At 41.2% G+C, this 121715-nt stretch overlaps 17 protein-coding genes and 1 long non-coding RNA gene across 19 annotated transcripts; 2 read left to right on the top strand and 16 right to left on the bottom strand.

The window, feature by feature from the left end:
- Nucleotides 1–1977: 1977 nt before the first annotated feature.
- Nucleotides 1978–2880, bottom strand: LOC125013818 (odorant receptor 131-2-like). Its single transcript, XM_047594719.1, has one exon. The coding sequence runs from the start codon at nt 2878–2880 to the stop codon at nt 1978–1980; it is 903 nt and encodes a 300-aa protein (XP_047450675.1).
- A 6887-nt stretch (nt 2881–9767) lies between these two features.
- On the bottom strand, nt 9768–10670 carry LOC125013817 (odorant receptor 131-2-like). Its single transcript, XM_047594718.1, has one exon. The coding sequence runs from the start codon at nt 10668–10670 to the stop codon at nt 9768–9770; it is 903 nt and encodes a 300-aa protein (XP_047450674.1).
- Nucleotides 10671–12799: 2129 nt separating this feature from the next.
- Nucleotides 12800–13702, bottom strand: LOC125013815 (odorant receptor 131-2-like). The gene has a single exon (XM_047594716.1). The coding sequence runs from the start codon at nt 13700–13702 to the stop codon at nt 12800–12802; it is 903 nt and encodes a 300-aa protein (XP_047450672.1).
- A 960-nt stretch (nt 13703–14662) lies between these two features.
- Nucleotides 14663–17816, bottom strand: LOC125013814 (odorant receptor 131-2-like). The gene is made up of 3 exons (XM_047594715.1): nt 16945–17816; nt 16769–16782; nt 14663–14682 (listed from the first exon to the last, which is right to left on the bottom strand). The coding sequence occupies exons 1-3, from the start codon at nt 17814–17816 to the stop codon at nt 14663–14665; spliced, it is 906 nt and encodes a 301-aa protein (XP_047450671.1).
- A 4674-nt stretch (nt 17817–22490) lies between these two features.
- LOC125013810 (odorant receptor 131-2-like) lies at nt 22491–23393 on the bottom strand. Its single transcript, XM_047594710.1, has one exon. It carries the CDS (start codon nt 23391–23393, stop codon nt 22491–22493), a length of 903 nt encoding a protein of 300 aa, XP_047450666.1.
- A 2824-nt stretch (nt 23394–26217) lies between these two features.
- On the bottom strand, nt 26218–27123 carry LOC125013808 (odorant receptor 131-2-like). Its single transcript, XM_047594708.1, has one exon. The coding sequence runs from the start codon at nt 27121–27123 to the stop codon at nt 26218–26220; it is 906 nt and encodes a 301-aa protein (XP_047450664.1).
- A 1576-nt stretch (nt 27124–28699) lies between these two features.
- Nucleotides 28700–30873, bottom strand: LOC125013807 (odorant receptor 131-2-like). Its single transcript, XM_047594707.1, has 3 exons — nt 29999–30873; nt 29810–29836; nt 28700–28703 (listed from the first exon to the last, which is right to left on the bottom strand). Exons 1-3 carry the CDS (start codon nt 30871–30873, stop codon nt 28700–28702), a joined length of 906 nt encoding a protein of 301 aa, XP_047450663.1.
- A 2285-nt stretch (nt 30874–33158) lies between these two features.
- LOC125013813 (odorant receptor 131-2-like) lies at nt 33159–34561 on the bottom strand. Its single transcript, XM_047594713.1, has one exon. The coding sequence runs from the start codon at nt 34559–34561 to the stop codon at nt 33647–33649; it is 915 nt and encodes a 304-aa protein (XP_047450669.1). The 3' UTR covers nt 33159–33646.
- Nucleotides 34562–38002: 3441 nt separating this feature from the next.
- On the bottom strand, nt 38003–39233 carry LOC125013776 (odorant receptor 131-2-like). The gene has a single exon (XM_047594672.1). It carries the CDS (start codon nt 39231–39233, stop codon nt 38319–38321), a length of 915 nt encoding a protein of 304 aa, XP_047450628.1. The 3' UTR covers nt 38003–38318.
- Nucleotides 39234–43990: 4757 nt separating this feature from the next.
- Nucleotides 43991–45057, bottom strand: LOC125013791 (odorant receptor 131-2-like). Its single transcript, XM_047594685.1, has one exon. The coding sequence runs from the start codon at nt 45055–45057 to the stop codon at nt 44143–44145; it is 915 nt and encodes a 304-aa protein (XP_047450641.1). The 3' UTR covers nt 43991–44142.
- Nucleotides 45058–48340: 3283 nt separating this feature from the next.
- On the bottom strand, nt 48341–49255 carry LOC125013805 (odorant receptor 131-2-like). Its single transcript, XM_047594706.1, has one exon. It carries the CDS (start codon nt 49253–49255, stop codon nt 48341–48343), a length of 915 nt encoding a protein of 304 aa, XP_047450662.1.
- A 2377-nt stretch (nt 49256–51632) lies between these two features.
- On the bottom strand, nt 51633–53018 carry LOC125013761 (odorant receptor 131-2-like). Its single transcript, XM_047594657.1, has one exon. It carries the CDS (start codon nt 52878–52880, stop codon nt 51966–51968), a length of 915 nt encoding a protein of 304 aa, XP_047450613.1. The 5' UTR covers nt 52881–53018; the 3' UTR covers nt 51633–51965.
- Nucleotides 53019–54642: 1624 nt separating this feature from the next.
- Nucleotides 54643–57545, bottom strand: LOC125013749. The gene is made up of 2 exons (XR_007113403.1): nt 55856–57545; nt 54643–55763 (listed from the first exon to the last, which is right to left on the bottom strand). It is a non-coding gene; the product is annotated as an uncharacterized LOC125013749 (long non-coding RNA).
- A 1087-nt stretch (nt 57546–58632) lies between these two features.
- LOC125013803 (odorant receptor 131-2-like) lies at nt 58633–60056 on the bottom strand. Its single transcript, XM_047594704.1, has one exon. It carries the CDS (start codon nt 59560–59562, stop codon nt 58633–58635), a length of 930 nt encoding a protein of 309 aa, XP_047450660.1. The 5' UTR covers nt 59563–60056.
- Nucleotides 60057–65341: 5285 nt separating this feature from the next.
- On the bottom strand, nt 65342–66406 carry LOC125013829 (odorant receptor 131-2-like). The gene has a single exon (XM_047594730.1). It carries the CDS (start codon nt 66404–66406, stop codon nt 65468–65470), a length of 939 nt encoding a protein of 312 aa, XP_047450686.1. The 3' UTR covers nt 65342–65467.
- Nucleotides 66407–73160: 6754 nt separating this feature from the next.
- Nucleotides 73161–74102, bottom strand: LOC125013783 (odorant receptor 131-2-like). The gene has a single exon (XM_047594678.1). The coding sequence runs from the start codon at nt 74100–74102 to the stop codon at nt 73161–73163; it is 942 nt and encodes a 313-aa protein (XP_047450634.1).
- A 4047-nt stretch (nt 74103–78149) lies between these two features.
- LOC125014099 (diablo IAP-binding mitochondrial protein-like) lies at nt 78150–82520 on the top strand. The gene is made up of 6 exons (XM_047595137.1): nt 78150–78245; nt 78567–78696; nt 79240–79362; nt 80480–80590; nt 80752–80848; nt 81169–82520. The coding sequence occupies exons 1-6, from the start codon at nt 78202–78204 to the stop codon at nt 81375–81377; spliced, it is 714 nt and encodes a 237-aa protein (XP_047451093.1). The 5' UTR covers nt 78150–78201; the 3' UTR covers nt 81378–82520.
- Nucleotides 82521–86745: 4225 nt separating this feature from the next.
- On the top strand, nt 86746–118799 carry nectin3a (nectin cell adhesion molecule 3a). 2 transcript variants are annotated; one of them, XM_047595047.1, is made up of 6 exons: nt 86746–86914; nt 102257–102604; nt 107430–107729; nt 110185–110302; nt 111965–112116; nt 114145–118799. In XM_047595047.1, exons 1-6 carry the CDS (start codon nt 86773–86775, stop codon nt 114783–114785), a joined length of 1701 nt encoding a protein of 566 aa, XP_047451003.1. In that variant the 5' UTR covers nt 86746–86772; the 3' UTR covers nt 114786–118799. The 2 variants fall into 2 exon arrangements, with proteins under 2 accessions (XP_047451003.1, XP_047451002.1); XM_047595046.1 differs by having other exon boundaries at nt 102254–102604.
- The last annotated feature ends 2916 nt before the right edge of the window (nt 118800–121715 follow it).

The raw sequence follows: 121715 nt of genomic DNA, 5'->3' as shown, positions 1-121715 counted from the left end.
TCTGCCTTCCTAGTTGTGGTGCTTCTCACTGCTGCCTTCTTCCGCCAAGTTCACCGTTAAGGTCTTCACTATTTGCCAATAGCTGGGGTTATTCGCTCGTAGCTGGGACAGAGATTGATGTGTCTGTGTCCGTCCACATACCGGTAGGACTGCATGCCACGTCTGTGGGGCAGCCTGCTGCTCCGAGATCCCGTACAGCTTGGCTTGGAAACACAAAATGCCAGTTTCCATGTGGGGCCACGATGAGGTGTATGGCAGTCTTGGCAGGGGAGAGGCTATGTACCTGACTGAGGACACTTAAGCACTACTGCCCTCTTCTCGCCCCCAGAAACAGAGGGCAAGCCTGTAGTTAATAGGAGGGAGTGGGAGGCAGAAGCAGCACGCACTTAATATGAGCACTACTACTCCAACACTAATGCACTAGACACATCACACGCCCTGTGTGCACATACACACAACATACACAAGTCCTTATGTGGCTAAACATGTTGCTGAAGCTGTTTTAGATGGAGAGATAACCTTTGCACCTTACCTACCTTAGCATTTTCTGGATGGTATTGATGTAAAGTGTCAACTGGGTGTAAAGTACAGCTGCAGAGTCTACCACTGTTTTTTATATCTCCTTTGACTCTGAGAGGTACGTTTAATTTTTTTGCAAGTTGCAGGCATGTGGGCACCTGTCAGTGCTCTGATGTAATCACTAGTGCCAGTTTGTATTGTACTGTGACGTCTGTGTGGCAACAATGGTAAGAGGTACAGCTCTGCAATATACATACTTAGAACAACCTGTTTGACTGACTATGGGATGGCACCTGATTACGAATCACTACCTGAAAGAAAGACACGCCCACAACCAGCACACAACAAACAGACCCCAAAGGCCCCTCAAAGGCTGTAATAGTGTTAATTAGATGTTAGTTTGCTTAATTGTGCCAAGAAGTGGTGTTTATACAGATTAAATGATCTACGTCGCATCTACACCATTTATTCAGGCGTCTTCTCTCTCGCTTAATATTTATCAGCTCCGACTCCAATATGAGCTCCTCAGCTCCCATTTCCTAACCACAAGTATGACACATTTAGTTTTTACTTAAAGGGATGATAAGATAACTTTGGGTTACATTATGTAATCCATGGTTCAGACTGAGGTGTTTCACTATATACCCGTAGTAAACAACACGAAGCAAAGTCATAAATAGATCCCAAAACAATTACAATATTTCCTTTACTGCATCACAAATTATGGTTTCAAATATACAGAGTGCCCTTATAATGATTAAAATAGATGCAACACATTTCGTTTGTATTTCTTCCTTCACAATCAACACAATGAACACATATTAGATTATAAAATGAGAGGCCTTTTACACTTGGAGATTCAGTCAGTTGGAGATGACTTGAAGTCAATTCACTTAATTTTAAATTAAAAAAAAAATAGGTGGAGAAATTTGTTTTATTACCATAGATATCACATGTTTATTGTATACAGATTGCATATGGTTGTAATTTGATGTACACAAATAAAACCAGGTATACAGGTTAATGTAAACCGCTTGTTATTATTGCCATTGTGCTATCATGTTTGTTACTACTTGTCTGACAAGACAATGTCTGTTATTAGTAACATAACTATAAATACATGTTATTCTTACACGTGCATAGAGTTATTTCCAGAGAGTTATCTTGGAGACTAATGTAATTAAAGTAGTAGTATCACAAGTTTGTTTTTTTACCTCAAATGCTACATATTAATTGTAAACAGATTGCATATGGTTGTGATTTGAAGATGCATGCACAGATACATACAGATCCTTGCATGAATACCCCAGGTGTATACACAGGTTATTCTTATCATTCACTCTTATCATTCTTGTTATTTTCTAATCACATGTATGTATGCACATTACTGTACTTCTCTAATGTGACCGTGTCCACCTGAATTTCTCCTCCTGAGAGTCATCAACAGCTCATAACTGATCAAACACGGTTTCTTTTAAACAAGCTAATAAAAGCCAGAAAAAAGGTTTCATCTCTGAGGCCATAAATTAGAGGACTCAGACATCTTGGAGCAACATAAAACACAATGTAGTTAAAGTATCTGACATTTATAAATAACGTGAAATCAATCCTAAATACAGCAGATTCTATGAATGGACACCACAGCTGGATGAGACAGAGCAGCAGCTGGAAACCATGAAGAATCACTGTTTTAAGCCCTTTCTGTGTTGACTTTCTATTCTCTCCTGATGCAGCTTTGGCAACTTTCATTATTTTAATATAGGAGAAAACGATAGTGCTGCACATGATCAAGAAGTAAAACTGACTGATAGCTGACCGGACGTGTTCCTGCCATATGTGAAGTATAAACACCTCCACGGAGCATACGACTTGTTGTTTGTAGAAGCTACGAGAAGCAGATGCAAAGAACAAGGAGAGAATAATGCAGGGTCCAAAGCTGATGCAGTGAATGATGAAAATACAGTTCATAGTGCTGCGTGTGGAGCACAGCTCTGCATGACGCAGCGGCATACAAATGGCCACATATCGCTCCAGAGTCATTGCTGTCAGAGTGACAGGTGTGACTGTACCGTATAGAATCAGAGGAACATTTATAATAATACATAACCATACTTGTATTGAATATTGAAAATAGATAAAGATCAGCAGGATGTCAGCCAGGACTAACAACAGGCTATCTGACAGCAATGTAACAGCAAATAAGATGTAGCGTGTAGTTGTGTAGAAGCACTCCTTTTTAAAAAAGATCACAATGAGCAACAGGTTGATGCAAAGAAAAAGCAACACCAGGATCTGCACAATAATAACCTTGTCGTGTATCTGCTGCTGCGCGAAAACAACCACTGAGTTGTTACCTGCCATATTTCAGTTTCAGAAAACATACAAATTTGTGAGGTAAAATGCCAAAGTAAAATAAAAATAGAAAAAGTAGTAAAGTCCAGAGGAAGTGCCAAGATGCTGTTATACATACAACGGTCTCCAAGCGTTGCATGCTGTACCGAAGACAAATGTCTTCTGCAGAGTTGTGTGCAGTCTTCTGGCAGTGGGCTATGCATAACAATTTAATATATAGGGCAACCAACAAAAACACCAAATGAAAGTTGACTCACAGTGGACATCATTGCCACTTCCCCTGTGCCTCAGTGGCTCTCCGTAGTGGATAGATTGAGTACTGTGGAGACTCTAAAGCAATCTGGTATAGTTCTTGAACTCTGTCCGAATTAACTACTAATTTCAACCAGTTTAAAACAATTTATTTTAACATTTTACACATATAATAATAATTAGATGGCATATGCAGTGGTGTGAAAAAGTGTTGGCTCCTTTCCTGATTTCTTATTTTTTTTTTACATGTTTTTTTTCCCCGCAAACGTTTCAGCTCATCAACTTTAATTATAAAACAAAGTTAACCCAAGTAAACACAAAATGCAGTTTTTAAATGAAGTTTTTCAGTATTAAGTGAACACTGAAACTAAAACTAAAACTGGTTGGGTCACCTTTAACAGTAACTGCAATTGAGTGTTTGTGACAACTTATAATGAGTCTTTTTCAACACTGTTGAGGAATTTTGGTCCAATTATCTTTCTTCCAATTGTTGTAATTTAGCCACATTCGAGGGTTGTTGTTTTTGTTTTTTTTGGCAAATGTTTCAGCTCAGAATTCATGGTTCCATTTATCACAGCAAGTCTTCCAGGTCCTGGAGCAGCAAAACAGCCCCACGCCACCATGTTCTTTTTCTGAAATGCTGTGTGAGATTTTACACCAGATGTAATGGGACACACACCTTCCAAAAAGTTCAACTTTTGTCTCGTCAGTCCACAGTATTTTCCCAAAGGTCTTGGGGTTTTTGTCTTGAACTCTGCCATGAGGTCATTTTTGCCCAGTCATGAACACTGACCTTCACTGAACCAAGTGAGGCCTCCAGTTCTTTGGAAGTTGTTGCGGAGTCTTTTGTGACCTCTTGAATGAGCTGTCACTTCGCCGTTGAGGAACTTTTGGTGGGCAAGCCACTCCGAGGATGGTTCATCATTATGTCATGTTTTCACTATTTGTGGATAATGGCTCTCACTGTGGTTCACTGGAGTCTCAAAGTTTTCGAAATGGCTTTATAACTTCTCCAGACTGATAGATCTCAATTATTTTCTTTCTCATTTGTTCCTGAATTTCTTTAGATCTTGGCATGGTGTCTAGTTTTTGAGGATCTTTTGGTCTTTGCTTTCTCAGGCAGGTCCTTGATTGAGAACAGGTGTGACAGTAATCAGGCCTGGGTGTGGCTAGAGGAATTGAACTCAGGTGTGATAAACCACATTTAAGTTATGTTTTAAAACGAGGGGCAGACATTTTCACACAGGGCCATGTAGGTTTGGATTTTCTTCCCTTAATAATAAGAACAATCTATTTTGTCTTTAGTTCGTGTTATCTTTGTCTTATATTTAAATTAGTTTCATGATCTGAAACATTTGGGTGTGACAAACATATGAAAAATAGGAAATGAGGAAAGGTGCAAATACTTTTTCACACCCCTGTACATCTTAGACTGGTGTCATTAAAATCCTCACCTAGGCAAGGCAGTCAGGGCCCCAGGAAGTTCCCCCCATCAATCGGCCCTCTTCATCAAAAACTACCTAGTCACTACTTTAGTATCAAGTTAAAATTCCCTTCTTATTTGCCACTGTTGTGTAAAGTTATGTAAACTGCTTGTAGAGGGCAATTCGTTGACAGACAGCCTCCTCAAGTTCAAAGCTGTGTTGATGATATCCTGGATGGGAAAATCAGTTCTTCCTATATCCAGGCAGTAGGAGGGGTTCTAACGTTGCGCTGGGTCGTATATGGCAGGGTTTCTTATAAATTTGCAGATTTCTTAAAACTAATTAAATATTTTTGTTGCTGACAAACTTCTGTTCCACACTTCAGCCCAGTAGTTGCCAGAAAGGCACCAAGTGAACCACCATCCGATAGAAGGAAATGGGCCAATATGTGTGTATCATTAGTGTCTATGTGTGTGAGAGAGCAGTGAGTGGCAGGTCTTGAGGTTATCATGCAAATCCACAGGTTTCACATCTTGTAAACAACAGCGAAGAGGACTATCGCTACTTAGTTTCACCCCAGCAAACCCAAGACCCTTTCACATTGATGTCACGGCAGTCGAACCGGGATTTTATCAGTTTCGATGTGAACAGGAATACTGCGTTGACCCACGTGTTCCGCTCAGATGTTGACGTATCTATTACATTCTGATTTTGTCACTCGACTGCCTGACAGACTGTATCATTGTAGAAGCTTCAGCTCATAAACAAGTTTTGGTCTACTCCCATAAAGACTTATCTCTGGAGGGCAGAGATTTTTGTCCGTTTTTTTCAATCAAAAAAATCAAATGTGTTGTTACACAGTTGTTAATGGAAGTGCATAGGTCCTACTTCATGTTTGGGAAATTGCACCAATTGGGGAATGCATGTGCGAGTGTTGTTTATATAGAGTATTTATCGCAAACTTTTCAATGACTATGGCAACTAGAAATCTGCGAGCCACATCTGAGGAGATTTGGTAGCAGACATCAGACAGATATCAGGCCCTGTGCAGGACACAGTGATTTATTTTAACAACAGCAGCAACAACAACAAACTGAAAGCCTTAAAAAAATACACCCATGCTGTCCATTGTTTACCTGCGATGCATGCGATGACGTATGAGAGAGGAAAAAATAGTCACACAGCTCTCACAGTGGAAGGTCCGATGCGGGACCTCTGGCGATGTGAACGTGCACCAAAAGCGAGTCAACCCAAGTCGGGATTTTCGATGTGAAAGGGGTACCAGAGTGACAGATGAGACAGTTCCTGATAATGAATCCGACCCAAATTGTGAGTAAACGGCCGTGGCAAAAAAGGGCAGGAGTGGCTCCGCGGGTTCACCTGGCTGGGGTACTTCAGAGAGACGAATTCAATGAACTGCAAAGTCTGCTGTTGAACATGCAGAGAACACGAAATTTGCTGATAATACAAGCACTACACAAATCAAACACAACACACTGGTCAAACACAATGTCAGTCTGAAACTTAAAATGTGCCGGGACCTGTGTAATGTAAGAGCATCTTCACTTTCAGTTGCATTTAGAAGACAAGAGGCTGCTTTTATTAGGATGTTTCGTTTCAAAATGCCCCCTCAACTTTGACGGCGTCAGTGCTTCGTTCGGTAGCGTTAACCCACACAGAGCACTGGGCTCTTGGCTCCTCCTCGCTATTTCCATTAACAAAACCGAAGGGTTGTACTTGCATGTAAATTTGGCCTTTGTCGGGGGATTGGCAACATTCTCATTTTCATGTTTTTTTTTTTTTTTTTTTAAAACTTCTCCATTACTGACCATTCGCAACAATCCAATCATACATACACAGAGGACCTTTCGCAAAAGCCCACTCTCCATAGTTACTGTTGCTAGCCTGTCAGCTGTGTATGAAGGGCTTTTTCTGCTGATGCTTATCGCAGAGTGTTAAACAACTGACTGATGCCTCACTGCCACCAAGTGGAGGGAAGCTGCATTGTGGCCCTCGTAGCCCACAGATGCAGAACTGATTTTGTTTTTGCGACCCATTAGGGGGCGCACGCAGCCCGCTAATGGGCCGCAGCCCAATGGTTAAAAATCACGGGTACAGACCATCGTCATGACAGTTTGACTGCCCTCCTTCCAGGTCCCTGTGTGTCTTCAAATTGGGTGAAGAGGCCAATCCCAGACCTGCGAATTTTGGTGCAGCTTGCGCAAGAATATGTAGTGAGGGTTGTGGGTCTAAGTGGAATATTCTTGGTGGAAACGCTCTCCTTTCTGCAGCACTGTGGAGGTTGTCATCATATTGTTCAGCTCCATCTCAGACAAGTTGTCTCCAGGCCACCCTGTGGGTTACTGTGGCCTTCCAGGTCTTAGGGTCAATCTGGCAATTTTTGAGTTTTGTTTTGATGTTGTCCTTAAACCTTTCCTTTTGTCCGCCTGGGGTACACTGTCCTGTAAGGAACTGGGAGTAAAGGACTCGCAGTGTCTGAGTTGGAGCGATACACTAGAGTGGGCAGCGCTTCTGCTTTGTAAACAAGAGTCTTTGTTCTGGTTTGAAAGTCATGCTTTTCAAAGAGTCTTTTTCTCAATCTTGAGAAAGCCCCATTGGAAGAGCTGAGGCAGTGGTGTACTTCCTCATCACTGGTTGTATGGAGGACAGAAGGCTCCCGATGTAGGTGAAAAGGTCCACATTTTCAAGTCTGGGTGCGCCAATGGAGATATCATAAGTAAAACAGGGGTAGTTGTGCTGAGAGGAGGCTGGCAGAGGATCTGACTCTTTTTAATGTTGAAGGCCAAACCAAGCTGCTTGTATGCTTTGGCAAAGGCATCCAGGAATCTTTTAATGTGGGGAGGCTGATACACGGTCAGCCATCGTATGGTCCTTGGCAATGAGCAGGCCAGAGTCCAGTAGCATGGAAAACCAGGACAACTGGGGACCCTTGGCCAAACCAAGCTTCTTGTATGCTATCGCAAAGGCGTCCAGTAGCAGCTAATCCACTCACGCTTTTAATGTGGGCAGACTGATGCAGGGCCAGCCACCACATGGTCCTTGGCTACGAGCAGGCCAGAGTCCAGTGGCATGGAAAACCAGGACAACTGGGGACCCTTCTTTGCCGCAGCCTTCGTCTGTCTTCCTAGTTGTGGTGCTTCTCACTGCTGCCATCTTCCGCCAAGTTCACCGTTAAGGTCTTCACTATTTGCCAATAGCTTGGGTTATTCGCTCGTAGCTGGGACAGAGATTGATGTGTCTGTGTCCGTCTACACACCGGTAGGACTGCATGCCACGTCTGTGGGGCAGCCTGCTGCTCCGAGATCCCGTACAGCTTGGCTTGGAAACACAAATGCCAGTTTCCATGTGGGGCCACGATGAGGTGTATGGCAGTCTTGGCAGGGGAGAGGCTATGTACCTGACTGAGGACACTTAAGCACTACTGCCCTCTTCTCGCCCCCAGAAACAGAGGGCAAGCCAGTAGTTGATAGCAGGAAGTGGGAGGCAGAAGCAGCACGCACTTAATATGAGCACTACTACTCCAACACTAATGCACTAGACACATCACAAGCCCTGTGTGCACATACACACAACATACACAAGTCCTTATGTGGCTAAACATGTTGCTGAAGCGTATTAGATGGAGAGATAACCTTTGCACCTTACCTACCTTAGCATTTTCTGGATGGTATTGATGTAAAGTGTCAACTGGGTGTACAGTATAGCTGCAGAGTCTACCACTGTTTTTATATCTCCTTTGAGTCTGAGAGGTACGTTTAAGTTTTTTGCAAGTTGCAGGCATGTGGGCACTGTCAGGGCTCTGATGTAATCACTAGTGCCAGTTTGTATTGTACTATGACGTCTGTGTGGCAACAACGGTATGGGGTAAAGCTCTGCAATATACATACTTAGAACAACCTGTTTGACTGACTATGGGATTATTCTCAGAACTATGGTGCACCTGATTACGAATCACTACCTGAAAGAAAGACACGCCCACAACCAGCACACAACAAACAGACCCCAAAGGCCCTCAAAGGCTGTAATAGTGTAAATTAGATGTTAGTTTGCTTAATTGTGCCAAGACGTGGTGTTTAAACAGATTTAATGATCTACGTCGCATCTACACCATTTATTCAGGCGTCTTCTCTCTCTTCCGTGTTGCAGTGATTTCAGTAAAAGCGACCGATTAATATTTATCAGCTCCGACTCCAACATGAGCTGCTCAGCTCCCATTTCCTAACCACAAGTATGACACATTTAGTTTTTACTTAAAGGGATGATAAAATAACTTTGGGTGATATTATGTAATCCATGGTTCAGACTGAGGTGTTTCACTATATACCCGTAGTAAACAACACGAAGCAAAGTCATAAATAGATCCCAAAACAATTACAATATTTCCTTTACTGCATCACAAATTATGGTCTGAAATAATGATTAAAATAGATGCAACACATTTCGTTTGTATTTCTTCCTTCACAATCAACACAATGAACACATTAGATTATAAAATGAGAGGCCTTTTGCACTTGGAGATTCAGTCAGTTGGAGATGAGTCAATGCGCTTAATTTTAAATATAACAAAAAAAAACAGGTGGAGAAATTTTGTTTTGTTACCATAGATACCACATGTTTATTGTATACAGATTGCATACAGTTGTAATTTGATGTACACAAATAAAACCAGGTATACAGGTTAATGTTGGTAACAAAGCCACTTGTAATTATTGCCATTGTGCTATTATGTTTGTTACTACTTGTCTGACCAGACTATGTGATGTTATTAGTAACATAACTATAAATACAAGTTATCCTTAGACATGCGTACAGTCATTTCCACTGCATTTTCATGATATCTGACTGAGGCAAAAAATAAATAGTAGATTAGGAGTAAGTTACATTTTTACATAAATCAGAAGACTCACACATCTTGGACACTAATGTAATTAAAGTAGTAGTATCACAAGTTTGTTTTATTACCTTAAATGCTACATATTAATTGTATACAGACTTCAGATGGTTGTGAATTAAAGATGCATGCACAGATACATAAATATCTTTGCATGAATACCCCAGGTGTATACAAAGTTTTTTTTTTATCATTCTTGTTATTTCCTAATCACATGTATGTATGCACATTACTGTACTTCTCTTCTCTAATGTGACTGTGTCCACCTGAATTTCTCCTCCTGAGAGTCATCAACAGTTCATTATTAATCAAACACGGTTTCTTTTAAACAAGCTAATAAAAGCCAGAAAAAAGGTTTCATCTCTGAGGCCATAAATTAGAGGACTCAGACATCTTGGAGCAATATAAAACACAATGTAGTTAAAGTATCTGACATTTAAAAATAACGTGAAATCAATCTTAAGTACAGCAGATTCTATGAATGGACACCACAGCTGGATGAGACAGAGCAGCAGCTGGAAACCATGAAGAATCACAGTTTTAAGCCCTTTCTGTGTTGACTTTCTATTCTCTCCTGATGCAGCTTTGGCAACTTTCATTATTTTAATATAGGAGAAAATGATGGTGCTGCACATGATCAAGAAGTAAAACTGACTGATAGCTGACCGGACGTGTTCCTGCCATATGTGAAGCATAAACACCTCCACGGAGCATACTATTTGTTGTTTGTAGAAGCTGCGAGAAGCAGATGCAAAGAACAAGGAGAGAATAATGCAGGGCACAAAGCTGATGCAGTGAATGATGAAAATACAGTTCATAGTGCTGCGTGTGGAGCACAGCTCTGCATGACGCAGCGGCATACAAATGGCCACATATCGTTCCAGAGTCATTGCTGTCAGAGTGACAGGTGTGACTGTACTGTATAGAATCAGAGGAATGGTTACAATAATACATAACCATACTTGTATTGAATATTGAAAATAGATAAAGATCAGCAGGATGTCAGCCACGAGTAACAACAGGCTATCTGACAGCAATGTAACAGCAAATAAGATGTAGCGTGTAGTTGTGTAGAAGCACTCCTTTTTAAAAAAGATCACAATGAGCAACAGGTTGATGCAAAGAAAAAGCAACACCAGGATCTGCACAATAATAACTCTGTCGTGTACCTGCCGCTGCGCGAAAAGAACCACTGAGTTGTTACCTGCCATATTTCAGTTTCAGAAAACATACAAATTTGTGAGGTAAAATGCCAAAGTAAAATGAAAATAGAAAAAGTAGTAAAGTCCAGAGGAAGTGCTAAGATGCTGTTATACATACAGCAATTTCCAAGCGTTGCATGCTGTACCGAAGACAAATGTCTTCTGCAGAGTTGTGTGCAGTCTTCTGGCAGTGGTCTATGTACAACAATTTTATATATAGGGCAACCAACAAAAACACCAAATGAAAGTTGACTCACAGTGGACATCATTGCCACTTCCCCTGTGTCTCAGTGGCTCTCCGTAGTGGATAGATTGAGTACTGTGGAGACTCTAAAGCAATCTGGTATAGTTCTTGAACTCTGTACAAAAGAACTACTAATTTCAACCAGTTTAAAACAATTCATTTAAACATTTTACGCATATAATAATAATTAGATGACATATAAAGTGGTGTGAAAGTGTTGCCCCCCTTGCTGATTTCTGATTTTTTATTTTTTTTGGCAAATGTTTCAGCTCAGAATTTATGGTTCCATTTATCACAGCAAGTCTTCCAGGTCCTGGAGCAGCACAACAGCCCCACACCATCACACTACCACCTCCAGATTGTACTGTTGCTATCATGTTCTTTTTCTGAAATGCTGTGTTACTTTTACACCAGATGCAATGGGACACACACCTTCCAAAAAGTTCAACTTTTGTCTCGTCAGTCCACAATATTTTCCCAAAGGTCTTGGGGTTTTTGTTTTCTACTCTACCATGAGGCCATTTTTGCCCAGTCTCTTTCTTATGAGTCATTGACATTGGCCTTAACTAAGCCAAGTGAGGCCTCCAGTTCTTTGGATGTTGTTGTGGGGTCTTTTGTGACCTCTTGAATGAGCTGTCACTTTGTCGTTGGGGTAATTTTGGTCGGTAAGCCACTCCTAGGAAGGTTCCTCATTATTCCATGTTTTCACAATTTGTGGATAATGGCTCTCACTGTGGTTCACTGGCTAAATATGTTGCTGAAGCTGTATTACATGGAGAGATAATCTGTGCAGCATTTTCTGGAAGACATTGATGAAAAATGTCAACTGTGTGTACAGTACAGCTGCAAAGTCTTTACCACTGTTTTCTTTTCTTATCTCCTTTGACTCTGAGGGGTAAGCTTAAGTTTTTTGCAAGTTACAGGGGTGTGGGCACCGTCAGGGCTCTGATGTAATCACTAGTGCCAGTTTGTATTGTACTGTGACGTCTGTGTGGCAACAATGGTAAGAGGTACAGCTCTGCAATATACATACTTAGAACAACCTGTTTGTCTGACTATGGGGTTATTCCCAGAACCATGGCGCATCTGATTACTAATCAGTACCTGAAAGAAAGACACGCCCACAACCAGCACACAGCAAACAGACCCCAAAGGCCCCTCCAAGGCTGTAATAGTGTTACCTAGATGTTAGCTTGCTTAATTGTGCCAAGAAGTGGTGTTTAAACAGATTTAATGATCAGTGTTGCATCTACACCATGACCCTGACATGTATCTACCTCCTCGCTCTACCTCCTACAAACCATTTATTCAGCCGTCTTGTCTCTTGTCCATGTTGCAGTGATTCAGTAAAAGTGACCGCTTAATATCAACAACATGAGCTCCTCAGCTCCCATTTCCTAACCACAAGTATGACACATTTAGTTTTTACTTAAAGGGATGATAAGATAACTTTGGGTGATATTATGTAATCCATGGTTCAGACTGAGGTGTTTCACTATATACCCGTAGTAATCAACACGAAGCAAAGTCATAAATAGATCCCAAAACAATTACAATATTTCCTTTACTGCATCACAAATTATGGTCTGAAATATACAGAGTGCCCTATAATGATTAAAATAGATGCAACACATTTCGTTTGTATTTCTTCCTTCACAATCAACACAATGAAAACATATTTATTATAAAATGAGAGGCCTTTTGCACTTGGAGATTCAGTCAGTTGGAGATGACTTAAAGTCAACCCGCTTAAGTTTAAGAAGAAATTGGAGAAACTGTTATTTCCTAAGCACATGTATGTATGCACATTACTGTACTTTCTTACTGTCTTCTCTAATGTGACTGTGTCCACCTGAATTTCTCCTCCTGAGAGTCATCAACAGTTCATTATTGATCAAACAGGGTTTCTTTTAAACAAGCTAATAAAAGCTAGAAAAAAGGTTTCATCTCTGAGGCCATAAATTAGAGGACTCAGACATCTTGGAGCAATATAAAACACAATGTAGTTAAAGTATCTGACATTTACAAATAACGTGAAATCAATCTTAAGTACAGCAGATTCTATGAATGGACACCACAGCTGGATGAGACAGAGCAGCAGCTGGAAACCATGAAGCATCACAGTTTTAAGCCCTTTCTGTGTTGACTTTCTATTCTCTCCTGATGCAGCTCTGGCAACTTTCATTATTTTAATATAGGAGAAAACGATAGTGCTGCACATGATCAAGAAGTACAACTGATTGACAGCTGACCGGACGTGTTCCTGCCATATGTGAAGCATAAACACCTCCACGGAGCATACGACTTGTTGTTCGTAGAAGCTACGAGAAGCAGATGCAAAGAACAACGAGAGAATAATGCAGGGCACAAAGCTAATGCAGTGAATGATGAGAATACAGTTCATAGTGCTGCGCGTGGAGCACAGCTCTGCATGACGCAGCGGCATACAAATGGCCACATATCGCTCCAGAGTCATTGCTGTCAGAGTGACAGGTGTGACTGTAATATACAGAATCAGAGGAATGGTTATAATAATACATAACCATACTTGTATTGAATATTGAAAATAGACAAAGATCAGCAGGATGTCAGCCACGAGTAACAACAGGCTATCCGACAGCAATGTAACAGCAAATAAGATGTAGCGTGTAGTTGTGTAGAAGCACTCCTTTTTAAAAAAGATCACAATGAGCAACAGGTTGATGCAAAGAAAAAACAACACCAGGATCTGCACAATAATAACTCTGTCGTTTACCTGCCGCTGCGCGAAAACAACCACTGAGTTGTTACCTGCCATATTTCAGTTTCAGAAAACACACAAATTTGTGAGGTAAAATGCCAAAGTAAAATAAAAATAGAAAAAGTAGTAAAGTCCAGAGGAAGAGCTAAGATGCTGTTATACATACAACGGTCTCCAAGCGTTGCATGCTGTACTGAAGACAAATGTCTTCTGCAGAGTTGCGTGTAGTCTTCTGGCAGTGGTCTATGTACAACAATTTTATATATAGGGCAACCAACAAAAACATCTAATTAAAGTTGACTCAAAGTGGACATCATTGCCACTTCTTCTGTGCCTCAGTGGCTCTCCGTAGTGGATAGATTGAGTACTGTGGAGACTCTAAAGCAAACTGGTATAGTTCTTGAACTCTGCCCAAAAGAACTACTAATTTGAACCAGTTTAAAACTATTTATTTTAAAATTTTACACATATAATAATAATAACATTTTATATATAGCGGTGTGAAAAAGTGTTGGTCCCTTCCTGATTTCTTTCTTTCTTTTTTTTTTTTTCCCGCAAATGTAGTGGAAATAAGTTATTAAACAATTAAGTGTAATAACTGCACTCATCGATAGGGGCACCACTCACAGATTTTGAATACACTGTGAGAATTAATCAATTAATATTGGATAAATATTAATTATTAGTCAATAATCAATCTCATCCTATCTGAGGCATCAGCTCTCAGTTCCGGGATCACCTGTTTCCAGCTCACAAGGATCTTCTGACAACGACTTAATTAAAATATGTGATTTATTTATAAAGGTGAATAGTGAATAATAAACAATATCATGTATAATACAACAGAGTAATTGAAAATTATGAAAATACCGAAAATGAATGAGTTTAACAAAACTGAGAATTATGAATGAAAAGGAGAACCTAATTTCTTAAATTAATTATTTAGATTTAGATGAGTTTTTTTTTTAGTTATAACACGATCATCAACTCTGCTCAAATATGAAGGTGATGGTCTACTTATGGAAGCTCCTTGGATGCTGGCACAAAAACACATTGTCAGAAACATTCATTAATTTCTACTACTTTCCTAATTATCTTAATTCGTACAATTAAACAATAATAGTAAGCAACACTAACTAATATCAAGAAGGAAAGGTAGATTATATTCAGGCTAGGCCAACCAGCCTTGCTTTATATAATATAGACTATTAAAACGCTCTAACAATAATACTTGCTAAAATTCAATTTAATTCAATCAATTTTATTTATAAAGCGCATTACATGCACAAGGCAGACTCAATGTGCTTTACAAGAGGTATACATAGTTACAATACAAACAGTTACATAAAAATCAATTTGGAATCAATTGAAAAGTACAAGTGCAAGTAAGCAATCATATGTATGCCATTTTCATCACATACTCACTTAAACTCATAGATGCGCACCAACTCACACAACCACACATGCACACACACATGAAAATGTCTGATGTGGCATGTCTAACTGTGTCAGGCAAGGTGTTCCATTTTTGTGGGGCATATACACTAAAAGCTGCCTCCCCTTCTTTGGATCAGAGCGAGGGATGAGTAAATTGCCACTGCCTGTTGACTGAAGTGTTTTTGCTGGGGTGTAAGTGATGAGCATATCTGTGATGTACTGAGGTGCAAGACCATGTAGTGCTTTATAAACCAGGAGCAGTATTTTCAAATTGATTCTTGTTCTAACAGGTAACCAGTGCAAAGATTTAAGAACGGGTGTGATGTGTTGATATTTTTTGGGACCAGTGAGAATATGTGCAGCTGCATTTTAAATTAGGTGTAACCTCTGAATACTTGAATTCACAAGTCCAGTGAATAAACCATTGCAGTAATCTAATCTACTTGTTATAAATTACATTCCAAACACATTTCTTTAACTAGCCTCCGGATGGCAGTATGGCTCCATGGTAGACGCTTATGTCTAAAAATACATTCATCTAACTTCGTCAACTTTTGAGCCAGAAAAACAAACACTGTAAATTGAAACAAATCATGAGCGGAGTATAGATTAAACATTGCAATTTCGGTTACAAGTGTACATTTCATAGTTTGTAGTTCTAGTCAGAGAGACATCTTGCAGTTCTTAATTTATTTACGTTCTTTATCTCTCGGTGGTCCAGGCGCCAGGAAATCTGGTCGTTCTTTTCTCTGGTGCCTGTTGGTGAAGAGTATTTTCTACTCTACCATGAGGCCATTTTTGCCCAGTCTCTTTCTTATGAGTCATGAACACTGACCTTAACTGAGCAAAGTGAGGCCTCCAGTTCTTTGGATGTTGTTGTGGGGTCTTTTGTGACCTCTTGAAGGTTCGCCACTGGGGTAATTTTGGTCGGTAAGCCACTCTTAGGAAAGTTCATCATTATTCCATGTTTTCACTATTTGTGGATAATGGCTCTGGCTGTGGTTCGCTGGAGTCTCAAAGTTTTAGAAATGGCTTTGTAACCTTCTCCAGGCTGACAGATCTCAGTTATGTAATTGTGTATTTCTTCCTTCACAATAAACACGATGAACACATATTACAGTATAAAATGAGAGACATTTTGCACTTGGAAATTCAGTCAGTTGGAGATGACTTGAAGTCAATGCGCTTAATTTTAAATAAATAATAGGTGGAGAAATTTTGTTTTGTTACCATAGATACCACATGTTTATTGTATAAAGAGTGCATACAGTTGTAATTTGATTTACACAAATAAAACCAGGTATACAGGTACTAACGAAACCACTTGTAATTATTGCCATTGTGCTATTATGTTTGTTACTACTTGTCTGACAAGACTATGTGAGGCTATTAGTAACATAATTATGAATACAAGTTATTCTTACACATGCATACAGTCATTTGCATTATGTTTTTATGATATCTGACTGAGGCAAAAAGTATATAGTACATAGGCGTAAGTTATATTACATAAATCATAAGACTCACACATCTTGGAGACTAATGTAATTGAAGTAGTAGTATCACAAGTATGTTTTATTACCTTAAATGCTACAAATTAATTGTATACAGATTGCATATGGTTGTGATTTAAAGATGCATGCACAGATACATACAGATCTTTGCATGAATACCCCAGGTGTATACACAGATTATTCTTCTTTTTATCATTCTTGTTATTTCCTAAGCACATGTATGTATGCACATTACTGTACTTTCTTACTGTCTTCTCTAATGTGACTGTGTCCACCTGAATTTCTCCTCCTGAGAGTCATCAACAGCTCATTATTAATCAAACACGGTTTCTTTTAAACAAGCTAATAAAAGCCAAAAAAAAGGTTTCATCTCTGAGGCCATAAATTAGAGGACTCAGACATCTTGGAGCAACATAAAAAACAATGTAGTTAAAGTATCTGACATTAAAAAATAACGTGAAATCAATCTTAAGTACAGCAGATTCTATGAATGGACACCACAGCTGGATGAGACAGAGCAGCAGCTGGAAACCATGAAGCATCACAGTTTTAAGCCCTTTCTGTGTTGACTTTCTATTCTCTCCTGATGCAGCTTTGGCAACTTTCATTATTTTAATATAGGAGAAAATGATGGTGCTGCACATGATCAAGAAGTAAAACTGATCGATGGCTGACCGGACGTGTTCCTGCCATATGTGAAGCATAAACACCTCTGCGGAGCATACTATTTGTTGTTTGTAGACGCTATGAGAAACAGATGCAAAGAACAAGGAGAGAATAATGCAGGGCACAAAGCTTATGCAGTGAATGATGAGAATACAGTTCATAGTGCTGCGTGTGGAGCACAGCTCTGCATGACGCAGCGGCATACAAATGGCCACATATCGCTCCAGAGTCATTGCTGTCAGAGTGACAGGTGTGACTGTAATATACAGAATCAGAGGAATGGTTATAATAATACATAACCATACTTGTATTGAATATTGAAAATAGACAAAGATCAGCAGGATGTCAGCCACGACTAACAACAGGCTATCTGACAGCAATGTAACAGCAAATAAGATGTAGCGTGCAGTTGTATAGAAGCACTCCTTTTTAAAAAAGATCACAATGAGCAACAAGTTGGTGCAAAGAAAAAACAACACCAGGATCTGTGTAATAATAACCCTGTCGTGAACCTCCCGCTGTGCAAAAAAAAACACTGAGTTGTTACCTGCCATATTTCAGTTTCAGAAAACATGCAAATTTGTGAGGTAAAATGCCAAAGTAAAATAAAAATAGAAAAAGTAGTAAAGTCCAGTGGAAGTGCTAAGATGCTGTTATACATACAACGGTCTCCAAGCGTTGCATGCTGTACCGAAGGCAAATGTCTTCTGCAGAGTTGTGTTGTGCAGTCTTCGGACAGTGGGCTATGTATAACAATTTTATATATAGGGCAACCAACAAAAACACCAAATGAAAGTTGACTCACAGTGGACATCATTGCCACTTCCCCTGTGCATCAGTGGCTCTCCGTAGTGGATAGATTGAGTACTGTGGAGACTCTAAAGCAAACTGTTTATTTTAACATTTTACACATATAATAAGAAATAGATGGCATATGTAGTGGTGTGAAAAAGTGTTGGCTCCCTTCTAATTTTTTTTACATATTCTTTTTTTTCACAAATGTTTCAGCTCATCAACTTTAAATATAAAACAAAGATAACCCAAGTAAACACAAAATGCAGTTTTAAATGAAGATTTCCAGTATTAAGACAAAACAAAATCCAAACCTACATGGCCCTGTGTGAGAAGGTGATTGTCCCCTAAAACTAATAACTGGTTGGGTCACCTTTGACAGTAACTGCAATCGAGCATTTGTGATAACTTACAATGATTCTTTTTCAGCACTGTTAAAGTATATTGGTCTACTTATCTTTCTTCCAGTTGTTGTAATACATTGCAGGGTTGTTGTGTTTGTTTTTTTTTGGCAAATGTTTCAGCTCAGAATTCATGGTTCCATTTATCACACTGACCTTAACTGAGTCAAGTGACGCCTCCAGGTGTTTGGATGTTGTTTTGGGATCTTTTGTGACCTCTTGAAAGAGCTGTCACTTCACCGTTGGGGTAATTTTGGTCGGTAAGCCACTCCTAGGAAGGTTCATCATTATTCCATGTTTTCACTATTTGTGGATGATGGCCCTCACTGTGATTCACTAGAGCAGTGGTTCCCAAACGGTGTGCCGTTAGGCAAGTCCAAGTGTGCCGTGAGATTTTGTGACAACCATTATTGCAATAGCGTATATACAACTAGACAAAAATAATTGTTTTAATTTACTATATACAGTACTAATTTGTATGCACTTATTTCATAATACAGAGGTAAACACTTTATCTAAAAACATTTTTTCCCCCCTCAAAGAAAACCCCCCATTTCGCTGTTCGCGCCGTTGCGCAGGTGGGACTTATATGACTGTGACACATCAAAGGCTGTAGGTCAGCACAACATTAAAAAAGATAAAGAGAGGGAAAATGGAGCGCTTTCTTGTGCGGAGCAAACCAACAACCACCAGTGCCGAAACTGCCGACAACCCACCGAAAGAAAAGAGGAAAAAAACTGTCAGCAGACAGTATCACGAAAGCTACCTGTCTTATTGCTTCGGTTGGACCGGGGATGTCAACTGTCCTCAGCCAGAGTGCGTCCTCTGTCAGGAGAAGTTAGCTAATGCTAATATGGTTCCAAGCAAGCTGAAGAGACACTTGGAAACCAAACATCCCTTCCACACTGAGAGAAACCTGGCCTATTTCAAAAGAGCGCGGGATCTGAACCAGAGGCAGCAAGACCGTTTGAAGGTGAAGAGGCCGATCCCAGACCTGCACACTTTGGTGCTGTGTGGGCTGGAATATGCAATGAGGGTTGTGGGTCTGAGTGGAATATTCTTGGTGGAAACACTCTCCTTTCTGCAGTCGTTATCATATTGTCCAGCTCCATCTCAGACAAGTTGTCTCCAGGCCACCCTGTGGGTTACTGTGGCCTCCCAGGTCTTAGGTTCTATGTGGCAATTTTTGAGTTTTGTTTTGATGTTGTCCTTAAACCTTTTCTTTTGTCCACCCAGGGCACATTGTCCTGTAAGCAGCTGGGGATATAGGACTTGCACTGATGGCAGGGATGTTGGCATGTTTATCCTCCGAAGGTGATCTTGAGGAATTTCCTGAGGCATCTTTGATGGTATGCTTCTAGGGCTTTCAGGTGCCTACTGTATATGGAAAGTATTCTGAGCCATACACTAGAGTGGGCAGCACTACTGCTTTGTAAACCAGAGTCTTTGGTTCTAGTTTGGAGGTCATACTTTTCAAAGAGCCTTTTTCTCAATCTTGAGAAAGCCCATTGGAAGAGTTGAGGTAGTGGTGTACTTCCTCATCACTGGTTGTACGGAGGACAGAAGGCTCCCGATGTAGGTGAAAAGGTCCACATTTTCAAGTCTGGGTGCGCCAATGGAGATATCATAAGTAAAACAGGGGTAGTTGTACTGAGAGGAGGCTGGCAGAGGATCTGACTCTTTTTAATGTTGAAGGCCAAACCAAGCTGCTTGTATGCTTTGGCAAAGGCATCCAGGAATCTTTTAATGTGGGGAGGCTGATACACGGTCAGCCATCGTATGGTCCTTGGCAATGAGCAGGCCAGAGTCCAGTAGCATGGAAAACCAGGACAACTGGGGACCCGTCTTTGCTGCAGCTTTCGTCTGCCATCCTAGTTGTGGTGCTTCTCACTGCTGCCATCTTCCGCTGGTTCCTTGTTAAGGTCTTCCCTATTTGCTCATAGCTGGGGTTATTCACTCATAGCTGGGACAGAGATTGACGTGTCTGTGTCCGTCCACACACCGGTAGGACTGCATGCCACGTCTGTGGGGCAGCCTGCTGCTCCAAGATCCCGGTCCACTTATCTTTCTTCCAATTGTTGTAATTCAGTAACATTGCAGGGTTGTTGTTTTTTGTTTTTTTTGGGCAAATGTTTCAGCTCTGAATTCATGGTCCCATGTATCACAGCAAGTCTTCCAGGTCCTGGAGCAGCAAAACAGCCCCACACCATCACACTACCACCTCCAGATTGTACTGTTCTTATCATGTTGCCTGCTGCTCCGAGATCCCGTACATCTTGGCTTGGAAACACAAGATGCCAGTTTCCATGTGTGGCTACGATGAGGTGTATGGCAGTCTTGGCAGTGGAGAAGCTGTGTACCTGACTGAGGACATTTAAGCACTATGGCCCACTTCTCGCCCTCAGAAACAGAGGGCAAGCCAGTAGTTAATAGCAGGAGGTAGCAGGCAGAAGCAGCACACAGCATGCGCTAACTAAGAGCACCACTACTCCAACACTAATGCATTAGACACATCACACGCCCTGTGTGCACATACACACAACACACACAAGTCCTTCTGCGGCTAAACATGTTGCTGAAGCGTATTAGATGGAGAGATAACCTGTGCAGCATTTTCGGGATGGTATTGATGTAAATTGTTTACTGTGTGTACAGTACAGCTTCAAAGTCTTTACCACTGTTTTTATATCTCCTTTGACTCTGAGAGCTCTGTTTTAAGTTTTTTGCTAGTTGCAGGCATGTGGGCACTGTCAGGGCTCTGATGTCATCACTAGTGCCAGTTTGTATTGTACTGTGAAATCTGTGTGGCAACAATGGTAAGAGGTACAGCTCTGCCATATACATACTTAGAACAACCTGTTTGACTGACTATGGGATTATTCTCAGAACTATGGTGCACCTGATTACGAATCACTACCTGAAAGAAAGACACGCCCACAACTAGCACACAGCAAACAGACCCCAAAGGCCCCTCCAAGGCTGTAATAGTGTTACTTAGATGTTAGCTTGCTTAATTGTGCCGGGAAGTGGTGTTTTCACACTTAATACAGATTTAATGATCTGTGTAGCATCTTCTCTCTCGTCCCTGTTGCAGTGATTCCAGTAAAATCGACCGCTTAATATTTATCAGCTCCAACTCCAACGTGAGCTGCTCAGCTCCTATATCCTAACCACAAGCTCAAAGCATTTAGTTTTTACTCAAACGGACGATAAGATCTTAAATATACAGAGTGCCCTATAATGATTAAAATAGATGCAACACGTTCATTTCATTTGTATTTCTTCCTTCACAATAAACACAATGAACACATATTACAGTATAAAATGAGTGACATTTTGCACTTGGAGATTCAGTCAGTTGGAGATGACTTAAAGTCAATGTGCTTAATTTTGAATAAGTATTAGGTGGGGAAATTTAGTTTTATTACCATAGATACCACATGTTTATTGTATACAGAGTGCATAAGGTTGTAATTTGATGTACACAAAACCAGGTATACAGGTTAATGTTGGTAACAAAACCACTTGTAATTATTGCCATTGTGCTATTATGTTTTTAACTATGTGTCTGACAAGACTATGTAATGTTATTAGTAACATAACTATAAATACAAGTTATTCTTACACATGCATACAGTCATTTGCGATATGTTTTTATGATATCTGACTGAGGTAAAAAGTATATAGTAGATAGGAGTAGGTTACATTTTTACATAAATCAGAAGACTCACACATCTTGGAAACTAATGTAATTAAAGTAGTAGTATCACAAGTATGTCTTATTACCTCAAATGCTACATATTAATTGTATACAGACTGCATATGGTTGTGATTTAAAGATGCATGCACAGATACATAAAGATCTTTGCATGAATACCCCAGGTGTATACACAGATTATTCTTCTTTTTATCATTCTTGTTATTTCCTAAGCACATGTATGTATGCACATTACTGTACTTTCTTACTGTCTTCTCTAATGTGACTGTGTCCACCTGAATTTCTCCTCCTGAGAGTCATCAACAGCTCATTATTGATCAAACAGGGTTTCTTTTAAACAAGCTAATAAAAGACAGAAAAAAGGTTTCATCTCTGAGGCCATAAATTAGAGGACTCAGACATCTTGGAGCAATATAAAACACAATGTAGTTAAAGTATCTGACATTGTAAAATAACGTGAAATCAATCTTAAGTACAGCAGATTCTATGAATGGACACCACAGCTGGATGAGACAGAGCAGCAGCTGGAAACCATGAAGCATCACAGTTTTAAGCCCTTTCTGTGTTGACTTTCTATTCTCTCCTGATGCAGCTTTGGCAGCTTTCGTAATTTTAATATAGGAGAAAATGATGGTGCTGCACATGATCAAGAAGTACAACTGATCGATGGCTGACCGGACGTGTTCCTGCCATATGTGAAGCATAAACACCTCTGCGGAGCATACTATTTGTTGTTCGTAGAAGCTATGAGAAACAGATGCAAAGAACAAGGAGAGAATAAGGCAGGGCACAAAGCTGATGCAGTGAATGATAAAAATACAGTTCATAGTGCTGCGTGTGGAGCACAGCTCTGCATGACGCAGCGGCATACAAATGGCCACATATCGCTCCAGAGTCATTGCTGTCAGAGTGACAGGTGTGACTGTAATATACAGAATCAGAGGAATGGTTATAATAATACATAACCATACTTGTATTGAATATTTAAAGTAGACAAAGATCAGCAGGATGTCAGCCACGACTAACAACAGGCTATCCGACAGCAATGTAACAGCAAATAAGATGTAGCGTGTAGTTGTGTAGAAGCACTCCTTTTTAAAAAAGTTCACAATGAGCAACAGGTTGGTGCAAAGAAAAAACAACACCAGGATCTGCACAATAATAGCCCTGAAGTCTAATTGCCACTGCGTGAAAACAACCACTGAATTGTTACCTGCCATATTTCAGTTTCAGAAAACATACAAATTTGTGAGGTAAAATGCCAAAGTAAAATGAAAATAGAAAAAGTAGTAAAGTCCAGTGGAAGTGCTAAGATGCTGTTATACATACAACGGTCTCCAAGCGTTGCATGCTGTACCAAAGACAATTGTCTTTTGCAGAGTTGTGTGCAGTCTTCGGACAGTGGGATATGCATAACAATTTAATATATAGGGCAACCAACAAAAACACCAAATGAAAACTGACTCACAGCGGACATCATTGCCACTTCCCCTGTGCCTCAGTGGCTCTCCGTAGTGGATAGATTGAGTACTGTGGAGACTCTAAAGCAATCTGGTATAGTTCTTGAACTCTGCCCAAAAGAACAAATAATTTGAACCAGTTTAAAACTATTTAACATTTTACACATATAATAATAATTAGATGGCATATGCAGTGGTGTGAAAAAGTGTTGGCTCCTTTCCTGATTTATAATTTTTTACATGTTGTTTTTTCACAAATGTTTCAGCTCATCAACTTTAAATATAAAACAAAGATAACCCAAGTAAACACAAAATGCAGTTTTTAAATTAAGGTTTTCAGTATTAAGGGAAAAAAAATCCGAACATCCATGGCCCTGTGCGAGAAAGTGCTTGTCCCCTAAAACTAATAACTGATTGGGTCACCTTTGACAGTAACTGCAATTGAGCGTTTGTGATAACTTGCAATGAATCTTTTTCAGCACTGTTGAGGAATTTTGGTCCACTTATCTTTCTTCCAATTGTTGTAATTCAGTAACATTGCAGGGTTGTTGTTTTTTGTTTTTTTTTGGGCAAATGTTTCAGCTCTGAATTCATGGTCCCATGTATCACAGCAAGTCTTCCAGGTCCTGGAGCAGCAAAACAGCCCCACACCATCACACTACCACCTCCAGATTGTACTGTTCTTATCATGTTGCCTGCTGCTCCGAGATCCCGTACATCTTGGCTTGGAAACACAAGATGCCAGTTTCCATGTGTGGCTACGATGAGGTGTATGGCAGTCTTGGCAGTGGAGAGGCTGTGTACCTGACTGAGGATACTTAAGCACTATGTCCATCTTCTCGCCCTCAGAAACAGAGGGCAAGCCTGTAGTTAATAGGAGGAAGTGGCAGGCAGAAGCAGCACGCAGCATGCGTTAACTACAAGCACCACTACTCCAACACTAATGCACTGGACACATCACACAGAAGTCCTTCTGTGGCTAAGCAAGTTGCTGAAGCTGTATTAGATGGAGAGATAACCTGTGCAACATTTTCTGGAAGGTATTGATGTCAAATGTCAACTGTGTGTACAGTACGGCTGCAAAGTCTTCACCACGGTTTTTGTATCTCCTTTGACTCTGAGAGGTACGTTTAAGTGTTTTGCAAGTTACAGGGGTGTGGGCACCGTCAGGGCTCTGATGTAATCACTAGTGCCAGTTTGTATTGTACTGTGACGTCTGTGTGGCAACAATGGTAAGAGGTACAGCTCTACAATATACATACTTAGAACAACCTGTTTGTCTGACTATGGGATTATTCTCAGAACTATGGTGCACCTGATTACGAATCACTACCTGAAAGAAAGACACACCCACAACTAGCACACAGCAAACAGACCCCTTAGGCCCCTCCAAGGCTGTAATAGTGTTACCTAGATGTTAGCTTGCTTAATTGTGCCGGGAAGTGGTGTTTTCACACCTAATACAGATTTAATGATTAGTGTTGCGTCTTCTCTCTCATCCATGTTGCAGTGATTTCAGTAAAAGCCACCGCTTAATATTTATCAGCTCCGACTCCAACGTGAGCTGCTCAGCTCCTATTTCCTAACCACAAGCATGATACATTTAGTTTTTACTCAAAGGGATGATAAGATAACTTTGGGTTACATTATGTAATCCATGGTTCTTTCGTAACAGACTGAGATGTTTCACTTTATTCCCGTAATAAACAACACAGAGCGAAGTCATAAATAGAACTCAAAACAATTAAAATATTTCCTTCATTGCATCACAAATTACGGTCTGAAATATATAGAGTGTCCTATAATAATTTAAAAAGATGCCACACGTTAATTTCATTTGTATTTCTTCCTTCACAGTCAACAATGAACACAGAGTACAAAATGAGAGACATTTTGCACTTGGAGATCCTGTCAGTTGGAGATGACTTAAAGTCAATGCGCTTAATTTTAATTGAAAAACAGGTGGAGAAATTTTATTTTGTTACCATAGATACCACATGTTTATTGTATACAGGTTGCATATGGTTGTAATTTGATGTCCACAAATAAAACCAGGTATACAGGTTAATGTTGGTAACAAAACCACTTGTCATTGTTGCTATTGTGCCATTATGTTTTTTACTGCATGTCTGACAAGACTATGTGATGTTATTAGTAACATAATTATAAAAACAAGTTATTCTTACACATGCATACAGTCATTTCCACTATGTTTTTATGATATCTGACTGAGGCAAAAAGTATATAGCAGATAGGAGTAAGTTACATTTTTACATAAATCAGAAGACTCACACATCTCGGAGACTAATGTATTTAAAGTAGTAGTATCACAAGTTTGTTTTATTACCTTAAATGCTACATATGAATTGTATACACACTGCATATGGTTGTGATTTAAAGATGCATGCACAGATACATAAAGAGCTTTACATGAATATCCCAGGTGTATACACAGATTATTCTTCTTTTTATCATTCTTGTTATTTCCTAAGCACATGTATGTATGCATATTACTGTACTTCTCTAATGTGACTGTGTCCACCTGAATTTCTCCTCCTGAGAGTCATCAACAGCTCATTATTAATCAAACACGGTTTCTTTTAAACAAGCTAATAAAAGCCAGAAAAAAGGTTTCATCTCTGAGGCCATAAATTAGAGGACTCAGACATCTTGGAGCAATATAAAACACAATGTAGTTAAAGTATCTGACATTTAAAAATAATGTGAAATCAATCTTAAGTACAGCAGATTCTATGAATGGACACCACAGCTGGATGAGACAGAGCAGCAGCTGGAAACCATGAAGAACCACTGTTTTAAGCCCTTTCTGTGTTGACTTTCTATTCTCTCCTGATGCAGCTTTGGCCACTTTCATTATTTTAATATAGGAGAAAATGATGGTGCTGCACATGATCAAGAAGTAAAACTGACTGATAGCTGACCGGACGTGTTCCTGCCATATGTGAAGCATAAACACCTCAACGGAGCATACTATTTGTTGTTTGTAGAAGCTGCGAGAAGCAGATGCAAAGAACAAGGAGAGAGTAATAATGCAGGGCACAAAGCTGATGCAATGAATGATGAGAATACAGTTCATAGTGCTGTGTGTGGAGCACAGCTCTGCATGACGCAGCGGCATACAAATGGCCACATATCGTTCCAGAGTCATTGCTGTCAGAGTGACAGGTGTGACTGCATTGTATAGAATCAGAGAAATTGTTAGAATAATACATAACCATATTTGTATTGAATATTGAAAATAGATAAAGATCAGCAGGATGTCAGCCACGACTAACAACAGGCTATCTGACAGCAATGTAACAGCAAATAAGATGTAGCGTGTAGTTGTGTAGAAGCACTCCTTTTTAAAAAAGTTCACAATGAGCAACAGGTTGATGCAAAGAAAAAACACCACCAGGATCTGCACAATAATAACCCTGTCGTTTACCTGCCGCTGCGCGAAAACAACCACTGAGTTGTTACCTGCCATATTTCAGTTTCAGGAAACACACAAATTTGTGAGGTAAAATGCTAAAGTAAAATAAAAAGAGAAAAAGTAGTAAAGTCCAGTGGAAGTGCTAAGATGCTGTTATACATACAGCGATCTCCAAGCGTTGCATGCTGTACCGAAGGCAAATGTCTTCTGCAGAGTTGTGTGCAGTCTTCTGACAGTCGGCTATGCATAACAATTTAATATATAGGGCAACCAACAAAAACACCAAATGGAAACTGACTCACAGTGGACATCATTGCAAACTCCCCTGTGCATCAGTGGCTCTCCGTAGTGGATAGATTGAGTACTGTGGAGACTCTAAAGCAATCTGGTATAGTTCTTGAACTCTGCCCAAAAGAACTATTAATTTGAACCAGTTTAAAACTATTTAACATTTTACACATATAATAATAATTAGATGGCATATGCAGTGGTGTGAAAAAGTGTTGGCTCCTTTCCTGATTTATAATTTTTTTACATGTTGTTTTTTTTTTTTCACAAATGTTTCAGCTCATCAATTTTAAATATAAAACAAAGATAACCCAAGTAAACACAAAATGCAGTTTTTAAATTAAGGTTTTCAGTATTAAGGGAAAACAAAATCCAAACCTCCATGGCCCTGTGCGAGAAAGTGCTTGTCCCCTAAAACTAATAACTGATTGGGTCACCTTTGACAGTAACTGCAATTGAGCGTTTGTGATAACTTACAATGAGTCTTTTTCAGCACTGTTGAGGAATTTGGGTCCACTTATCTTTTTTCCAATTGTTGTAATTCAGCAACATTGCAGGGTTGTTGTTTTTGTTTTTTTTTTGGCAAATGTTTCAGCTCAGAATTCATGGTTCCATGTATCACAGCAAGTCTTCCAGGTCCTGGAGCAGCAAAACAGCCCCACACCATCACACTACCACCTCCAGATTGTACTGTTCTTATCATATTGCCTGCTGCTCCGAGATCCCATACAGCTTGGCTTGGAAACACAAGATGCCAGTTTCCATGTGTGGCTACGATGAGGTGTATGGCAGTCTTGGCAGTGGAGAGGCTGTGTACCTGACTGAGGACATTTAAGCACTATGTCCATCTTCTCGCCCTCAGAAACAGAGGGCAAGCCTGTAGTTAATAGGAGGAAGTGGCAGGCAGAAGCAGCACGCAGCATGCGTTAACTACAAGCACCACTACTCCAACACTAATGCACTGGACACATCACACAGAAGTCCTTCTGTGGCTAAGCAAGTTGCTGAAGCTGTATTAGATGGAGAGATAACCTGTGCAACATTTTCTGGAAGGTATTGATGTCAAATGTCAACTGTGTGTACAGTACGGCTGCAAAGTCTTTACCACGGTTTTTGTATCTCCTTTGACTCTGAGAGGTACGTTTAAGTGTTTTGCAAGTTACAGGGGTGTGGGCACCGTCAGGGCTCCGATGTAATCACTAGTGCCAGTTTGTATTGTACTGTGACGTCTGTGTGGCAACAATGGTAAGAGGTACAGCTCTGCAATATACATACTTAGAACAACCTGTTTGTCTGACTATGGGATTATTCTCAGAACTATGGTGCACCTGATTACGAATCACTACCTGAAAGAAAGACACGCCCACAACCAGCACACAGCAAACAGACCCCAAAGGCCCCTCCAAGGCTGTAATAGTGTTACCTAGATGTTAGCTTGCTTAATTGTGCCGGGAAGTGGTGTTTTCACACTTAATACAGATTTAATGATCTGTGTTGCGTCTTCTCTCTCATCCATGTTGCAGTGATTTCAGTAAAAGCCACCGCTTAATATTTATCAGCTCCGACTCCAACGTGAGCTGCTCAGCTCCTATTTCCTAACCACAAGCATAATACATTTAGTTTTTACTCAAAGGGATGATAAGATAACTTTGGGTTACATTATGTAATCCATGGTTCTTTCGTAACAGACTGAGATGTTTCACTTTATTCCCGTAACAAACAACACAGAGCGAAGTCATAAATAGAACTCAAAACAATTAAAATATTTCCTTCATTGCATCACAAATTACGGTCTGAAATATATAGAGTGTCCTATAATAATTTAAAAAGATGCCACACGTTAATTTCATTTGTATTTCTTCCTTCACAGTCAACAATGAACACATAGAGTACAAAATGAGAGACATTTTGCACTTGGAGATCCTGTCAGTTGGAGATGACTTAAAGTCAATGCGCTTAATTTTAATTGAAAAATAGGTGGAGAAATTTCGCTTTGTTACCATAGATACCACATGTTTATTGTATACAGATTGCTACGGTTGTAATTTGATGTCCACAAATAAAACCAGGTATACAGGTTAATGTTGGTAACAAAACCACTTGTCATTGTTGCTATTGTGCCATTATGTTTTTTACTGCATGTCTGACAAGACTATGTGAGGTTATTAGTAACAAAATCATAAAAACAAGTTATTCTTACACATGCATACAGTCATTTCCACTACGTTTTTATGATATCTGACTGAGGCAAAAAGTATATAGCAGATAGGAGTAAGTTACATTTTTACATAAATCAGAATACTCACACATCTCGGAGACTAATGTAATTAAAGTAGTAGTATCACAAGTTTGTTTTATTCCCTTAAATGCTACATATGAATTGTATACACACTGCATATGGTTGTGATTTAAAGATGCATGCACAGATACATAAAGAGCTTTGCATGAATACCCCAGGTGTATACACAGATTATTCTTCTTTTTATCATTCTTGTTATTTCCTAAGCACATGTATGTATGCACATTACTGTACTTTCTTACTGTCTTCTCTAATGTGACTGTGTCCACCTGAATTTCTCCTCCTGAGAGTCATCAACAGCTCATTATTAATCAAACACGGTTTCTTTTAAACAAGCTAATAAAAGCCAGAAAAAAGGTTTCATCTCTGAGGCCATAAATTAGAGGACTCAGACATCTTGGAGCAATATAAAACACAATGTAGTTAAAGTATCTGACATTTAAAAATAATGTGAAATCAATCTTAAGTACAGCAGATTCTATGAATGGACACCACAGCTGGATGAGACAGAGCAGCAGCTGGAAACCATGAAGAACCACTGTTTTAAGCCCTTTCTGTGTTGACTTTCTATTCTCTCCTGATGCAGCTTTGGCCACTTTCATTATTTTAATATAGGAGAAAATGATGGTGCTGCACATGATCAAGAAGTAAAACTGGCTGACAGCTGACCGGACGTGTTCCTGCCATATGTGAAGCATAAACACCTCCACGGAGCATACTACTTGTTGTTTGTAGAAGCTGCGAGAAGCAGATGCAAAGAACAAGGAGAGAGTAATAATGCAGGGCCCAAAGCTGATGCAATGAATGATGAGAATACAGTTCATAGTGCTGTGTGTGGAGCACAGCTCTGCATGACGCAGCGGCATACAAATGGCCACATATCGCTCCAGAGTCATTGCTGTCAGAGTGACAGGTGTGACTGCATTGTATAGAATCAGAGAAATTGTTAGAATAATACATAACCATACTTGTATTGAATATTGAAAATAGATAAAGATCAGCAGGATGTCAGCCACGAGTAACAACAGGCTATCCGACAGCAATGTAACAGCAAATAAGATGTAGCGTGCAGTTGTGTAGAAGCACTCCTTTTTAAAAAAGATCACAATGAGCAACAGGTTGATGAAAAGAAAAAACAACACCAGGATCTGCATAATAATAATCCTGACGTTTACCTGCCGCTGCGCGAAAACAACCACTGAGTTGTTACCTGCCATATTTCAGTTTCAGAAAACACACAAATTTGTGAGGTAAAATGCTAAAGTAAAATAAAAAGAGAAAAAGTAGTAAAGTCCAGTGGAAGTGCTAAGATGCTGTTATACATACAGCGATCTCCAAGCGTTGCATGCTGTACCGAAGGCAAATGTCTTCTGCAGAGTTGTGTGCAGTCTTCTGACAGTGGGCTATGCATAACAATTTAATATATAGGGCAACCAACAAAAACACCAAATGGAAACTGACTCACAGTGGACATCATTGCAAACTCCCCTGTGCATCAGTGGCTCTCCGTAGTGGATAGATTGAGTACTGTGCTTAGATGGCATATGCAGTGGTGTGAAAAAGTGTTGGCTCCTTTCCTGATTTCTTATTTTTTTACATGTTGTTTTTTTTTTTTTTCACAAATGTTTCAGCTCATCAATTTTAAATATAAAACAAAGATAACCCAAGTAAACACAAAATGCAGTTTTTAAATTAAGGTTTTCAGTATTAAGGGAAAACAAAATCCAAACCTCCATGGTCCTGTGCGAGAAAGTGCTTGTCCCCTAAAACTAATAACTGATTGGGTCACCTTTGACGGTAACTGCAATTGAGCGTTTGTGATAACTTACACTAACTTGCACTGTTGAGGAATTTGGGTCCACTTATCTTTTTTCCAATTGTTGTAATTCAGCGACATTGCAGGGTTGTTGTTTTTGTTTTTTTTTTGGCAAATGTTTCAGCTCAGAATTCATGGTTCCATTTATCACAGCAAGTCTTCCAGGTCCTGGAGCAGCAAAACAGCCCCACACCATCACACTACCTATGTATTTTAACATTTTACACATATAATAATAATTAGATGACAGTGGTGTGAAAAAGTGTTGGCTCCCTTGCTGTTTTCTTACTTTTTTGCATTGCTTTTTTGACTGGTGTTTCCTGTAGCCAATGAACTGCTTTAAACAAGGATATATTACTTTGATACTTCCCCAGTATAGTATAGTTCACTGGCAGTCAGACCTCTGCAAGGGGGGGGGGGGGGGTAATTACGCATTACTGTGCGCAATTTCAAATGAGAAGTAATGCAAACAATGTGATTTTACTTCACTAACTCTGTATCACTTATTCCAATAATTATAGAATATAATTCCTCTAAGTGTCACCTTTCAGTGGAGCCCAAGATTACGATTGTATGTTGAAGCATTCAAAAGTTATGGCCTTTTTATTTAAAATGTGTCCAAATGGCACAGATTGGAAACACCTGGGTATACACTTAGAAAAAAGGGTATAATAAACTCAGTTTTGGTCATTTTCATACGCAATGTGAACTGGAAGAAGGCAAAACTCTATTCTCTAATAATCTTGTGTTATCTACATGACCTCTGTCTTCAGTTTCCTGAAGGCATCAGATAACAAAAAAAAAAAAAAATTAAGATGAACCCAACAACTTTTTATTTTTAACTGTGTGTCAACTTTGACTCCTCTAGAACAATACCACTTAGAGTGATTCTTAGCTTTCAAGAGACCAAGACCGTGCATGAGCTCCAAACAGCATTCAGTTTACTTTGGGTATGTCCTAAATAGGTGTTTTTCTGAAAAAAGGACAGAATGCTAAGGGGTTAAGGTTGGATTTTCTGTCCACCTGTGAAACACGATAGTCTTTGGTTTGACATGGCACTGGCTGGTGTTTGTTCAAACTAATTTCACCGACTACACAATCTGAAGGATCAGGAGAGATGTTTACCCTTTATAATTCTGATTGCTAGAAGCTACAATGGGAGAAACATGATCTCATCTGTGCTCTAGCCTCGCTTTGAGATGGGATGTTCCTAAATCTGTCAAGATTGCACATGTTAAAAAAGGTAGTCCTGGTTACTTTTTTTTATGTCTAAGTTAAAAGGGATATCTTGGCCAAATATAACATGAAGGTTCCTGTCAGCAGTGGTGGAGGCCAAGGTAGTGCCGACCTTACTGACTGTATTATGATTTAACAAAGTCCCAAAAATTAATCTGTGTCTTCATAGCATGCTTTGAGATTAACTAATGGCTTTGTTTCCTACAGCTTCACAGATACTGAAGTGATATAAAGGTGTGTTATACATTTCAGAAAGACAGTCTGTAAATGTTTATATATGAAGTTCACCATGACAGGATTGATAACAACCGCTTTTGAATTTGTTAACTGTGAAAATCACTGTTGCTTACTGTAGTGACTAGGAATAATGAAATGACTCAATAATTAACATGGTAACTAATGAATTTAAACATCTCATAGGATAGAAATTATTTGACAATTTAGTTTTTTGAAAACAAAAAGGTTTATTTAATGCTTCAGTTATCATTCACATGATATTAACCAGTCAAAGATATCAATTACATTATTTAAAGACAACTTACAGACAACTCATTAATACAATATTCATATAGTATCATGCATACAATTTATTGTTTTATCTGCAAAATGTAAAGTTTCAGAAAGTTTGTGTTTCACTATCAATGCAGTTTATATTATTTTATCATTTGTGGGAGACACAGCAGATAAGACTCAACTGAATAAACTCAGAAACAATTAATAAACACTGCTTTTGCCTTCCAAAGTCATAACTGAGCTTGTATAAAAACTATAGCCTGTAAACTATCAACCATATACGCAATCAGCTAAGCGTCCAGCAGAAGCAGTTCTGCATGATATTGCAATTTTGAGACAATCACATCAACCTGCAGCCTCAAGACCTGTGGGCACTGGCCAAAACAATGTGCACATGACTGACGAACACTGTGGGGAGAAATTTGTCAAATCAAATTTCTTTTATGAGAGAGAAGAGAATTTTTCAGTGCACGGAAAAACATGTCATCTCTAAGACCATAAATGAGAGGACTCAGACATCTTGGAGCAAGACGAAACACAATGTAGTTAAAGTACCTGATATGTTCAAACAGTTTAGAATCAATCTTAAATATAGCAACTTCTATAAATGGACACCACAGCTGGATGAGACAGAGCAACAGCTGAAAACTGTGAAGAGCCACTGTCCTGAGCCCTTTCTGTGTTGACTTTTTATTCTCTCCTGATGCAGCTTTGGCCACTTTCATTATTTTAGCATAGGAGAAAATGATAATAATGCACATGATCAAGAAGTAAAACTGACTGATAGCTGATCTAATGTGATCCTGCCACGCATGAAGCATAAACACCTCCACAGTGCATATTCTCTGATCTTTGTAGAAGCTAAGAGAGGCAGATGCAAAGAAGGTGGACAGAATAACAATGCAGGGTACAGAGCTGATGCAGTGAATGATGAGGATACAGGCCATAGTGCTGCGCGTGGAGCACAGCTCTGCATGACGCAGCGGCATACAAATGGCCACATATCGTTCAAGAGTCATTGCTGTCAGAGTGACAGGTGTGACTGTAAAATACAGTAATGTCAGAAATGAGATAAGGATACACATCCATACCTGTACTAGTAAATGAAAATGGGCCAAGATCAGCAGCAAATCAGACATGAACAACAACAGGCTATCCGACAGCAATGTAACAGCAAATAAGACGTAGCGTGCAGTTGTGTGGAAACACTCCTTCTTAAAATAGATCACAATGAGCAACAGGTTGATGCAAAGAAAAACCAACACCAGGACCTCTGCAAAAATCACCTTGATATTTCCCACCAAGAAAGCATCAGAAACCAGTGAGCTGTTTGCAGCCATACACTTTATGTTGACATATGCATTTAAGCAAATAACAAAATGACAGAAGTTATTTTTGAGTGCTAAAGACCTGGTTTGATTTAAGCAGTTTACTACTCGTTCATGATAATTCGAAGTCAAATATCCTTTGCTGAGCTCTGTGGTGTCTACTGAAGAACAAAGGTACACAGAGTCTTTAAGTATAGAACATCCATCGATAAGACCACACCACTACTGCTACAGTTACTCCGCCCAACTACATTTTTTTCAAACTATATTTTCACATCTGTCTTCAAATAACATATTCCTATTATAACATAATTATGTTGTAATATTTATCCTGTATTGTAGCTTACACCAAAAACACAATTTAGTTTGTTTTTTTTATGTTTTTGGGCCTTTAATTTTCTTGTAAAGCATCCTTAGCTGTGTTGAAAGGCACGATATAAATCTAATTTATTATTAGTATTTGCAGGATCTTTTGTCACTATGTGCTCCACTATTGCCTGTTGTACTTCAGGTGGACTGATATTAGAATGTTTCTAGGCAGGTTGTGTTATTTGGAGAGTATATGTGGTGTAGACCATCATCATGACAGTTCGACTGTCCTCCTTCCTGGTCCTTGTGTGTCTTCAAGTGGGTGAAGACGCCGATCCCAGACCTGCATACTTTGGTGCAATGTGGGCAGGAATACGTGGTTCTGAGTGTAACATTCTTGATGGAACCGCTCTCCTTTCTGCAGCACTGTGGAGGTTGTCATCATATTGTCCAGCTCCATCTCAGACAAGTTATCTCCAGGCCCCCTGTGGGATACTGTTGCCTCCCAGGTCTTAGGGTCTATGTGGCACTTTTTGAGTTTTGTTTTGATGTTGTCCTTAAACCTTTTTTTTTTGTCCACCCGGGGCACGCTGTCCTGTAAACAGCTGGGGATATAGGACTTGCAGTGATGGCAGGGATGTTGGCCTACTCTAAGATGCTGGTGTTGGTATGTTTATCCTCCCAGGTGATCTTGAGGATTTTCCTGAGGCATCTTTGATGGTATGCTTCTAGGGCCTTCAGGTGCCTACTGTATGCGGCCAGTATTCTGAGCTATACACTAGAGTGGGCAGCACTACTGCTTTGTACCCCAGAGTCTTTGTTCTGGTTTGGAGGTCATGCTTTTCAAAGAGCCTTTTTCTCAGTCTTGAGAAAGTCCCATTGGAAGAGCTGAGGCAGTGGTGTACTTCCGCATCAATGGTTACCTTGGAGGACAGGAGGCTCCCGATGTAGGTGAAGTGGTCCGCATTTTCAACTCTGGTTGCGCTAATGGAGATATCTGTAAGTACAACAGGGATAGTTGTGCTGAGAGGTAGCTGGTAGAGGATCTGAGACTTTTTAATGTTGAGGGCCAAACCAAGCTGCTTGTATGCTATGGCAAAGGCATCCAGTAGCAGCTAATCCATTCAGGAGGACGCCTGTGTGTGGAATCTTTTAATGTGGGGAGACTGATGCACAGTCAGCCACCACATGGTCCTTGGCAATAAGCAGGCCAGAGTCCAGTGTATGGAAAACCAGGACAACTGGGGACCCGTCTTTGCTGCAGCCTTCATCTGCCTTCCTAGTTGTGGTGCTTCTCACTGCTGTCATATTCCACTCGGTTCACTGTTAATTTGCCCATAGCTGGGGTTATTTACTCATAGCTGGGACAGAGATTGATGGGCAGCACGGTCTGTCCGCACACCGGTGGGACTGCATGCCGTGTCTGTGGGGCCCCCTGCTGCTCCAAGATCCTGTACAGCTTAGCTTGGAAACACAAGATGCCAGTTTCCATGTGTGGCCTGTAACATCTGTGTGGCAACAATGGTAAGAGGTACTGTACAGCTCTGCCATATACATACTCTACAACGACCCGTTTGTCTCACTATGGTATTATTCTCAGAACCATACAGCAAACTCTGGAGTCAGTGAATGGGCCGGTGTGTCCGAATCACATGACCAATTTAAGATGACATAGCAACACGACGCAGTGTAATGATGAGTCAATGGTTGCTAAGGAAGAGGGAAAAGTTGTGAGAGTGAGGCTATATTCCGTTTATGGAGTGACTGCAGCCAAAGAGAGAGAATGCCACAGATGAGGTTGTGCTGAAAAGAATAAGGCAATGTACACTTTTTTTAAGATGAAATATAAAGGTAAACCCAAAAGTAGCCAAAATCGGTCAATTGTACTCTGAACTCCAGAGGATTAAGGAGTCAATTAACAGCTTCTGTGCCAGCAACACCACTAACTGTAAGTTAATTAGGGAGTGTTGCATGGCATGGCCCAAGATTACGATTGTATGTTGAAGCATTCAAAAGTTATGGCCTTTTTATTTAAAATGTGTCCCAATGGCACAGGTTGGAAACACCTGGGTATACATTTAGAAAAAAGGGTATAATAAACTCAGTTTTGGTCATTTTCATACGCAATGTGAACTGGAAGAAGGTAAAACTCTATTCTCTAATAATCATGTGTTATCTACATGACCTCTGTCTTCAGTTTCCTGAAGGCATCAGATAACAAAAAAAACTACTTTGGGTATGTCCTAAATAGGTGTTTTTCTGAAAAAAGGACAGAATGTTAAGGGGTTAAGGTTGGATTTTCTGTCCACCTGTGAAACACAATAGTCTTTGGTTTGACATGGCACTGGCTGGTGTTTGTTCAAACTAATTTCACCGACTACACAATCTGAAGGATCAGGAGAGATGTTTACCCTTTATAATTCTGATTGCTAGAAGCTACAATGGGAGAAACATGATCTCATCTGTGCTCTAGCCTCGCTTTGAGATGGGATGTTCCTAAATCTGTCAAGATTGCACATGTTAAAAAAGGTAGTCCTGGTGACTTTTTTTTATGTCTAAGTTAAAAGGGATATCTTGGCCAAATATAACATAAAGGTTCCTGTCAGCAGTGGTGGAGGCCAAGGTAGTGCCGACCTTACTGACTGTATTATGATTTAACAAAGTCCCAAAAATTAATCTGTGTCTTCATAGCATGCTTTGAGATTAACTAATGGCTTTGTTTCCTACAGCTTCACAGATACTGAAGTGATATAAAGGTGTGTTATACATTTCAGAAAGACAGTCTGTAAATGTTTATATATGAAGTTCACCATGACAGGATTGATAACAGCCGCTTTTGAATTTGTTAACTGTGAAAATCACTGTTGCTTACTGTAGTGACTAGGAATAATGAAATGACTCAATAATTAACATGGTAACTAATGAATTTAAACATCTCATAGGATAGAAATTATTTGACAATTTAGTTTTTTGAAAACAAAAAGGTTTATTTAATGCTTCAGTTATCATTCACATGATATTAACCAGTCAAAGATATCGATTACATTATTTAAAGACAACTTACAGACAACTCATTAATACAATATTCATACAGTATCATGCATACAATTTATTGTTTTATCTGCAAAATGTAAAGTTTCAGAAAGTTTGTGTTTCACTATCAATGCAGTTTATATTATTTTATCATTTGTGGGAGACACAGCAGATAAGACTCAACTGAATAAACTCAGAAACAATTAATAAACACTGCTTTTGCCTTCCAAAGTCATAACTGAGCTTGTATAAAAACTATAGCCTGTAAACTATCAACCATATACGCAATCAGCTAAGCGTCCAGCAGAAGCAGTTCTGCATGATATTGCAATTTTGAGACAATCACATCAACCTGCAGCCTCAAGACCTGTGGGCACTGGCCAAAACAATGTGCACATGACTGACGAACACTGTGGGGAGAAATTTGTCAAATCAAATTTCTTTTATGAGAGAGAAGAGAATTTTTCAGTGCACGGAAAAACATGTCATCTCTAAGACCATAAATGAGAGGACTCAGACATCTTGGAGCAAGACGAAACACAATGTAGTTAAAGTACCTGATATGTTCAAACAGTTTAGAATCAATCTTAAATATAGCAACTTCTATGAATGGACACCACAGCTGGATGAGACAGAGCAACAGCTGAAAACTGTGAAGAGCCACTGTCCTGAGCCCTTTCTGTGTTGACTTTTTATTCTCTCCTGATGCAGCTTTGGCCACTTTCATTATTTTAGCATAGGAGAAAATGATAATGATGCACATGATCAAGAAGTAAAACTGACTGATAGCTGATCTAATGTGATCCTGCCACGCATGAAGCATAAACACCTCCACAGTGCATATTCTCTGATCTTTGTAGAAGCTAAGAGAGGCAGATGCAAAGAAGGTGGACAGAATAACAATGCAGGGTACAGAGCTGATGCAGTGAATGATGAGGATACAGGCCATAGTGCTGCGCGTGGAGCACAGCTCTGCATGACGCAGCGGCATACAAATGGCCACATATCGTTCAAGAGTCATTGCTGTCAGAGTGACAGGTGTGACTGTAAAATACAGTAATGTCAGAAATGAGATAAGGATACACATCCATACCTGTACTAGTAAATGAAAATGGGCCAAGATCAGCAGCAAATCAGACATGAACAACAACAGGCTATCCGACAGCAATGTAACAGCAAATAAGACGTAGCGTGCAGTTGTGTGGAAACACTCCTTCTTAAAATAGATCACAATGAGCAACAGGTTGATGCAAAGAAAAACCAACACCAGGACCTGTGCAAAAATCACCTTGATATTTCCCACCAAGAAAGCATCAGAAACCAGTGAGCTGTTTGCAGCCATACACTTTATGTTGACATATGCATTTAAGCAAATAACAAAATGACAGAAGTTATTTTTGAGTGCTAAAGACCTGGTTTGATTTAAGCAGTTTACTACTCGTTCATGATAATTCGCAGTCAAATATCCTTTGCTGAGCTCTGTGGTGTCTACTGAAGAACAAAGGTACACAGAGTCTTTAAGTATAGAACATCCATCGATAAGACCACACCACTACTGCTACAGTTACTCCGCCCAACTACATTTTTTTCAAACTATATTTTCACATCTGTCTTCAAATAACATATTCCTATTATAACATAATTATGTTGTAATATTTATCCTGTATTGTAGCTTACACCAAAAACACAATTTAGTTTGTTTTTTTTATGTTTTTGGGCCTTTAATTTTCTTGTAAAGCATCCTTAGCTGTGTTGAAAGGCACGATATAAATCTAATTTATTATTAGTATTTGCAGGATCTTTTGTCACTATGTGCTCCACTATTGCCTGTTGTACTTCAGGTGGACTGATATTAGAATGTTTCTAGGCAGGTTGTGTTATTTGGAGAGTATATGTGGTGTAGACCATCATCATGACAGTTCGACTGTCCTCCTTCCTGGTCCTTGTGTGTCTTCAAGTGGGTGAAGACGCCGATCCCAGACCTGCATACTTTGGTGCAATGTGGGCAGAAATACGTGGGTCTGAGTGTAACATTCTTGATGGAAACGCTCTCCTTTCTGCAGCACTGTGGAGGCTGTCATCATATTGTCCAGCTCCATCTCAGACAAGTTATCTCCAGGCCCCCTGTGGGATACTGTTGCCTCCCAGGTCTTAGGGTCTATGTGGCACTTTTTGAGTTTTGTTTTGATGTTGTCCTTAAACCTTTTTTTTTTGTCCACCCGGGGCACGCTGTCCTGTAAGCAGCTGGGGATATAGGACTTGCAGTGATGGCAGGGATGTTGGCCTACTCTAAGATGCTGGTGTTGGTATGTTTATCCTCCCAGGTGATCTTGAGGATTTTCCTGAGGCATCTTTGATGGTATGCTTCTAGGGCCTTCAGGTGCCTACTGTATGTGGCCAGTATTTTGAGCCATACACTAGAGTGGGCAGCACTACTGCTTTGTACCCCAGAGTCTTTGTTCTGGTTTGGAGGTCATGCTTTTCAAAGAGCCTTTTTCTCAGTCTTGAGAAAGTCCCATTGGAAGAGCTGAGGCAGTGGTGTACTTCCACATCAATGGTTGCCTTGGAGGACAGGAGGCTCCCGATGTAGGTGAAGTGGTCCGCATTTTCAACTCTGGTTGCGCTAATGGAGATATCTGTAAGTACAACAGGGATAGTTGTGCTGAGAGGTGGCTGGTAGAGGATCTGAGACTTTTTAATGTTGAGGGCCAAACCAAGCTGCTTGTATGCTATGGCAAAGGCATCCAGTAGCAGCTAATCCATTCAGGAGGACGCCTGTGTGTGGAATCTTTTAATGTGGGGAGACTGATGCACAGTCAGCCACCACATGGTCCTTGGCAATAAGCAGGCCAGAGTCCAGTGGTATGGAAAACCAGGACAACTGGGGACCCGTCTTTGCTGCAGCCTTCATCTGCCTTCCTAGTTGTAGTGCTTCTCACTGCTGTCATATTCCACTCGGTTCACTGTTAATTTGCCCATAGCTGGGGTTATTTACTCATAGCTGGGACAGAGATTGATGGGCAGCACGGTCTGTCCGCACACCGGTGGGACTGCATGCCGTGTCTGTGGGGCCCCCTGCTGCTCCAAGATCCTGTACAGCTTAGCTTGGAAACACAAGATGCCAGTTTCCATGTGTGGCCTGTAACATCTGTGTGGCAACAATGGTAAGAGGTACTGTACAGCTCTGCCATATACATACTCTACAACGACCCGTTTGTCTCACTATGGTATTATTCTCAGAACCATACAGCAAACTCTGGAGTCAGTGAATGGGCCGGTGTGTCCGAATCACATGACCAATTTAAGATGACATAGCAACACGACGCAGTGTAATGATGAGTCAATGGTTGCTAAGGAAGAGGGAAAAGTTGTGAGAGTGAGGCTATATTCCGTTTATGGAGTGACTGCAGCCAAAGAGAGAGAATGCCACAGATGAGGTTGTGCTGAAAAGAATAAGGCAATGTACACTTTTTTTAAGATGAAATATAAAGGTAAACCCAAAAGTAGCCAAAATCGGTCAATTGTACTCTGAACTCCGGAGGATTAAGGAGTCAATTAACAGCTTCTGTGCCAGCAACACCACTAACTGTAAGTTAATTAGGGAGTGTTGCATGGCATGGCCCAAGATTACGATTGTATGTTGAAGCATTCAAAAGTTATGGCCTTTTTATTTAAAATGTGTCCCAATGGCACAGGTTGGAAACACCTGGGTATACACTTAGAAAAAAGGGTATAATAAACTCAGTTTTGGTCATTTTCATACGCAATGTGAACTGGAAGAAGGTAAAACTCTATTCTCTAATAATCTTGTGTTATCTACATGACCTCTGTCTTCAGTTTCCTGAAGGCATCAGATAACAACAAAAAAAATTAAGATGAACCCAACAACTTTTTATTTTTAACTGTGTGTCAACTTTGACTCCTCTAGAACAATACCACTTAGAGTGATTCTTAGCTTTCAAGAGACCAAGACCGTGCATGAGCTCCAAACAGCATTGAGTTTACTTTGGGTATGTCCTAAATAGGTGTTTTTCTGAAAAAAGGACAGAATGTTAAGGGGTTAAGGTTGGATTTTCTGTCCACCTGTGAAACACGATAGTCTTTGGTTTGACATGGCACTGGCTGGTGTTTGTTCAAACTAATTTCACCGACTACACAATCTGAAGGATCAGGAGAGATGTTTACCCTTTATAATTCTGATTGCTAGAAGCTACAATGGGAGAAACATGATCTCATCTGTGCTCTAGCCTCGCTTTGAGATGGGATGTTCCTAAATCTGTCAAGATTGCACATGTTAAAAAAGGTAGTCCTGGTTACTTTTTTTTTATGTCTAAGTTAAAAGGGATATCTTGGCCAAATATAACATAAAGGTTCCTGTCAGCAGTGGTGGAGGCCAAGGTAGTGCCGACCTTACTGACTGTATTATGATTTAACAAAGTCCCAAAAATTAATCTGTGTCTTCATAGCATGCTTTGAGATTAACTAATGGCTTTGTTTCCTACAGCTTCACAGATACTGAAGTGATATAAAGGTGTGTTATACATTTCAGAAAGACAGTCTGTAAATGTTTATATATGAAGTTCACCATGACAGGATTGATAACAGCCGCTTTTGAATTTGTTAACTGTGAAAATCACTGTTGCTTACTGTAGTGACTAGGAATAATGAAATGACTCAATAATTAACATGGTAACTAATGAATTTAAACATTTTTAAAAGTTCCAAGCACAGGTTGAACAGTATACACTTAGAAAAAGGTATAATAAACTCATTGGTCATTTTCATACGCAATGTGAACTGAAGAAGTAAAACTCTATTCTCTAATAATCTTGTGTTATCTACATGACCTCTGTCTTCATTTCCTGAAGGCATCAGATAACAACAAAAAAAATTAAGATGAACCCAACAACTTTTTATTTTTAACTGTGTGTCAACTTTGACTCCTCTAGAACAATACCACTTAGAGTGATTCTTAGCTTTCAAGAGACCAAGACCGTGCATGAGCTCCAAACAGCATTGAGTTTACTTTGGGTATGTCCTAAATAGGTGTTTTTCTGAAAAAAGGACAGAATGTTAAGGGGTTAAGGTTGGATTTTCTGTCCACCTGTGAAACACGATAGTCTTTGGTTTGACATGGCACTGGCTGGTGTTTGTTCAAACTAATTTCACCGACTACACAATCTGAAGGATCAGGAGAGATGTTTACCCTTTATAATTCTGATTGCTAGAAGCTACAATGGAGAAACATGATCTCATCTGTGCTCTAGCCTCGCTTTGAGATGGGATGTTCCTAAATCTGTCAAGATTGCACATGTTAAAAAAGGTAGTCCTGGTTACTTTTTTTATGTCTAAGTTAAAAGGGATATCTTGGCCAAATATAACATAAAGGTTCCTGTCAGCAGTGGTGGAGGCCAAGGTAGTGCCGACCTTACTGACTGTATTATGATTTAACAAAGTCCCAAAAATTAATCTGTGTCTTCATAGCATGCTTTGAGATTAACTAATGGCTTTGTTTCCTACAGCTTCACAGATACTGAAGTGATATAAAGGTGTGTTATACATTTCAGAAAGACAGTCTGTAAATGTTTATATATGAAGTTCACCATGACAGGATTGATAACAGCCGCTTTTGAATTTGTTAACTGTGAAAATCACTGTTGCTTACTGTAGTGACTAGGAATAATGAAATGACTCAATAATTAACATGGTAACTAATGAATTTAAACATCTCATAGGATAGAAATTATTTGACAATTTAGTTTTTTGAAAACAAAGGTTTATTTAATGCTTCAGTTATCATTCACATGATATTAACCAGTCAAAGATATCAATTACATTATTTAAAGACAACTTACAGACAATTCATTAATACAATATTCATATAGTATCATGCATACAATTTATTGTTTTATCTGCAAAATGTAAAGTTTCAGAAAGTTTGTGATTCACTATCAATGCAGTTTATATTATTTTATCATTTGTGGGAGACACAGCAGATAAGACTCAACTGAATAAACTCAGAAACAATTAATAAACACTGCTTTTGCCTTCCAAAGTCATAACTGAGCTTGTATAAAAACTATAGCCTGTAAACTATCAACCATATACGCAATCAGCTAAGCATCCAGCAGAAGCAGTTCTGCATGATATTGCAATTTTGAGACAATCACATCAGCCTGCAGCCTCAAGACCTGTGGGCACTGGCCACAACAATGTGCACATGACTGACGAACACTGTGGGGAGAAATTTGTCAAATCAAATTTCTTTTATGAGAGAGAAGAGAATTTTTCAGTGCACGGAAAAACATGTCATCTCTAAGGCCATAAATGAGAGGACTCAGACATCTTGGAGCAAGATAAAACACAATGTAGTTAAAGTACCTGATATGTTCAAACAGTTTAAAATCAATCTTAAATATAGCAGCTTCTATGAATGGACACCACAGCTGGATAAGACAGAGCAACAGCTGAAAACTATGAAGAACCACTGTCCTGAGCCCTTTCTGTGTTGACTTTTTATTCTCTCCTGATGCAGCTTTGGCCACTTTCATTATTTTAGCATAGGAGAAAATGATAATGATGCACATGATGAAGAAGTAAAACTGACTGATAGCTGATCTAAGGTGATCCTGCCACGCATGAAACATAAACACCTCCACAGTGCATATTCTCTGATCTTTGTAGAAGCTAAGAGAGGCAGATGCAAAGAAGGTGGACAGAATAACAATGCAGGGTACAGAGCTGATGCAGTGAATGATGAGGATACAGGCCATAGTGCTGCGTGTGGAGCACAGCTCTGCATGACGCAGCGGCATACAAATGGCCACATATCGTTCAAGAGTCATTGCTGTCAGAGTGACAGGTGTGACTGTAAAATACAGTAATGCCAGAAATGAGATAAGAATACACATCCATACCTGTACTAGTAAATGAAAATGGGTCAAGATCAGCAGCAAATCAGACATGAACAACAACAGGCTATCTGACAGCAATGTAACAGCAAATAAGACATAGCGTGCAGTTGTGTGGAAACACTCCTTCTTAAAATAGATCACAATGAGCAACAGGTTGATGCAAAGAAAAACCAACACCAGGACCTCTGCAAAAATCAGCTTGATTTTTCCCACCAAGAAAGCATCAGAAACCAGTGAGCTGTTTGCAGCCATACACTTTATGTTGACATATGCATTTAAGCAAATAACAAAATGACAGAAGTTATTTTTGAGTGCTAAAGACCTGGTTTGATTTAAGCAGTTTACTACTCGTTCATGATAATTCGAAGTCAAATATCCTTTGCTGAGCTCTGTGGTGTCTACTGAAGAACAAAGGTACACAGAGTCTTTAAGTATAGAACATCCATCGATAAGACCACACCACTACTGCTACAGTTACTCCGCCCAACTACATTTTTTTTCAAACTATATTTTCACATCTGTCTTCAAATAACATATTCCTATTATAACATAATTATGTTGTAATATTTATCCTGTATTGTAGCTTACACCAAAAACACAATTTAGGTTTTTTTTTAAATGTTTTTGGGCCTTTAATTTTCTTGTAAAGCATCCTTAGCTGTGTTGAAAGGCACGATATAAATCTAATTTATTATTAGTATTTGCAGGATCTTTTGTCACTATGTGCTCCACTATTGCCTGTTGTACTTCAGGTGGACTGATATTAGAATGTTTCTAGGCAGGTTGTGTTATTTGGAGAGTATATGTGGTGTATCATCATGACAGTTCGACTGTCCTCCTTCCTGGTCCTTGTGTGTCTTCAAGTGGGTGAAGACGCCGATCCCAGACCTGCATACTTTGGTGCAATGTGGGCAGGAATACGTGGTTCTGAGTGTAACATTCTTGATGGAACCGCTCTCCTTTCTGTAGCACTGTGGAGGTTGTCATCATATTGTCCAGCTCCATCTCAGACAAGTTATCTCCAGGCCCCCTGTGGGATACTGTTGCCTCCCAGGTCTTAGGGTCTATGTGGCACTTTTTGAGTTTTGTTTTAATGTTGTCCTTAAACCTTTTTTTTTGTCCACCTGGGGCACGCTGTCCTGTAAGCAGCTGGGGATATAGGACTTGCAGTGATGGCAGGGATGTTGGCCTACTCTAAGATGCTGGTGTTGGTATGTTTATCCTCCCAGGTGATCTTGAGGATTTTCCTGAGGCATCTTTGGTGGTATGCTTCTAGGGCTTTCAGGTGCCTACTGTATGTGGCCAGTATTTTGAGCCATACACTAGAGTGGGCAGCACTACTGCTTTGTACCCCAGAGTCTTTGTTCTGGTTTGGAGGTCATAGTTTTCAAAGAGCCTTTTTCTCAGTCTTGAGAAAGTCCCATTGGAAGAGCTGAGGCAGCGGTGTACTTCCACATCAATGGTTGCCTTGGAGGACAGGAGGCTCCCAATGTAGGTGAAGTGGCCCACATTTTCAACTCTGGTTGCGCCAATGGAGATATCCGTAAGTACAACAGGGGTAATTGTACTGAGAGGTGGCTGGTAGAGGATCTGAGACTTTTTAATGTTGAGGGCCAAACCAAGCTGCTTGTATGCTATGGCAAAGGCATCCAGTAGCAGCTAATCCATTCAGGAGGATGCCTGTGTGGGGAATCTTTTAATGTGGGGAGACTGATGCACAGTCAGCCACCACATGGTCCTTGGCAATAAGCAGGCCAGAGTCCAGTGGTATGGAAAACCAGGACAACTGGGGACCCGTCTTTGCTGCAGCCTTCATCTGCCTTCCTAGTTGTGGTGCTTCTCACTGCTGTCATATGCCACTCGGTTCACTGTTAATTTGCCCATAGCTGGGGTTATTTACTCATAGCTGGGACAGAGATTGATGGGCAGCACGGTTTGTGCGCACACCGGTGGGACTGCATGCCGTGTCTGTGGGGCCCCCTGCTGCTCCAAGATCCTGTACAGCTTAGCTTGGAAACACAAGATGCCAGTTTCCATGTGTGGCCTGTGACATCTGTGTGGCAACAATGGTAAGAGGTACTGTACAGCTCTGCCATATACATACTCTACAACGACCCGTTTGTCTCACTATGGTATTATTCTCAGAACCATACAGCAAACTCTGGAGTCAGTGGATGGGCCGGTGTGTTCGAATCACATGACCAATTTAAGATGACATAGCAACACGACGCAGTGTAATGATGAGTCAATGGTTGCTAAGGAAGAGGGAAAAGTTGTGAGAGTGAGGCTATATTCCGTTTATGGAGTGACTGCAGCCAAAGAGAGAGAATGCCACAGATGAGGTTGTGCTGAAAAGAATAAGGCAATGTACACTTTTTTTAAGATGAAATATAAAGGTAAACCCAAAAGTAGCCAAAATCGGTCAATTGTACTCTGAACTCCAGAGGATTAAGGAGTCAATTAACAGCTTCTGTGCCAGCAACACCACTAACTGTAAGTTAATTAGGGAGTGTTGCATGGCTTGTTTGAACTATTGCACTTTAATCATGAATCAATGGAAATACTGTTTCCTGGCTGTTATCTGGCTGGCTTGCCATGGTCATGTGAAAGAATAATTAATCCTGCTAGTATTGAAATAGAAATAAAGTTCACTCCCCCATTTTTGAAGATTTTCTGTCCAGCTAGAATGGTAATATCTGGTTCAGGAAATATAATTTAGTTAATAAGGTTCAGTTTAGAACCTTTGCCATTTTAGATTTATTATCATTTCACATCACTATCACAGGTGAGCAAACAATTTCACGATTGTGAATCAAAAAATGATAATAGATTAACTTATGACACTGACAATTATGAAAATAGAACACAGTATATTGTGTATTGTGCAACACTTTAGCTCAACTTTAATTTCAGTTCCAGTTATGTGTTCCAGTTACACTTAGTGCAGTCCAAGAAAAATATTATAAAAGGTCCTTATTCAGTTCAAAACTATCTGAAACTTGTACTCTCTGGCAAAAACACTACCAAGAGTTCATGTGCACATTGTCAAGTATTCTACTCATGTAAATCAAATCAACAAGTTTCTGCTGTTTCTGTGAATATTTTTGTTACCTTTAGGCCAAGGTAGTCGCTGAAGTGCTTTGGGCCCAAGAAAATATTTGTGTCTTCATTGAGATTAGCCAACGCCTTTGTTTCCTCCAGCTTCACAGATAAAACCACTGAAGTGATATAAAGGTATCATTTGTAGGGAAAACATCAGATAAGACCCGACTGAATAAACGCAGAAACAATTAAGAGAGTAAAATAAGCACTGCTTTTTCCTTCCAAAGCCATAACTGAGCTTGTATAAAAACTATAGCCTGTACAATATCAACTATATGAATGTGTGCACCATGTTAAGCTTCCAGCAGAAGTAGTTCTGCATGACATTGCAATTTTGAGACGATCACATCAACCTGCAGCCTCAAGACCTGTGGGCACCGGCTCAACATCAACAATGTGCATGTGACTGACCAACAGTGCGGGGAGAAATTTGTCAAATCAAATTTCTTTTATGAGAGAGAAGAGAATTTTTCAGTGCACGGAAGAACATGTCATCTCTGAGACCATAAATGAGAGGACTCAGACATCTTGGAGCAATATAAAACACAATGTAGTTAAAGTACCTGATATGTTCAAACAGTTTAAAATTAATGTTAAACATAGCAGCTTCTATGAATGGACACCACAGCTGGATGAGACAGAGCAACAGCTGGAAACTGTGAAGAACCACTGTCCTGAGCCCTTTCTGTGTTGACTTTTTATTCTCTCCTGATGCAGCTTTGGCCACTTTCATTATTTTAGCATAGGAGAAAATGATAATGATGCACATGATGAAGAAGTAAAACTGACTGATAGCTGATCTAAGGTGATCCTGCCACTCATGAAGCATAAACACCTCCACAGTGCATATTCTCTCTTCTTTATAGAAGCTAAGAGAGGCAGATGCAAAGAAGGCAGACAGAATAACAATGCAGGGTACAGCGCTGATGCAGTGAATGATGAGGATACAGTTCATAGTGCTACGCGTGGAGCAGAGCTCTGCATGACGCAGCGGCATACAAATGGCCACATATCGTTCCAGAGTCATTGCTGTCAGAGTGACGGGTGTGACTGTAATATAAAGTATAATTAAAACAACGATGATAATGCACATCCATACCTGCATTTTCAAATAAAAAAAAGTCAAGAACAGCAGCAAATCAGTTATGAATAACAACAGGCTATCCGACAGCAATGTAACAGCAAATAAGATGTAGCGTGCAGTTGTGTGGAAACACTCCTTCTTAAAATAGATCACAATGAGCAACAGGTTGATGCAAAGAAAAACCAACACCAGGATCTCCGCAAAAATCACCTTGAATTTTGCCGATAATAAAGCATCATAAACCAGTGAGCTGTTCGCAGCCATACACTTAACCTTGACAAAACGTTTTTAAGCAAATAAACAAAGAAACACAGTAAAATTGCATCACAAAATGACAAAAGTTATATTTGAGAGCTAAAGAGTTGGTTTGATTACAGCAGTTAACAAACCCTTCATGATGATTCAAAGCCACGGAGGGACAGTGGTGCATGGAGGCTTTAAATATACAACATCCATGGATAAGACCACACCACTAATGCTACTCCGCCCAGCTACACTTTTTCTACTATTTTTTTCACATAACAAATTTCTAACAAACTTTTGTCCTAATAGTCAGATCATAAGTATATTGTTACATATATCCAGTATTATAACGTACACCAAAAACATTTAATAACCTTTTTTGAGACATGTCAGTATTATTTTATTTATTGAAGGATTTTAGTTTTCAGGTGACACTGCAATTGTGGTGTGTATCAGGGATGGATAAGAACAAGAAAGGTAGTGCCATGCATGGTGACTATATTATTACTTAATGAATATTCGTGTTCAAACATGCTCTTAAAACATGTGTTTTAATAGCATGTTTGAACCTTTGAAGGTATGTAAAGTATACATCTCTGTGCAGAGAGTCTGCAAATGTTTATTTTTAAAGTTCATCATAAGAGGATCATCTCTTGGCATCATGGGCCTTGGTCAAAGGCTGATGATTGACTTTATAGTCGTATCACCTGACCTGCGACCGTATGTACTGGACACTCGGGTGAAGAGAGGAGCAGAGCTGTCAACTGATCACCACTTGGTGGTGAGTTGGATCAGATGGCAGGGGAAGACACCATGCAGACCTGGTAGACCCAAACGAATAGTGAGGGTCTGCTGGGAATACCTAGTGGAAGAACCTGTCGAGATGGCCTTCAACTCCCATCGACAGAGCTTCAACCACGTCTCAGAGGCACTGGGGGACATTGAGTGCGAATGGGCCATGTTCTGCTCTGCCCTTGTTGAGGTGGCTGTTGCGAGCTGCAGACGTAATGTCGCTGGTGCTGGTCATGCCGGTATCCCCCAAACCCGCTGATGGAGAGGGGAGCTGTCAGGCTGAAAAAGGAGGCCTACAGAGTATGGTTAGTCAGTGGGTCTCCAGAATCATCTAACCTGTACTGGATGGCTAAGCAGTCCATGGCCAGAGCAGTCGCTGAAGCAAAACTCGGGGTAGGAGGAGTTTGGTTAGGCTACGGAGGAAGACTATCGATTGGATCCAAAGAGGTTCTGGGACGGGGAGCTGCTGACGTCACTTGGGGCTATTGTCCAGTGGCGGAAGGAATACTTTGAGGAGTTCCTCAATCCCACAAATATGTATTCCATAGGGGGAAATAGAGCCAGAGGGTCCAGGGTTGGACCTCCAGTCACTGGGGCAGAAATCGCAGAGGTAGTGAAACAACTCCCTGGCGGTGGAGCTCCAGGAGGGAACAAGATCTGCCTCAGGTATCTTAACCCTAACCCTAAGGCTCTGGATGTTGTAGGGCTGTCCTGGTTGACAAGCCTCTGCAGCACTTACCAAACGCGCAAGAACATGGATACAAGCGGCTGAAATGGGTTTCTTTCTTGGGCTGGTAGGGTTGCTCCTCCACATCGAGAGGAGTCAGTTGAGGTGGTTCAGGCATCTGGTAAGGATGTCACCCGGACGCCTCCCATTAGAGGTGTTCCGGGCATGTCCCACAGGAAGGAGGCCCCGGGTGTGGCCCAGGACACAATGGAGGGATTACATCTCCCGTCTGGCCTGGGAGTGCCTGGGGATCCCTCCGGAGGAGGTAGTGGAAGTGGTTGGGGAAAGGGTCATCTGGACCTGAATGCTGAAGTAACTGCCCACCCCCCCGACCCAGACCTGGATAAGCCGATTACAACAACATAAGAGGTTTAATAACAGCCTCTTATGCGTCTGTTAAATATGATCAACATAGTTTAGTGTAGTGATGAGGAAGAATGGGCTGAATTGTTAAGTAACATGGTAAATCTTGTTTAATACACATCAAAAATCTTTTCCACCCTTGTCTTCCTGTCCTGTCTACCCCCCCCATTTTGTCAAGGTGTACGTATGTTTTGTATATGTATGGACGGGCTGATGGCTAATTTCGCTGGTACTTGTGCTAGTGACAATAAAGGGTTTTTTGATTGATTGACTGATTGAAAATGGAATTTACTGTTGTATATCTCCATGAGCAGAAATTATTTTGGCAATTAATGTTTTTGAAAATGTTTAATATTTTAATTATCATTCACATAATAGACAATATTTCTAACTTATTAACACATCAAAAAATACATAAATTATATTATTTAAACACATCAGACCAGAGATCTCATTCATACAGCATTCATACAGTATGATAAATCAAATAGATGCACAGAGGTAATGTTTCAGAAAGTTTGTCTCACTATTTTACATGTCGTCATTTGCGAGGAAACAGCAGATAAGACTCAAATGAATAAACAATGTAACAGTTAATAGAGAATAAAATAAACACTGCTTGTTCCTGCCATACCTTAGCTTGTATAAAAACTATAAAATGTGTGCACTGAGCTAAGCTTCCAGCAGAAGCAGTTCTGCTGACTCATTGTCTCCTCAATGTTTTCTGTTGAGATGGTGGTTTTGAGACGATCACAACAACCTGCAACCTAAAGACCTGTGGGCACCGGCTTTTTCAGCTCAACATCAACAATGTGCATGTGACTAACAAACACTGTGGGGAGGAATTTATCAAATCAAATTTCTTTTATGAGAGAGAAGAGAATTTTTCAGTGCATGGAAAAACATGTCATCTCTGAGACCATAAATGAGAGGACTCAGACATCTTGGAGCAATATAGAACACAATGTAGTTAAAGTACTTGATATGTTCAAACAATTTCAAATTAATGTTAAATACAGCAGCTTCTATGAATGGACACCACAGCTGAATGAGACAGAGCAACAGCTGGAAACCATGAAGAGCCACTGTCCTGAGCCCTTTCTGTGTTGACTTTTCATTCTCTCCTGATGCAGCTTTGGCCACTTTCATTATTTTGGCATAAGAGAAAATGATAATGATGCACATGATCAAGAAGTAAAACTGACTGATAGCTGATCTAAGGTGATCCTGCCACACATGAATCATAAACACCCCCACAGCGCATATTCTCTCTTCTTTGTAGAAGCTAAGAGAGGCAGATGCAAAGAAGGTGGACAGAATAACAATGCAGGGTACAGAGCTGATGCAGTGAATGATGAGGATACAGTTCATAGTGCTGTGTGTGGAGCACAGCTCTGCATGACGCAGTGGCATACAAATGGCCACATATCGTTCAAGAGTCATTGCTGTCAGAGTGACAGGTGTGACTGTAGTATAAAGTGAAGTTAGAAAAAAGATAATGATACAGATCCATACCTGCATTTTCAAATAAAAAAAAGTCAAGAACAGCAGCAAATCAGTTATGAATAACAACAGGCTATCCGACAGCAATGTAACAGCAAATAAGACGTAGCGTGCGGTTGTGTGGAAACACTCCTTCTTAAAATAGATCACAATGAGCAACAGGTTGATGCAAAGAAAAACCAACACCAGGATCTCCGCAAAAATCACCTTGAATTTTGCCGATAATAAAGCATCATAAACCAGTGAGCTGTTCGCAGCCATACACTTGACTTAAAACTTACCTTGACAAATAAACAGAAAATTTCGTCACAAAACGATAAGTTATGTTTGAGTGCTAAGGAGCTGGTTTGGTTACAGCAGTTTACAAACCCTTCAGTGATTCAAAGTCACTGAGGGACAGTGGTGCATGGAGGCTTTAAATATACAACGTCCATGGATAAGACCACACCACTAATGCTACTCCGCCCAGCTACACTTTTTCTAACTATTCTTTTCACATAACAAACTTCTAACAAACCATTGTCCTGATAACATTTTCATATAAGTATATTGTAACATATATCCAGTACTGTAACTGTATTATAACTAATGTTAGTATTGTTTTATATATTGAAGGATTTTAGTTCTCAGATGACACTGCAATTGTGGAGTGTACCATGGATGGACAAGAACAGGAGTACAGGAATCTAGAACTTGATCTCGTGGTGCCGAGTGAACCACCTTCCTTCATTCAACTTCATTAAAAACAAAAAAACAACAAAAAAACATTATTGCTGTCTTGCCTTACTTGCCAACTGTATATCGTACCTAGTCTAGCTTGCTGTCACTTACTCTGCAGTCATGGAGTCACAAGAAGTAAACTACCAGTCAAAAGTTGGGACACAGCTTGTTTGATGAGAAAGTGTGTCCCAACTTTTGACTGGTAGTGTATGTTTGGGATCATGAGTGGGGTCATGAGTGCACTGAAAGAACAAATACTTTGTAGTACAAATCACTGGATGAACATAATCATTTTAATTATTTTATCATATTTTCTTCTTTCCGTGATGGCACCTACCTACCCTGACCGCATGTCACTAGTGGCCAGTATTATCCTCTTTACTGCTGTGTTCTCGGGAGGTGATGTAGAATGTGTTGGCTTTGGATATAAACTTGTAATGAATAGCTGATTAACGTTCAACCCTGGATATCAGCAAAAACCAAAAACGTTCAATTGGACTGAAGACACGTCAGCTGGCCTTTTATTTCCAAGATAGACAGCAGGATAAAACATTCCTTTTTTATTACCATCAGGTTTGATGCCCCCACCGCACAAGTTAACACTTTCCATTGGTATATTGGTGGAGAGTGATAATATATTTTTTTGCCAAGTTTGCACAGATCTCTGAGAGAAACACAATTTCATTCTGTCTGCATCACAGCTGTATGTATGGCAAAATGACAATAAAGCTTGACTGTGAGGTCAAAGCTCTCGGGGTGTCATGATGTGACATGATACTCTGTTTTATTACCTCAGTTGTAATCCTGCTGGGTTTTATTTGTGTTTCGTGTTTCTGTTCTGGAAGTCTTTTCCTTGGTGTCTTGTTTCTAGCTTCACCTCCTGTCTTTGCCCGTGTTTGATGGTTTGATTGGTTTCTTCTGTGTACTCCCCTCATCAGTTTCACCTGCATATCGTTGACCCCTCAGCTCATGTGTATACACTGATCAACCACAACATAAAAACCCCTGAGAAGTGAAGTAAATAGCATTGACCATGTCGTGACCATTCAGTGTTCTGGTGGGTACGTTTTAGACCTGGCATTCATGTGGATGTTACTTGGACATTGTTACCCATCTAGACCAGACCAGGCACCCCCACCCCATAGAAACGACTCTCCTTAACGGCAGCAGCCATTAGGATGCAGCCTGGCATAGACACACACACAGCAACATTTAGGCACCACATTGTGTTGCCAGAAATCACAGGAACCTAACCAGATTTATGACAAAAAATGCCATTTTAAGTAAGACCAAAACTCAAAACTGAAACAAAACTGTATGTTTATTGAACCAACATACATCACAGTATCTTAATACATTTCATGCTCAAATGCATGTATAACAGATCCACTCTTCAACAACAAAGGGTTTGAAGCAAACAAATAACTACATACTGTGATTTTTTTTCCCACTACAAAGGGCTCTCATATTTTCCCTGCATACCTGTTGTACCTCACCCCCAACATAAATCAGTAGGACTGGTTCTCTTTTAATGAGAAACATGCGGCTTTGCCTGTTGGCGCACAATAGAGTGGATGTCAATGTCCATCTTTGTGCTTCCAATTCACATCAGGTAAAAAAAAGAGTGTCATTCGTGAGCCTGTTTCTCTCTTTTGACTTGATGTGCTTCAATGTCGAACGACTGCTCTCACAGATGTATGTGCTCCCAAACACACTGATCATTGAGAGAGCAAAATCTCGGAGGAGTGGGAAATTCCCACAAAACGAAATTCTCGTTTTCATTCCTCCTTCTCATTGCACCTCCCCTGAAAAAAACGGATCCAACTGCAGATCGCAAAGTATCTGTGGCTGCATTGTGTGAAAATCTTGGAAACGATGCTTAACTGCTCCTGCAGTCTCTCGACATCGGTCTTCTATTTGCGAAGTCAGTCTTCGGGACATTTTTTTTTTGCATCTCCTCATAAGCAGGAAAATGTGCCAAATTTGGATGACAGTATGAAAATCCCTCTTTGAACAAGTCTAATTTGCGCTGAAATGCATTCACATGTACACACAGGTCACAGTTTGGTCTCTCCCCTGCAACTTCGTGTTCCGCTCATTAAGGTGTGCACTGATGTCAGTAAGGAATGCCATGTGGCATAGAAACGCAGTGTCTTTGAGTTTCCTGCAGTAATCACCACGAACTTCGTCTTCCAAAAAGACTGGAATTTCGGAGCGCAGCACAAAAAAAACTCTGCAGACACTTTCCCCAACTCATCCATCGGACCTCACATTTGCAAATCACCATAAGCGGCATCCACTTCATTCAAAAAGGCAAAATCTCCTGTGACTCAGGGATCTGTTCCCTCCTCGGATGAGATTTATTACTTTAGTCACCAAGTCGATAACGTGGCTAAAGTTAAGTGTCTTGGCGCAGAGGGCCTCCTGTAGGAATAAATAAAATAACTGTTAATATTTGCCTATGTTTGTCCTGCATGTCACTCAAAATCCCAAAATTAATAGGCCTATTCACTCACCTGATGTATGATACGGCGCAGTATAAGGCAGTTCACTCTCCGCTTTGTTGAATCTGTGAAAACAGCTGACAGCTGGTCAAAGCCACTATACGCGTTTGCAACAGTATTAACGGCGCTGAATATGTTCGTGCCCTTGGTGGTATCATGCAAAGACACCATTTTTAGCAACTCCTCATGCACTTCAAACGAACCGTCAACAGTCCTTGTAAAAATCAGTAGCTGGCTGACATCCATCACATCTGTACTTCCATCCAAGGCCAGGGAGAAGTACTTGCAGTCACGCATAACTTGTTTCATTTTCCCCTCGACATGATCGTGAATGTCAAAAATTCTACGTGTCACTGTGCGACTACACAAAGAGAACGTATCAAAGTTTTTAACCTGGTTAGCATCACCGTAAGCTCTGGCCAGTTCCATGGCATCTGACAAGGGCTTCTTTGCTTTAGCAAGCTCCAGCTCAACATAAGATGCTGTGAGTGCAGTCTCCTGTGTGGTTGCAGCTCTGGTAAAACATTGCTGTTGTTTGTGTACTTTAGATTTGAGATCGTCGATGCAAGGCAGCCCTGACAGCGTCAGTGTACTTCTCATATTTAACTTTGTGCAAAGTGTTTTAGTGGCGACTTAGGTCAGATAATGTGATTTCCATTGTGCCTGAAAGACGCGATTTTCTTGCGTCTGCATAGGACGCCCCATCTAGCGGTGAACTCTGTTATTACAATGTAAAACTGATCTGGTGCAGTAGAGGAAACATTTTTATCATTTTCAAAAAATATTCTAGGGGCCACTCTGAGGGAGAGCATGGACCGCATGCAGCCCGGGGGTCGCCAGGTGCCTGTCCCTGGTCTAGGGTAATATATGATTCTCACTTTCACTAATATCTGTGCAGAGGCTATGGAGAATACACTTTCACCAGTAATTGCTTGGGCAGAATGTAATATTTCAATGATGAAACACAACTCCATAATACAAACACAGCATATCAATTTTAGGAACTGTATTAAACATATGAACAAGGAAACGCAGTCACCTTTGTTTATGGAAAAGAGCAAAATAAAAAAATAAAATAAAAAAACTAGAAACCTGGGTAGTGATAGAACTCAAACTGTCTAATTTTGAGTGCACTTAGTTTAGTTCGTTGGCGCGGTTTAGTTGGAGCTCATGGAAGAAAATTTTATATTTTTTATTTTTATTTTTTTACTTTTATAACAGTACCTCCCGTATCGGTGAAGACAGCAGGACCAGGCCGTCGGTGACGAGTCGCTCCCCCGTCTCGACAGCAATCATCTCCGCCCGCAACAGCTCGCAGCGACGAGGTTCTGTCTCCCCCGGCAACAGCGAAACGGGTGATGTCCGCCCTCAATGACCGTGCTGCTAGCCTAGCCCCTGCTAGCTAACGAGGACCGTGACGCTAGCCTAGCCCCTGCTAGCTAACGATGACAGGTACGCTAGCCTAGCTCCTGCTAGCTAACGATGGCTGTGCGGCTCGCCCAGTTCCTGCTAGCTAACTTAATCCACTTGTTTCATGTCCACACAAAACCCTAATTGCAGCAAGGAGTCCGACTCACACACTCTCAACAAATCGTCCAACACATACATAATCCAAGGCTACCCGCTCAGCGCTATTCCCCCGCCTCGTTACTCCGTCTCTCCCTCTTTTTTCTCAAACCGGAAAAGCGTTAACTACAAGGTCATGAACTCACGCATAAAGGAACAAGAATTACGCCTCAACTTTTCTTAAAGGACCTATTTCAAACACACATTAATTATACATTTTAACATCCTATCCTCAATGAGAAAAAAATAGTACTGATATTTATCAGAGTATTACATATGTAATACTCTGATAAAGATATTTATCATTGCATTGAGATAGTTATTTTACCCCATATACCGCATGTTGTTTTGGCTGTAGCTGTTTGTTTGTTTTTAAAGTGCTATATAAATAAAGCTGAGTTAAGTAGTGAAATTTAATGGTGTCTCCAACTTCCCTCTTCTTTACTGTTTACTGTTACTGTTAAAGATGCCCCAACACACTTGGCTGCAGTTTTCTTTTAAAAATGTCCTGATGCCAAGAAGCCTGAACAACAGGCACTGGACTTGTTAGATTAATTTAACCAGGAATGACTAACTAGTGAGTTACTAGTGAGGCCATGGGCAAAAACTTTGCCACGGTCTATACTAATATATTTATGGCAAATTGTAAGGAAGCAGCTTTGGTCGTATGTTCATTTAAACCTCTAAATTATTTGAGTTATTTGGAGAACATTCAGGGAATCTGGACGAGAACGATGGACCAAATGGGAGGATTTTATTAGTATTCTGTTACTACAGCGAGATGCATAAACTGAAAGATACACTATTTTTTTAAGAAAAGCTTTCACCCAAATCACAGTTATAGAAGTAAATCCCAACTGATGAAGTTCGGGAGAATATGTTCACAAGATGAAGACTTTAAGGGAGGGAAAGGAGGGAAAAGATACAATCATTTTGTGACATGTTATGTTGGCACATTACTCATTCACAAACTCAAAGATATTTTTCCATGTTGCTACTGTGAGTTGATATATTAAATTAAAAACAATGGAGAGATGGAAAAGGGAAGATGTGGGAAAATTTAATATATTGTACAGAGAATGGGAATTCCAATGTTGTTCAATAGTAGGTGTCAACATTCTCGTTTTTGTTGCTGTTGCAAAAGAATCAGTTCAATAATCGCACATACATCAGAATAACAACATAGAGATATATAAAGTAGAGACAGATCTTGCCTCATGACTTTAGCCTGGTGCTTGTTTTTTGTACGAGCCACACAGAGCATAGTATTTCAGTGAATGAAAGAACATTTCATCCCTGAGACCGTAAATGAGAGGACTCAGACATCTAGGAGCAAGAATAAAAGTTATGTAATTAAAGTATCTGATATTAATAAATAACATAAAGTTCATTTGAAGTACAGCAGATTCTATGAATGGACACCACAGCTGGATAAGACAGAGCAGCAGCTGGAAACCGTGAAGAACCACTGTCCTGAGCCCTTTCCATGTCGACTTTTTATTCTCTCCTGACGCAGCTTTGGCCACTGTCATTATTTTAACGTAGGAGAAAACGATAGTGATGCACATGATCAAGAAGTAAAACTGACTGATGGCTGATCTAAGATGACCCTGCCAGCTGTGAAAGATGAATATCTCCACAGAGCACACTCGGTTCTGGATATAGAAGGCGTGAGTTGCTGATGCAAAGAAAATGGAGAGAATAACAACACAGGGTATGGAGCTGAGGCCATGAATGATGAGGATAAGGTGCAGAGCACTGCGCATGGAGCACAGCTCTCCATGACGCAGCGGCAGGCAAATGGCCACGTAGCGCTCCAGGGTCATCGCTGTGAGACTGACAGGCGTGACAAACGTGTATACGGACATAACAACATATATAATAACACACAACCACATTTGTATGGTGACCTTGAAATAGCTCAGAATGAGTAGGACATCAGTCATTACTAAAAACAGACAATCAGACAGCAATGTGGTAGCAAATAAGATGTAACGCATGGTCGTGTAGAAGAAATCCTTCAAGAAAAAGGTTATGATTAGAAAACTGTTGATGCAAAGAAAAACTGTGACCAAAACCTGAACTAAAATGACCCTGTAATTGACCTGGAGCACTGACAGTCCAACACCAACCAGTGAGCTATTGGATGCCATGTATTCCTCTATTGTAAGTTCAGTATTTTCAGCTTATGTAAAAATGCAAAATTCAGTAACTCATCTAAGACTGGACTGTGTCTACATATATATTCTAAGTGTCTGTTTTACGAAGTTCAAATATTCAGCCAGTAGCAAGATACACAGTATACTATACATCCACAATACATTTAGTAGAAACACATCAAAAAGACAAACAAGACTGTTGGTTTACCAAACTATCACGACGTTGCGCACACACAAACATCCAATGCAGAGCAGCGTGCAGCCATCAGAGACAGGGACACTTTATAAAGACAGCTCCAGCAGCAGTTCAAACATTTTGTAAACACTGTTTCGTCATTGCCATTTTTCATTTGGGAAATGTTTTACCCACTGAAATGCAAACTACTGTACTCACCTGCTCTACGTATCAGACCCAATCTGTAACCTAGTCAACTTCAGGCCCATGAAAACTTTTCTGTTGTAATCCATTCTGAATATCATTGGCCCATTCTGACTGAAATGATGTATCGTCTGCAAAACCAGTGGTTTAAAATTTAGCCTTAATCATTTTAAGATATAAATACAGCAGCAATAATGGCCACAGAAAAAGTCCCTTGCTTTATAGTGCCTACACAACAAAGCAGCAGTTTTGTAGATGGTGATACATACTGTTTATACCCATACTGCTTTTAACCTTGTTTTGACAAGTGCTATTCAAGTAAAGATAACACGCGAAGAAAATGGGGAAAATGGACTTTCAGCATCGTTTTTTGTTTGTTAGGGTTTTTTTTTTTTTTTTCTGGGAAAACCGACTGGTTTGAACATTGCCACACAATCTGAAGCCTGGATGGTCATGAATTACTTTCCCAATGTCAGTGATAAACATCACTATATCTGCACGCTGTGTGTTTATCTGAATGTGGCATTACGCAGCCAAGTCTGCTTCACCCAAAACAGTTTATTAGAACCAGATCCAGGGGGTAGCATTTTTACTTTCTTCTCTAAAACAAACATTTACCCCAAATTATTTTGTACACTAGTAGTCACAGTAGTAGGTCCTGTGATAGTCTATATTGTCTGGTGTTCCATTTACCTGCAGATTTAACTTCTGAAGTTACAATAAGCAACTATTTGGATGTGTAATGGTTTTCCATGAGGCAACATAAAATATAAACGTTTGTTTGTGCTATGACTCAGCCTTGGTTTTTTAACTTTTACAGTATGTGCCTTGTGGACTATCACTAAACTAAAGGTAGAATTGTCCCCAAAATACCTCAACAACTTAGATGAACTGCTGTCATTTTGGACACACATTCTGGTTACCTGACTGGAAGTTACCTTGTGTGGCTCTGATTTAAATATTGTGCCAATTGTTTGGTAGATTACCAGGAAATATGGTACCACCATTCATACCTGCTTGAGGTTGAACTAGGAGGACTTTGGTGGTCTTTTGATTTCTCATGTAGCGCCACCACCCGGTCAAAATCTCCAGCCCCTCTTTGACACTCTTCAGACATGGTATTAACAAGCATCTGTCAGGACCCGTTGTGACCCCAGTGTGATTGTGTTGCTTGCCCTAATGGGTTCCACCTGTATCTCATTGTCTCCCTCCACCTCATGTATCCAGCTTCATGTGAGCTTGAATCACCTCTGAATGCAGCCTGAGTGATCTATCCTGAATGCGTCTTGGGTGTGTTCACATCTGTACTTTAAAATGGCCACTTGTGATCAGATCTTAACAGGGCCAGGGCACCAGGAGGCCTTTTCCAACTGCTTTCTAGATGGCCAAATAAATGCAAACATCTCCTTCTCCTTAGAAGTACTTTTCTAATGTTGGAATCAGGGGTATTATGTCTGACAACCTCTGTAACTTAAATTTCAGACAGTTTCACACTGTCACTGGTCAGTTGTGAAGAGGGAGTTAAAATCCAGTGTTTGAACTTTTCTCTGAAGTCCATCTGAACGTGTACAAACCATCAAAGCCTATTCCTTTCACATATCATCATATCATCCCCTTCTTTAAAATTGCTTTATTTCCATCATCAAGTATGAATGAACATTTTTGCCTTTTGGATTACTATTCACTCTGCAGTTGTGGTTTGTTTTTCTCAAGATGGATTTCTGCTCCAAACAGACCAGCGATGCTAATTAGATGATCATCACTATTCTCTTATGGCTAATGAACTCCTGTGAAACTCATTAAAGGTGGTGGCTAATTGGTTCATTAATTATGTATATATCTCCTGTGAGTAAACATGGATGACACAACAGTTGGAAAACTATTGAATTCTCTCATAGAGTTCAGTCCTATGAAAAACCAAAAAGCTCAGCAGATTACTCATTAAAGTGTTCCAAAGTAATTTATTTTGTTTTTTATTCTACTTTCTACTTTGACTCCACAACATTTCTCTTACAGCTTCAGTAAAATGCAAGTTACGGTAGCCTTTAAAAAGAAATGAATGATATAATGTTTTATTTACACTTACCAGTCAAAAGTCTGGACACACCTTATGACTGAACTGAATGACTCAGTTCATTTAAATGCAGTCAATGCATCGTAGTTTAAAATAAAAATATATTGCCATTGTCTCAATGTTTAAAAGCTACATCTTTGGAGAAATAATGTTGTCTAATTCACATTATGGCACAAATTGAACCATTTGACATACGTACACAGAGACTACATATGGAGCTAAACAAATCATTTAATGTAAGTTCTCGTCGCCATCAACTCTGACATTTTAAAGTGAAATCATTTGCATTAAGTAACTATTGTTTTGGCTGAAGGTACCAAAGGCCTTTGCATTGACAAGACTTCAAGACAGATCAAACTACTTCCTGCTTCCTGTTCAGTTTTTGGTCTGATCAGGAACAACGACGAGACAAACTACAGGTCCAGCACTTGGCCACATAATGTGCTGACAATAACCTGCTCCTTAACACCAGCAAAACCAAGGAGCTCATTGTGAACTCATTGTGGTTCCTCAGGACCCACATTCAGCATACTGAAGAAGAACCATGTGTCTTCAGCTATCCTGGTGAACTTTTACCACTGCATGACCAAGAGCCTCCTAACCAATTGTGTTTCATTTTGGTATGGGAGCTGCTCTGTGCTGGAGCGCAGCTTTCTGAAGGACTCCTCCCACCCGGCAAATGGACTGGTTTCCCACCTGCCCTCAGCCAAGCATTTCAGAAGCCTCCTGGCCAGGACCAGCAGACTGAGGAACAGCTTTTCCACAGATGTGACCTTACTGAACTCTGTCCTCCACTGATCCCTACACACTAATCCACTCTCACCCCTCTACTCCTCACTTCCTATCTGACTGAAGACTGTTACACCATCATCACTGCACTACTGGACTGTTCTGCAAAAAGACGGTTTAAAGTGTCTGTTTGCACAGTACTATGTGCCAAATATTGCACTAGTCTATCTACTGCTTATTTATGTACTATTCAATGGATCATATCGGCCATTTCATCATCTACCATTTCCTCTGTAGTGTAAATTATGTTATAGTTCCTGGTTGTAGTCCAGGTACTTACTCTTAACACACAAATCCATCTGTGTAATATGTTCACAGTATCTCAGTCAATCATTGTGGACGTCTTGCTCACTCACCTGTATATAAAGTCTCATCTGTACATAGGTTTCCATCTGTAAATATTGTCCATATGCTATAAAAACAACCTGTACCATACCACTTAAATACCAAATCTAATCTAATCTAATCTAATCTAATCTAATCTAATCTAATCTAATCTAATCTAATCTAATCTAATATAATATAATATAATATAATATAATAAAACTTAATGATCTGTTCCAGTAGAAACCACAGAGAACATAGTATTTCAATGCATGAAAGAATTTCTCATTCCTGAGGCCATAGGAATCAATCTCCCATTTTAGCTCAACCTGTGTCAACATTCTGGACTCTATCGCTCCTCTCAAACTCAGAAAACCCCAAAACAAAACTCACTCCTAGTTAAACAACAACAACATCGTATTCTCCCGACAAATGTGCAGAAAGGCGGAAAGAAAATGGAAAAAGGACAAGCTGCAAATCTCCTTCCAGATCTTAAGGAATTACCTACATAAATTTCAGGAAGCAGTCAAATGAGCAAGAACCAAATACTTTCTTCAATTTAATTACCAATATGTTACCATGACCATGCCTTTACGATTGCTGCCACCAGACTGTGGAACAGCATCTCCCCCCTCTGTCAGACTTGCCCCCTCAATTGATTCTTTTAAATCCAGGCTCAAAACTTACTTTTTCACCTTAGTTTTTAAGTCTTCTTGATCTTTGCTTTATTGCTGGATTTGTTGTTGGTTGCTGTTTTCTTTTCTTTTTTCACTTAATTTTTGTATAGCACTTTGGTCAACCTCTGTTGTCTTAAATGTGCTTTATAAATAAATTGATTGATTGATTGATTGATTGATTGATTGATTGATTGATTGATTGATTGATTGATTGATTGATTGATTGATTGATTGATTGATTGATTGATCAGAGGATGTCTAAGAATAAGACTAAACATAACATAGTTAAAGTACCTGACATAAGCATATAACATCGCATAACATCGCACCTCAATGCTCTGTAGTGGGGAGAAGTGGGTGTTTAGCAGGTGTGTGATGCACTGTTCTATTGCAGTTGTGATACATGTAATGACTCTGTTGTTGATATCTATTAGATTTGGTGTGGGGGGAGACTGCACGTGAATATGTCCTTGTTTTTGACAGATAACACTTTGAAGAAGCAGGTGGAGAAGTACAGGAGTATAGACTGGATCCTCATCCGCTAACGCTAGCAGAGGACAATCCAAATCCTCTCCAAAAATCCAAATCCAAATCTTATGTAAGACATTCATTTAATAACAATTAATTTGTGTAATTTATTGTAATTATTCTTTAATGTGTTTTATTTCATTTAATGCACAGGGATTGATGTTCACATGTATGTTTCCAGGAAAGAAGAAGCATCTGATATTCTTTTTTCTTTCTTTTTTTTTCAGTTGTGCATGGCTCCTTACTGAAAGTTATGAGAAAGAGCTCCATAGTCTGCATCTTCTTAAAGAATACACTCTACACCCATAACGCATTGATAGGTCCATGTGTTTATGTTCAGTTTAGTTGTGTTCTGTTAGTTGACATTGTTAGTGTGGTTGTGTTTTTTGTTGTGTTTTTTATGGTGTTGCCGTGGGATAGAGCCAATAGTAGCCCTTCCTTGTGTGAGGTGCTACAAGAATATAAATTTCATTGTTGCAAAGCTTTTCTAATGTGTCAATGTTATTGATGTTACTGGTGATTAGCCTTAACTTCGACTTAATTTCACCACATAATAGCCAAAAGATTGTGTCGCCTGTACAGTCAAAAGCTTCTGATGTCTCGATTTGAGACATCATGAATGAGTTACATTAGGCCTGAAATGCCTCTAAAGTCAAAAAAGACCTGTCCAGATCAGCCCAGATCATTTATTCAATGAGCCTGAAGCAGTATTTTATTGAGTAAGGCAAAGACCACAGACAACAAGGAACACAGCAGAAACTGCTCAAAAACATGAACTTGAAAAAGATTGATTTTTAAGGGAATTATTACTTCAATATGAAGAAAGTCCAAAGAAAAAGGGGGATCAAGTACACTACAGGCTGTATATACAATGTGCATAAAAGGTAGACAATCACTGATGTAAAGAGAAAGTAGACTAATCTTTCTCCAAGAAGCTGAAATTAACATTTGAGCTCACATGCTGCCAGTCTCATGACATTTTGAAGTTTTTAAATTGTGGTTTACTATATAGCATATCTTATTCATTAGACAATGCAACACACCTAAGAGACAATCCATACAGGTAGGACATAAAAATCAAAATAAAAAGATACTGTCCTGGGTTCATGCTCTTTTCTGTGTTATCTGTCAAATAGTAAAACCTAAGGATTTGTTCTTGCACATACCACAGAGAACATAGTATTTCACTGCATGGAAAAATGCCTCATCCCTGAGGCCATAGATCAGAGGACTCAGACATCTTGGAGTAAGATTAAACACAACATAGTTAAAGTATCTGACATTAATAAATAACATGAAATCAATCTGAAGGACAGCTGCTTCTATGAATGGACACCACAGCTGGACAAGACAGAGCAGCAGCTGGAAACCGTGTAGAGCAACTGTCCTGAGACCTTTCCCTGTCGACTTTTTATTCTCTCCTGACGCAGCTTTGGCCACTTTCATTATTTTAACATAGGAGAAAATGATAGTGGTGCACATGATCAAGAAGTAAAACTGACTGATAGCTGATCTAAAATGACCCTGCCAACTGTGAAAGATGAATATCTCCACAGAGCACACTCGGTTCTGGATATAGAAGGCGTGAGTTGCTGATGCAAAGAAAATGGAGAGAATAACAACACAGGGTATCAAGCTGAGGCCATGAATAATGAGGATAAGGTGCAGAGCAGTGCGCATGGAGCACAGCTCTCCATGACGCAGCGGCAGGCAAATGGCCACGTAGCGTTCCAGGGTCATCGCCGTGAGAGTGACAGGCGTGACAAACGTGTACACGGACATAACAACATATATAATAACACACAACCACATTTGTATGGTGAACGTGAAATACTTCAGAATGAGTAGGACATCACTCATTACTAAAAACAGACAATCAGACAGCAGTGTGGTAGCAAATAAGATGTAGCGCATGGTCGTGTAGAAGAAATCCTTCAAGAAAAAGGTTATGATTAGAAAACTGTTGATGCAAAGAAAAACTGTGACCAAAACCTGAACTAAAATGACCCTGTAATTGTCCTGGAGCACTGACGGTCCAACACCAATCAGTGAGCTATTGGACGCCATGTATTCCTCTATTGTAAGTTCAGTATTTTCAGCTTATGTAAAAATGCAAAATTCAGTAACTCATCTAAGACTGGACTGTGTCTACATATATATTCTAAGTGTCTGTTTTACGAAGTTCAAATAGTCAGCAAAAATAAACAGCTGCAACAGGTGGATTTCTTGTTGCTGAGGAAAACAATCAAAAAGAATAACACATTAGTAGCAAGATACACAGTATACTATACATCCACAATACATTTAGTAGAAACACATCAAAAAGACAAACGAGACTGTTGGTTTACCCAACTATCACGACGTTGCGCACACACAAACATCCAATGCAGAGCAGCGTGCAGCCATCAGAGACAGGGACACTTTATAAAGACAGCTCCAGCAGCAGTTCAAACATTTTGTAAACACTGTTTCGTCATTGCCATTTTTCATTTGGGAAATGTTTTACACACTGAAATGCAAACTACTCAAATACACACCTGCTCTATGTATCAAACCCAAACTGTAACCTACTCGACTTCAGGCCCATGCCATGAAAACTTTTTGTTCTAATCCATTCTGAATAACATTGGCCTATTCTGACGGAAATGATGTATCGTCTGCAAGAGCGATGGTTTAAAATTCGGCCTGAATCATTTTAAGATACAAATACAGCAGAAATAATGGCCACAAGTTTCTTGCTGTATAGTGCCTACACAACAAAGCAGCAGTTTTGTAGATGGTGATACATACTGTTTATACCCATACTGCTTTTAACCTTGTTTTGACAAGTGCTATTCAAGTAAACACACAAAGAAAATGGGGCAAATGGACTTTCAGCATCGTTTTTTGTTTGTTAGGGCTTTTTTTTTTTCTGGGAAAACCGACTGGTTTGAACATTGCCACACAATCTGAAGCCTGGATGGTCATGAATTGCTTTCCCAATGTCAGTGATAAACATCACTATATCTGCACGCTGTGTGTTTATCTGAATGTGGCATTACGCAGCCAAGTCTGCTTCACCCAAAACAGTTTATTAGAACCAGATCCAGGGGGTAGCATTTTTACTTTCTTTTGTGTTTTTTATGATAAAACAAACATTTACCCCAAGTTATTTTGTACACTAGTAGTCACAGTAGTAGGTCCTGTGATAGTCTGTATTGCCTGGTGTTCCATTTACCTGCAGATTTAACTTCTGAGGTTATAATAAGCAACTATTTGGATGTGCAATGGCTTTCCATGAGGCAACATAAAATATAAACGTTTGTTTGTGCTATGACTCAGCCTTGGTTTTTTAACTTTTACAGTATGTGCCCTGAGGACTGTCACTAAACTAAAGGTAGAATTGTCCCCTAAATACCTCAACAACTTAGATGAACTGCTGTCATTTTGGACACACATTCTGGTCACCTGTATGGAAGTTACCTTGTGTGGCTCTGATTTAAATATTGTGCCAACTCTTTGGTAGATTACCAGGAAATTTGGTACCACCATTCATACCTGCTTGAGGTTGAACTCAGAGGACTCTGGTGGTCTTTTGATTTCTCGTGTAGCACCACCACCCGGTCAAAATCTCCAACCACTCTTTGACACTCTTCAGACATGGTATTAACAAGCATCTGTCAGGACCCATTAGCGATAAAGTTTCTGTTCTGTCCAGGGCCCTCTTCGTGTCCTCATCACTTCCTGTTTTATTTTGAAGTCTGGTCTCATTCTTTTCTTCCTGTTAAGTTTCCCGCCACTGTGACTTTGTTGCTTGCCCTAATGTGTTCCACCTGTGTCTCGTTGTCTCCCTCCACTTCATGTATCCAAGCTGTGTTCCCCTTACCCTCAGTGCCGGATCGTCATTCCATGAAGCGGTCCAGCATGTGTTCCATAGAAACACTGAATCAATCTGAAAGCAATTGTGTTGAAGTGGTTCAGCGTTTTGACGTATCTGATACAATTAAATGTGGCGACATCTGCTGGATAAATGCATACATAGCATTCGCAGGAAACGGGGCAAAGGGGTGTGAAACAATGAGGCACTGTTTAACAATAAAGGTATGTGCATACGGTATGTGCATTTTGAAATGCTTGATTTATGTTTTTTCAATAAAATGATGACATGCTTGTGTGGTTGTACTTTCATATCATACTGTATGTTTTAGATATATGCTTTTGGGTGATTGATAGAACATGCTTGTTTCTCTGTATGTGTGGTTAGTATGTATGTATGTGTATAAAGGTATTTAAGTTAATATATCTATAATGTGTGAATGTCTATGTGCCAACATTAAGTATGCAAGCTAATCTAATGTTATATTACTCTTACCTGAAACCTCACTCTCCCCCGTTCTAAATCAGTGACATACGCAAAACTCCTCTCAAAAACCTACGACATTTATATTTATTTATATGCATTGTGAGATTGAAAACCCCGCCCTAAATTCAAAGCTGTAGTGACACGTCGCCGATATGCATGTGACGCCTCATTTGAGTAGTCATGCGAATTTTCGCTCTATGAACTGAGGCATTGAACCCTCTTCTCGCAATACTTCTGCTTTGAAAGCTCGACACTGTGTCAAGCGTCTATAGCTTTCCCGAGTGTTTGGCCTGAATTCTGTTTTTGACCTCTGAGACTGCCTGGTGATTTGTACCTCTGCCTGATTATCTGGTTGCCTGGTTTTGGAATTTGGCCTGAATACATTAACTCTGTTGTTGTCTAAACCCTGACTCTGTACCTATGTGTCCAAGCCTCTGGGTTCCGTGCCTGAAAGTATTTTGAATGATCTGGTTTTATGTGACCTCGAATCACCTCCGAATTTGGCCTGAGTGATCAGATCTCAAATCTATCCTGGGTGTGTTCACATCTGTATTTTAAAATGGCCACTTGTGATCAGGTCTTAACAGGGCCAGGGCACCAGGAGGCCTTTTCCAACTGCTTTCTGGATGGCCAAATAAATGCAAACGCCTTCTCCTTGGAAATACTTTTCTAATGTTGGAATCGGGGGTATTATGTCTGACAACATCTGTAACTTTCTAAAAATCTGTAAACTTAAATTTCACAGACAGTTTCACATTGTCACTGGTCAGCTGTGAAGAGGGAGTTAAAATCCAGTGTTTGAACTTTTCTCTGAAGTCCATCTGAACATGCACAATCCATCAAAGCCAGCTTTCCCTTTCACATATCATCATATCATCCACTTCTTTCAAATGGCTTTATTTCCACCATCAAGTATGGATGAACATTTTTGCCTTTTGGATTACTATTCACTCTGCAGTTGTGGTTTGTTTTTCTCAAGATGGATTTCTGCTCCAAACGGACCAGTGATACTAATTAGATGATCATCACTATTCTCTTATGGCTAATGAACTCCTGTGAAACTCATTAAAGGTGGTGGCTAATTGGTTCATTAATTATGTATATATCTCCTGTGAGTAAACATGGATGACACAACAGTTGGAAAAAAACTGTTGAATTCTCTCATAGAGTTCAGTCCTAAGAACAATCCAACTGCACAGCAATTTACTCATTAAAGTGTTCCAAAGTAATTTATTTGTTTTTTATTCTACTTTCTACTTTGACTCCACGACATTTCTCTTACAGCTTCAGTTAAAATATACGTTACAGTAGCCTTTAAAAAGAAATGAATGATATAAATGTAATGTTTTATTTACGCTTACCAGTCAAAAGTCTGGACACACCTTATGACTGAACTGAATGACTCAGTTCATTTAAATGCAGTCATTGCATCGTAGTTTAAAATAAAAATATGTTGCAAACATTGTCTTAGTGTTTAAAAGCTACATCTTTGGAGAAATAATGTTGTTTAATTCACATTATTGCACAAATTGAACCATTTGTCATACATATACAGAGACTACATATGGAGCTAAACAAATCATTTAATGTAAGTTCTCGTTGCCATGAACTCTGACATTTTAAAGTGAAATCCTTTGCATTGAGTAATCATTGTTTTGGATCCAAAAGGCATTGACTAAAGGCAACTGGACTACTAGAATTTCTTGAAGAAAAAGAAGGAAAGAAATTTCTCTTCAAGAAATTACCATGACCTGGATGACTGAGAACCCTCACAGACATATTGTTTTGGATGAAGGGAACAAAGACTTCAAGACGGATCAAACTACATCCTGCTCTGAAACACATAGAGGTAATATGTATGAAATAAAACTATTCAAAATAAAAAAATTCATGTTCAGTTTTTGGTCTGATCAGAAACAACGTTGAGACAAACTACAGGTCCAGCACTTGGCCACATAGTGCACTGAAAATAACCTGCTCCTTAACACCCGCAAAACCAATGAGCTCATTGTGGACTCCAGGAGCATGCACAACTTCATTCACATCAACGTGATGGCCATCTAGCATGTCTCCAGCTTCAAGTTCCTCAGGACCCACATTCAGTGTACTCACCAGCGCCTCTTCTTCCTGAATATACTAAAGAAGAACCATGTGTCTTCAGCTATCCTGGTGAACTTTTACCACTGCATGACCAAGAGCCTCCTAACCAATTGTGCTTCATTTTGGTATGGGAGCTGCTCTGTGCTGGAGCGCAGCTTTCTGAAGGACTCCTCCCACCCGGCAAATGGACTGGTTTCCCACCTGCCCTCAGCCAAGCACTTCAGAAGCCTCCTGGCCAGGACCAGCAGACTGAGGAACAGCTTTTTCCACTGACGTAACCTTACTGAACTCTGTCCTCCACTGATCCCTACACACTAATCCACTCTCACCCCTCTACTCCTCACTTCCTATCTGACTAAAGACTGTTACACCATCATCACTGCACTACTGGACTGTTCTGCAAACACACACTTTAAACCGTCTGTTTGCACAGTACTATGTACCAAATATTGCACTAGTCTATCTACTGCTTATTATTTATGTACTATTCAATGGATCGTATCGGCCAATTCATCATCTACCATTTCCTCTGTAGTGAAAATTATGTTATAGTTCCTGTTTGTAGTCTAGGTACTTACTCTTAACACACAAATCCATCTATGTAATATGTTCACAGTACCTCAATCAATCATTGTGGATGTCTTGCTCACTTACCTGTATATAAGGCCTCACCTGCACATAGGTTTCCATCTGTAAATATTGTCCATATGCTATAAAACCAACCTGTACCATACCACTTAATCTAATCTAATATAATCTTATCTAATCTAATCTAATGGGGAAATTCTTTTCCACAGCCTGTCTCCAAACTACAAAGACCACCACAGTACGGCGGCTCTGAACAAGACGCACGGTAAAAGACACGAGAGACACACTTTTTTAAAATGGACCGAAACGGTATTAGACATTTAGCTGAGTCCACATTCTGACCCATTTAGCGAGGCCTTCTCTTAAGGGAAGCTATGGCAGCAGGTATGAACCTTTTTCTGAAGCAACACCTCAATGCTCTGTAGTGGGGAGAAGTGGGTGTTTAGCAGGTGTGTGACGCACTGTTCTATTGCAGTAGTGATAGATGTAATGACTCTGTTGTTGAAATCTGTTAGATACGGTGTGGGGGGAGAATGATTATTCTTGAAGCTGTGGTGGCCATGTGTGTGAATTTGTGCTTGTTTTTAACAGATAACACTTTGAAGAAGCAGGTGGAAAAATACAGGAGTATGCACTGGATCACCATCCGCTAACGCTAGCAGAGGAACGGTCCAAATCCTCTCAACAGCATTCAATTGACCCTATATATAACACTGCGGAATACTATTATGGGTGAGAGCAACAACAGGATCCAGAAATAGAGAGAGGCTGGAGTTATGAGGAAGAGCTCCATTGTCTGCATCTTCTTAAAGAATGCACACTATACCCATGCTTACATTTATATAAATAATGATATTTGCAACCCACAGCATTGACAGGCTCATGTGTTTAAGTTCTGTTGTGTTCTATTAGTTTGCATTGTTAGTGTGATTGTAGCATGTTTTTGGTCCATGATGTCAGTGAATGCACCATGGTAGAGAATGGTAGAGTTTAGAGTTGATTGGTGTCAGATTGATCATGTTTATGGTGTTGCCGTGGGATACGGCCAACAGTAGCTCTTCCTTGTATGAGGTGCTACAAGAATATAGATTTCATTGTTGCAAAGCATTCATTTCTACTGTGTCTATGTTAGTGATGTCATTGGTGATTAGTCTTTACTTTGACTTAATTTCACTACATAATAGTCCAAAGTCATTCAACTCTTTATGTCCCACCTATTAATGACTCAGCTGACATCCCTTCTGTCCCCAAACCCTTTCCACGTCTGATGACTCGATTTGAGACTTCATGAATGAGTTAGTTACATTAGGTTTGAAATGCCTCTCAAGTCAAAAAAAGACCTGTCCAGATCATTTATTTAACAAGTCTGAAGCTGTAATTTTATTGAGTGAGGGAGAGGCCACAGACAATTAAGTACGTAACAGAAACTGCTCAAAAACATGAACTTGAAAAAGATTGATTTTTAAAGGAATTATTACTTTAATAAGAAGAAAATACAAAGAAAAAGGGGGGACAAAGTACACTACAGGCTGTATATACAATGTGCATAAAAGGTTAACAATGACTGATGTAAAGAGAAAGTAGACTAATCTTTCCCTGAGAAGCTGAAATTAACATTTGAGCTCAAAATGCTCCCAGTCTCATGATATTTTAAAGTTTTTAAATTGTGGCTTACTATATAACATATCTTATTCATTAGACAATGCAACACACCTAAGAGACAGGTAGGACATAAAAATGAAAATAAAAAGATACTGCCCTGCGGATTCATGCTCTTTTCTGTGTTATCTGTCAAATAGTAAAACCTAAGGATTTGTTCTTGCACATACCACAGAGAACATAGTATTTCACTGCATGAAAAAATGCCTCATCCCTGAGGCCATAGATCAGAGGACTCAGACATCTTGGAGTAAGATTAAACATAATATAGTTAAAGTATCTGACATTAATAAATAACATTAAATCAATCTGAAGGACAGCTGCTTCTATGAATGGACAACACAGCTGGATGAGACAGAGCAGCAGCTGGAAAGCATGAAGAACCACTGTCCTGAGCCCTTTCCCTGTTGACTTTTTATTCTCTCCTGATGCAGCTTTGGCCACTTTCATTATTTTCACATAGGAGAAAACAATAGTGATGCACATGATCAAGAAATAAAACTGACTAATAGCTGATCTAAGATGACCCTGCCAACTGTGCACAATAAACATCTCCACAGAGCAGATTGTGTATTGGTTGTAGACACGGAAATTGACAGCTATGAAGAAAACTAACATAACCACAACACAGGGTATGATGCTGAGGCCGTGGATGATGAGGATAAGTTGCAGAGCCCTGTGTGAGGAGCACAGCTCTCCATGACGCAGTGGCAGGCAAATAGCCACGTAGCGCTCCAGGGTCATCGCTGTCAGAGTGACAGGCGTCACAAAATTATACAGAGATGACACTGCGACAAATATCATACACAACCACATCTGTGTGGTGACTTGAAAATAACTCATGGACAGCAATATATTTGTTACAATTAAAATCACACAATCAGAGAGTAACGTGTTGGCGAATAAGATGTACCGCATGGACGTGTAAAAGACTTCCTTCATAAAAAAGACAGTGAGCAGCATTAAGTTGGTGCAAAGGAAAAGCGCCACCAGAACCTGAACTAAAATCACCCGGTCATTGATTGTTCGTCTTAATGGTGCATTACTGACAAGCAGCGAGCTGTTATTTGCCATATATTTTAACATTAAAACTCAGTATCAAGCTCTGAAGACAGATCTAAAAACACCCAGACATCAAAGGCCATTCATTGTCTGAACTGTGCTGCCAAATAATCTGAAATCTGGAACTCTGAAAATTCACCCTGATCAGAATAACCATGTCAGCACTGTGTTACAAACTTTTACCAGCCCTTTGCAGGATAGACGTTGCATCATGACTCTCAGCAAAGACAAACACCTTCTGCTGAACTCTGTCCTTGTGGATAAAGTTTATATGAGCAGCCAGAGGCATCGTGGTATTACACCACAATGTCATCATCATCACGTGCATCGCTGTGGGTTTGGTGTTAGCGAACATGCAGTCCATGTCCAGCCCTCCAGAGGACAAGCGATTACGGAAAATGAATGACATGGCTGAACCCGACGGCTGCATTTTACTAAAAAACTGTGACTCTTGGTGTGACAGCTCACCAGTCTGAAGTGAAGAAAATAGCTCAATTATATGAAAATAAACAAATAAACAAAAAAATAAAAAAGACTATTGACCCCCCAAGGGGAAATTAGTTTTCTGTGTTTGACTTATCCTATCACTTACACAGCAGTATGTACATTCAGAGCAGTGGCCTTAGGTGCCATGGACGGAAATGAACTTGGGGCCCGAACCTTGTCACACTGCTTCTTCTTTTAAAACTACTAGAGCCAGAGACCTTAAGATTTTCAGTCTCCTAGCTGAGCTAATCATGCACGTTAAACCCCTTAAATGCACAAAGCTGTAGGTAATAAATTCAGAGTGCAACAAACTGTATGTTAGTCTGTGCTGAGTTTCTTCATGAAGCTGGGTAATTTAAAGACGTTTCACTCTGCAGCATATGTCAAACCGTTGTATAATGTGATTTTGCATTAAACATTTATTTTTATTTTTTGTTAATTTATTTATTTTTTTAATTCAGAGCCAACTTCCAACTCCAGTTTGTTGTTCATACTCACTAAATAACTGATGGGATGTGTGTTCAGACTTTGTCCTGGGTCTGTGTGCAAAGACTCGCTGCACGCCTGTTCAATTAGATATACTGACTGCCACTGGAACATAACGCACTAATATATAATTAAAAAATACATAACACTCCATTTTCACCCTTTTGTATCATGTACAGGGTCAACGGGGGCTGTGTGCGTCCTGGACATCACAGGGTTTAAGGCCTGGACACACTGAACCGACATCAAAGAACAAAGACAAAGGCTGTTTGTGCCGTCGACTACTTTCACCTACATGTGTCTGGACTGGAAGGTTGCACTTCAACACACCACAAAAACCTGCAGCCACTGGCCAACTAGTATGTACGTTCTACTCCTGTATGAAAGTAAATAACTTTTTATACCAGCAAGTGGCAGTAGTCTGTGTTCACCATTCAAAATTTGAAAACCTGAACAGCCTCTTTAACTCTCAAGCTAATAGGAGTCACAGTTTGTCCAGTTGACTCTCCTGAATCAACCTGATTTGATGGCCTATGCAGAGTATTAATTCAGGATGCTGTTCTGAAATTATTTGTGTATTTGCATGTTCAGATTAGAGAATAAAAATTGTGTCCCCTTCTAACTTCACAGTTTTGTTAACTTTCATTTCTCTTCTCGTTCACTGGTTAGCTAAGGTGAGCAGTCCATCAGAGAGCTCTCTGACCACCTTGTTGCACGACTGACTCGACATGTTGAACCGAAGCAGGCAGAGGTTCGACTTGTGTCACCAGCAGAACTAGGGCCAAAGACACCAGCCTACGACTGACCACTGCCTTGATGTGTCACGGCCCTTAAATAGTATTTTATTTTATAATGAAACACAGAAAACTGATTTTACTTTCATGGGTTTTGCATCTTTATTAGCATTACACCCCAGAACATTTTGTAAATGTGTCCACAGCAAGTAAATGACAAATTTTACATTCTGAGAATATGTAAATGTTAATATACTCATCTATGTATCGTGTTGTTTGTGTTTTTGTTACACAGAATAAAATCAGTTGAGCAGGACTAAAATACTATAATGAATGTCTACAAATGATTTGATCTTATATAAAAACTTTCTAAAACTTTCCTGAATGGCCAACTCTGTGTAACTTGTAATATTTTACTTTAAGTCATTGTAAACATTTTTTAAAGCCTGAAGTGTTGGTTTGTTTTTCATCAGATGATGATGTTCTCTTTAATGTAATGATAATGATGTAATTAGCCGCTCGGTTGCCTGTATTCCTGAGTGTATCGATAAACTCCACTGAAACTAATTAAACCCGATGTTTAATGGCCGTCATTAATTATTTAAAGACTGCTCTGTTGACTGGCTGCTAATGAAGACACATGCAATAAGTGGAAAAAATAAAAAACACAACAACAATGACTATTTCAACAATAAAAGTTTTGGAGCTAAACGTGTGTGTTTAACGTTGGTGATGTAACGCCCCTGGTGGTGGGTTCAAGTGCTCAGTCAGATCCACTGAACCTCAAAACTTTTTCATATTTTAGTTCTGACACCTGTCTTTGTTTCGTTCTTACGTCATGTTTTGTAATTTATCTCCCCCATCTTGTGTTTCTTTTAGTTTTATTTCCTGCACTTGTGATGGTTCTCAGGACTCAACCTGTTGGCTGCACTGAAACAAGTGATTTTAATGTAAAATTGTGAGAAAAGTGGAGTGGACAAAAAAAAACAATATCATTCGCTGTTAAATCCTGACGGGGTCAATTTATAACTACAAATCATTTATAACTACATGCTGCTCTCTGCTGTAGAGGAAAGACTGCTACAACAATCTGGAAAATGCCAAACTTAACATCAGGTTATGCTTTTTTTTTGTTTTTTTTTAAACCACTTTTTTCACTTTTTGTGAAACTTTTTGGGGACAGATGTTAAGACTGTGTTATGGATCTAATCATATCTCAGTCCCCCTCCCCTCTTCAGAGAGCGGTTTTTCAAATGTCCCTGTCTGAACACTATCAAAAGTACTAACCTCTATGTGATGTAAGTGCCACCCACAGGTACTTCTAATAAAAACTTAAACTCCCCACCAGCCATTTAGAACTGAAGAAGAGACTCGGATGATTGATGAAACGATGAAACTTCTTCAAGAAACCCTGCAAATCCAGTTGCCTTTGTTTCTGTTCTGCTTAGTTTTTGTTTGTTTCTTTCTCTCTTTGTTTGATATATTTTTGTCTCTTTGAGTTAAAGAAATCTTTATTCAGTGTCTAATAAATTGCAGTTAGGCAAAACCACCAGTTATCTGACAAATATACAAATATTGTCAGCAGAAGTTCAAAATTATTATGATGAGATGCAACAGAAACACAAAAATATACACATATAAACAATTCAGGGTGTCTTGTACCTTTGTGAGAGGACTGTGGAGCCTCTGTCTGAAAAATTTACAACTCTGCATGTTATCTTACCCTTTTTGAAACGTCTATTGGAATCTAACCACCAACCTTGCATTTCATTTGCTTTTTCTTAAGCATCCAGCAATATTGAACATGAGAAGCATGGATAAGCACAAGCTAATGTCGCTATTTCACCACAAGAGGGCACTAGAGTTCAGTGAATGTTGTGAGGGCGGTGGGGTCAACCTGCCCAACATAAGTGGCACACAGACTTGATATAGCTTTCAAATAGTCAGAATTCAAATAAAAGGACGCGGCTGACTACAGAAATGAGGAGTGTAATTAGGCACATACTGAAGAAAAGCAGCAGAATAAATGAAGAGCAGGATAACAGTTAAGAAATGAAAGAGAGAAGAGAAGGAACAAAATAATTTCCAGAAAAATATTTGGTCATCCAGACCTAAACATACATACAAACATATATTGGTAAAAATGTAAAAAGAAAAGAAAAAGACAAGAGTCGTGACTAAAAAATACAAAAAGAAAATGCAATTAACTGAGAGGAAACAATAGCTTTTTTCAAATGTGATATAACAAACTTTTTATTATTATTATTATTATTTTGCTATATTTTATTTTACCAGGTGACGGCGGTAGTGCACCATTTTTTGCCAACCAATGGTTTAAAAGAAAGAAAGAAACCAAAGCGGAACCTTTGATCAGTGACACGGATATTTTATTGTGGCGGACCAACATGGCCGCTCTCAGTAGAGGAGTAGCTTATCTCCGTTTCGTGAGGTAAGATTGGTATTAAATGAGTTAAATAATGCTGCCGATAAATGTCATTTGATGTGGACGCGTTGTATGAAATTAACATTTTTTTACGAGTAAAATGTTTTACTGTGGGAAACTGACAATGTGAAAATGTTTCATAAAAGCTTCAGCAAAAACAACAGCAGCAGCGCACCTTGGACTTTCTTCACCATGTCTATGTTAAAATTAAAATTTGTGCATAATACAAAAGCGATTCCATAGAAACGGTATATAATGTGTGAATGAAATTCAAAATATAAAAATTAAGTTCGCTGAATATTTGTTTTTAACTGACTTGTTTTTTAGGAGTTCTGCTCGTTTCCTGTTCAGCGGCAGAAAACCGTCCGTCAACAATAAACTGGGAAGATGGAAAAATATCACAGGAATAGTGTCTGTAGCCGTGGGCAGTGGCCTGTGTGCTGTGCCTTTCAAACAGGTGAGTTTGTCACCTGCGGCACTAAACAAACACAAAGCACTAGTAACCAGTATATACACCAATCAGCCATAACATTAGGACAGGTGAAGGGCATAACACAGGTTTTCTAGTTATCAAAGCACCTGTCACTAGGTTAGATATTTCCGGTGGCGAGTTAACATTTTTGTCCTTAAAGTTGAAGCTTTAAAGGTGTATAAGTGGAAGCATTTGACTTTGACAGGCGCCAAATTGTGATGGTCCAAGAAAGGAACTGCAATAAACTGGCTACAGGGTCAGTTTGTCCAATCCAACAGACGATCTACTGTAGTTTTAATTTTTTGAAAAGGTCAACACTGGTTTTGATAGAAAGATGTCCGAACAGAGTGCATCAGTTTATAGTTTGTGGTGTATCTGAATTCGGTTGAGCATCTGTGGGATGTTCTTGGACAAAAGAGTCAGATCCATAAAGATCCCCACCTTGCAATTTTTGGGACTAAATATAATACCTGATCTGTTTATAACCTGAGTGAGAGTGTATATTTATCTTCTGTGTCTCTTCTGCAGGTGGACAACCTTTCTCATGACTCCCTGGTCAAACGAGCAGCCTCTCTGGTAACAGACAGCTCAACCACTTTCCTTTCTCAGACCACCTTGGCTTTTGTAGATGCCATCACTGAGTATTCAAAAGTAAGTTCTGATCTTGGGGCAAATGTTCTTCCTTGTTGATGCATGTATCACTGTCATTTCTAACTGAATATTTGAGGGAAACAATGATGGTGCAGCCTCCTCCCACAGTCCAATGACAGGCATGTTAGGTTAACTGGTGATTTTATACCAGGGGAAGTGGTGCATGTGACTGGTGACCTGTCCATCTATCTCTCAGCTTCTTGCCCAGTGGCTGATGGGTTAGGCTCAGTGGTTATGGATGAGCGCTTCGTGATGAATATCCCCAGATTACGGCAAAGTTTGCTCCAGTCAGATCTTGTCCAGAGTTATTAAAACATAAACAAACTAATATTAGATGTTCTGAAAAGTAATTCAAGACCCATACACTCCAAAAGAGCTTTTCTCCTCAAGTCTCCAACTTATCTTACAACTTACAAACATGAGAAGCTCATCTTCCTATCTTGTGAACATTGAAAACCATCACTTTGCAATAAGCTATCAAGTGCAGCTTATTGTCTGTTCAGCTTTACAAACAAAGACATTGCTGAACAAACCTGCCAGTGTGAGTTAATCCTCTCATTTCATGCTCTTTGACGACGCTCGAATGTTTATTTTCCAACAAAAACAGGCTTAGGATTTGTAGCTACAGTTGAAAGTTTGTTCACTATGCATCTTATTCCCAGTGTAACATGGTGTATCACATGCATCCTGGCTGTCCATCACACACAGATGCCAAGGTCCTCCTCCAGATAACTGTAATCAAAAAGAAGCATTTTTGATATTTCACACCGATGTTTCTCCTTTATTTTAGTCACAAAATGACTTTACACAGATTGATTCTGACTGAAGTTTTGAAAACTCTAATGTAGAGCCGCCGTAATTTGTTTAATGAATGAACATGTGCTCATTTTACACTTAACTTTGAGAAAGCCACATACATAACTTTGTTCTGATTTTGAGTTTAAGATTTCTAGGTTCTGCTTCTCAAAGCTGTATTTTTCTATGTTTTTATCCTCAATGATCATTTATTAAAAATCTTCATACTCCACAAAATTCTCCTCTGTGCTGCACTACTTACATATTTACAAATCTTCTCTTTTGGATGTAAACTTCATATTCTTTCTGTTCTTCCCAACAGGCTGTTCACACACTCGTTGCCCTACACAGACAATATCTGGACTCTTTGGGAAAACTGACTCCAGCGCAGGAGGATTCAATCTGGCAGGTGATCATTGGTCAGCGTGTACAGGTCAGTCCTTCTCTTTGGTGGAAAGTAATTCAGGCAAATCGTCGTCTTTTTATTTATTTTTGATAAATATGACAGCACACATGTAAGGCCTACAAAGAAACAGGCAGGTGTAGATGTGTTCGAGTCTCACTTGTGTTTCATAACTCTCTCTGCCTCGGCAGGTCGGCGACAGACATGATGAATGCAAGCGTTTCGAGTTAACCTGGGTCAGCGCGGTGAGGCTGTGTGAAACAGCAGCCGAGGCAGCGTACGCATCAGGTGTGTGAAAAGAAAGAAAAGTGGCTGAGATGAAACAGTTGCACTGTTGAGGCAGCTTTTCTCATGACTCTTGTGATGGTGAATAATAGCGTTTTGCCACGAATCAGCTTTGCATGTTGCTGTTTGTGACCAGATCCTATTCAGCTGCTGTCAGTGTTACACTTTGGGCAGCGTGCGGATCGTTAGCTGTCACTCCGCAGGGCTTTGTGCACGACTAAATGGAGACGACTGACGAGAGTGCCTGCGTAATGGCCACACCTAAAGCTTTCACTGGAGTGGGTGTTAAGCCTTTGAACTTTTGTGCGTCTTTGTGTCCTCAGGAGCCGAGCATTTATCCATCGCGATGCGGACAAACATAGATCTGGCCCAGTCGCAGGTGGAGGAGACGCGGAAAATCTCACTGGATGCAGATAAGAAGCTGGCTGAGACTAAAGTGATGGAGGTAGAGAGGATGGCACAATACGCCGCCTCCTTGGAGGGTAGCAACGACGAGGAAGAAGTGCCTGATGCTTATCTAAGAGAAGACTGAGACAAATGCACCCGAGTATCTGATAACACTCAGGACGTGCACGTGTGCACTAATGTTCCACTTCTGTTTCCAAAAACACAATCTTCCAAACTTAATTTGGATCTTTTAAACAAAACAATCTGGAGATTTTAAATGAGGTCTTTTACTGAGTGTAGCACTTTCTAATTAAGACATTCGAGATACGCGGATCATAATCAGGTCTTAGGAGCGTTCTTTGAACAGCACATTCAGAACATCTTCAATTTGCAACACATGGCATCTTGCATACTTCCAATTAGCTCGGCATGTTGTACACAAACCAAACATTTGCACAGCTGGTAGAAAGGCCCAAAAGAAAAGCTCCCATTTCTAGTCAGGAGGTTAGAAGTTTAAAAGACTTTGATATCATCAAGTTTTCTTCTTTATATGCACAAATATCTCAAAGCTTTTTCGGAAGGAATGAAAGAGATGAAAGAGTTTCTTCCAGCAGTGACAAACTAAGGAATAAAAACATGTTGCTCATGAACAGGAGTATTAGTGAAGTATTTGCTTTCATTAGTCATTTAAACAGCTTAGAAGGAAAATTTTCTTTTTGAGGATAAGTGCAAAAAATAAGAATGTTTTTTTGGACATAACACAAAACATTCTTTTTTTTTTTTGAGTCTGTAAGGTGGTGGTTTAAATTTAAACTCTTAACATCGGTTCATAAGATGCAGTGCTGAAAAGCACTGCAAACATCTATGTGTTAGTTAGATAATTGTGATTATGTGTTTGCTCGTATGCGTGTATTTATTTGGTTATGAGCAGATTGTGCTGCCTCTCCACTGTGTTTTATACTTTATTCACAGGTTTTGGAATAAAGACGAGACACAGTATAAAGTGTTTTGTGGGATTTTGTTTTTGCTGTAAAGTCAGATTTGTCCTTTACTTTATAACATTCTTGGTTACTTTAGGAGACTAGTGGATTAGATCCACTGTAAAACATTTAACGTGTTCTAAAAATAAAAAAGGAAGGAAACCAAGGCGTCCACTTCAAATCGTTACCAAAGGATGAAGGAGTTGTTTTAACCAGCAGTTTGTTCTGACTTAGTTGTTAGTGGGAACTTATTTTCAGTATGAAATGTGTCTTTGCCAACTATGTCAATAAAGTCTCTCCACACCAGACCAGAAGCCATTTTTAGTATTAGTATTACTAAGGTACCACACCCACTATATTACTCATATGTTTCCTTTGAGAAAATCTTTAAAAACGATTTTGCTTTTCTTGTTATTTGTACGTCTCTTTTTCACTCAGCAGCTTTGCCTTCACTGCAAATTACCCATGTCCTTGCTCCCTCCTATGAAGCTTTTAGGTCGTTTCTCATCCCTCCACTCCACCCTGTCATCACTTCATCTACAGCATCACGTCTTTTCACACGGTCACAGAAAGCCGACCGCTCTACCTCTGCGCGACACCGTGAACTGAATGAGTTATGATGTTTTTATGAGATGTTTTACAGATCCCTTTATTAGCGGGTAAGTGGTCGAAGTTGAAAATAAAATGAATGCGGAGTGATGCCACCACCACAAGTCACAAAATAAATCTAAGATTTAGAATTTCAGATGGGAAATCAAAGTTATTCTGCACAGGTTTAAGACTAACATTCATCCTTTAACGTGTCAGTTATTAAGCTTTATTCCAGCAGATGGCGATCTAAACCCATTTGTACACATTTCTACTCATAGTTGGATACATTATATTTGCAGTGTCATGTCTTGTCACTAATGTATATTTTAATTCTAGCAGGTTTGTATTTTATTTGTACATACTGTTTTCGACCTTTACTATTTTGTTTGAATTAATTGGAGTCACACATTGTTGCATGAACCCTTAAGGTGATGACTACACATTCTTAGATTTGTCGTTTGTTGCCTCTAGAGTGTGCACAAAGGGAAAGATGGGACTGTGCGTGGATTTTAAGCACTCCAAACGCTTTAATTCATGCATCAGTCCTTGCTTCTTCGCATGTCTTGATAGTAACAGTGAATATGAAAGGAACCGAAATAACAACTAACCTGTAAATATCAAGCTTTACCCTTCTGCATATACTCTAACAAGTGTGCTACCTTAATTGTGTGCACACATACAGTACCCTCCAAAGGTCAGTGTGTGCTGCAGAGGGTCATTTCAGAGGGAGCTCATTATGGGGAAGACCTGTGTGGAGCTGCGAAGTGTGTAGTGTCAGCACTGAGATGACCTCTCCCCACTCTAGATGTTCCAGGCCTTAGCAGGGGATGGGATCATGGTGTGGCTACAATGTTGGGGGGGGAGGAGGAGGAGGGGGGGGGTTCCGAGGTGTGCGATGACTGGCTCACCAATGTGACTAGCGAGGAATGCTGTGTTTAACAAAGGCTGTTTTCACAGACTGTAAAACCAAATGTGCCAGACAGCCTTGTGTGGATGTGCACCCACTGGTCACAGGGGAGGTGGTGCCACTGCAGCCTGGAAGAAAACGTAATAACGAACAAGTATTTTTTTTGCAGCATAAAACCTCAATGAGGTAACCACAATTACGAAAGGTCGCGGGCCATAAATGCTCATAAACTATTCAGTGCTGCTCAGGGAGCATTTACGGAGCATAATGGATTTAGGCCAGGAGGTGTGAAGTAAAACTCACCGAGACTGGGCGGACGAAATCGCCGATCTCATTAACGTGCGAAATATTCAAATAATAAGAATCGCCTCTTCATAAAGATGCAAGTCTCCTCTCCGCGCTAAGTTTACTGTTGCGATGCAAAGTGGCCCAGGAGGGGAGATTGATTGGTGAAAAGGGCAGCACTTTCACCTGGGGATTTATAGCTCTTTGAGGATATAAATAAACCACCGGAGGGTATAAAGGCAGGGGGTATGGTGTGGTGACACATCATGGGTCATGCTTTAATCACTGTGAAGCTGAGCTACAGCGCTGGGAGAGGGTTACATTTTGCAGGAGATGAAGGCTCCCTGCAGGGTTCACGTCCCCCTCGCGAGGACTGAAGCGATGAAGACATCGGCGCAGAGTGAAACCGGAGGCTCAACACGAGGGAGGCGCCCTGAAACAAGCAGTTTTTTGCTTATCTCTCGTGCATAAATGTGAGAAGAAAAAAAAATTACAAATAAAAGAAACTGCTGAGGGAGCAAGTTTATCAGTTCAAGCTTCAGTGCATGATAATAGCACTGCGCTGCACACAGCTGCGGATTCCTGAATGTGTAAAAGCTGTAATTATCTCAAAGGGAAGAACAATGCAAGAGTGTTTCATTACCACGTTGTTTTAGGACAAAATGTGTCTGTGTTGGAGCTGGTGGGAGCTCACTTTTTTTCAGCACTTTGTCCTTCAGCAGCTGTTCCCCTGGGCTTTATATTAACTTTCACATTCACTTCCTTATTTTCACCACAGTTTTAGAATAGTTCCATTACACTGGTTACACATTATGTCCCTCAGCAGTCTCAGTTGTCCTTTCTATTGTCCTTAACAGAGACGTTGCCCGTGTTTGTATTTATTTATTTTTATTAAAATGCCACAGAAGCTGCACAAGTTAGGATATACAGTTGCCAAACTGTATGTATAAATATATACCAAGTGTACACGTACTACTTTATTTTGTATTTATGTAGCTTCATGTATTTTTTTTTTAAAGTCTCTAATTTATTTATTGTCTCTTCAAGGGATCAATAAATGTGCATCTCACCTCATCTCAACTCATATTATCTCATCTAATATTAATTTTCGCTAATATTAACTCAGCTGGCCTCATCTCAGCTCAGCTTAACTCATCTTGTATTATCCCACCATCTTATCAACTTAGCCATTTCTTGTCTTAGTATTTGTCTTTTATGGCTAATTTTATTTGAAGTTATTTGACAATATATGTGTATGTTTTTTTTTCATTCATTCATCTGATAGAATAGATAGTTAGATAGAAACACCAAGTGACTGACTGAGTCTGATACATGAGTCCACGCAAATGCGCGACGTGAAAGCAGCTTTTATATCAGCTTACAGTTCTGAACCCGAATATGAAAACCTATAAATAGGCTGGGACAGGCGTTCTAGGGAGGCAGCACCAGTGAAACCCGACAAATCAGATAAAGCTTCGGTGTCTCTTTAAGTGAGGATGTTTCAGCAACGTGACGAGGCTTTATTTGTTCCGTCGCTCCTGTGAAGACAGTAATCATGCACAGAAATTTGCTCAAAACGGTAATCATGCTAAAAAAAAAAACAAAAAAAAAGGAAAGAAAGAAACAACCGTTTGTACAATAAACGGTTTCATAGCAGTTTTGTGAGCCTGTAATGAGCCTTTACAAGTGTGCCCTTGGGACAAGGGGTTTTCCCAATGATCCCAATACTCTTTACTGCTTTTTAGGAAAAATATTGTGTCTCCAATATGTTCGCAGTGTTGTTTCTCCCACTTTGAGTAAAATGTGTAAGCATTAGAAATAGCTTATTTTTTGAGTATTATATAATAATAAAGGCTCATCTTATCTCATCCCATCTTGTCTGCACATGCAAAGTAATTACACTTTGTACGTGAGGTGTTATATTATCTCATCTCATCTCACCTGCACATGTAAAGTAAATTAACTTTGCAAATGCAGTCTTATTTTACTGCATCCCGTCTCATCCTATAGCGTCTTATCCTATCTGCACATGAAAAGTGGAAGTGGACTTTGCTTGTTTTATTGTATGTCATGTCAAGTCAGGTCAAGTCATGTCATCTCATCTCATCTGCACATGCAAAGTAACTGAACTTGCAGTGTTATGTTATATCATCTCATCTCATAGTGTCTTATCCTATCTGCACACAAAAAGTGAGCAAAGTAACATGTTTAATCTTATTTTATTGCATCTCATCTCATCTTATAGTATCTTTGTACATGCAGTGTTTTATTATCTCATCTTATAGTGTCTTCGTACATGCAGTGTTATATTATCTCATCTCCTCTTATAGTGTCTTATCCTATCTGCACATGAGAAGTGAACTTTGCACGTCTTATTGTATCTCATGTCATGTCATCTCATCTGCACATGCAAAGTAATTCGTACTGCTGCGTTATGTCATCATCTCATCCCTTCTCATCTGACAGCATCTCATCCTATTGGCACATGAAAAAGTGGTTAATATCTTCTCATTTTCTCTCATCTCATAACATCTCACCTCGTTTCATCCCGAAGTAACTGAACTCGTGAAACGCTGAGTTGGTGGGCAAGCGGCAGAAAGTGCCAGGGCGAGTTTCACATCATTGTTTGTGCGGTTTGTGTTTGTGTGTGGCCGTGTCCTTAGGTTACGTGAATGTTTTGTTGTCCTGCAGAAGTGGTACGGCCCACGCTGGGAGAGAGAGAGAGAGAAAGCGAGAGAGAGAGAGAGAGAGAGAGGCAGGGAGGAGGGGGGAGGACCATGGGACGACGGAGCGGAGCAGAAAGCGCCGGAGCGCACAAACACACGGGAATCATGGAGAAAACATCACCGCCCAGGAGGACTTTGCCATCTAACGGACTGCGACTTTTAACATCCATTCTCACCTTGTTCGGACTCACCGGTGAGTTGGCGCTTTCTTTATTTCTTTCCTCCCTTCCTTCCTCCCTTCTCTCTCCGTCTCTTACTTTTGGAGGAAAGAAGTTGCAGCGGCTCCGGTGGCCGGAGGCTCCTCCGTTATTCATCGATAGAGCTCAGCCCACTAAAAACCCGGCCGGTCCCGTCCGCCTAAAGGGGGGGCTTGGTTCAAAACCCGGCTAGCTGCCTTAAAGCTAACTCAGCTACTTCTTCGTTTGTGTGTGTGTGTGTGTGTGTGGGTGCCCGTTATTTTCGAAACAAATTGGCGTCGTTTGAATGCAACTCCGTTAACAGTCGGCGAAAGCGCCGCGGAGCTAACCCAGAGGAAGGAGAAAACTTGGGGCACGGATTTGGTGGCGCACACGTTTCTGTAGCTGGCCATACTTCCAGCGTGTCACATCAGGACTACTTGGCTAACATCATTCACGGAGGAGTGTGAGGGATATTTTTCTACAAACTCGCCGAGGAGCGCCAGCGGTGCGCAAAAATAGACCTGGAGTAACCAGGGGTGTCACTTAACTGCGACCAAAGAGGAGCTCCTTTGTGAAAAGTTTGCCAAGTGCCTTGGTTACACTACAGATGGGAGTTGGAGGGGTGGGTGGGTGGAGGAGGATGGGGTTTGTATGTGATACATGAGAGAGGGCAGGCAGCTCGGACTCCTCCGCGTTGGGCGTGTGGGGCTGGTAGGGGAAATGAAGACATATTTCGTGGGAAGGCACTGCAGCCGCAGAGTCTCTGGAAGTATTGACCTGGAGTTGGGCTGCACGCCAGACAGAGCACCTTAATGTCCCGAGCAGAGCAGCTGGGGGAGCTTTGCTGTATCCCTGCCCTGAGCTGGGATTACAATACATGACAGGACCCGGGGAGGACAAAAGACGGGACAAACACAGATGGATGCTGGAGTAAATACCACGCAGCGATGCAGCGTTTATTAGCCTCCCCCCCTGGATGAAAGGGCAATAAACGTGCATAGTAGTTTCCAATTATTTTTTTTTTTTTGCTTCCCAGACTTAGATCTGCAAGCTGCATGGTCTTCCCATTGATAAGTCAGCATTAGTTAGTGCAGTTTCCCATAGTTTCAAGGTGATGGTGTCTCCTGCAGACGACAGGACAATTAAGATGTTGTGTCCTTACAGGCCTTGATTCATCCTGCAAGCCATTCTGTAGCAATCAAACACAATTAGGTTTGATTCCTACGGGACTGAAGAAGCAAGATGATGCAGCACTGACACCTAAAAGTTTCTCTTTTTTTTTGTCATTTAATGATTTTTATTATTGACTAATTGGTGGATTAGTTACTGCAGGATCCCGTAGTTTAAGGCGATGATTTATCCTGCACACAATTAAAAAATCAAAGACACGCAGAAGACTGAAAATGAGATGTTGTGTCCTTACGTGCCTTGATTTGTCCTGAAACCTATTAAAGAAATCAAAGGTTACGTGTATCTATAGAGGGCTGACAACGCAGGAAGATACCGTATTGACATGTAAAAAAACCAAAGCCAAGTTTTTTTTTTTTTTGTCAGTTAATGAGCACTGAAGCACGTTTGTGTTATTGATCAATCAGCAGATGACTTTCTCTTAAAGGCTTCGGACTTTGGAAAATGACACCAGTTTCCCTTAGTTCAAGGTGATGATATATCCTACATACAGTTAAAAAAATCAAAGCAGAAGACTGAAAAATAAGATATTGTCTCCTCTCCTTACATGCCTTGATTTGTCCTGCAAGCAATTAATGAAATCAAAGACACTGTGCTTTAATTCATGGAGGACCGAAAAGCCAAAAAAAAAAGAAAAAAGATGCTGTATTGATATCTGAAAAGCAGAAGCCAAGGGAGTTTTCTGGCATCTCCTATATAATAATATCTGCTGATGCAGCGACCTGGCAGATTCATTCAAGCTGTAGTATGAAGAGTCTCTCTCTACAGCTGCCACCAGTCTCATCACACACACACACACACACACACACACACACGCACACACACTGTCAACACATGTTTTTAAATAGTCCTCTTCATACCATACTCTTTCTGTCTGTACCCACAAAACACTGGTTCATAAATCAACGCAGACAACTGATAAACAAGCCACTGTTGCAATCTGAGCTGATTAGCCTCCAAACGTACATATTTCCTCTCTGACTAGTCACCTTGACAGCCACATTTGTGTATTATTAACGCAGACCAGCCAGCGACAGCCCAGATCCGTTGTTTTGCCTGGAAAGGAAACGCGCGACTCTCAATAGCATATGGTCGGAGCCCATGTGGCCTCGGCTTACAAGCGCGCAGGGGACAAAAACTGTTTTGATGTCAGTTTTTAACCGTGACATTTTCAGATTCCCTGCAGACGGGCCTCGTGAGGAGGGGATTCGTCCGAGGCGTGGCTACAGGCTGTGAGGTCTGTAATTGAAGGCCGTAGCCGTGCGGTTCTTTACTTCGGGGCCGCGCGATTCCGCAATCTAAATAAATAATGTAGTAATAGAGCCACCGAAATTACAGACCCCAAACAGAAATAGATTTTGGAGAAGCGGCGGACTGACGGCGCAGATTCGGCGCTCGTGGAGGTTAATGTGCCTCGGCGCTCATTAATTGACGCAAACCGAGTTTGTCATTGCAGATGTAATTAAAACAGCTGTAGCTTTGTCACCACATGGCGCAGGTCAGACCAGGTCGAGGCCTTCAGCTGGGGGAGGAGGTGGGATAACTTAATATAGAGATACATTAACATGTCGGCCTTCCTGGATTTTCTGGGCAGCTGTATTGTTAACACCTAGAAACCTTTCATCTCAATGTCTTTTATTCTTTTTTTTTTTTTTTTTTATTACAGCCTCCTCCACACACTAAGGGTAAATTTTAAACACAAATTAGTCATAAAGACAGAGTTACCGAGATCCCGAATGTCACTGATGTCTGTTAATTATCCACTATTGTTATTATTTAACAGAATTATATGCTAGAAAAGTCTCAATCTCTGAGTCACATCTGTCACACCCGTCTGATCCTCCGCGTTTGATCTCAAACGTCGGCTGTGAAGCAGCTGACCGAACACTCCTAATCACGTTAAATGCATGCAGTGTTTCTTTTTTTTTGAAGAAAGGGCATCAACAGATGAGTCCGTGTCTTTGTTGTGGGATGTGGAGGCTGTGTGTGTGTGTGTGTGTTGGGTTCAGGAAGGGGGGAGTTCAGGGAGCAGGCTGTGGTCACCAGCTCCTGTTGACTCCACCCTTTGCTTCCTCTTTCCACGACAGATGTGACTGACTGTCGGGGCCAGTGAATGGCGAGCGGCTCCCTGGTGGTCCATCAGTCACTTCGGAGCCGTAAACCCCGGGTTCAGCTTATCCCTGAACTTGGCTGTAACGAGGATAATTAAAAAGACACCAGTGTCTGTGACGCTGCAGTCTGCTGGTGATTAGGATCGCCTGCTCTAACCCAAATTACCCCAACTAAACATCTTGAACTGAATATTATACTTAATAATAGGGGATCTGTGGAAGGCACCATTTCACATTCGTTACACTGTAAACTCCTCTCTTCCATGTTTGCTCACCTCCTGAATGGGAAGATGTAGTTATAAACTCTGTTGGTATAATGGAATATAATACGTTGTAATGAACCCTTGTGGCATCAAACATGATTTAATGTTGTGGGTCACAGAGCTCAGATTGTAGCAAGCTGTTGCAGTTTTCATAAAGAAGTCAGGAAGTAATCTGCTTTTCTTCGTCATTTTTCTTCGCGCTGCGGTCTGATTTAACGCTGCACATGGCATGAGTCTGTGAGCAACGGGGCAAAGTGAAAGTATTTGTTTACCTCGCTGAGGAGCTGGAGGTATGCGAAGATGTTGCCTGCAGCTCTTCATCTAACAGCTCACTGGGACCGTCCAGTTACTTCTTCATATATCTTGTACTGTTAAGCTTATTTTTGATGAAAGATAGCTGTAAGCGCAAGGCTCACTGGCAAAACTTATTGCATCTACTGTCAGTACTTCATTGTAAAGCTCGGGGTTTTCCAGGTAAATACTTGTGAATGTGAAACAGCGACTAGGGAAATGTTTAAATCTGGAAACCAGTCAGCCTGGGTCTGATTTCGTCTGATGATAATTCACCATTCAGCATTCATATTCAGAGAGCTATATATAGAGATCACATTAGTTGTAAGTTGATACAGCATTTCTTCCATAATCGTTGCTATTCCATCACCATCATGCGTTCTTATTTTGCAATAGATGGTGACTTTTTTAGTGATTTATTTAATTGAAAACTTTTAAGATTTCCTCCGTAATATTTGTCTTTTAAAGGTTAAACTTCTGCGTATGAATGAATGGGTTTGTGGCTGAGTACCACAGACAGGTTAGGGAATTAATAATAATAGCACATATATAGAATCAAGCCAACCACAACCTTTAATTCAGCCGTCTGGTTTCCAGTTTAATTCAGCTGTCTCGTTTCATGGACCAATCACAGCCCTCCTGTATCTACTTCCTCTATCAGCCAACCATAGTTAGCAGCCATTAGAGCCGCGGTATGAGAGCAATTAGCCATTCAAAGCTGGTAGGACGACGGGGGAAAGGAGGGGAAAATGCATAGAAAACGCTAATATTAGCGGCGTTTCACTGTGTTTAAGCTAGTATCGCTTGTCTACTGAATAAATCTCGGATAGACAGGAACTGGCTGTTTCAATCACTGAGTCATAGGAAACTGCAACCGTGTAAATGGCTTCCAGATATTTCCATGGTTAATTAAGTACTGTGAATGAACAGAGGGAAACTTTTTGAAAAGGTTTTTTCGCCTGCTGTTTTCAGGAGTCGGGGGTTTTCCCCTAAAAGAGTAGATCGCGCTGTGCGATGGAGGTGAGGGTCACTCGGACACACTGTGGCTTTACAGTCCGTATTAAAGAGGTGTACGCGCAGGATGTGCACAGTCAGCAGCCGAATCCCCCGGGAGAGGAGCGCGGAGGTTATGGGAAACAGGTGTGGCCGAGTTTGAGTTTCTTATTTGTTTCACTTCTTTCAGCTGTGGGATGGGCACGCAGTCAGTTGTGTGCGCTGACACACCCCTTACCACCCAGGTGGGAGATTATTAACACCCACCAGTCAAATACTGGCCAGCGCTGACCGTCGACAGGCAGCTATACGCAGTGTTGTCCCATCTGGTGGAGCACTGACATATATTTCCACACCTGCTCAAATCCCTCATCTGCTCCCCGTATACAACCTGCATGCCATCCCAGCGTTGCATCCAGGCTTTTCTTTTATTCTTAACAAGATAACACAGCTGAATGTAGCAGCGGAAACCCAGACCGCACCGGACTTGGATCTCGAGACCAAAACCACAAATGAGCAGGAAATGTTCACTGCATGCATTATTTACAATAGTGGACTCAGTCGTGGTGGCAGTCCAAGACTATTTCTTGTAACACTCAGGGAAGAGTTTTTCGCGTTGCTACACTTCAGTTCGAATTAGACCATTGGCTTCGACAGAATGAACCTGTTATGAAAGAGCTGGATTGCATTAAATGTTTTTTTTTATTTTTTATAGTTTTGTCGGGGTGTTTCCTCATCCACCCTCCCTTTGTCCCTATTGTTTCTCCGATAACGTCAGCCGCTAAAGTCCGGTGAAAGTGGGACCTGCCTGGTCCATAATTCAGAGTTTGTTCATTTGGCTTCCTAAACAGCCCTTGTTGTTGTTGTTGTTGCTGCTGCAGCGAAGGCTCAAACACTATTTTGCGCAACTCTATCCCAGACGTGTCCCCGGCCAAATTATTCCGCCGCTGCTGCCGCACCTCCCGTGTCCCCACAGCCGCACTCCTCAGACAGTAAGTCAAATTTCCCCGCGTCCGTTTTAAAATTTCAGACTTTCCCCTAATTTCCAGACAGAGTGTAAACCTTGAATAAATTCCCCCGTCCCGATCAAAGCCGCGGCGGAGAGGACCAGATAGACGGGCGGGCTTTTATTACTGTTTAATATTGATGAAGGGCAGCGGGACATATCTGCGCGCCGTCTTTTTTTAAACATCTTAGCTGCTCCGTCACTCAGGGGAAGAGTCAGATGTTGCTGCTTGATAGTTGTGTGCGTGGCTGCTATTTTCTGCCGCCACTTGGATTGCGAAAAGGGTCACAAGAAAACAACAGGCGAGTTCAAGTGAGGGCTTTAAAAACCGTTAGAATGCCAGACATGGCAGAGATTGCTTTTCATGTTAAAGGAGAGGGCTTTAAGGCGCACTTACTCTGCAACCCAGGCCTCTTAGTCGGACGACGATGGATGGGTTACCGCTGCTTTTATGCATTCAAAAATATTTGTCTTTTACATACAAGAGAGCTGCGTGTTTTGAGAACACTACTTCAAACCTGACGTGCAACCCGAGCCCCATAAAAAATGCGCTCAGAAGTTAGATGTTAGATGTCTGAATTACTTTTTAGCCTACTTATTTAGCAACTGAATCTCTGTGAACTAGTGGCGTGTTGTTTTTATTCCCCTTTGATTGAGCTGTTGTTGTACCAGTTGCAGGTCATCGCAGGCAGGGCAGCAGGCGGAACGTTCTGCACTTACATGTTGAATCTAAATATGAGCTTGTGTCTTCGCTCAGCCGTGCTCTTCATCTAATGGCCAAAGTCCCGAGTGACACCGAAAGGCAGCTCAAAGCAAAGTTGGCGGTATATGAAAATCAAGAGTGCCGCTTTAATCTGTTGCAGACACGCGGTGAGAGGATGTACCGATAAAAGGGGGCGTGTCGGAGAAAATCAACTGCGTCCGACCGAGATAATGCCGGGGAAGTGCTGCGCTGTTGTACTGTTATGTTATTGACTAGTGGATACACACACTGTACGGAGGCAGGGTTTGTGTTGGACCACTTTACTTCCTTCCCCCGTTGCGGAGCGGTGATTGTTGACGTGCAGGACAGCGATGCTGATTGCTCGACAGAGCCGCTTCCTTCACTGATGACGCTGTATCAGTGTCAAGAGAAAATATTGTGCTGGTGATTAGCAGTGATTGCAAAAATTGTCGCAAACACAACAAAGATTAGAAAAAAAAATAAACATGCAAAGTAAAACTACAATCCTGAGTGCATGATTTCCGATTAGTCATTGCTGTGACTGGTATTTTGCTAATTATTTGGAAAATATACTATGTCATACATAATGTAGTTTTTAGTGTTATCAGCTCAATTAAAACCTTTTAAATCCAACCTTTCTTCTCTGTATCAAGTGATCTGTGTTTCAACGACCTCAGCAGCAGAGTTAACATTTCGCTGCATATGCAAATGGGTATTTATATTTGAATGTGAATATTTATAACCCTAACTAGCCCTGCGGTTGGCTAGGCTAGTTAGCTGGTGTCTGCTTGTTGGTTGCTAACTGCTAGCCTGCTGGTCGGTGTTTTTAGTTTCTGACTTGGCTTCTAAATGTGTTTTGCATCGGATCTTGGTGCAAGAGACTGTAACATCTCATCCTGTGTAATAATGAATACAGTTTCTGTGCATCTGGCTAGGAGTTAGCGGGTGGATGTTGCAGTTTTGTGGTGTGCCAAAAGATTGTTTGTGGAGTAAATGTAGCTTTAAGTAGACGAAGAGCGGTGTGCCACATCAGTTTCAACGGTCGAATTCTCCTAGTCGGTTAAACAATTCAAGATTCGAGGTCATTTTATTGATTGATATGAACAACAAGACATAAAAGTAAAATAAGATAATGGTAGAAGTAAAATTGACAAAGAATGTCCAGTTTACATAAGTGTGTCAGCGTAAGGAGTCTTCTGTGTAGATGTGCCACAGACAGTGCAATCAGCCAGGTCGTTAGTTTAACCACAGTTAGAGTTGTGTATTCTAACATCTGTGGGGATGTATGACCTCCTGAAGAGCTCCGTCCTGTAGCTCAGTGACAGGAGCCACCATCCAGGGTTTGGTGAAGAGGGTGACTGTCACAGTCCAGGGTGCTCTGTAGCGTCTTTCAGTGGCCGTCCCCACAGAGTCCAGACTCCTCCACGATTCCTGTTCCTGTCTGTCAAGCTGCCGCCCCAGCGGACGACAGCTCAGACTTGTAGAACATGTACAGCATTTCACTTCACACACTAAATGATTTGAGCCTGCGTAGAAAGTGGAGCCGACTCCGTCCCTTTTCACACAAGGCGTCACAGTTTGTTGACCGATCCAGTTCATCATCAAGGGGGACACCTCTGTGTCAACCCCGTCAATATTAACTGGCAACTAGAAGGGGGGTTGGCCTTAGACCTGCAGACCTATTCTTTGGTCTTGGTTTTGTTAAGTTGGAGGTGGTTTCTGGAACTCCTCTTGCTGAAGGTGTTTACCAGATCCCTGTACTCGTCTTCCTCCCCTCTCTGGATACAGGCCACGATAGCGGTGCCATCCGAGTACCGGTATTTCTGGACAACGTGGCAAGACCCAGAGGAATACTGGAAGTCAGACGTGTACAGAGGAACGGTGGTATCCAATATCAGTATTTGGATGAATAGTTGGAGAAATTCAGACACTTTACAACATTTAATGACAAGGGAGCGACAAATGAAAATCATCAGAGGATCTTTGTTGATAAGATTGTACAGTTGTGTGTTGTTCGCTGTCTGTTCTCACACATATCCGTGTTCCTCTAATACATAATACAGTATTGTCTGCTCTGTTTGTGCAACTGAAATGAGTAATTCCTTGACTCCATGTAGATCTCTTGAAAAGAAAAAATGACTTGTTGTTGATAGAAATAGGCGTCATACAAGAAATCTAAAATTGGACAATCATGAGAATCATTTTATAGAAAAACAAGCCAATTCCCTCTGGGGTTTCAGGGGCATGTGGGAAACTATGTTTCCATTATGTTGGTTCAGTCTAATGAAAGTACAGTAGTCTATTTAGACCCAGTCAAGAGCAGCGCAGTCTGTTATTAGTACAGAGCCCCTGCCACCACCCAACAAGAGCCGGACCTATTTCTGTCCAGATGAAGGAAAAATTATCTCGGTTTCATCAGATATTACATCGGGGCATTAAAATGACTTTTTTTTTTTTTTTTTTTTTTGAGGGAAAGCGTCATGTCACTGTAGTGAAAACAAACTTGTCTGAAAACAAAGCGTGACTCTCGGGGCTAATCTGTCTGCACGCGTGACCTCGTGGCTCATAGCTGGGTTCACACTCGAGCATTGTTCAGGAGGCATCTATTTTCACCCAACTGTTTGGGAGCAGCAGCAGAGACGGGAGGACGCAGATGCGGCGGCCGTGAGGAAAACTTGAGCAAATGCCCGAGTTAAATATATGACGCCGACGCAAAAGTGTTATCGCAGACAGTGGTGTACGAGGATCATATTTGCAATCGTCAGCCCGATTATGGACGTGAGCGAATATTGTGAAGACGTCCAACTGAACAGATCCTTAGTTGCCCATAAGACACTGCTTGTTGCATTATACGCTTCAAACTCTGACGTCTTTGGAGGCAACGAGGAAATAGGCTGTGAGAATACCGTGTGAAAAATGACGTGCAGTAAAGATGCACTTGGTGAGCCAGAGAGTGCAATTTTCAACACTATTTCGAAGTGAGGTTAAGTGTCTTTGTTAGCGTCTACGTGTGAAGGATTTCAGACACCTAAGCTCTAATTAGGAGCCTTTGCAACCTCTCCTCTTAAAAAAAAAAAAAAAAAAAAAAATCACCTTTAAAATGAAGTTGCGTGTTCACAACGCATAGAAAAATGCCTTTCCCTGCCGTTTGGAATCGTGTGTGACTTTTAGAAATAAATTGCTTTTCTTGGCTTTTCTGCGTTGCTGCCCACCTCTGTGTCTAGAGCACTGTGTGGGTGTCCTAAAAGACCACAACCACCCCCCACGACAACAAACAATAACAAATCCCACACAATAAAACAGGACACTGCAGGAATGTTTGTGTTGCTTTCGCACACAGCGGCGGGCATTGTCCTTCACGAGTCCTACAGCGCTGAATCTGAAGAGAGGTTGCAAGCTATCATGACACTCGGTATGTCAACACTATCGATCTTTTCCTTTTAAGCACCGATCTTTAATCAAATGTGACTCGGATGAGAAGGGCGCACGAGTCGGCTCTGCTGCAGGGGGGCGGGGGAGAAAAGAGAAAAGGGTTTTGAAGAGGACAGTGACATGTGAAAGAGTCTCGCCCGGTCCTTTACAGAGGCCTGCCAGCCCGTGTTTGTCCGCGTCATGAATTAGCCCAGTGAAAAAGCCCTCACGCCCTCACAGGATACAATGCTAGGAAGGAAGGGGGTAGACTAGAGCCGGTGTGGGCACTGGTGTTTTTCTACACGCTGCACAAATATTTCTTACGATAAGCGCACGCTAGAAAACGAGTAATTCACCACTTGGCCTATCCTGCCTCTAACTAACTGAGACGGGCGTGTGGGCCTCGCAGAAGTAAAGCAAAGGTCCTGCGTTGGTCATGTAGGTGTTATCAGATGTTGTCTCTCCCCTGGGCACCTCCTGAGAACCCAACAATGCCAAACAAATGACTCGACGCCTGTTGACTTCCTCGCGTTTGCTGTAGTGCTCAATAGAAGATCTTGGCAACCATTGTTCCCCCCCACTTCTACTGCACCCAAGGACGTGGATCTCCAATGAAATATTCTTTCCCAGGGTTAATTGTTCCCTCCTCATTGCATTCGAGGGCTTCGGCTCTAACGGAACCGGTTTTCGTGCCCGTCGAGACATTACTGAATAATTATTTTATGACTTCATCCAAAGGTGGGACCCAGAGCGTCTTCATTCATGTGCATGTTAATGAGCATTTTTCTAAATCGTGACCTTTATAATCGGATGGAAGTTTAATAGTTGGCTAATGTTTCCACTGGCCACCGGACGGAGGGGCTTTAGTGCCTGGAAGGAGGATGAATTACTGCGCTCATTAAACAGTAATGAAACGCTGCCCTTCAACCTGCTTACCTTCGACGTGCACTTGAAAACTAGTGGACCAGGGAAGAGCCTGAGGACCGGGCTGGGTCTGGAGTACCACAGGTCGGTCACTTGCTAACCCGTGTCGGAGGAGAGAACGGCAGGAATAAGCCAACCTTTTGCCAGTTTAGGGCGTAAGCTGTTGTTAAAGTACAGGGTGTTCAGACCAATCCGACCAAGAATAGTCAGACCGCGTTAAACTCTTTACTGCGGTGTCATTAAACAGATAAATCATTTTCTAGGATAATTCTGGTTTATTCCTGCTTATGTTCTTATTATCTTGTGTTTCTCCTCTGACTCTGATGGTTATGATCCCATTAAACTCCTGCAGTAGCAGCTCAGGATATTTTGAACTCCCAGGTTAACTAAACTGGATGGGAGATAAAAACGAAGGTTAAAGTAAACAGCGACCATTGTGAACGACCCTCACAGTTTAAAGATCAACTTCCTGGTTCACCTGTGACGCCCATACTTCCTTCAGCCGGATCAGTTTTTTCCTGTTCGGCGAATGAAACCACCGCTAAGCGTTTGATCATATGGCTTAAACTTTGAGCTGGGCTCTGATCGACTGAACTCTTTTCCATGTTCCTGCTCTCGTGTTAGTTACTTTGCTGAGTACATAATATTTTTACGCGATTACATACTGTTGCTCAAGTCTTTTCTCGTGTCCCTCTCGTTCCTGTACTTCCTCTTAGTAGCTGCCCTTTTTCTTGCTTTGTGTCTTTTATTCATCCCCTTAAAAAACTCAGAGTTTCCTCTCGCCTTAAACCGCACTCCCTCCTGCACAGATCTCGTGTCTGCATTCTTCTCTTGTGAGGTCTTTAGATCAGTTCCTCATGAGCGCTGTTTGACATGATAATCTATGCATGGAGTTTGTCTACATAAACATGACACATTGTCTGTCTTGCCTGTTCGCTGGCGAGCGTTTTTTCTTGCCGTGAAGCCCCTCCGGTCTCTCACGCGGCTCTGATACGCGCCGCGGGCCTCGTTGGGAAGATCTGGAGCCAGGAGACGGCATCCTCTGGGGAGGTCAGGGCCGGCGCTGGGTCAGGTCTGGGTAGGTGGAGATCTTGGATCGGCCCCGTCGGCCTACGTGGAATGTTTTAGCCGGTTGCCAGGCGAAGAGGAAGGTTTTGATTTAGCATTGCTGCTTTCGAGCAGCTTGTCGCAATTAGTGATGTCAGGAGGGAAAGAAACAAATATGAAGCATTTCTTCAAAGAGCAAGCATTGCCTTCCCATGAGTTCATTCTTTCCTCTGGTTTCTCAGGGAACAGGGGGCAAAAGTGCAGCCCGGTTTTTTTCCTCTCTCTCTCCGGTCAAATTGGGATTTTCAGGCCAGTGGTTTTGCGGTTCTCTGGGTTAAGGTGTTTCGTGCAGAGTAAACCATCAGAACAGTGACACAGTGTAAAGCTTTTCACGCGTGTCCTTCTGAGCCTTTTTCATTTGCTGAATAAGATGAATAACCAGTAATGGATACAGTGACAGCCCTGGAATGCCTCAGCACTGCAGCAGCACGCCTATTTCCTTGATGAAACTGCATGACAGCTGTGTTTAACGCACTGCTTACATTTCATTTGCCTGCAGTATTTTAGATAATATGTCACGGTGCTCTAGTTTGTGAGCCCTGGCTGTGTTCTTCATGGTCGCAGGCAGCAGTGCCAAGTTTCCCCACTCTCCTCCTGGCTTTAGGTATCCCATGCAGAGGCCATCTGTCTCTCCTCCCCTAATGGCAAGGGTGGAGTCCTCTTTAAACACTTCCCCCCGCCTTTCCTTCTTGTTTCCAAATGCTTACTGTAAAACAAACGCCACATAGCACGGACGGAGTCTAGTTTCTTTGTATGTTTTCACAGGCCCGAAGTCTGACACACTGAGACAGATAAACTACATACGGTAGCAGTTGGAGCGTCATCTCAGGTAGCTGTAGTATGTGGAGCATGTGTGGGGGGGGAGTAGTCTAGTTTGGGACATGCGCGCAAGCATCGGTACAATGTCACGCATGCCGAGCGTGTTAGCATACTGCTCGGGCAACCTGGAGGACTTTTTTTTATTTTTTTATGTGCATTCTTGTTCCAGATATAGCAACGCTGTGAATCTTTGTCCCGCTGTCAGTCTGTCGTCACCGCGGTGTAATGTTTGCTGCGTTTTCCGAGCAAAACAGCAGAGTTGCGCCCGTGAGGTGTCAACAAACAGCTGTCCCGTCGGCTCAGATGACCGTGAAGCGGGGAATGGCTCCGACCCTGGTCCCCCCCCCCACGCCAGCACGCCCAGAGATCTGTGACAGGAGCAATGCAAACACAGGGCAACACATGCGCCGCAAAGCACACGCTGGCCCCCGCGGGCCGTCCTTTAAACCAGATCTCGAGGCGGGGGAAAAGGAGATAAACAAATGGAAACAGATTAATGATCCGAAGTGACTTTTACGAACGTCAAAAATGGCAGCCGGGGCGTAATTCGTCAGGTTAGTAGGTTAAAGGCCTGAACGTGGCCAAGAGCTGTGCAGGATCAGTTTACACAGCAACGCGAGAAGCAAAATATTTTGAAGAGCGTGGATCCGCAGAGAAAAAAAACAAACAGGAAAGCCCGAAGTTGATAGCGCAGCATGAGACTTCGTAACACAATGCAACATACATTTAAGACTGCACGGCAGCCATTCAAACAAAATGCCTGACTCTTACACACATGGTCACACACTTATTTCTTATTTTGGAAGGGAGAAACTCTGCGTCTCTCTGTGTGAATGTGCGTCTGGGTGCGTGTGTGTGTGTGTGTGTGTTTGTGTAGTCGCTGAAATTACAGGGACGTAATGGAGCACGGGGAGCCTCAGCCTCCCTGGCTATATTCCTCACAAACCAAGATAGCATTGCTGTGGCTTACCACTCGCATTCATGCCAGAGACTCAAAATACCAGCCAGCGGGCCACTTTTATATGCTCTACTCCATACACATCCGAGACTACGTACAAAGTGGAAATTTATGGCACCCAAATATAGCTTACTCTCACTGCAACCGAGTCAAGGAAACAGGAGACGTGCCGCTTGAATATTTTGAATGAAATCGGATGAAAACATTTCAGATTTTATCTATAAAACAAACATTTCCGTGAGGTTTAATGAAGGATCTAAGCTTCCGTCGAGCACCGTTATAAATCACCGTTCCAGCCTGCTCACTGAATAAGCATATGTGTTTCTATCAGTGACTCATGTGTTTGATTATTCATGCTAAAAACTAGGAAGGAGATTTTTTTTTCCTCCTTCTTCTTCTTCTTCTTCTTCATTCAGAGCCGTAGCCATAACCTGTAATTTAGGATTTATTTCAGGTTAGTTTTTCCGAGATACTGCAGTCGTTCCCACCGAGCTGGATGTTTTCGTTTGCTTTGCTTCAACCCAGTAGCACATCTGTCATGTGTAGATCACTATGGGTGGGAACCCTTTGGCAGCGACACGATCTGATTCTGATTGTTGGTGTCACGAATTGTTTCTTGATTGAGAACAGATCTTGATACACCGAACAGAAAAAAGGGGGTCGTTGCTTTTGCACTTTTAGTCCGATGCACCGTGGATAAAAGCAGTGACTGCAGTGGAAAGCTGCATAACTGACATAAGTTAACCTGCCTCGACTTAACCAACAGAAAAAAAAGAGTTCAGGGTTTATTTAAGGTTAAGGTTTTTCATGGTGCATGTCAGCATAATGTTCTCAACTAACATTTGCATTTGAGGATGATTTAAATAGCAGAACATAAGCATATATGTTGCATTTGTGTAAAGTAGATGTTCAAAAAAAAAAAAAACCTGTGTTGGACCTCAAGACAATTTAAGGGCCTCATAAAAAGGCAGGAATAAACCGTCACGTTGTGTGCGTTGTTTCATCTCCTTCCAGAGTTGTTTTTTCTTCCCTCGCATGAAAGGTGCTCTGATAATTAGCAAGAGGGACAGTCTGAGTGTCCTGCGGTGAGAGTGTGTTGCTTATTAAGAGGGAAAGCAGAGCACTCAGAGGTAACCCACATGAAATCTGGTCTGTGTTCAACCTCAGGAAAAAACACGTCTGGAACAAATGGCTGTTAATGTGACCCTGGGAAGGCTAGTAAAGCAACATACTGTCGGTGTGTGCTGTTAACATCAGAAAATATCAGCACGTGTCCTAAAATGTCTGTTATCTCACACGTGTCGCAGTGAAATGTAAAGAAACTTCCTCCCTTATTCTCTCTTGGCACATCCCAGCGACTGCACTTTGCGTTGTCGTAGCCGTCAGTTTTAGCAAAGGAGAAGGGTGCAGTTTGACAAAACGAGCTTTGAATTCCCAGGCAATTTTCTTCCACTGCGAGACACCCGAGAACAAAACCTGTAATCTCTTAATCCAATAGTGTAACACTGTCGCGTTGCTCTTGTTTATCTGAATCTCATCTCCGTCCTTTTTCCCTCAGCAGGTGTGAGCAGCAACCAGGTGGTTGTCCCTGCCACGGTGACAGCAGTGCTGGGGAGGAACATCACATTGGGCTGCAGGATAGAAGTGGGCTCCAACCTCAGCCTCACGCAGAGCTCGTGGGAACGCCGTCTTCCTTCAGGCACCATTACCCTGGCGGTGTTCAACCCACAGTTTGGAACGTCCTATTCCTCGCAGTACGGCAAGCGCATCTCGTTCGTCTCCCCTTCGATACAAGATGCCACCATCAACCTTGAAGGAGTTGGCTTTGCGGATATCGGGTCCTACACCTGCAAAGTGGCGACGTTTCCTCTGGGGAACACACAAGCGTCAACCTACGTTGATGTATTAGGTAAAGTATAGCTCTCTGACTCGCACCTGCACCGAGCGGCTCCTCGTTCTGTCCTTAAATCTCACTTTTCAAAGCGGGAGACTGTTGGTTGTGATTAAGCAAAGCTTAGGTGACCACTGAGTGTTGGGCCTGGTGGAATAAACTGCTCCCTGAAGCCACCTAATTTTTTAAGTACTGTCTGGACTGATGCCACGTAGATTTAAATCCGCGCAGGAGTCTGCGGCTGGACATAGGCTGCTCTGGTGTGGTCACACTTACTGCAGTGATCCTGTTAAAAGCGCTTTGAAAGGTTTTAAATTCACACAACTGTATTACTACTGATTAGAAAATGTTGAAAGAGTGAAGATGAATCAGTTTCCTGTGTAAAGCCACTGAGGCGCTACATGCAAGACACAAACACACGTAAACACTTGCATCTAGACGACTCTGTGCTCATGTAGCAACCGGTCAAACACAATACAGGAAGTTCTGGCTGTCCCAGCTTGATGCCACTCGGTTGCATGAAACAATAAGTTTAATTGCAGGGTGTGATTCAGAATGACTCTTATGCAGTTGCATTTTACAAAGCTGCACGAAAAAAAAACCTTTGGATCGTCCTGTAAACTATAATCTGCAGCTGCAGTTCTGACTTCTTTACCCCTTATTGCTAATTATGATCATACCGGAAACTCACAAAAATGCCTCTTTTTTTTTTAATGGATTTCAGCTTGGATTCTTGTCATCATTGTGTTGAAATGAATACACACTAGAGATCAACCAATATGGATTTTTTTTTTTTACAGCATTGACTGATACGTGCTGTTGATTCTTCTGAGTCGATATTTCTAGACGATACTGCTTATTTTCCCTCCATTTACATGATAAAAATGACACAATGGTAACATATGTGTCTCAATTTAACCAAAACCATAAACATTTATTGAAGTCAAAGAGTTTTAGGGTCTGAACTCCGCCTTCCCCCAAAAGGAAAATATAAAGATAAACGTCTGACATTTAGCTTACAGGCAGAATTAGTCTTACACCTTGGCTTTAGTATTAACATGTAACAAAAGCTTAACAACAGCACAACAGCTCCAATCTGAACCGTGGACAGCGGTTGACCTGCACTGTTCTCTCTCTGGCACTAAACTTGCCAGAGAAAAAAAAAAAAAAACATCAGCCAGCAAATTCCTAGTTAACAACAACAGTAAAAGTTGCTAAAAAAACAAAGAAAAACACCAAAAGAAAAACTTTTTTTGTTTTGTTTCTAGTACTACTACTACTACTACTTATTTTTAGGGATGCTCGACACGCCTATGAGTACGAGCATTTTCCAGCGTCCAACTGCACGCACTGTGTTAGCGCGGTAGGGGCAATGTATGGGCTGCTGGGGTCCTCAGCGTCTCCAGCAAACAGGGCTGCCTGTGGATGTGCCTGTCTGTAAATCTTGCCGGGAGAAAAAAAAAATTATACATATATATATGTATAATATGTATATATATGTATCGGTGAACGCACCCGCATATCGGCCAATACAGATACCAGTGAAAACTGAAAATATCGGCCCGATATATCGGCTCTGATACATACATTTACTGTTAGTTCCTCACCGTGCGGACAGATAAACCCTCTTCTCTCAGGAGCACGGACATTGAACTGTCTCTGTGGTCAGCGTATGTTTCCAGCCCTAAATGGGTGCCGGTGCTGAGAGAGAGCGGGAGATTGCACTGTAGGCAGCTTCTTCTTGTCTCCGGGGCCTGAAGGAGACTCTGATGTCTAATGAATGCTACATTAAGTGCTGCAGCGACAGCCGCAGTGTCTGGGACCTCGCAGAGTTCAATTACACCTTGCTGTCTTCTCCGAACAGCTTCTCAGGCATGTTTTTTTTTTTTTTTTTTTTGGCCCGTACAATCACACGCACACCCATACACAAACTCATGCCTAGGCCTCCTTTACAATTCAGATGTAATTAGGGTGTCATTATGGTAGAAATAGATGCACTTTGCAATTTGATACATGTCGTGTGGGAATTAGGTTACCCCTCTGGGTATTTTTCTTAGAGAACGTGAGAGCACTTCACAATTACAAGACCTAGAGTCAGCAGGTCCAGGTTCCCAAGGCAGCGATGAAGAGTGGCTTCTTCGTCTCTGCCTTGTTTGGAGTTGCACATTTTTCACAAGTTTTTCTTATTCATTAGAAAATATGCAGTGCAGGGTAGCCAGGCGGGCTCGGATCCAACGACTGGTACACAAAATATTTGTGTTTGGTTTCAGTTTCAGCTTCTTTCTCTCTTTTAATTAAAGATTCCAGTTTTTGATTGATGTTTACACTTTGAGGTTTGCGAGGAAGCACATGGCTTCATTTCATTCCTTTTTCGAATGAACTAAAGCAAAGCACTGAAACATTCAAACCCATGAATAATAGGCCAAAGTCACGACACGAATCGTAATGATTAACAGGTGCAGTGAACATCCAGTTCGCTTCTAAAGACCCGCTGTTCATGCAGACCCTGCATTGCATTCATTCAGCATCAAAATACCCAAACACACAATATTTCTGTTTGCTCTCTTTCTCATTCTTGCGTCCACCAGTGCCGTTTGAGCAGGGGCTGGTCCCTGGTGTGTGAGCCAAACCAAGCAGTGGGAAGGAACCAGAGGAGGAGAATATGACACATAAAGTTGATGAATTACAATGACCCTTTGTTTTCGGCTGGTGACAGGTCAATGTACTACAACTGACTGTAAAAACAAATCACTCGCATTACGAGGTAGATATCACTGAGAGGCATTTATTACTGCTAAGCCCCAAGCGTTGCTTTATCCTCTCACCATAAACAACATTCAGTTTAGTTTAAAGCTGTTTGTTTGATCATGTGACCAATAATGCAACTTTTTTTTTTATTATAAATATATTATATTACAAAACTTGAGAGCATCTCTCTGTTAGATGGCTGAGAAATCAGCCCCACAGAGAGATGGTCTGGAGTTGCTTAATATCTCAAATGTGTCATAGTTCACAGATGTATCAGGGTGATTGTTTCAATTCTATAAAACTGTTTCTGCGGTTTACATGTGAGAACGCTTAAATTGGCTCGCGCGTTGCTATGCGTCTTCTCTTGTTGTGGCGACTCGGCTGATGTGGCCCCGAACTTAGCTACTTGCACATCATTGCATTGATCATATCTGTCCACCGTGGCTTCATTTGCGCAACAAAGGTTGAGGTTGAGGTTGTTTTTACTTTTCAGCGCTTGACATCCGTCATAGCCGACTTTAGACATGATGTCTGGTGATTAGCTGACTGCTTTAAATAGCGACGCTAAATAATCCTATACTGTAAAAATGTCCCGGCGTGATGAATGGTCATTGAGCATCCAGTTAAATTCGCTCTTTATAGAGGTTTCCACTCTGACATCAGTGTTGGGTGTGCACATGTGGACCGGGGAAAAGGCCAATGCAGCCAGTCTGCTGAAGGGAAATCGTTACCCTTTTTTTTTTTCCCCTTACACGTTTCCCCTCGTGCGAAACGTTCCCCTCCCATTTTGACAGAAACTCCAAATTAACACGTCTGTCTGATTTAGTTACTCCGATGCTCCAGCCTCCTAACATAGAGCAGCTACTGTTTATAGTCGGAGGCCTGCTGGGAGGGGCAGGGACAAGAATGTGAGGTGGAGGACTGAGAACGCCGTCCCCGCCCCTGCATGCAAGAAGACGCCAGGTTATTTTTGGAAGATTTAAAAAAAAAAAAAAAGGTTGGGGAGATAGGGGGTGCCGGTAGTTATTTGAATGAGCTGTTGGACCTCCTGTTTGGCCGCGGAGCAGGAGGACGGTGGCAGACGTCTTAAAGATGATGCCCTTGTGTCGTGGATTATGCGGCCGTATTCACCCACGTGCCCTCTTTAAAACTGTCACCGTTGCAGTAAGTGGAACAGCTGTTCTTGTAAAGGAGGCACAGACAGAGGAGGTGGTGTACCGCAACACAAAGACGTTGAAATGTAATATGGGAGTTGTAGTGATGGTGCATGGAAGTGAACCCTTATATAACCTGTGTAGCTACTTTATATCGCTACAATTGTGTCCTCCCCTCCCTCAGCGGACTCTCTTTTGTGTTCGGACCGTCCTCTCTTCCTCCTTTGTCTTCCTGAACTTTCCCGAGTGTCATCGCTGACAGTGTGTGTGTGATCTGTTTTTTCTCTTTTGGCTAGAGCAGCATAAGACAAACTGCTTCGTTGCTTTTGTGTAACAGGTAGAGGGTTACATTATTCTGCTCACGTCCCCGCTACATGGATCTGTTTTGCCTCTATGCTGAGAAAACCCTTGCTACGTCCAAGGCTCCGGTCATTCTCAGGATGCTGGTGTAACATTGCACCAGCTCTAAAGCAATGTGAAGCGTTAAGTAACTTAGCTCCGCTTCCTTTTTGGTGCAACAAAGTCAAACGCAAACACACCACGGCGTTGGCTGCAGCCCCAGATTCTGCAACATTCAGTGTTTTTCTCAAAGTCATATGCGTGCCGCAGGTATTGATGTGCTTTGCTGGAGCCGTATAGTAAATAGAGGCTACCGCTGCGTGTGCTACTCTGCTGAAACACACTTTACGTTTGGCACACTACAATAAAGACGTCTCCACTGAAATGCCTCCATATGACTGAAGAGCGCGGCCCATCCATTTTTAATGCATATAGGTGAAATGGAAGAAGTCAATCTGTGCTCTTTTGTCAATTAAGTATACTCAGGCCACTGGACATTATTTATTTATACACACGCGCACGCACAAGAAGATCAATATTCATTTTGTAATCCATTCTGTCAATTCCTCATTTCCTGCCTTCTCCCCGACTCTCCCCCCCAGTGGAGCCGAAGGTGTACGTGTCCGCGGGCCCCACCGCTCTGCTGGACGGCGGGAACGAGTCGCTGGTGGCCACCTGCATAGCGGAGCGCGGCCGCCCCGCCGCCGACGTCTACTGGGAGACGGAGCTGCACGGGCGGTCGGTGAGGCAGAGTTTCGACGAGCCCAACGGCACCACCACCACACACATGCGCTACTTGTGGCAGCCGCAGAGCTACGCCCAGGGGAAGAAGCTCACCTGCGTGGTGCGTCACCCGGCCCTGCAGACAGAGTTCCGCATACACTACACGCTCAATGTTCAGTGTAAGTGCTACGCTCCTCCGTAGCTTTGTTACGTCTTTCGAAAGATAAATTACATTCTACGTTGCTCGTGTAATCAAATGGTATGTGTAAACTGCTGCGCAGTACAGTGAGTAAGTACACGTGTCTGTCTTGTTCTTTCCTCAGTGTAGTAAAAACTAAATGACAAATGAATGTTGTAGACAGACTGCATTTATATACCGCTTTACTACTACTCACTAAAATTGTAAAACCATTTACAGTCACTATGACAGTCACATAAACCCGTAACAAGCACTAGGTAACTTATTACTCCTTAGTAGTCAGGGATGAACCGATGCACTTTCTCACCTGACATCCAAAACCTAGACTCTCAAATATGTTTCAGACATCTTCTTCCAGTTCTCCCTTTATCTCATCTCTACATACTTTTAAATCTGCTTTTTTAAGTTCATTTCATTGTTATTCCGATGATGTTTCATGCATTCCTGTTTTATTTTTATTAGGTGACCTTGAGTGCTTTGAAAGGCGCCCACAACTAAAATGTATTATTGCTGTTGTTATTATACTTTTTTTCAGATCACATTCTGTACTTTCCGATACCGAGCACAGACACGGACATTAGCACTTAATGAAAGCATTGCAGTCCTATCAATGACTTTCGTTGTTTTATTTCCAGATCAGATGTTAGTGTTGAACCGATACCATCTCTGTAGCTGCGTTGATGGTTGAGACAAAAGTTCTTTGTGTCTCAAACTGAGAAAATAATATTTAAGATGGAAACATGGATATATGGTCTGAACTTATCCGAGTGAATGTCAGTGTTCTGCATTCAATCAGTCGATAAAATGAACTGAGCATGTGAACGTTACAGAGTAAAAACTCTCAGGTATCATCTCTCACTCACACGCCCGACAAACTACTGTTCACATGCAGGCAGACACAGATACAGCCGGGGTTCAGTGCAGAGCATTTTCATGGTCGCCCTTTTCACAGCTGCACCTGAGTTTGGCTCCACGGCTCTTTCCTGTTTCTTCGGTCAGAAGTTCCTGAATCACAAGTGGTGCCAAAGCAACATTTTTATGGCTAACTCATCCTTTTTATTTTGATGTAGTCCATAAAACACGGCCCGTTTTCCTGTAAATACTGCTCAGCCCGTTAAATCCATATCCATATATCAATTATTTTCCAGGAGCGAGAATTCTTGTGGCTCGTTGGCAGAAAAACGGCTCCAAATCTCTCCAAACGTATGGAAAATATAGAGCTATATGTATATTAAACGCGGTTTTGTCGAATAATCCTGCGCTTCCTGCACTAAACTGCTTTTATTGCTTTTAAGGAACGACGCACGGTAATTCATTATATTAAAATTTAACTCATCTAGAATGAACTTGTATAATGAAGATCACAATGTGTAACCAAATAGTAAGTATTATTACTATGCCTCGGACTTTGCATCCCTTAAAGGTCCAGTGTATCTTATTGGTATTAACCCTCGCTGCTAGCTTGATTTATGAATAGCCCTCTCACTATCTTTCCCTTCCTTTCCCATAAAGGGCCGATTTAAGAGTGGTCCTAATGTTATAATCATTGATGCGTACTTCCTTGGCGGGCAGTGCGTTAGTCTGTGTTTGACTTGTGTGAGTGCAGGCTAATGAAGGTATTTTATGAAATATTGATCAGGCCTTAGCAGCGAGCGCAAGTAGCATGAGGCTGCTGGGGGCAACGAGTGGAGACGCACACACAAAAAAAAAAAAGAAAAACAAGGTTAATACAGGAAGAAAGAGGCTTTCCAGCTCAATAAATCATGTCAAATGCAGAGTCAAGGGATTTTAAGTGCAAAAGAAGCACATTTTCAGCGTTGAACTGCGTGAAAAGGGTCATTGGACACGGTGAGCCGAGGCATCTTTCTGCGGCCAGTAATGAGTTCCTCATTTCTCCTCCAGAGAAATCACAATGAAAAATTGGATATCCAAGTCTGTGTTTGCCATGTTTTATTACAGTGGCATGAGTTGGTCTTCTTTTTTTTTTTTTTTCTTTGTCATGGTGAGGCACTAGAGTTTATTATTAGCTGCAGTTCATCTAATGTCTGAGAGAGTCTGTCATTTTCTAACTTTCCACCAACCCAGGGTCATTTGTTTGTTCTCTTGGCTCGCTCTCACCAACAGATCCTGTACCCTGTTACAGTCCTGCACAGCCTTTGTTTTGTCATCGCTCGCTACTGTGCTTATAATACAGCCTTTGTTTCTTGGAATGGAAAAGCTCATTTGTCATTGAGCTGCTGGGTTCACAATGACTAATAATAAAGTCCTGGTCTTTACCCTTTCAAAAAAACAAAACCCTAAAAAAAAAACACACAATAAATGTTGGTCAGCGTGCTTTTCTACGAGATAAATAACTTGAATAAAATGTATTCAAATCATTTTATTTGTTGCGTAGATTTTTAACACTGAGACTCTCTGTTTGTGTTGTTTCGCAGTTGCACCGATGGTGTCGATAATCGGAATTGACAAAAACTGGTATGTGGGGCAGGCGAATGTGAAATTCACCTGCGGCGCCAAAGCAAACCCACCTGCCCGTCAGTTCACATGGATCAGGTCAGTATCCGCGACACGCCGACGTCATGTAGTCATGGTCTGAATCCACAACTTTTTGTTTGTCGGTTGTTCCTCATTTCTGTTGCCAGGCAGTTCTGTGTCATAACCACATAGTTGCATAGTCCCACTAAACTGAAGGTTTGGCATTTATGAGTTATACATAATGAACCTTCAATTTAGCGGGATTATGCAACAACCTTTATGGCTCATGGAGGCTTTACGCTGAAAAACTGGCTAAGTGCGAGTGTAACTCAGACGCACAGGTGACATGCAGCTAGAGAGGGCATTAACCTGTCATCCAAAGGGACCACACCCTTAATCAGGCATAATTTTAAGGGAGTCAATGTAAACTCAACCCCATACAACTCTAAACAAGTTTATTTCTGCTGTAAAGTTGAACATTTAACATCTTAACCTGCACGTTTATGGGGATTGAGTCTTTTTTTTTTTTTTTTGAGCCAGCCTCGTGTGGCTGTTTGAGGAACTACATGTTTTTGGTTGGCATCATTTTTCCAGTCCTGCAGACTACTGCTGCTTGCGTGCAAGCGAAAAAGAAGGGTATTAGTTGGTAATTGTGATCCTCTGCTGTGGTAATTGGTTTTTAATGCTCATAGTTGCTGGAATAAACCTGATACTCGCTGCTTCGCCCATATTTCTGTCACTCAGCTCTTTTTGAACGATTCATTCACAGCTACCAACTTGCACATTAGCTAAATACACACGAATGTGGACCTTTGAACTCACTAGGATGTTGCTTGCACCTAATTTTAGGGGCCGTGTCCTTCGGATGGTTCCAGTACTGTAACCCTTGCAGCCCTCTGGAGCGCATTAAGTTGTTTAAAGGGTGCATTCAGACCGTCCTTGTCAACGCCTTGCTTGGGAAAACCTTTTGATATTTGCCCTCCACTACTCAGCCTCAGTAACATGATCTGCACTATTGGAAAAATGTAAATAATGAAAGCCGGGTGTCTGTTTTTAGGTCCTTACAAGTACGATCTTCACATTTTGGTATCTCACACAACAAAAGATCATGAGAAATTTCAGAAAGTAAACTAGATGATGAGTATTTGTACACACGTTTGTTTCATTAATCAAATACAGCGTAGCTAACGTTAGCATGTACTTCATGACAGATTAGCCGCCGTGTGCTTCACTTGCGTAGCTCTGAACTAGTTTAAACAAACTGAAATGAAGCAGCGAAGCGAAGAAGCCCCCGTCTATAAATTACCTCCAGCTTAACACTGGAGCTGTTGAATGCCCTGCTGCACCCATCGGGAAGACTCCCCGCTATAAATAAAAGATTCCAAGCAGTTCATGCTTCAGAGCAACACTGGCCCATTGGCAGCTCTTTGTCATCATCTTGCTTTGAAAACGAAGAAATATGGTCCCATTTGGGCTGACAGCACCAGTAAAGTCTCGACAGCCGAGCTCTTTATTATCATTCTTTCTTTTTTTTAAACTTTGCGCTCGTGTACAAAGCTTTTCTTCGTGACTGATGGAGGAGCAGTCAGCGCAAATTATCGCAGCCATGTGCTCGTACAATGGTTGCAACAGGAAAACTGACTAAGCAGAGGTTTAAAGTCATACATTCTGTTTGATTCATACGTTCCTTTCTAAACCCATATATCTGCCGTGTTTCTTTCTTTTTGTTTTTTTGTGCAGGTTGGATGGATCGGTGCCTGAGGGTGTTGAGATCTCAAACAATACCCTTACCTTCACTCGCCCGTTGGAGCGCAATGACTCCGCAATCTACCGCTGCGAAGTGACGAACGACATTGGTTTGCGCAGTCAGGATGTTAACCTCTGGGTCCAAGGTACGTCTAACCCTTTTACACAGTTTCATGAGGTGTTACTGAACCATCTGCTTACTTAATCAACGTACGTTCAATACCTGGGACTCAAAGAAACGATGAATGTAGGATTACGCTCTCGGTCCGACCAGCCCTCAGATCAAGACTTTTCCAGCGGAGCGAAGCCTCCATGTAAATATAAATGTTCCTGCCCAGATCCACTTTCACACATTCCTGGCAACAGAGGAGCACGGAGAGCAGATTAAGAGTATCAGTACCGAACGTTTCCAGTGTTGTGGTTTTGGCCACATCTGATGTCTCAGATAAGGACGAGGGTGTCTACCTCAGCAAGTCATGCACCCGTGTAGCTTTTTTTATGTGTTTAGTTTGAGATCAGGTTTCACAGCGGGACATAATGAGTTATGTTCACAGATTCCCAGTGCACAGAAGTCTGTGTTTGTACTCCATAAAGACAGTCTATTGTCCTCTTGATCAAAATGTTTGGCTTGATTTAACACATCATTTATTAAAGCCATGAATCTGCCTGAGAGGGGGCTAATCTGAATCATCTGACGGGGTTTCCCTGCATTTGGATTTTTGCTGTTGAATCGCCGACATGAATCACTTTCAGAAAACACGCAGCAGCACCGAGCTGCTCCCTTCTGCTTCCTCCGTCTGCCCCGTAGTTTGCTGCATGAGTTCATTATTGTCAGGGCGTGGATCCTGAGAACTCTGCATCTCCTTTTATTTTCATTTCTCCTCCGCTCCTTTTAATCCTTTTCCAAACAAAGCAACTGCTGCTTTTGGACACGTATTGCTCTAACACACGCAGCCCTTCTTGCTTTCTCACTGTCGAGAGGAAGGCAAAAAAAGGCTGTCAGGCTCCATCTGTGTCCAGGCCTGGGTTGGAGTCCCGCTCCAAACGAAAGCACAGCTGACATCCTGTCCTGGACGGACTTGCGCTGAGCAATTATCTTGCTTCTCTTGTCAGATATTAGGACTTGGGCATGCGGCCTCTTGCCTCCCCCCCCCTCTCTCCCTCCCTCCCCCGTGGAGATAGCCAGGTTGAGTCTGTTATGCTCCCTCCCCCCTCCGTGGCTGTTTGGTGTAGCTGTTTCACATTCCCAGTTGCCTCTGAAGCCTTGTGGTTTTTGGCCTCCTCGCCTCTCAGATGATCAGCTACGTGATTGCAGATGCTCTTAACCTTGGTGAGGTTAAAATGTCCTGCTGCAGGGTGGGATTGATGGTGACTGACGAAGGAGGTGATTGCTAGTATCAATTCACTGACCTTGATCTGTCGCCACCACCCTCCCTCTCGCTGTGAATAATAGCGGGTAATTAGACTCTTACTCAGTGACAAAACTGTTAACGTCGTCACAGCTCTGCAGGGATTTTGGTTTCGATAACTAGTGCCTCAGAACCACCTGGTGATGCAGACCTATTATTGGTTTTGTAGTCACACCTTTGATGAGCCTGCACACTGATCGACTGGTGGTGTCAGGCTGCTCTTAGTCCCCGAGGCTGGAGGTCAACATGGAGGCACTCGTCCTAACCTTGAGCTCCTCCTCGCGGTTTCTCTCCAGCTCCGGACAAATCAGATGCAGGAACCTCAACATCGATCACACGCAGCGTTTCCTCCTCTCACATGACCGACCCTCAGCAGAGTCTAGAAAGAATAGGGGGAGAGCCAATCACACAGAGTCAGATCCTCACGAGTGCACGTCCTCCGATCCTTCGCTCTGTCACCCTATCATGCTCACACATACACTGACATTTAGCACTTAACCTCCTCCAGCCCCTCTCGTTTCCCACTTTTTTTGCTCTACACCGCAGCTTTCAACAGCTTCTCTCTCCCCCAGGAGGGCCGCATCCCGGCTCCGAGCCCGCAAAGTGTTCTTATAAAATTAATCCAGAAACCATTCGCACTTGCTTTGTCAGTTGTCACAGCACATAAAGCGCAGGCTCTCTCCCGCTTCAGTTTTACGAGCCCTCACTCCATCTGCTGTGTCTCCTCTCCGGTTTAAATCTTTTCATCACATGTTCACTCTGCAGATCCTCCCCCCACCACCGCAGCGCCCAGCACCACCGCCTCCCTCCTCCACGACACCTCTGGAACCGGCTCTGCCATGGACCAGCAGAGAGCCCAGTTCTCCTCCCCCACCTTGGCCTCCTTACACGACGGCAGCCTGGGCACGATCGTTGGCGGAGCAGTGGGCGGGGTGCTGTTCCTGATCCTCTTGCTGATCCTCGGCGGCGCTTGCTTCATGCGCCAGCGCAGGACCTTCAGGGGAGACTACTACACCAAGCAGTACCTGGGGCCCTCCGACATGCAGAAGGAGTCTCAGCTGGACGTGCTGCAGCCTCACGAGCTGCAGGAGGTTTACGGAGACAAGACGAGCAAAGGCAGCCAGGACCTGAAGCCCAAACTGGGCGGAGACATCATTTACCCCGACTACACCCCCGAACGCAAGGACAGGGACGACTGGGTTGACAGGGGGGATGCCCACAGGGGCCACAAGGATGGAAACTACTACCCAGATCACTACAACACCCAGAACATGCACCCCTGCGGGCCCCCCGTGAACAACGGCTCCCCCTACCTTCCGGAGGACTGCTATGACAATGGTACAGACAGCGACTATGTGTCCCACATGGACGGATCTGTGATTTCCCGCAGGGAGTGGTATGTTTGAGGGGGGGAAAAGAATGGACATTTGAGTGACTGCGAATAATTTAACAAGTGTCAGATATAAATATCATTAAACGTTGTGTCATTTCATCTAAAGGAAAAATCCAGTTCCACAGCTCAGTTTCACAGTGAACAATTCTGCTCTGCCTTGATTGTAACCACTTAACCTTAAGGATGTGGATTGTATTACTCCTTGTAGCATTTCAAGGAGCTGCAAAGGAGGTGGAGCGCCACCCGTGATATTATCTGTGTAGGGTTAAGAGGCTTTTTGCATACAACAATGTTTTGACTGTTGTGAACGAGGTTTTGTTCTCTGCTTGTTTGCGTTCGCACCTGTCTTTGTCACAGGTCACAGGTCAGCTGTTCAGACCCTTGTTAGTGAAGTATTTATATCCCCGAGTGAGTGAACTCTGCTCCCGTAAAAAAAACGTCTATGGCATTTTGAAAATGGTCTCTTGATCGCCGGCAGCATTTTTATACAGGTTAAATGTTTATCATGGCTGCAACCAGTATTTAAAGCAAGCTATAGTGCATGAATTTTTTTAAAAACAAAGTATCTTTAAGTGAAAGGGAAAGTCACACAATTTAAAGGGAGACTTTACAAAAGGCCTCGCACCAAGGGAAAAGCAAGTTGACTGATGGACGTGCATTACATGAAAACACTGCCCCGCGTAAACTTTCTGGTGAAGTGGCTTCCGCAGTCTCACAGTATCTCATTTAAAAATAGTCGTGAAATGGTGAACCTGCCGCCGGAGAGATCTCATTCCCCCCCCGTGAAAGAACTTTAACTTTAGCTTTGCGGATTTCTGTTCCTAAACTTGTAAACATTTGAAGTCCTGGTTGCATGTGTGGTTACCAATTTGCAGCAGTTTTGTCACGAATGCTCGAAGTGTAAATGGATGTGTGTGAAGCGCAGCCAAACAAACTCAGGTTGTTTTGATACATAATCCGGTGAAGTATGACGGCGGCTCGGATTGGAATGAATGTTTATGGCACGAATAGTTTTCCACACAAATGCAGGGGACAGCGAAATCGGTTACTCGCCAGCAGCTCTTCATCTAACAGCTCATGTTGGTTTATCCTTCCGTTTCTGTTCATATCATTCAATACTTAAAATGCAGCGTCAGTGACCACCACCACATGTTTTGCAGTAGAAAAAGTAAAGAGTAAACAGTGGCTTATAAACAGGAACTGTTCACAAAGATGTGCAAACCCTTCATTTCCTCAAGTGGGTTTGAAGCTCAGTGTAGTGGTTCTGGCCACCGCCATCTTTCCAGTGATTGACTCCTCCTACTTCCTGTCTTATGTAAAATTAGGGTTTTAGAGGCGAAGTTGAGGCAGAATCGGTCTCCGGTCCAGACCGTTTTTTTTGATGTAGACATGATTATTTCTACTGTAAAGACAGACAGTTTAACATGGATGTCTATGGTGATTGACTGAATTTTGGAGCCAGCCTCAAGTGGCAAACGAGGAACTGCAGCATTTGGCACTTTTTGCATTTTTCTATCCACACTGGTCGTCCAAAAACTTGTCTCTGGAATTTGGGAAATCTCTTTTTGTAAGTAACTGTGATCCTCTGCAGTAGTCGTTGGCTTTTAATCGTGAGATATTAATCTTTAGAATTAATGGTATGAACCTGTTCTCACTGTTTCACTGTGGCCACTTCTTCTTCAGCTTCATTTTTCAGCCGTGGAGGTTTGACGCTCGCTCATAAAATGACAGCAGATTACAAGCGTTGTTTACCTTTAGCTTATAGTCAGATCTGAATCCAGCCAAATCGTTTCAAACTCCACCAATAAAAACTGGAGAAGAAAAAAAAAAAGTGCTGACTCTAAATATAACACAAAATGAGGTTTGGTAATAACCTTAAACCGATCCACTCTTATTATCAGTATAGGGATGTGTTAATCCAGGCACATTAAAGCAGTGAAAAGCACAACTCTGTTATTAAAGTTGTCAGTAAACATCAAAAGGAGCCAGCCAGGCTTTGGCCTTCTCCACTTAGCCATGATAACAGGCTGCGGCGCTGTCTTTTCCATTTTCCCTCCCCTCTGATTTCTTTCTGTTAGACCGACACCGATTGGTCATTATCATTTCTTTTTTTTTTTTTTTTAACTTCAGTTAAAAGTGTTATAAATACCAGATGTGACTATAACAGCTGTCATCAAGCGACATCATGCGGCTCCGTAAACCACCAATAGCTTCGCCGCTCCCGCTCGTCGCTCAGCTGTCAGGACCCTAAATAAGCGGCAAACGGAGAAGTGACGGTGAAGATTCGCTCCTTCTGCTTCGGCTTGTATGTGTTTGTCTGAAGTATGAATATTCCAATAGCCTGGAAACAGAGTGAGCGGCTGACGTCGTTGCTGTAATGCTGGGGTTTGGCTCCTTCGAGGATATCATGGAAACAAGAAACTCAATCCACAAGTGAAAAAACTAAACAAAAAAAAAAAAAAAACAGGGCCATGTAGGTTGGAGCTGTCTAACGGCTCCCCAAAGGATTTATATATGTATTTTTTCTTCTTCTTTCCCTATAAACAACAAATCCAGCGACATTAAGTTGAAACAAAAGAGTTGACATCATGAGTGATCTCATCTCTCCCTGCTCGATTTGACCTTGCACTTTCCCACTTAGTGCTCTTTTTTTTTTGTTTCCTCAGGAATGATACATGGATCAAGTGACTCCTAAGCTTCACATGAAAGGGGGAAAACTTACCCTTTTTGGAAACTTCAGTCCATCAGGGTGTTTGTTGCAAGATAAAAACAACATATAAGTGTATTATTTTGAGGTCTACTTTCTTATAGTTTTTTTTAATTTTTTATACATGTTGGGTGCTTGGTTTCTTCTCTCTCCTTTTTTTTTTTTTTTTTTAACCCTTCTCCACCCTCATTTTCTCATGCCAGGGCTTTTGGTTTAAGGTTTAAGACGGCTGAGAATAAACTACTTTAATCTCCTCGGCTCGCTCTCGCTCTCATCGGGACACGCACGCACCCCCGGCCGCCACACATCTGCCACCGCAGCCCACGTTCAAAGAGCGGTCCTCACCTCAGACCTTGAGCTTTTTAATTAACTCCCTTTTTTTCTCCCCCCGTCCCTCCCCACTTTCTGTCCTCGTCACACTTGGCAACAGACGTGCTCGAAACTCGATGATGTACGGCACATTCGTGTCTGCGCGCACATGTTTTTATGCGCCTGATTTGTGGCTTCTTATTTAGCAAAAAAGTGGCCCCCGTGCAAACTGCTGTCTCTAAAAATGACCTTTCCATCAGCCTCGGCTTCGTCTCTCAAGCGATGAATGTTAAGTTATTAAGCTGCCTACGCGCTCATTATTTCCCATCACTAATGTTTATATACATGTACATATTGAGAATAGGATTAGCGTAGGATTAGCTGTTCTCTTGGTTTGGTTTATATTTTGGTGTACAGTTTATCTCCGGGACTCCCCTACTGAATAGTTGGTGCCTTAAATGGGCTGAGCAGTGCACAGACACTTAAATAAATGACGGTTACTGAAAGCATTAAACCCATCTTCTTGTGTAAGATTTGCTGTTATCAAACCATTAGAGAGGACAAAAGGTTGATTGTCATGCCTTATACGCTTTGAAAGGACACGTGTAACAAGTTGGTTACTGAGAAAATTGTAATAAGGAAAGTTTCACTGGGAATTTAGGCAAGCCAGAGTCATAGAAAATATTATTGTCCTGTAAATATGCTGGCTTTTTTTATTTTTATTATTATTATTATTATTGTCGAGAAATCTTATTGTTTTGTATGAGGTCTGTCATTTTCACAGAGTATTAGTCGATCTCACGAGAGGAGCTCTGGGCTCGTGATGACGTACAGTAGACGGGCGATCCTGTTTTCACTGCATTTTATATTTGTTCTGGAGAGTTTGCGACCAATTTTTTTTTTTTGTATGTTGTTCTTTGAGTGATTGATGTCTCACAGGAATCAGAGGTGAAAGTGCGATAGATTGTATTTTGTTCCTTTGTTTGCAATAAAAAAAACACCATTATTGCACTCAAATGTGTTTGTGAGCTTGTGCTTTCCAGTCTTTTTTTTATATTTATTTTATTGAGTTCTTTTAATAAACAATGCTGTATTTTGTGAGAAGTTCGAAATTAAGGTACTGACAACTAACATCAGGAAACTATCTCTACTGCCTCATGTCACCTGTGTCTGGATAAGTTGAACTTGAACTCACCGCCAAGACTCTATGACGTTACTGCTGCCTGGGGCCATGAGTGGCAAAAACATGGTGAAATGTATCAGTAAATACAACAAGACCGGGAAAAATGTGGTTTATCAGATCAAATTAAGGACGATGGGACTCGACAATGATGCATACGAACTTCCAAATAACAAATGGTCCACGAACACTGACATTTAGCCAGAATTCAGTTATCTTGATATTTATATGGACCTGATTTCAACGCCGGGAAATACTATACTCATGCTAAAGTATGACCTTTTGGTACTTTATACAACACAGCTCCAAGGGGTTTGTACCAGAGTACCCCTTTATATGGAAAAGTGGATTAGCGTCAGTTTCAGTTAGTTTAATTTCATTTCAGTTATGATAAATGTAGCTAAATAAAAGAGTTTTACTGAGAAGTAATGTTAGCCATACAAAAAAATACAGCATAAGTTAATATTACCTGTCACTAAATGTGAACCACAGCACCAGGTTTGGTGCCTGGATTCCAGTTGTTTCTTAGTAATAAAGCGATCCAGTTGGAGAAATCTGTAAAAGTACAACTCTGACTGCTTCAGGTCTGTTGGTTCAGTCAATCACACAACAGCTCATCCCTATTTTTTAATTAATGTTACAATTTAGATGGTATTACAGCCTATGGTTCAAACTAATGCTGCTAATCTACATGTTTAACTTTTTTTCAGTAACCATGGAGACTTCGCTAGCTGTGACATCATGTGCACATCCTCTATACCAGCAGGTGGCAGTAGGGAGACTATTAGCTTGGAGGCTAGGAAGAGCTACAAATCGTCGTGCAGAGCTGTCCTCTCATGATTCATAGTGATTATGTTGGTCTACAGTTGATGATCGTGTTTTTGTGGATTTTTGTATTTAAATGTTCTGATGAAAAGAAGATGGAAAACAAGAGGATCCTCCTCTGTGTGCCCTTTGAACTTTGTGGTTTTGTTCGACGTCTTGGCTTTAGTTCATCGCTGGTTCTTTAAGCTGAATGGCTGATGAGAGACGTCTTTTTGACCACCTCGGTCTTTCTGCAATTTAATGTGCTGAATTAAAATTTGCAGAAAGTTAGCCTGGAAGCTAAAAACAGAGAAGCTTCCAATGCAAAGATCTCAGCAAAGATCTGCCAGGCCAATCCGGGTGGGTTTTATGCCTTACAGCATTGTACACACCAGCTATTGGTGGAAAATTGTTGTGTCTTTAAAGATACAACTAGCTTGTCTTCTGGAGGGTCGTGGGGGGCTGCTATCATGGGGGCAGGTCGCCAGTCTACCACAGGGCTCACACAGATAGAAAACCATTTACATTCACAATTTAGAATCCACCAATTAACCTAAAGAGCATGTCTTGGGTGGGAGGAAGCCGGAGCACCTGGAGCAAACCCACCCAGAACCTTCTTGCTGTGCTAACTACCACACGTCTGTGGCGCCCTTTAAAGATACAGCGCAGAGTATTTTTCTCCCCCTGCTGACAGTGACAGCAATTACAGAAACACTGTGTACACGCACTCATGATGTATTCCCTCTTGTCTTTTCTCTTCTTTTCGTCCCTCTCCAGCAAGAAAAACCCAAAACGACAGTAATAAAGTTCGTCATCTCCATCGATCACTTTCTTTTATAGACACTAATCCTTCCTCTGAACACAGAATTTACTTTTTATGTGAAGGATCTTAAACATTTTTTAGAGCTTCCTATACTCAGTTTCATTCCCCCTGACCAACAGAACCTTAGTAACCATAGAAACGAATCTCTTTGTCAACTTTATCACAGTTCTAGTCGCTGTACCTGCAATCACTAGTTGCTTCTCTGTTCAGCTCTATCAAACAGTCACTGCCGTTTGACGTAAACGACTTGGCCGCCATTAGATTTAAAACTGATTTACTGTGAAAGGAGATTTGCCTCCAACTAATAATCTTAATCAGTTTCAACTAATATACAACCCTATTTACAATACCTGACAAATTATACAAGTTTACTTCATGTTGAAGAAAAACAAATTGTATTTGTTGCTGCTACCGAAGTGCATGGAGGAGGAAAAGTAATCGTGAAAAAGTCCAAGACTTCGGCAGCCCTTTTATTATATGGAACAACTTTATTAGACCGGTCGTCTCGTGGCCTTCATCAGGGTCTTCCAGGGTCTAATAAAGTGGTTCCATATATTACCAGTGCTGCTGGAGTCTTGACCTTTTTTTTTTACTTCATGTTGAGTCAGAGGTCTCTCAGAGTGTCTTCCTTTGCTGTCACTGATGTCTTCTCCTTGGTGGCAAACTTTTGCAATAACTGCACAAATGTTTCATATTTCAGTTAAGATTAAAATTTAATTGTGATCGTGCAAACAGAAGTTATAAAAATAAAGGTGCAATTCTAACTCTATTTAAAAATCTGCAGAGGACAATTGTCACAAGAACAGCTACTAAATACACACTGTGTTGATATTTTGTTCTATAACAAGGTCGGGAGTTATGGTTTAGTCACTTTAAAGCTGGAATGATTACGAATATTTAAAACCTATGCAGAAAATAAAGGAAACCCGGAGATTTTATATGAAAACTGAGGAAAATGAAGACTGAAAAGCTCCAGGACGGCTGCTAATAGAGCCTAAATTTGTTCTTGGCAACACTGAGCTCATTTTAAAGTCTTAAATAATCTATTAGCCGTTTGACACAAGATCTTAACTCAAGTTTCTCTTACTAGATCAGTGTCAGAGCCTTCAGCTTTGATTTG

This window comes from Mugil cephalus, chromosome 9, assembly GCF_022458985.1.
Source record: "Mugil cephalus isolate CIBA_MC_2020 chromosome 9, CIBA_Mcephalus_1.1, whole genome shotgun sequence".
NCBI lineage: Eukaryota > Metazoa > Chordata > Actinopteri > Mugiliformes > Mugilidae > Mugil > Mugil cephalus.
This window is presented reverse-complemented; position numbering and strand designations above follow the sequence as displayed.

What these genes read in the sequence shown, in the direction of transcription:
- LOC125013810 (XM_047594710.1), bottom strand. Translation starts at nt 23,393, where the DNA reads ATGGCAGGTAACAATTCAGTGGTTGTTTTCACGCAGTGGCAATTAGAC.
- LOC125013813 (XM_047594713.1), bottom strand. Translation starts at nt 34,561, where the DNA reads ATGGCTGCAAACAGCTCACTGGTTTCTGATGCTTTCTTGGTGGGAAAT.
- LOC125013817 (XM_047594718.1), bottom strand. Translation starts at nt 10,670, where the DNA reads ATGGCAGGTAACAACTCAGTGGTTCTTTTCGCGCAGCGGCAGGTACAC.
- nectin3a (XM_047595046.1), top strand. Translation starts at nt 86,773, where the DNA reads ATGGGACGACGGAGCGGAGCAGAAAGCGCCGGAGCGCACAAACACACG. An exon ending in AACCTACGTTGATGTATTAG is followed by an intron (nt 102,605 to 107,429) that starts GTAAAGTATAGC and finishes TCTCCCCCCCAG; the next exon opens with TGGAGCCGAAGGTGTACGTG. An exon ending in TGTTAACCTCTGGGTCCAAG is followed by an intron (nt 112,117 to 114,144) that starts GTACGTCTAACC and finishes TTCACTCTGCAG; the next exon opens with ATCCTCCCCCCACCACCGCA.
- LOC125013761 (XM_047594657.1), bottom strand. Translation starts at nt 52,880, where the DNA reads ATGGCTGCGAACAGCTCACTGGTTTATGATGCTTTATTATCGGCAAAA.
- LOC125013807 (XM_047594707.1), bottom strand. Translation starts at nt 30,873, where the DNA reads ATGGCAGGTAACAACTCAGTGGTTGTTTTCGCGCAGCGGCAGGTAAAC. An exon ending in GAAACCTTTTTTCTGGCTTT is followed by an intron (nt 29,837 to 29,998) that starts TATTAGCTTGTT and finishes GAATGATAAAAA; the next exon opens with GAAGAATAATCTGTGTATAC.
- LOC125013805 (XM_047594706.1), bottom strand. Translation starts at nt 49,255, where the DNA reads ATGGCTGCGAACAGCTCACTGGTTTATGATGCTTTATTATCGGCAAAA.
- LOC125013829 (XM_047594730.1), bottom strand. Translation starts at nt 66,406, where the DNA reads ATGGCGTCCAATAGCTCACTGATTGGTGTTGGACCGTCAGTGCTCCAG.
- LOC125013815 (XM_047594716.1), bottom strand. Translation starts at nt 13,702, where the DNA reads ATGGCAGGTAACAACTCAGTGGTTGTTTTCGCGCAGCGGCAGGTAAAC.
- LOC125013791 (XM_047594685.1), bottom strand. Translation starts at nt 45,057, where the DNA reads ATGGCTGCAAACAGCTCACTGGTTTCTGATGCTTTCTTGGTGGGAAAA.
- LOC125013814 (XM_047594715.1), bottom strand. Translation starts at nt 17,816, where the DNA reads ATGGCAGGTAACAACTCAGTGTTTTTTTTTGCACAGCGGGAGGTTCAC.
- LOC125013808 (XM_047594708.1), bottom strand. Translation starts at nt 27,123, where the DNA reads ATGGCAGGTAACAACTCAGTGGTTGTTTTCGCGCAGCGGCAGGTAAAC.
- LOC125013776 (XM_047594672.1), bottom strand. Translation starts at nt 39,233, where the DNA reads ATGGCTGCAAACAGCTCACTGGTTTCTGATGCTTTCTTGGTGGGAAAT.
- LOC125013803 (XM_047594704.1), bottom strand. Translation starts at nt 59,562, where the DNA reads ATGGCATCCAATAGCTCACTGGTTGGTGTTGGACTGTCAGTGCTCCAG.
- LOC125013783 (XM_047594678.1), bottom strand. Translation starts at nt 74,102, where the DNA reads ATGGCAAATAACAGCTCGCTGCTTGTCAGTAATGCACCATTAAGACGA.
- LOC125013818 (XM_047594719.1), bottom strand. Translation starts at nt 2,880, where the DNA reads ATGGCAGGTAACAACTCAGTGGTTGTTTTCGCGCAGCAGCAGATACAC.
- LOC125014099 (XM_047595137.1), top strand. Translation starts at nt 78,202, where the DNA reads ATGGCCGCTCTCAGTAGAGGAGTAGCTTATCTCCGTTTCGTGAG. An exon ending in GCTTATCTCCGTTTCGTGAG is followed by an intron (nt 78,246 to 78,566) that starts GTAAGATTGGTA and finishes CTTGTTTTTTAG; the next exon opens with GAGTTCTGCTCGTTTCCTGT. An exon ending in GTGCTGTGCCTTTCAAACAG is followed by an intron (nt 78,697 to 79,239) that starts GTGAGTTTGTCA and finishes TCTCTTCTGCAG; the next exon opens with GTGGACAACCTTTCTCATGA.